This window comes from Arvicola amphibius, chromosome 2 (genome assembly GCF_903992535.2).
Source record: "Arvicola amphibius chromosome 2, mArvAmp1.2, whole genome shotgun sequence".
In the NCBI taxonomy this organism is placed as follows: domain Eukaryota; kingdom Metazoa; phylum Chordata; class Mammalia; order Rodentia; family Cricetidae; genus Arvicola; species Arvicola amphibius.
The window spans coordinates 81,489,754-81,633,932 of record NC_052048.2 but is presented as its reverse complement, the minus strand read 5'-3'; the positions used below and the strand labels follow the sequence as shown (position 1 = coordinate 81,633,932).

Below are 144,179 nucleotides of genomic sequence, written 5' to 3'. Positions count from 1 at the left end.
CGTACCTTCTAGTTACAGTTACCATGCCTGCCACCATACTGCCTGCAGTGATGATGATGGATTTTTATCCCTCTGAAATTGGAAGCCCCAAATAAACACTTCTTTTTTGCCTTGGTCATAGTGTTTTATCACAGTGGTAGAAGGCTAAGACAGAGGTTAGTACTAGAGAGCGAGCTATTGCTGTGACAGGCCTAGTCATACTGTTTTCTGTTGTAAGATAATCTTTTTTTTTTGAAGATGTGTCTCTGACAAAGCACCTTCTGATTGGTTTAATAAAGAGCTGAATACCCAATATCTAGGCAGGAGAAGATAGGCAGAAGTTCTGGGCAGAGTGAGGAACTCAGTGTTAGAATCTAGGTGTAGGAGATGCCAGCAAGATGCAGATGCACAAAACTGAGGAGAGGTAAAGAACCACGTGGCAGAACATAGATTTTAAAAATGGGATAATTTAAATTGTAAGATCTAATAGGACAAACCTAAGCTGGGGTCAAGTTTCCATAGTTAATAATGACTCCATGTCATTAGTTGGGGGCTGGCAGGCCAAAGAAAGTCCAACAAGACCAACAACACCAGGCAGTAGTGGTGTACACCTTTAATTCCAGAACTTAGGAGGCAGAGGCAGGCAGATCTTTGTAAGAACAAGCTGGGAAAAACAAATACAAAATGTACATTTTAAAGAAAAAAGAGTACTAGGAAATTTAACAATGGAGCAAAGGTTTGTGCTGAAAGACATAAGAAGTTAAAGAAAGGCCTGATTATAAATGGAATAAAAAGAGTGGTTCTCTCAAGATAAGACAGCCTCCTGGCCAACCTTCCAACCTGTAGAAGTCAAAGGACTAAGGAATTCTCTGCTCCGAAAAAGCAACAACTCAAAACTTCTGAAAATATAATTCAGGCCTTCAGGGTTCACACCAAGTAGGGCAGCCAGACTTAGCAACTTCATCCACATGATTCTGGTTTTAAAGCCATGACTGATAGAGGAATAGAGGATTACAGAATCTTCCTCCACAGTTGCAGGCCTGTGGCAAGGGAGGTCCTGTGAGATCACTGCATGGCATTGTGAGAGTGAAGCCAAAGTTACACTGGAAATCCCCAGACACTGGAGATGCCTAATCCAGGGAATTTCTGCTAAAGAGAGCTGCATACAGGAAGTGGGGCCAACTCAAGTGAGAGAGGTATGTTATAAGGCAACAAAGCTGGAAGGGCAGAATCATCTAAGCCCTTTGATGTTGGTCATGGATTCAGGAGTTGATGCATGGTCTGCTGGGTTCTGGTCTTGATTTGGTCCATTATTTCTTCACTATGCCCCCATTCCTCTTTTTAGAATGGTAATATACATTCATTCTATGTCATTATTCCATGTCATATATTAGAAGAATGGAATTTGCTTTTTGATATTATAAGGAGTTGCAGTGGAGAGATTGCTTTGAGTTTTAGAAGAGACTTTGAACGTTGAACATTTTTTTCCAACACAGGGTTTCTCTGTAACTTTGGAGCCTGTCCTGGAACTCCCTCTGTAAACCAGGCTGGCCTCAACCTCACAGAGATCTGCCTGCCTCTACCTCCCAAATGCTGGGATTAAAGGTGTGCATCACCACCCCTGGCTCCATTGGAAATTTTCAAAATTTTTATTCTATTTTAATATTAAAGAGTAATTTTTTTCTAAGTATAACTTAGAGCTTAAAACAACAGAAATTATGAAAGCAACTGTTCAAACCTCAAAGACAAAATTTACTGCTTTTAACCATTGCCAAAGAGTTTCCATCTGTTTTTCTGTGAAACATGTTTCTTTTATTTCTTTCTTTGCCTTCCTTTCTTTCTTTTCATTTTAAACCTAATTATTTATTCTTTGGAAATTTTACATCATACACCCCAATCCTACTTAGTCTTTCCCTATCTGCCCCTCACCCATGTAGTATACCCTCCCAAATTAATTAAAAAACAGCAGCAGCCCTGGCCCAGATGATACCCCAGTGCCACACCAACATAGACAGGATACAGCCTAGACCCCAGGCATCTTTGTGACTTTCGGTGGCATGACTGGCCATAGATATCACAGATCTCGACTATGGTAGTACTACAGACCCAGATAGGTCTCGTGCAGTAGCCCACGATAGGATGTCACTTTGGTCACAAGTGGCAATGCAGCCAGATCAACATGATCTTCTCAGCAGAGGGACCCTCAGACACCAACATGGCCCCAGGTAGCAGTCCAGACCCCTGGCATAAGCATGGTCATCAATGGTATCAGGATCCACGGTCATCAACTCACATCCAGCCTGGCTCAGGTAGGGCCATGGACCCAGAAATGACCCCTCACCATAGTCCAGGCTCATATGTCACTATGGCCCTGGATGGCAATACAGGTCATCCAGATTAACATGGCTCTAATGGAATCATGGCCCCCAGAGACCAGCATGAGCTCAGATGTTTGATCAGAACACAATCTCACAGCCTTCAGTGGGTACTGACGCCTTGGACATCAACACAGACCCTGACTATTGCAGGGGCATGGACCCAGACATGGCCTCTGGCAGCAACCCAGGCCCGATGTCATCATGTCCCCTGAGTGGCAGCACAGGCCACTGAGATCAACGTGACTCCAGTGTCAGCATGGCCCATTGACAACACAACTCTGGTGGCCCACACTCTGGACATCCTTGTGGCCTTGGTAGCAGCATGGGTCATGGGCATCAACATAGACCCCAGTTGTCACAGAACCAGATATGGCCATAGGCAGCAGCCCAGGCCCAGATGGAACTTTGGACTTTTGAATCTGTGAACAACTATAGAGTCTTTTGAAATTGAAGTAAACACATTTTCATTTTTATATGTCTTTGAGAGTATGGAATGGAATGTCAGAGTATAAATGTCCTTCATAGTCTCTGTTATTTGAACACTTTATCCCCAGTTGGTGGCACTATTTGGGGAGACATAGGATGTGTGGCCTTGCTAAAAGAAGTACGTCACTGGGGTTGGACTGTGAAATTTCAAAATCATGTACCACTCACAATGTGCTCTCTCTGCCTCCGGTCTATGAATCAAGTTGTAAGCTCTTAGCTTTTAGCTCCAGGAACTGTGTTTGCCTGAGGAAATGCTTCCCCAGTGTGAAGGTGATGGACTCTTATCTCTCTGGAACTATAAAGCCAAATAGACTCTTTCTTCTAGAAGATGCCTTGGTTCTAATGTTTTATCACAGCAATAGAAAAGTAACTATGACAGGACACTAGTTTTAAAAAGATTTAAAAATGGCCAGGAGTGGTAGTGCATGTTTTTAATGCCAGCACTTGGTAGTGGTACATACTTTTAATACCAGAACTTGGGATGCAGAGGCAGGTGAATTTCCATGAGTTTAAGACCAACTTGGTCCAGGTAGATAATTCCAGGACAGGGCAACATAGTGAGATCCTTCCTGGAAAAAAAAAACACAGAAAAAAAGAGATGGGAGAAGGAGGAAGGAAAAGAGGAGAGGGGAGGAGAGGGGAGGAGAGGAGAGGAGAGGAGAGGAGAGGGGAGGAGAGGGGAGGAGAGGAGAGGAAAGGAGAGGAGAGGAGAGGAGAGGAGAGGAGAGGAGAGGAGAGGAAAGGAAAGGAAAGGAAAGGAAAGGAAAGGAAAGGAAAGGAAAGGAAAGGAAAGGAAAGGAAAAAGGAAAGTGGGCTGGGTTGTATGGCTGTATTAGTCAGGGTTCTCTAGAGGAAAGGAGTAAAACTCATTCTCCCTCCCTCTTCTCACCACCCCTGTGTGGTGCGTGCGTGCGTGCGTGTGTGTGTGTGTGTGATTTATTAAAGTCACTTGTAGGCTTTTAGTCCAGCTAGCCCAACAATGACCATGTTCTGATGTTCTGATAGAAAGTTTAAGAATCCAGTAATAATTTCATCCAGAAGACTGGATGTCTCAGCTGGCTTTCAGTGCAGATTAGAATCCCTAAGAAGTAGGCTCTAATAGTAGGAAAGGAGTACCTTAGCAACAGGATATTTTAACTTACTAGCCAAAAAGGGCAAACAGGCAAAAAGCAAATGTTTCTTCATCCCATGTCATTTATGTAGGCTGCCACAAGAAGGACTGGCCCATATTTAAGGGTGGATTTCTACCCTCAAAAGATCTAGATTTAGGGTTGGTCTTCCAACTTCAAATGATTCAATTAAGAAAAATCCTTCACAGATGTGCATAACTGCTTGGTTTTTTTTTTTTTTTTCTAACTCCTGACATAGTCAAGTTGACAACCAAGAGTAGCCATCACAGTGGCTCACTGGGTCCACATGTGTGCTTCCAGGCCTGTCAATCTGATCTTGATGCTCAGGACCCACACAGTAAAAGGAGAGGACCAGATCCCTCAAGCTGTCTTCTAGCAGCTACACACGCATCATGGCAATGTACACCCCCCCCCAACACACACACACACAATAAGTAAGTGTGATTTCTGGAAAGTGTAGAAACTAGTAATAAGTTCTAGGGAACAGATGGTTGCGAAGCAGGAAGTATAAGGAAACATGAACTAGACAGGCTCTGAAATGCCTAGTAGGCATTTTGAGGAACCTGGGTCTCTAAGGGCCATGGAAGTCTTTGATGAGTTGGAAGCTTTCAGATAAGAAGAGACCTGTGGTTTAGCAAAGATTAAGTGTGGAAGTTCTTTTCCCCTTTAGGGTGTTTCTCAAATCCAATTCTTAGGATTCCTAAGGCCTCAGCTTTTATTTCCAAATATTTGAGATTTTTCCCTACCTGAGGAAGAACCATCCTGATCCCTGCCCCACCCCCCTTCTTGAGAAAGAGCGACCCCAGTGCAATCATGTGTGCCCTCTGTGTCAAGAGATCGTGGTACACAGAGAAGGCTCACAACTGGGAGGTTTCAGGTGCAGTAGGCCTGGGAGAGGAAAGGCTTCCATCTCTCCACTCTTGGCTTAAGGGACCTTCTCAGAAGAGATCATGGTATGACTCCACCATTGAATAATACTGAATTGTTAAAAACAATGGATTCATGATACTGATGCTGAAATGTCTTCAGGATATCATTCATTCATTCTTTCCTTGTTTTTGGAGATAGAGTCTTGTATAACTTGGACAGGCCTCAAGGTCACTAAGGCTATGCTAGAACTCCTGCCCCTTTCTGTCCTAGCTCCAAAGTAATAAAATTGCAAGTATGTGCTACTGATGCCAGCTTCCAGGGTGTATTTCTGATAACAAGTACAAAAAGTTGGGGGCTAGAGAGATGGCTCAGTGATTAAGAGCACTTATTCCTCTTGCAAAGGACCCAGGTTAAATTCTCAGCAACCATATAATGGCTCCCAACCATCTGTAAGTCCAGTTCCAGAGAATCCAATGCCATCTTCTGACTTCCTCTGAAGCAAGTACCTGATACACATACATACATGCAAGCAAAACACTCACACACAAAATAAAATGAACAAATCTAATTTAAAGCACTTAAGAAAAAATGCATAACACAAAAATTCTCCATAACTTTATTTTAACAAAACCATGTTATACTACCATGTATATATGTGTCTTAGTATAAAAGGTTATAAAATTACTATGCATGTGTATGTTTATGTACATGTCTCTTTTTGAGGGGGGTTGAGAGACGCAGTCTCTGTAGCCCAAACTGGTCTTCAATTCCCAGTGTAGGTGAGAATAGCCTTGAACTTTGATCTGCCTACCTTCTCCTCCCAACTGCTGGAGTTACAGCCAGGCATCAGCTCTACACATTGCAGTACAGTGATACATTATTTATCCATTTTTATTGCTTTCTTAAAGACCATGATCAAAACAACTATGGGAGGGAGGAAAGGGTTGATTTCATTTTATTCTTCGAGGTAACAGTCTATCCCTGAAGGCAGGCACTCCAACGGGGCAGGACCCTGAGGGGGAACACTGCTTAATTGCTTGTTTCCCATGTCTTGCTCAACCTGCTTTCTTATATATCCCAGGGCCATGTGCCAGGGGTGGCACTGTTCACCATGCATTGAGTGCTCCCACATCAATCATTCATTAATCAAGAAAATGTCCTACAGGTTTTCCTACAGGCAATCTGATGGAGGTGTTGGTTTTCTCAGATAAGATTCCCTCTTCCCACATAAGTCTAGGTTTGTGTGAAGTTGACAGAAATCAAGGAGCACAAATGACATGATTTGTTTATTTGTTTGTTTTTCGAGACAGGGTTTCTCTGTGTGACAGCTCTGGGCTGATGTGCTGATATGGAACTCTCTTTGTAGAACAGGCTGGCCTCGAACTCACAGAGATCTGCTCCTGAGTGCTGGGATAAAAGGTGTAGGCCACCACCACCCAGCAATGACCTGAATTTTCATCACAGCTGTGAGAGAAGTAAATCCATCTCCATTCTCTGAGCCTTCCATTTCCTTTCATTAAATGATCACACATTTGAGTGTACAAAGCTAAGGAACCCACAGGCTGGCCCCCTGGAACCTTGGCTCAGTCCTCCCCTCCCCTCTCTCCTCCATTCCCTTTCTCTCCTCTCTTTCCCACCCCCTTTTATTTGTGAAACAGGACCTATCTTGCTTTCTCCTCTCCCCTGTTTTCTCCACATCTTTGTTAGCAAAAAGACATTCTCAGTCTCCATCTCTACCGACTAGAAAATGATTGGCCTCTTAATTCACAGCCCCCAGTTTTCCAGGAGAGCAAGAGTACCATTGATATAAAACTCCAGCATAGAAATATTTTTCAGCCTCCCAAATTTCATGTTGTTAGCAAAGGGGTGACAACATAATAATAATAAAATGATAAATAATAATAATAATTATTATTATTTCAATCTCTCACACTTTATCAGTTTTCTGTTTAGGGAGCTGGAGAAATGACTCAGGAGTTAAGAACATGGGCTGCTTTTCCTAAAGACCTGGGTTTGATTCTCACCACTTACATGGCCTCTCACAACCATCTCTAACTCCAGCCCAACAGAACGCAATCCCTTCTTCTGACCTCTGCGCGCACTGCATGCATGTGGTGCATGCATGGTGCAAGCAAGGAACCCATACACATAAAATAAAAACAGCTTTCTGTCTTGTGTTGTTTATTATTTTTTACACAGGGTCTCATTTTGTAGCACAGGCTCTCCTGGAACTCACTATATAGCCAGGTTGCCCTCAAACTTGCCTCTGCTTCCTGACTGCTAGAATTACTGGCATGCATCAATCACCACAGTGCATCCTTTAACCATGTTAATGTCAGGCAACCTTGACAAGCCTCCCTACAAACTGAAGACTTCATTTAATCTGTCAGATCTCAGACATCACCCTGGACAAAGACCCATCCATTTTTTCCTCTCTCTTTGTTTCTCCCTCTCTTATGTAACTGGAAATGATCTTGAACTCTTGTTCTTTCTGTCTCCATCTCCTAAGTGCCAGAATTACAGGCATATGTCACTGGAAATGATCTTGAACTCCTGTTCCTTCTGTCTCCATCTCCCAAGTGCCAGAATTACAGGCATATGTCACTGCACATAACTTTTTTGGATGGTTTTTGAGTCAGGCTCTAGTCCAGGCTGGCCTCAAACTCATGGCAATTCTCCTGCCTCGGTGTTCCAAATGCTAAGAGCATAACTAAATCCTTTTTTTTTTTTTTTTTTTTTTTTGCCTTTCAAGACAGGGTTTCACTGTGTAACCGTCCTGGCTGACCTGGAACTCTCTCTGTAGATCAGGCTGACTTCGAACTCACAGAGATCTGCCCGCCTCTGCTTCCTGAGTGTTGAGATTAAAGATGTGAGCCACCACCTTGCCATATTTTTAAAGTTTATTTAGTCCTTTTCTGCTCTCCATTTCATACACTATTAGCCAATTCATAGGTCCATCCACATCTATGGATTCAGGAAGACTTATGACCAAAGGGTAAGAGAAGAGAGTCAACAAATTCACACGGAACCGCAAAGGCAGTGGAGGGAGATCCAGGCCCTAGATGCTCCCTTAACTGACTTGAAACATGTTGCCACTGGTTCACAGGATAAGCTTGTGAGCCAGGATGTCTTTCTTCTTTGCTTATTTAGGGCCATAAGGCACAGACTATCCTCCAATTTTCCAGTCTTAGCCTCAGCCTCCCCAGTGCTAGGATTATAGGATTATTGAATATTCATCACAAATTAAAATTTAGCGTCACTGACATTGTTAGGCTGCAGCTGAGGTGGTGAGGAATGAACCACAGTACTCAACAAACATAAGTGAAAGTTATTCAGGAAAGGGTGGGGATAAGAGGGGATTAGAGGGAGGAGGTTTTACTACTCAGGGGGCGGGGGAGTGAAAAGGGGGCGAACAGGTTGGCGGAGCTTATGTTGCGCATGCGCTTACATAGCCTTACAGAGCCACAGGTATGCCCCGTAGGTTTTCGGGCGTCGGCGGGGGTGCTGTATAATGCTGGGATCCTAACAAAGTTACCCGGTTAATATCTTTAACTTAATTTCTAGCTTGTTTCATACTTTATCGTTTATTTATTTCAGCTTTTTGACACAGATTCTCACTCTGTAGCTCAGGTTGTCTTGGAATTTACTATGTAGCCCAAGGTTGTCTTAACTCATGATTAATCCTTTTGTCTCATCCTTCTGAGGACAGAGATTGCGGTTGTGAGCCACCGTGTCCAGCATCTTATTTCATATTGGTCATGTTTATCATTAGGTTATTATTAATAGGACTCATCTTTTTTATTTTTTGATTTTATGAGACAGGATCTAATATAGCTCAGGCTGGCCTCCAACTCACTAGGTAGCCAAAACTGACCTTAATTCTTCTTTTTTTTTTCTTTCTATTTTCCTTCTTTTTTTTGTTTGTTTTGTTTTTGAAACAGGGTTTCTCTGTGTGGTTCTAGCTGTCCTAGAACTTGTTCTGTAGAACAGGCCGGCCTCAAGCTCAGATATCTACCTGCCTATGCCTCCAGGGTGCTGGGATTAAAGGCAGGCCACCACACCCAACTGACCTCGTAAATCTCCTGTCTCCTTTTAGCAAGTGCGGTTACAGACGAGTTGGCTAACAAGTCAAACGTTGATTGCTAGCTCATAGGATATCTGATGCAGAATTTCCAGGTAAGTGATTCCAGATTTCTGTATCTAAGAAGAATGTGAAACAATAAGTATCTGTTGTTGTGTCTTTAAACTGATAATCTTTAGGAATCACATGTTAAACAGTCACGGATAGCTAATACACAAGCTCTAGAGTACTGAAGTGTTGCCAGCAAAATTTCTGGAAGTCACGAAAGTAAACTGATAAGAAGTTAAAATAAATAATGTGGAGTGGAAGATTATTAAACTCCTAGAGCATTTGAGAGCCAGGTGGTGGTGCATACCTACAATCCCAGCACTCAGGAAACAGAGGCAGGAGGATTATCAAGCAGTTCAAAACTAGCCTGGACTACATTATACCTTGTATCAAAATATCAAAGACCAAACCAGCCTTGGCCATTGGTGTGTTCCTTTAATCCTAGCACTTGTAATGCAGAGGCAGGAGGATCTCTATGAGTTTGAATGCAGCTTAGTCTACCTAGCGAGTTCCACGCCAGCCAGAACCACAGAGTGAGACCCTGTCTCAAAACAAAGTGACACACTGTACATTTTTTTTTTGCCAGATTTCAGATGTTTGCTTCTTTCCTTCATCATTATTAACATGAGATGACTACTCTATTTAAATGGTTAAGGATTTCTCGTCTTCTTCTACTTAATTTTTTTTTCATGAAGAACTCACCTGAAATTGTTTTTCTAGTTTATAATTTAGAGCAATGTAGAATGCCTATTACCAACCATGTTTAGTAACCTTTGGCAACAGGTCCTAACAGGCTTGCTGTAAAAGTCTAATTCTAACAATAATAATCATCAATTTCAAAAAGTGTTTGAGAATGAGTTATATGCCAATACATATTGATTAATGACCAAAAATATTAGTTTTGTGGGAAACAGTTGACTGTCCTTCTATTGCATAATTTTCTTAATCACACTAAATTATTCATATTGAGTTTAGATTGTTTTAGTCAAAATACATCATTTTGTTGGTTTTGGTGTTTTGTCACTATATCTCACTATGTAGCCATGACTGTCCAAAAACTCAATATTCCCCTGCTTTATTTCTCAAATACTGGGATTATAGGCATATGCTACCATGCCTGGCCCTAGTAGATATCACTTAACCAAATATTTTCATTTATAGATAAGAAATTCAAACTAATAATAATGGCACAATATTTTACTAAGGGCTTGATTGATGTCTGTGGAGCATCAGTTAAAAGGCATGACTCCATTCCTGTTTTGTTGTTGTTGTTTTTGAGAAGTAGCTTTTGTAGACCAGGCTGGCCTTGAACTCACAAAGATCCACCTGCCTCTGCCTCCCAAGTGCTGGGATTAAAAGCATGTGCTGCCATAACCCAGCTTCCATTCCTGGTTTTTGAGACAGGCTTTCTCTGTGTATCTCTAACTTCCTAGAACTTGCTATGTAGATGAGGCCTCAAACTCAGGGATCTACCTGCTGTGTGAGTACCTTCACCAGGCTCTGTTTCTCTTTCTAATAGCAGGCATCATTTTTTATATTTATTTTATATTTTTTTATTTATTATGTATACAATATCCTGCCTGCAGGCCAGAAGGGGACACCAGACCTCATTACAGATGGTTGTGAGCCACCATGTGGTTGCTGGGAATTGAACTCAGGACCTTTGGAAGAGCAGGCAATGCTCTTAACCGGTGAGCCATCTCTCCAGCCCCCCAGGCATCACTTTTTAAAATGCTCATGTTACCATTCTGCTAGCCTTCCCTGTCATCTGGGTACCCTGTCCCTTTCAGAGACAATCTCCGCCTACTCCTCACCGCCCCCAGCAAGGTAAAGCTGATCTACATAGGAAAAACCTGTCTCAAAAACACAAATCATGGATAAATCATGGTTGCACTGCCACTTAATTTGGTGTCATGGAGCACATTCTCTTTGGAGGGCTGCCTTGTTCAGTCTAAATATGGGGACAAGGGCCTTAGCCTGACTCTAAGTGATGTTTCAGGCTTTGTTGTCTCCCCATGAGGGGTCTTGCCCTTTCTGGGGAATAGATAGGGGTGGGGTAGAGAGAAGTGTGGGGTGGGAAGGAGGGAGGGAGTGGGAGCAGGGATGGCTGTGTGGAATAGAAAAGGTTGTATTTAAAAAATCAGAAGGGAAAAATAATCAAGCATTTGTTCTGTCCTTGTGTAAACTGTAAGTCAGGACAACCAACTAGCCAATGAAGGGGAAAAATATCTTTACTTAAAAAACTCTACTAGTAAATGCAGAAGGAATCATGAAATTAAAACATTCTTAATTTATAAAAAAAAAAAAAAAGGAAAAAAACCCACAAATCAGAACTTGATGCTTCCTGGCTCTCTCACAGGAATACAGAAATGTCCTTCGAAAAGCCAGGTCTTTGATCTTAGAGTATTCCTGCTCATGATTAGCTGTGTGATTAGGAACTGGAATTCACACACAATGTAGAGCTGTTTATGACTCACCCAGCATAGGTTTTGGGTGGCTCTTTGCCTGTGGCAGTCCAGGCCTGTAACGGCAGATCATCCCAGGAATAATGATTTTCTCCCTCCCTGTTGAGATGCACTCAACTGGGTCAGAAGCTGGGCATGGTGGCACACAGCTGAAAGATGGCCTTTCGACCTTTTGGGAGGTAGAGGCAGGCGGATCACGAAGTTCCAGATCATCCTGATTACATAGTGAGTACAAGGCTAGTCTAGGCTACATGACACAAGTAGAAACCTAGTAAGATCCCCAAAGTAAAGCTTCAGGGAATGAAAATATTGTGTTGTCAGGTGGTGGTGGCGCACACCTTTAATCTAGCACTTGTGAGGCAGAGTCGAGTTTGAGGCCAGCCTGATGTACAGAGTGAGTTTCAGGACAGGCTTCAAAGTTACACAGAAAAACCCTGTATCAAAATCCCCCGCCCAAAAAGAAAATGTTTCATAGCTGTTGCATGGCTGATGGAGGAGCGTCTATGTGTTACTTCATTATTAATAAAGAAACTGCCTTGGCCCTTTAAGAGACAGAAAATTAGGTAGGCGGAGTAGACAGAACAGAATTGTGGGAAGGAGTGGGGAGACGCTTCAGGCAGTCGCCATGCCTCTCCTCTCCGAGATGGACACAGGTTAAGATCTCTCCTGGTAAGCGATCCACCTCGTGGTGCTATATAAATTACTAAATATGGGTTAAAGCAAGATATGAGAATCAACCAATAAGAAGCTACAGATAACGGGCCAGGGGCCAGGCAGTATTTAAAAGAATACAGTTTCCGAGTAATTATTTTGAGTAAAGCTAGCCGGGTGGCGGGACACAGCCCGCCGCTCCATCTACACATGGCTACATATGTTTTCGCATTTTCTAAACCGTACACAAAGAGCGATGAATTTTACTTTGTATAATTTATGTCTCCATCAATATGCATTATAAATATCTAAATAGGAATAAATGAGTAAACTTGAATGCATAAAAAACAAAATAAAATATTTACCCTAAGCTTCACTTTCCCTAGGTGATGTGGGATTCCCCTCTGTATGCTGTGAATATCATTGGTTAATAAAGGAACTGCTTTGGGCCTATAGCAGAGCTATAGGGGAACAGAGCTAAGTGAGGAAAATTAAACTGAATGCTAGGAGGAAGGAAGCAGAGTCAGAGAGAAGCCATGTAGCCCCCACTGCACACAGACACCAGAACTTTATCTGGTAAGCCACAGCCTCACAGTGATACATAGATTACTAGAAATATTTTAAATTAATATGTAAGAGTTAGCTAATAAGAAGTTAGAGCTAATGAGTCAAGTAGTGATTTAATGAATACAATTTTTATGTGATTATTTTGTGGCTAAGAGGCTGGGAACAAAGAAGCAGCCCCCCTTCAACACCTAGGACCGTAGGAATGATTGTTGTCTTTATTGTTAAGATAAGTCTCACTGTGTAGCCCTGATTGCCTTGAAGCTCACCATGTTAAACAGGCTGACCTCAAATTTGCAGCAATCCTCTTGTTCTGACTTCTAGTGGGGTTACATATGGGCCTTGCCTTGCTTTGTTTGTTATAGAAGCCTAGATTGACCTTGAACTCTCTATGTAGTTTAGGCTAATCCTAAACTCCTGACCCTCCTATTTCCTTCTTCTAAGTGTTGGAGTTACAGGAATTTACCAACATACTCAGTGTCTTAGTTATTGTTCATTGTTGTGAAGAGAAATCATGACTTAGGTAACTCTTATGAAAGGAAGCATTTAATTCAGGACTTGCTTACAGTTTCCAAGACTTAGTCCATTACCATCATGGCAGGAAACATGACAATAATGAGAAATAGCTGAGAGATATATTCTAACCTACAAACAGAGAAAGAGACTCTGAACTTGGCATGATCCTTTGAAATGTCTAAGTTCACCCCCATGACACACTTTCTCCATAAAGACCATACCTCTTAATCCTTCTAAATATTCCAAATAGTGCCACTCCCTGATGACTAAGCATTCAAATATATGAGCTTATGGGAGCCATTCTCATTTTAAAAAACCACACATAGTTTTTTTGGGAGGGGGTGTCTTTTTATTTTTTGGTTTTTTGAGACAGGGATTTTCTGTAGCTTTGGAGCCTGTTTTGGAACTAGCTCTTGTAGACCAGGCTGGCCTTGAACTCATAGACATTTGCCTGCCTGTGCCTCCCAAGCTCTGGGATTAAAGGCATGTACTACTATTGCCCATCCCACACATAGGTTTACTGACTTTTTTGTTTGTTTTTGCTTTATAAAACAGGGTTTCTGTATGTAGCTTTGGAACCTGTCCTGACACTTGCTTTGGAGACCATATTGGCCTCAAACTCACAGAGATTCTCCTGCTTCTGTCTCCTGAGTACTGGGATTAAAAGTGTGAGCCACTGGTATGAGAAGTCCTTCTGTATATTGGTTAATTATTGGTTAATGAATAAAGCTGCTTTGACCTATGGAAGGGCAGAATGTAGCTAGGTGGGAAAACTAAACTGAATTCTGGGAGAATGTAAGCTGAGTCAGAGAGATGCCATATAGCTGGCAAAGGAGGCAGACACCCTAGAACCTTACCAGTAAACCACAAGCTTTCCATGAGCCTTGTGGTAAAACACGAACTACTAGGAATGGGTTAATTTAAGATGTAATAGTTATTTAATAAGAAGCCTAAGCTAATAAGCTAAGCAGTGCTTTAATTAACACAATTTCTGTGTGATTATTTCAGTCCTGAGCAGTGGGAAATGAGTGAGCAGCCTCTGTCTACAAGTCACCACTGCCTGGCTCTGTCTATTTTTTTTTTTTTTTTTTTGGTTTTTCGAGACAGGGTTTCTCTGCAGCTTTAGAGCCTGACCTGGAGCTAGCTCTTGTAGACCAGGCTGGTCTCAAACTCACAAAGATCCGCCTGCCTCTGCCTCCCGAGTGCTGGGATTAAAGGCGTGCGCCACCACTGCCCGGCCTCTATTTTTGATAACAGATTTTGTTCATGCAATATATTCTGATTACAATTTACCCTCCCCCAACACCTCCCACATTCTCCCCACCCACCTGAATTCTTATTCTGTCTAGCTGTCTCTCTTTATGAAACAAACAGAAAAAAGGAAGAAAGAAAGAAAGAAAGAAAGAAAGAAGGAAGGAAGGAAAGAAAAAAAGAAAGAAAGAAGGAAGGAAGGAAGGAAGGAAGGAAGGAAGGAAGGAAAGAAAGAAAGAAAGAAAGAAAGAAAGAAAGAAAGGAGGAGGGGGAGGAAGGAAGGAAGGAAGAACAAAAGGAAGTGGAGAAGAGAGAAAGGACTAGGGTCCCTATATAACTTCAAGGGGACATCTCACTGACGTAACTTTTTTCAACAGGCCCTAATTGTGGGTTATATTTTGATATATATTTCCTATAAATCAAAATTATACTGATTACTGACAATTCATCTTACTCACCACCCACAGATATATACCTGTACCACAGATATGTACCTGGTAGTTGGAATACTTTCATGAGATAAACACACAAACAGTGGGAATACACCCAAAAGATTCTTAGGGAATAAATGAAGTGACTCAAGAGAAAAATTACAGAGATACGCAGTTATCTACAGCCAATGACCTTAGGGCCACACCAAGTGAAGCTCACCATCAGATAATGTCTTGGACAAGGGTTTAATGCAATAGAAAATCTTTACTTGTTGGTCAATGACTACACTAAATGTTTGGTATCCCTGAGCCTTCTCAGTGTGAGCTTTTAAGCACAAAAATCATGCTCTGCATTGACATACCTCAGATAACAATAACAGTTTTCCCAAAGCAGAATTACAGAAGCCATCAAGCAAGGTTAGTACATGGGAGACTTTCTCATTACTATGGACTTTGATGAATTGGGTCTTTGTTTTATTTTTTTTTATTTTGGCAGATGGTACTGTCTAAGTGATGAGTTTTACAGCTTGAATGGTACTTCCATAATGGAGTCAGTTGTGCTAAGGTCTCTGGGCCTACTAAGGTCTGGGGCAATGCTATAGCCTACATATTATGGCTTCCACCACCTCCAAACAGATCTATTGACCAAAACTTTCATAGGTGGGCATTCGGTGGATATTTTAGATCCAAACTAGAGCAGACACATAAAATAATTAATTCCCTAAGTTATTACAATTTGCCAAAATGGAAAAGTTACTGGTCCAGGCCAGTTGCTTTAAGAAAACTACATTGCTCCCAATACAGAACAAGCCATTTTTAAGTCACAAAAACAAGTCACCTTTTCTGGAAGTGATCAGTTTCCCAGGTTCAGAAGTATTTTCTTTCAGGAACAAGGAAATTCCAGTATGTTATGAAAAATTTCAGTGGAGTTCTGAGTACATAGAACCAATAAGGTATTTCACACACACAATGTTTAATGGCTATAGGTCAATGGTATTACTTTTTCTACAATTTAATTTTATTTTTTATTATGCACATGTGGGGAGGGTTGCATGCACATGTGAATGAGAGTGAAATCTATAAGACAGCTTCAGATCCTCTGGGGTTGAAGTTGTAGTGAGTTTTCCTACTAAGTGCTACAAACTGAACTCTGGCCCTCTACAAAAGAAGTATGTGTTCTTAACCACTGATCCATTGTTGATCTTTTTATATGTATATTTCTTAGAATTTTATTTCTGTGAAGAGATACCATGACCATGGCAACTATTGTAAAGGAAATACATTTGCTTGGGGTGCCTTACATTTTCAGAGGTTTCGTCCATTACCATCATGGTGTGGCATGATAGCATGCAGACAGACATGGTGTTGGAGAAGGAGCTGAGAGTCTTACATCTTGACCTATAGGCAACTGGAAGTGGTCTGAGTATCACACAGAGTAGAGCTTGAGCATAGAAGACCTCAAAGCTCACTTCCTACAGTGATACACACCCTCCAACAAAACCACATCCCTTAATAGTGCCACTCCCTATGAGTTCATGGGGGCCAATTTTATGCAAACTACCATAGTCTATTAAGGCAATCTATTGAAGTTCCCTAAAATATTTTTAACATTGTGATCATTTGGCAACATATTAAACAGACACCTCTAGACTTACAATAAAGCTTCTTCCCTCTATATAATGACTTAGGCTTGGATTTGTCTTAGGACATAAATTTAAATACTACTTCTTAGGCTTCCAGAGAAAGGTAGTATGTTGATGTGGGATTCCCCCCTGTATGCTGTGAATATGTTTTGATTACCATTGGTTAATAAAGAAGCTGCTTTGGCCAGGCAGGGGTGACACACACCTTTAATCCCAGCAATGGAGAGGGAGAGGCAGGCAGATCTCTGTGAGTTCAAGGCCAGCCTGATCTATGAGAGTTAGTTCCAGGTCAGGTTCCAAAGCTACATAGAAACCCTATCATATTTTTTATTGGGTGTTATGAATCTGTAGTCTAAGTTTTCTATAAAGCAGCTTTGTAGCACTAGATAGTCTCAAACTCCTGGTCATCCTTCTGCCTCAGCCTGATAGTGTTAGACTGTATGTGTGCCACTATCACTCCTGACTCCTGGCAAGTTTTTAAAGTCAGTTTTACAATTATTCATTTTTGTAACACTGGCAACTGAATCTAAAGCTTCATACATGAAAGGCACATGCTCTAACATTAAGCTGTGTACTCTTTTTCTCTCTTCTTTTCCTTCCTTCTTTCACCTCTTATCTTTGCTTTAAAACAGTTTCACTGTATCTCAGCAGCCCTGAAAGTCATTATATAGTCCATGCTATCCTCAAATTTGTTATTCTCCTGTCTCATCATCATGAATACTAGAATTATAGGAGTGTACCACTATGCCCAGTTACATGGTATTTTTTTTGCTTGAATTTTTAAATGATCAATTGAATAATTTTTCAACAGAATTTCACTAGTTCTGACTAGTTCAAACTTGTGGAAACCCTCTAAGTTCTTCCTCGTGAATTCTGGGAATACAGATATGTGCTGCTGTGCCCAGATTAAATCCAGCACTATCTTTTTTTTCAATTGTTTTAGTTTTGAGATTATAATAACATCACTTTCAACTTTACCTTCCTCCCTTCATTACTTCCCTTATGCCCCACTTATTTGCTTTCTTTCAAATTTACAGCCTCTGTTTCTTTAGTTGTTACATTTATATGTAAAAGTGTGTGTGTGTGTGTGTGTGTGTGTGTGTGTGTGTTCCTAAATACAACCTGCTCAGACTCACCATTGAGTACTGGATAGCCAATTGGTACATTCTTCTCTAGGGAAGTCTATTTCACCCAATCTCAGCTTTCCTTGATTGCCTGTGTTCTTAGTGTAGAGTTGAGGCCTCATGAGCTTCTACCTGAGTATGTCTATTAATGTCTTCCTTTTTTGGGTCACATTTAGGCAGCCATGTTGGTAAGATATCACAGGTGTAGTTTCTGACATTTCTAGGAGACAGTTTCACAGAAAATTCCCTCATACTTTGACTTTTACAATCTTTCTGCCTCCTCTTCCACAACAATCCCTGTGTCTTAGGTACTGGAGTTGTATTGTAGATGCATCAGTTGGTATTGGGCTCCACAAGTCTGTTTTGGTTTTCTCTAATGGTCTCTGGCTGTTGCTGCAAAGAGAACTTTTGTTGATTAGGGGCCTAATGGGTATAATTATAAATATTTAGGTAGCATTATCTGTACTTTTTATTAGCCTTTATGAGTATGTTCATGATGGGTATGGGGGGCATGAACATGCCACAGTGCATATGTGGACATCAGAGTACAATTTGTGAAGTTGGAGAGGTTCTTTTCTGATAGAGACTGTGGGACTACACAGCAGGTGAGAACTAGTATTCAACTGGTCCACCTACCAGACAAAGAACTCTCTGATGGGGAGCCCCAATTGGAAAAGACTGTGAAGTCACTGACCGTAAATGACTGGTTGTCTCTGTAATTTTTTCATATGCATACGTTCTTTCCCTAATTACAGCTATGGGTATTTTTTCCCACTGCTTGCATATTTAGCTGATGAAAATAATTCATCTACTGGCACACAAATAGCTGTGGATTGCCAGGAAAATGATTTCTGCTTAATCTGTATAATTCTGATGCATAGAAATAATACTGGGATTTTTTTCATTACTTAGACTGGCATAGAAAAGAAAGACAGCTAATTTTAGACTTCAGAACAAATTCAAAACAAACTATTTGCTCCTGGAGACAAACACACAAGGACAAATTCCCAGTTGTTTATTGCTGGTTCAATTTCAGGCATAAAGCAACTTTGGTAGATATAAATCCCTGCAGTGATGGACATGTATTCCTACAGCCCACTACTGTTTATTATTTAAGTCCTAAATTTCAATTTCACTTTCTTTGTGGGAACCCTGACCACTTAGAGCTATGTGCATGGCCAAGTGCTACTCACAGGCCAGTCAGTGTGACATTCCTATCCTGAGAGATACTTTGTGATCAGAATGCCTCTGTTTCTTAGAGTTTCCTCAGGAAGTGCTGTATGACCCTGCAAGGTTGATTCATATTTATCCAGATGCTTTGTTCTAGGAGGAGAAGCATGAGAGATGGAAAGAGAAGTGTTATGTAGCTATATGGTAGATGTATGGAGGAGGAGAGATTTTTCAGAAAGGGATAATTTCAAGATGAAGTAAAAGGGGTTACCATCAGGAAAGTCTGTGCTTGCTCCTTGTTTTTTTTTTAAGTCACCATCTGAAATTATCTCAGGTTGTGTTTTTTTTTTTTTAATACCTACTGAGCTATCTCTTTGTTCTCAATCTAGCATTATTTACAGCAGCAGTAGGGTGATTTTCCAGTATTAGCTCTGTCTTCTGTAACTGAAACATGGAATAACTGAATAACTGAAACATTTACTACTTCTAAGAGTCAGTTTCTTCATTCAGAATATATGGAAATACTATCTCCACGAGTCTTACCTGAATTAACTGAAATGATGCTTGTCATTTTTAATTTTAATATTCTTTAACATTAAAGGTTTTTTTTACTCTCTGAAAATATAATACTTATCCACTCAACTTCCCCTTCCTACTTCTCCTGAATCTCCTTCCCTAACAAGACTACTTCTCACCTTTACATGTTCAATCATCTTAAAAAAATAACCCACTGAGTCCATTTAGTATGTCCATTTAGTCCATATGGGTATGGGGCCATCTACCAGAGCCTGAGCAACCTTCCAGCAGCCACACTCCAAACAAAATGATTCCATCTCCCCACAGATATTATTTGCTAATAGATCCTCAGCTAGAGGTTGGGGTCTCATGAGCCCTTTCTCTAACCTTGTTAGAATGTTGACCTGCTTAAACTTAAGCAAGTCATACGAAGGTAACCACAACTGCAGTAGGTTCATGTCCAGAAGAGAGCATTTTATTGCAATTATCATCTTCTACTTTTGCATTGTCTCTACCCCCTCTTCCATGCTGTGTCAGAAGCCATGGGAGTATACAGCAGGTGACAACTAGTGTTCAACAGGCCAACCTACCAAGTGATAGATTCTCTGATGGGGAGTTCTACTTGGTATGGCCATAGGATCACTAACTGTAGATAACTGTTTGTCTCTGCCTGTAATTTCTCTCATGAGTCACTTCATTTCTTCCCTATGAATAGCTTTGGGTGTATCCCCACTGCTTATATGTTTATCTCATGAAAATATTCCATCTACTGGGCACACATATATCTGTGGATGGTCAGGAAGATGACTTGTCAGTAATAAGTATAATTTTGATATATAGGAAATATACTAGCACATGCTTTATAACTAGATCTATTGCTTCATGGCTGTAAGACACTTAAAGCCTGCCTTGTTTCTTTTGCTTAAGGAGAAGCAATTTCTCCTTAAGATTAAGTGCACACAATTTGCTCATTTTTTATACCTGTCCTGGAACTAGCTCTAGTAGACTAGGCTGGCCTCAAACTCACAGATATCCACCTGCCTCTAACTACCAAGTGCTGGGATTAAAGTAAAGGTCTTTGTAAATAGATCATAAGCTTAAAATTTTGCAGCTATGCACAAGGTCACGGGTATATAACCAAGGTTGCTACACAAAGCACCCTAAGAAAAGCAAACCAATTCTTTGCTTGCCAAATCTAGCTGACAAAAGACCTAAATTTGTTACTGGAAACTGTGCCTCAGGGCTCTAATCACAGTCTCACTCCTGAAACCTTGAAACCTTGTGTTGACATAATAAATGGTTTGACTCCTTATCACTTACCCTAGGAATGTGCTTTTGGCCAATGAGATGTAACTCTTGTAATTTATTTTATTGCTTCAAGCCTCCTGTTAAAAAATGGTTTGGGGGCTAGAGGAGTAGAAACTAGGAGGAATTAGAATTACGACAAGAGAATTAAAATAGAAGCAGAACAATAAAGAGGTATGATTGGAACAGCACATGCGTGAGTTCATTCTGTAAACCCTCAGGCTAGAAATCTTCTAAGTTTCCTTTACCATGTTATGGCAATCTGCCTGAACCCTGGGAGGAAGTCAGAGAGCTGGACTCCACTAGCTTCCACTAATGCTGTTCTCTGGGCCTTGGAGGGAGTGATATAGATGGACCATTTAGAGTTGAGCACACAATAGTCTCACTTTCTCTCAGCATTTTCACCTGTTCTGAGTTGCTATATTAACTGCCACCCACTACAAAAAGAAGATCCACTGTCTAAGTTTGAGAGTAGCACTAGTCCATTAATATACACATAAATGTTTAGGAGGCACTTTGATAATGTGTCCACTCAGCAAAATAATGATAGGCTCCCACTTAGGGTTTATTTAATTTTTTATTTATGTGCATTGGTGTTTTATCTGCATGTATATCTGTATGAGGGTCAGGTACCCTGGAGCTGGAGTTACAGGTAGTTGTAAGCTGGGTACTGGGAATCAAACCCAAGTCCTCTGGAAGAACAGTCAGTTCTCTTAATTGCTGAGCTATCTCTTCAGCCCTTCCACTTAAGAGTTTATGACCTTCCCAGTCACTTAGGGTTTATGTTCAGGTTTACAGTACCAGGCATGAATTCTTTTCTGTAGAGCAAGTCCCATATCAAACCAGAAAGCAGTCAATTGCCCTATAACCTTCATGCCACTTGTGTTGGTGGCCACATCTTGCCTAGCAGGTCAGTATTGTAGTATGCAGGATTCACTGCTGGGTAAGAGCTTAGATGACTTTCTCCCTGAGTGTCATTCCATCAGTGGACTATATAAGGTTAACATACAGTTATTCACTGTTTTTTTATTTATTTTCTTCTTCCTTTGGTTTGATTGAGACAGAGTATCACATTATAGCTCAGGTTGTATTCTTATTCTATTCATGATATCACTGACTAAGCACCAATAGGGTTGATTGCTTTAGATGTTTTCTTTCTCTGAAAGAGGAATGGGGGGGTAATTTTATAGGAAAGGAGAGGGTGGAGGTGGCAAAGCATTCCTTGACACTGTATTTACTTTCTGGATGCTTGAACCGAGGTGGTATTGGATTATGTCAGCCCCTTCTCATCCATCTTATGATAGGTAGCCATGAGTTAGTCTTTGGGTCACAGGCTAGTGTCTGTAGTTAGGCATCAGGAAGACTGTGGTAGTTTGAATGTAAATGGCCCCCATGAGCTCATGAGGAGTGGCATTATTAGGAGGGGTGGATTTGTTGGACTAGGTGTAGTCTTGTTGGAAGAAGTGTATCCTTGTGGGGACAGGCTTTGAGGTCTCATATGCTCAAGATACTGCTCAGTGTCTCAGACCACTTCCTGTTGCCTTCTGATCAAGATGTAGTCAGCACCATGTCTGCCTGCATGCCACCACATTGAACTCTGAACCTTTGAACCCTTGAAACTGCAAGTTACCATATCAATTATTCCTTAATAAGAATTGCCATGGTCATGGTGTTTCTTCACAGGACTAGAAACCCAAACTAAGACAAAGGCTTTTGTTTACTTTATTTTTCTTTGAGATAGGTGTATTACTATGTAGTCCAGGTTGGCCTCAAGTTTACTATAGTCCACAATAACCTTGAACTCTTAATTCTCCTGCCTCAGCTTCCTGAATACTGAGATTATAATTATTTATTGTCATGCATGCCCAATTTGAAAGGTATTTTTTTGACAGAATTTTTAGATCTTGGACTAGTTTCAAACACATTATGTGGCTTGGGATGACCTTCAGTATTTGAGGCTCCTGCCTAAGTCAAACATGCAGCCATAGTGATTTTATGAGGTTCTGGAGATCAAATATCTGACTCCCAATCAATTTTTATTAATAAATTTTTTAAAACTATCATATACACTGAACCTGATAGAATAGTTAGTGGGGAATAGTCTTGGATTCATTAGTACAGGAGAGGGCTTTCTGAACAAAATACTGCTAGTATAGGCACTAAGATCAAGAAGTAACAAATAGGACATCATGAAACTGAGAAGGTGAGGTTGTGTTTTTTTTTTTTTTAATACCTACTGAGCTATCTCTTTGTTCTCAATCTAGCATTATTTACAGCAGCAGTAGGGTGATTTTCCAGTATTAGCTCTGTCTTCTGTAACTGAAACATGGAATAACTGAATAACTGAAACATTTACTACTTCTAAGAGTCAGTTTCTTCATTCAGAATATATGGAAATAGTATCTCCACGAGTCTTACCTGAATTAACTGAAATGATGCTTGTCATTTTTAATTTTAATATTCTTTAACATTAAAGGTTTTTTACTCTCTGAAAATATAATACTTATCCACTCAACTTCCCCTTCCTACTTCTCCTGAATCTCCTTCCCTAACAAGACTACTTCTCACCTTTACATGTTCAATCATCTTAAAAAAATAACCCACTGAGTCCATTTAGTATGTCCATTTAGTCCATATGGGTATGGGGCCATCTACCAGAGCCTGAGCAACCTTCCAGCAGCCACACTCCAAACAAAATGATTCCATCTCCCCACAGATATTATTTGCTAATAGATCCTCAGCTAGAGGTTGGGGTCTCATGAGCCCTTTCTCTAACCTTGTTAGAATGTTGACCTGCTTAAACTTAAGCAAGTCATACGAAGGTAACCACAACTGCAGTAGGTTCATGTCCAGAAGAGAGCATTTTATTGCAATTATCATCTTCTACTTTTGCATTGTCTCTACCCCCCTCTTCCATGCTGTGTCAGAAGCCATGGGAGTATACAGCAGGTGACAACTAGTGTTCAACAGGCCAACCTACCAAGTGATAGATTCTCTGATGGGGAGTTCTACTTGGTATGGCCATAGGATCACTAACTGTAGATAACTGTTTGTCTCTGCCTGTAATTTCTCTCATGAGTCACTTCATTTCTTCCCTATGAATAGCTTTGGGTGTATCCCCACTGCTTATATGTTTATCTCATGAAAATATTCCATCTACTGGGCACACATATATCTGTGGATGGTCAGGAAGATGACTTGTCAGTAATAAGTATAATTTTGATATATAGGAAATATACTAGCACATGCTTTATAACTAGATCTATTGCTTCATGGCTGTAAGACACTTAAAGCCTGCCTTGTTTCTTTTGCTTAAGGAGAAGCAATTTCTCCTTAAGATTAAGTGCACACAATTTGCTCATTTTTTATACCTGTCCTGGAACTAGCTCTAGTAGACTAGGCTGGCCTCAAACTCACAGATATCCACCTGCCTCTAACTACCAAGTGCTGGGATTAAAGTAAAGGTCTTTGTAAATAGATCATAAGCTTAAAATTTTGCAGCTATGCACAAGGTCACGGGTATATAACCAAGGTTGCTACACAAAGCACCCTAAGAAAAGCAAACCAATTCTTTGCTTGCCAAATCTAGCTGACAAAAGACCTAAATTTGTTACTGGAAACTGTGCCTCAGGGCTCTAATCACAGTCTCACTCCTGAAACCTTGAAACCTTGTGTTGACATAATAAATGGTTTGACTCCTTATCACTTACCCTAGGAATGTGCTTTTGGCCAATGAGATGTAACTCTTGTAATTTATTTTATTGCTTCAAGCCTCCTGTTAAAAAATGGTTTGGGGGCTAGAGGAGTAGAAACTAGGAGGAATTAGAATTACGACAAGAGAATTAAAATAGAAGCAGAACAATAAAGAGGTATGATTGGAACAGCACATGCGTGAGTTCATTCTGTAAACCCTCAGGCTAGAAATCTTCTAAGTTTCCTTTACCATGTTATGGCAATCTGCCTGAACCCTGGGAGGAAGTCAGAGAGCTGGACTCCACTAGCTTCCACTAATGCTGTTCTCTGGGCCTTGGAGGGAGTGATATAGATGGACCATTTAGAGTTGAGCACACAATAGTCTCACTTTCTCTCAGCATTTTCACCTGTTCTGAGTTGCTATATTAACTGCCACCCACTACAAAAAGAAGATCCACTGTCTAAGTTTGAGAGTAGCACTAGTCCATTAATATACACATAAATGTTTAGGAGGCACTTTGATAATGTGTCCACTCAGCAAAATAATGATAGGCTCCCACTTAGGGTTTATTTAATTTTTTATTTATGTGCATTGGTGTTTTATCTGCATGTATATCTGTATGAGGGTCAGGTACCCTGGAGCTGGAGTTACAGGTAGTTGTAAGCTGGGTACTGGGAATCAAACCCAAGTCCTCTGGAAGAACAGTCAGTTCTCTTAATTGCTGAGCTATCTCTTCAGCCCTTCCACTTAAGAGTTTATGACCTTCCCAGTCACTTAGGGTTTATGTTCAGGTTTACAGTACCAGGCATGAATTCTTTTCTGTAGAGCAAGTCCCATATCAAACCAGAAAGCAGTCAATTGCCCTATAACCTTCATGCCACTTGTGTTGGTGGCCACATCTTGCCTAGCAGGTCAGTATTGTAGTATGCAGGATTCACTGCTGGGTAAGAGCTTAGATGACTTTCTCCCTGAGTGTCATTCCATCAGTGGACTATATAAGGTTAACATACAGTTATTCACTGTTTTTTTATTTATTTTCTTCTTCCTTTGGTTTGATTGAGACAGAGTATCACATTATAGCTCAGGTTGTATTCTTATTCTATTCATGATATCACTGACTAAGCACCAATAGGGTTGATTGCTTTAGATGTTTTCTTTCTCTGAAAGAGGAATGGGGGGGTAATTTTATAGGAAAGGAGAGGGTGGAGGTGGCAAAGCATTCCTTGACACTGTATTTACTTTCTGGATGCTTGAACCGAGGTGGTATTGGATTATGTCAGCCCCTTCTCATCCATCTTATGATAGGTAGCCATGAGTTAGTCTTTGGGTCACAGGCTAGTGTCTGTAGTTAGGCATCAGGAAGACTGTGGTAGTTTGAATGTAAATGGCCCCCATGAGCTCATGAGGAGTGGCATTATTAGGAGGGGTGGATTTGTTGGACTAGGTGTAGTCTTGTTGGAAGAAGTGTATCCTTGTGGGGACAGGCTTTGAGGTCTCATATGCTCAAGATACTGCTCAGTGTCTCAGACCACTTCCTGTTGCCTTCTGATCAAGATGTAGTCAGCACCATGTCTGCCTGCATGCCACCACATTGAACTCTGAACCTTTGAACCCTTGAAACTGCAAGTTACCATATCAATTATTCCTTAATAAGAATTGCCATGGTCATGGTGTTTCTTCACAGGACTAGAAACCCAAACTAAGACAAAGGCTTTTGTTTACTTTATTTTTCTTTGAGATAGGTGTATTACTATGTAGTCCAGGTTGGCCTCAAGTTTACTATAGTCCACAATAACCTTGAACTCTTAATTCTCCTGCCTCAGCTTCCTGAATACTGAGATTATAATTATTTATTGTCATGCATGCCCAATTTGAAAGGTATTTTTTTGACAGAATTTTTAGATCTTGGACTAGTTTCAAACACATTATGTGGCTTGGGATGACCTTCAGTATTTGAGGCTCCTGCCTAAGTCAAACATGCAGCCATAGTGATTTTATGAGGTTCTGGAGATCAAATATCTGACTCCCAATCAATTTTTATTAATAAATTTTTTAAAACTATCATATACACTGAACCTGATAGAATAGTTAGTGGGGAATAGTCTTGGATTCATTAGTACAGGAGAGGGCTTTCTGAACAAAATACTGCTAGTATAGGCACTAAGATCAAGAAGTAACAAATAGGACATCATGAAACTGAGAAGGTGAGGTTTTTTTTTCCAATATAGGGTTTCTCTGTGTAGTCCTGGCTGCCCTGGAACTCATTCTGTAAATAAGGCTGACCTTGCACTCAGAGATCTGCCTGCCTCTGCTTCCCTAGTGCTGGGATTAAAGTAGTGTGCCAGTCCATCCCCCAGCTAAAACTCAGAAGCTTTTGCATGGAAAAGGACACTGTCATTTAGACAAAGTGGAAGCCTTTTTTTTTTTTTTTTACCAATTCCACATTTTATGGATGTCTAATATGAAAAAAATAAAGAATTCAAAAAATAGATATCAAGCAAACAAATAATACAATTTAAAAATGGAATATACATCAAAACTGAGAGTTCTCAACAGATGAAACTCAAATTACTGAGAAACTCTTAAAGAAATGCTCAACATCCATCAGGGAAGTGCAAATCAAAACTACTTTGATATTTCATCTTACACCTGTCAGAACAGTTAAATCAAGCAAGTGACAGCTCATGTTGATGAGGATGTGGAGTAAGGGGAACATTAATCCATTGCTGGTGGGAGTTTGTACTTGTACATACACTATGGAAATCATGTGATATTTCTTCAGCAAATGTGAATAGATATACCTGAAGATCCAGCTATACCACTTGTGAGTATATATTCAAAGAATGCTTCATCCTACCACAAGGACACTTGCTCAGCCATATTCATTGCTACATTTTTTCATGATAGCCAGAAACTGCAGACAAAACAACCTAGATGTCATCATGACCATAACAACTTTTATAAAAGAAAGCATTTAATTACAGATTGCTTACAGCTACATAGGCTTAGTCCCTTATTACCTTGGAAGGGAGCAAGGTTGCATGCAGGCAGACATGGTGCTAGAGAAGTAGCTTAGAGTTCTACATCCATATCTTTAGGCAGCAGGAAGAGAATCACTGGGTCTGGCTTGGACTTTCGAAATGTCAAAGCCCTTTCCAGTGATATACTTGCTCCAACAAGGCCACACTACTCCAACAAGTCCATACCTCCTAATTCTTAAGTAGTCCCATTCACTGATAACCAAGAATTAAAATTTATGGGGCCTATGGAGGTCATTCTTTTTCTTTCTTTTTTTTGTGGTTTTTTGAAACAGGGTTTCTCTGTAGCTTTGGAGCCTGTCCTGGAACTAGCTTTTGTAGACCAGGCTGGCCTCGAACTCACAGAGATCTGCCTGCCTCTGCCTCCCTAGTGCTGGTCTTAAAGGCATGCACCACCACCGCCCAACACTATGAAGGCCATTCTTATTCTCACCACCACAATGCTCCTCAACAGAAGAATGGATAAAGAAAATGTACATTTACACAATGGACTATCACTCATCCGGTAAAAAAATGAAATCTTGAAATCCATAATAATAGGTTTTCTGTATAACCTGATAATAGGTTTCTTTACTCACCCAATGAACCTGAACAAGGTTAACTGAAAAGGTAAGAAAAGAGGTTTATTTGAGTAAAGCAACTCCCAGGTGAGTTCTCTAGTCCCAGAGATGAAGGCAGGATAAGTCATACACCTGAACAAAAACAGGGAGTTTATATAGCCTGGAGGCAAGGGTGATGACGTGTCTCTAACACCATCTGGGTTTGTGCTCAGGCTTGGTTAAAAGCTGAGCACTTGGGTGGAGAATTGGACTGCTGGCAACTTCAGCCAAGGAGGCGCTGTTGCCACCAAGAATGCAGAACTGGGCTTTTTTTTTTTTTTTCTTGCCTTCACTTTGCTGGAGATTCTTAGGGAGGGTGGAGTTTGGAGAGAGGGGTGGGGGAGGAAGGGGCTTTATGGATCAAGCTGGAGTGAGCTGGAGGTTCCAACTGAACACATGGGTAAAAATGGATGAAACCAGAAGAAACAAATTATCCTGAGGTATCCCTGTCCCAGAAAGACAAATACGGTATGTATTTGCTTCTATGTAGACAGTACATATTAAGTCAAAGATAACCAAGCTACAATATGTAGATCACAAAGATTTGTTAGAGAGTAAGGGACTAAGGTAGACAGATAGACCTCCCTAGGAAAGGGAAATAGATTATGGATGAATAAGGGAGGGATGGAAGGGAAAGATCTGCTGAAGACCTGCTTTGGCAGGGGGGATTCAAGTCCCAAAGAGGATGTGAGGATTTGGAGGGGGAGTGGAGCACAGATGTGATCCGAGGGTGAATCAGGTAGGCTGTCAACGTGTTAAACTGAGAAAAGATTACACCTTTTAAACTGTTTAGTTGCCTGTAGGATTAAATGGGAGACAAGGAGCAGGTGAGCTGGGCTGTGACTTGGAGGTCAGGGGTTGAGGCCTCTAGCATTAACCTTGACAAAAAGTACCAGTCTTATGCTAATGGAGGGACCACAAGTTCCTTTTACTAGAGATAAGAATGACTGCTTTCTCAAGCAGGAACTTTCTCCAAGCCCCAAGGGAATGGAGATCCTTATCCAAATGCCTGACCTTGGTCAAAGGACTTCTTTTGGGGAGCAGACACTGTACTACAATTTCCTAGTCTTACTATTTGGGCCTGTTCCTCTCTAATGCTCCTAAAAGAGAAGGTTTTACTCTTTTCCCTTTAAACTGTACCGTTCTGATTTCTCTCTGTTTATTAACTGAACTCTTGATCTTAATGGCCTCAGGCTCTAGATCTGAATTGTAGACATTTTATCCTTAGACTCAAGAATGTAGTAAATCTCTAACTCTTCTCTCCTTGGTGTAATTAAAAGGGCACAATGGAATTTCCTGTATCCCTGGTGGCAGGATTTTTCCCCAAGAATTATTTTGTTTAGAGAAGTTACCAAAGTACACATTTTTATCTTTTACCAAAGTCCACTCAAAATTTCCCAAAGGGAAAGGCATTAATATTGAGAATCATTACAAATGGAAGTAAAAATGTGCTGGAGAAGTGTGGTCTGCAATTTTGAAAAGCTGGAATTTTGTCAAGAGTCATCAGTCACCATGTGATTTGTGCCAAAGATCAAGTGGGTGGAGGGGAAGTACAGGGGGGCGAAGGGGATGAGAGCTAAAATTAAGAACCATTTGAGGGGCAGTATGGAAATCTAATACAGCAGAATCTTACACACACATACACACACACACACACACACACAATCCAAATGAAATCACCAAATAATGGAGGAGACAGAGCCCCAACTGGCCATTACTTGTCACCAAATAAAGCTTCCAGTATTTGGTTTGGGCCACACCTAACTGAGTTAGTTGTTGCTCCAAATGGCCCAAGAGGACCCCCTAAACAACCCAGTCCGTTGCTAAGCCTGCAGGTTGTTCTCTACAAACAGATAGTAAGGTCTGATTGCTGAAGACAACACCTACACAACTCATTGAACACCAAGTTGAGCTGGGGCCTACATAGAGCTTCACCCCCACGTTTTAGTATCTTTGGTACAGAAAGATATGCTGCATGAAATGTAAACATTAAACCAGCCACAGACCCTTTGATCTCCAATGGTTTCCTGCCAGATATGCTAGTGCTATGGTGGAACAAAGCCTGTGAGGGTTACCATCCAATATCTGATCTGACTTAAGGCCTCCTCCAGGAGATGGAACCCATGCCCAGCAATGCCTGTGTGACCAGATAGGGTAAAACACAGTACTAATATCCTTAAGAACTAAACAAACATACAGAAAAAAACCCCTTTGGCAATAACTTAATTCCTAATGGCATTCTGATAAACACATAGATCAATGCCTTGTTCCACCATCATTCTTCTTCCTACAGTACGTAGGAGCAAATATGACCCTCAGCCAGATACTATGCTGTCAAAGACCTTAGCACACTCAGCCCTAAAGGAGAAATCTTCATCATATCCCTCCATTAGGGTTCAGGCAAACCTTCTGAAGAGGAGGCATAAAGAATGCAAGACCCAAAGGGGATGGATGATACCAATAAAAGAAGACCCTTTAAGCTAACAGGACCAGAGCTCATTTGAACCAACAGAGACTGAGACAGAATGCACAGAGCTGGTACAGGTCTGTACGAGATGTGGCCCTAGAGCTGAACGGAGAGGTGGCCCCATCCCTAGCCCAGAAGATATCTCCAAATAGTATCTACTTGTAACTGAAAATTTAGTTTTTTCCAAGGGAGTCTCACTGAGAAAACAAACTACTTGTAAGGTTGGCTGCATGCCCAGCCGTGGATGCCAGTAGCAAACATAACTCAATGGCACCTTTGGAAATTTCTTGTCTCATAATGTTGTGCCAGGGCTGCTCTATTTATTTATGTATTATTATTTTATATCATCTTTAAGAATATTTATTTATTTATTGTTTGTATTTTTCATTTTTCTCTATTTCCAACCCTAAAGGTTCTTTGGGTATATATTATAGCTTTTGGTTTTGTGTTTTTATGGGATTTCTGAGTGTGAGAATGAGTGGGTCTCGGTCAATGTTCTTATATGGCTTCTCATGAGCTCTTTCCCTTTCTCCCCCATACTCACATGCATGTTTTATTTTTATTATATTTTATTATCCCTTAGAAGTCTGTTTCCTAATAGTAACAGAAAGGAGTTGGATCCAAATGGAAGGGGAGGTGGCTGGGGACTGGGAAGTGTAGAGGGAAGTGTTGCAGGATATTTTTTATCACATCGTGAACCCAGGGATTGTTTTATTTACTGAAAAAAAAACCCAACTGTTTTTAGTTGTGGTATGGCTCAGCCCTTGCACATAACTTTCATCCAAGAACTTACTGGTTAACTATTGTAAACAGCATTAAATAAAGTCAAGAATAGGTTGAGAGGCAGACCAAACAACCAGTTGACAGGAAGTGAACATAGGATTATTAAGATAAATCACAGAGAGTAAAAGAGAATCAGGAAGATGGATAGAGAGACACACAGGAAGTAGAAAAAAAGGGCATCCCATTTGAGAGTCTTGTTTGAGATAGTATAGAAAAAAAGGGGGGCTTTGAAGATGTCAGCTGAAGAGGAAGGTCAGCTGGGTGCTTTCTCTGCCTCTCTCAGCTAGCAGGCTTTCATTCCAGCATCTGGCTTCGTGGTCTTTATTGGTAAAATCGAATGGTTGAGATTTTGTTAAAAACAACAGTGGGTGTTCCTATGTGTGACATGACCACACAGAGAAACATACCAGTTGCAGGCAAACTGAGAAACCATCACATTTGGTAAGACACATGGGAAGTCCTCAAGGAGAGAGTTAAGTAACACTAAAAGGAAAATTCATTCCCCCATTAAGAATGGAAAATACATTAGGACCCTGAATAGTGCTACTTTAGATGGTTTGAAAATAGAAGTAGAAAGTGAGCCGGGTGGTAGTGGTGCATGCCTTTAATCCCAGTACTAGGGAGGCAACAGCTGGTGGATCTCTGTGAGTTTGAAGTCAGCCTGGTCTACAGAGTGAGTTTCAAGACAGACAGGGCTACACAGAGAAATCCTGTTTCAAAAATAGGAAAAAAACCCAAAAAACAATAAAACAAAGAAAAAGAAAGAAAATAGAAGCAGAAAATGAAAATAAATGACGTAACTATGACTTAACTGAGACTGACATAATACTAATTATAATTACTATCAGCCTGATAATTCATATTTTATCCTTAATAGCCATAGTGGTATTTTGTGCCAAATATAAGAAGTGGTTTGATAATTGTGTCAAGTATGAAAGATGGATTGATAAGATACAAGCTTTAGGTAGATCTGCAAATGAATATAAGAAAAGTACTCTGCAAATCAAAACAACTCTGAGATTCCATCTTACACCTGTAAGAATGGCCAAGATCAAAAACACTGATGACAACTTATGCTGGAGAGTTTGTGGGGAAAAGGAAACACTTCTGCATTGCTCGTGGGAATGCAAGCTGGTACAATCCCTTTGGATGTCAGTGTGGCGATTTCTCAGAAAATTAGGAAACAACCTTCCTCAAGACCCAGTAATACCACTTTTGGGTATATATCCAAAGGATGCTCAATCGTGCCATAAGGACATGTGCTCAACTATGTTCATAGCAGCATTGTTTGTCATAGCCAGAACCTAGAAACAACCTAAATGCCCCACGATTGAAGAATGGATAAGGAAAATGTGGTACATTTACACAATGGAGTACTACACAGCAGAAAAAAATAACGATAGCTTAAAAGGTGGTCCTTGTCCACCTATCTCTTTTTTTTTCTGTCTGTCTGTCTGTCTGTTCCTCTCCCTCTCCCTTTCCCCCCCCTCCCCGCCCAACTTCTCTGCCTGTCTCTCTGTCTCTTACCCCCTCTCCTTGCCTGTCTCTTCTCTTTTGCTGCTCCTGTTCCCAGAGGCCAGTCTTCCCTCTCTCCTCCCCCCTTTTCCAATTCCCTTTCCCCTAATAAAGAGAAACAGATGGGAAGTGGGCAAGGCCCACCTTTTAAAAGGGACATAGTGAATGTACACAGGAGGTGCTATTGCTGTAGTTGAGGATATATCCTGTCAGGACCCCAAGGGCAGGCCAGTGCAGATGCCTGAATACAAACACATGTGGTCCAAGATTTAGAGTTAAAAACAGAAGAAAGGAGTTATGGAATAAAGACGCTGAGGCCAGGCATTTGTCAGGGGTGTCCCTGAACAGAGGCCTAGTTTAAAGTTCATTGCATGAAGCTATGAAATTGAAGCTTGGATTGCCTTGGAGAACCCAAGATGTTATACATGCCAGAGTTGTGGGAAACCTGCCGAGGAGAGCTGCTAACAGGTAGTGGAACCAGCCCAAGAGAAAGAAGTCTGTTTTAATCAAACAAAGCTGAACAGAGTTGGAGATCTGAAGAGTGTTTTGACATCAGACACGAAGATGAAAAGTTTGGAGTTTGCCCAACTGGTTTTCAGTCATGCTTTGGTTCAGCATTTCCTCATTATGCTCATTACCCTGAGTTTTGTAACGGTAATGTATATCCTATGCCATTATATGTTGAAAGTATGTGATCTGCTTTCTTATTTGGATTTTACAGGGATTACAGTTAAGAGGTTGCATGAGTCTTAGAAGAGACTTTGGACTTTGAAGCAAGTTTGAGACTGTTATAGGCTACAGGGACTTTGGAAATTAGACTGTATTCATTTTTACATTATGTTATGGCTATAAGCCTTTGGGGTTCAGGGAGTGGAATGTGGTGGTTTGAAAGAGCTAAAACTCCCAAAGGGAGTTGCACTATTAGGAGGTGTGTCCTTGTTGGAAGAATTATGTCACTGGTCAGACTTTGAGATCTCTTTTGCTCAAGTTTCCCCTCAGTGTGACTGTCAGTCAACTTCCTGCTGCCTTCTGGTCAAGATACATAGCACTCTCAGCTCCAGCATCAGATATGCATGCATGCCTCCATGCTCCCCATCATGATGATAATGGATTGAACCTCTGAAACTGTAAACAAATCACTCCAATTAAATGTCCTTTCTTTTTTAAAAAAGATTTATTACACACACAGAGACACACACATTTCTGCCTGCATGTATGCCTGCAGACCAGAAGAGGGCACCAGATCTCATTACAGATGGTTGTGAGCTACCATGTGGTTACTGGGAATTGAACCTTGGTCCTCTGGAAAAATAGCTAATGCTCTTAACCATTAAGTCACCTCCCCAGCCCTTAAATGTTTTCTTTATAAGAGTTGACATGGTCATGGTGTCTCTTCACAGCGATACAAACCTAACTAAGACACATGTGTCTTACTTTTCTATTGCTGTGAAGAGACACCATGACCAAGGTAATTTAGAAAGCATTTAATTGGGGGTTTGCTTACAGTTTCATGGGTGAATTCATGACCTTCATGGTGGGGAACCAGGCAGGCAATGGTGCTACAGCAGCAACGTAGAGCCTTTTTCTGTTCCCACAACCATTAGACAGAGTGTGTGCACATGCAAACACAGGGTGGGGGAGGGGAATGCGGAGGGCTTTTGAAGTCTCAAAGCCCACCCCCAATGCCACACCATCTCTAACAATGCCATACCTCTTAATTCTTCTGCAAACATGTCCACCAACATAGATGTAAGTACTTAAATATATGAGCCTCTGGGGACCATTCTCATTTAAAACACCTACTATGCCACTCATTTTAGTTCTATACTTCGGTGTGGCTTGGCTAATATGTCTAGCCACCATTACAATCAGATTACTCTAGCAGAGTAGTGTAATAAGATCAGGGTCACAGGAAAAAGAAGAGAAGTAGTAACTATTAGCCCCCAACCCCCTATCATTCCAGAAAATTTTATGGAGAGACGCTCACAGAATTCTCCTATCTTGCTATGTGTCACAAACACAAGAGAAAATGCCAACAAAAACAAGAAAAATCGTGTCAGCAGTGGGGAAGCAGCTCAAGCAAAGTCTTTAAGTCCAAAAGTATCAGATAACTTGTCTCTTGCTCATGACTTAGCATTTGCAGGCCTCGGTACGTATGCATGTATGTGCATGTGTGTGGATGCGCTGTGTCACGGAGCACATGTGAAAGTCAGAGGACACCTTTCGCACCCGGTTCTCTCCTTTCACTAATGTGATCAAACTCAGGTTTATCAAACTTCCGCCTCGCTAGGCAGGCCTCCGCTTTTTTTTTTTTTTTAAACTACCTTGTAATGATTGAGGGTACACAATTAAAACACTGTCAGGTCCAAAATGACAAACACAATTATAGTGAAAAATTATATTTCACATCTGACATTGTCTAACACAGGATACAAACTACGTATTAATTATACATTACGACGCCATTTGTCGTCATTGTGTTGTTACTGTTCGATTAGCTCTGTAGCTAGCGTGAAGAAATGGAACCACCGAACAATCACACCCTTAGAACCTAGCAGAGGTAGATACAAGTTACCATGACAACGGCGCGCTCAGACATTTTCCAACCACGCTAAGCATGAAAGTAGAAGGCCCCGGCTGCGTGTTGCGTCATCACTGCGCGCCCGGTGGCTTGCTCGGCGCTGTCTGGGAAGGTCCCGGCCAGGCTACCATCGCCTCACGCCAGGAATTATTTTGTTCTTTTTCACCTTTGTTACAGCGCGGAGCTCACGAGGCCGTAAGTGTGGCGGGAAGGCCGCCGGGCGGGCTCCCTTCGGTGGCGCGCCGGCCCGGCCGCTTCCTCCTCGCTCGGGCCTCTCCGCGTCTACTTCCGGGAGAAGCGCCGCTCCCCGCTCGGCCCTTTGTGTCCCTGCGGCGGAGGCGCGGGCCTGGCGGGCTCTGTGGAGGCGGCGGGCGCTGGATCCGGGCGACGCGGCGAGAAAGCGAGCTCGCGCCTCTGCGGCCCGGGTGAGGACCGCCGGGGTCTGCTCGTGGGACTGTGTGGGCCGGGGCGACGCCGCGAGGGCGCGACGGGTATTGGGCCGGGACGCCTGTCCGCCCGCCTCCGTGTGGCCTAACAAAGCGCATCCGGAACCGGGCCTCGGCATGTGTGCTGACCCCTTTTCTCTCGGAGCCAAGTGTGGTGGCTTTGTGTTGTTTTCACGGCCTCATATCCCTCCTTTTTTTTTTTTTTTCCTTTTTTGTTCCCTCTCTGCAGCTACTTCATTGAAAGCTGTCAGCCCCTCAGGGAGCTGGTTTCTATCAATATGAATCTTTTCAACTTGGACCGTTTTCGTTTTGAGAAAAGGAATAAGATTGAGGAAGCTCCCGAAGCCCCTCAGTCCTCCCAGCCCGCTCCTTCATCACCAATTTCTCTTAGTGCTGAAGAGGAGAATGCTGAAGGGGAAGTTAGCAGGGCAAACACCCCAGACTCAGATATAACTGAAAAAACAGGTGAGTTACAATGTTACAAACTGATAGAGCATCCAGAGGTGACAGAAAAGAGGAACTGGTGGTGCTAGCCAGACTGATACACTGTCTCTGGTTTTGCCCTTTGAAACACAGCCAGCGTTGGTACTGCCATAGGCACCAAGTACCTGCCAACCGATCACATCTCCATTGTTATTTCACACGTAGGGAGCTCTTGGGATACCGCAGCACAATGATGGACGCCAAAAGCCTAGTTTACAGGAGTCTTAGATCAAAATGGCTACTCAGAGAGGGATGTAGGCAGTCCTGTTATGGGGTAGACCTTGGGGCTGTTAATTTGATTACAGGTTTTCGTTCATTCTAATATTCCTTTAGATTTTTTTTCCTACCTCTTTTTGCTTGAGACAGGATCCGATTGTGTAGCTTTGAGCTGCTGTGAAACTCACGTTGTAGACTGGGTGACTTTGAAATTGTGATCCTTCGGTCTCTGCCTCCCTAGGGCTGGGATTACAGCCGCGTGTCAGCACACCTGGCATCCTTTTCGTGGCTTTTTGAAACTGGGTGCTTGCTGTGTATTTCAGTGCAGCTTGCTGTTCACTGTGTAGCCCAATATGGCAGGGAACTCAAAGCAGTACCCCTGCCTTACTCTCTCCAGTGCTGGGATTTCAGCCATGGTTACAGGCTTGACCCGCCTCAGTCACCTCTGTGAGCTAGATGCATCAGATGCTTAAAGATAACGTCTCTGTCCAACTAAAGATTAAATATCGCTTCCAACAGACGTTATGGAAATCTCTAGAATTCACTTGAGTAGTTTTTGTTACTGTTGGTGAATAGTTTTAAATCAGTGTCACAGGTTATTAGGGACCATCAGCTGAGGAGAGTGAGTCCCAGATGAGGATTTTGGAACTAGGATGTAACCCACACAGCATGTTGTGGAGGTCAGAGAAGAGTTTGAGGCATCAGCTTTCTCTGCATCGTGGTTCTCTGGGTGGAACTCAGGGTGCCAGTTTTGTGGGGCAAGCACTTTGTTTGCCGACCCAGCTCACTGGCCTCAAAATATTATGAACACTAATTTTTTAGGTATAGTTAGTGGCGTTTCTCATTATATCATTTAATAATCCTGTAAGGTAAATAGATTTTTGGAAAGGAGACCCAGGGAGGTTAAGTTTTAAGAGACTTAGTAGACTTACAAATTTACACGTTTGGATTGCTGAGAGTGAGCCACAAATCATATTAGGTACCTACCTTCCTCCGTTCCTCCGCTCCTCCCTTCCTCCATCCCTCCCTCCCTCCCTTCCTTTTTTTTTTTTTATTTTGTTTTTGTTTGAGACAGGCTTTCTCTGTGTAGCTTTGGCTCTCATAGAACTTCCTCCTAGATCAGACTGTCTGGAACTCAGAGATCTGCCTGCCTCTGCCTCCCAAGGCACGTGCCTCCACCACCTGTTTCTTTTTCTTTTTCTTTTTTCTTTTTTTGCCGCCAAGACAGGATTTCTCTGTGTATCAGTCCTGGCTATCCTGGAATTCTCTTTTTAGACCAGGTTGGCCTTGAATTTACTAATATCCACCCGCCTCTGCCTCCGGGTGCTGGGATTAAAGGCGTGCACCTCCGCCGCCACCACCGAGCTAGACAGTTTCTTAGGAATGTGATGGTAATGTTGGAAGTTTTAGTTTTTGTTTCAGTAACGTATTTCTGATGGCAAACAGTATATCGAAAACTTGAAAGACTGTTAGCATGCGTTTATACCCATTGTACTGGATGGTTTTATGCCAACTGGACACAAGCTAAAGTCATGTGCGAGAAAGGAAGGAACCTCAGTTAAGAAAAATGCTGTAGATCAGGCTGTAGCTAAGCCTGTAGAGCATTTTTTAAAATTTAGTGATTGATGGGGGAGAGGCCCAGTTCATTGTGTATCATACCACCTCTGGGCAGGTGGTCTTTGAATCTATAAGAAAAGTGAGCAAGCCGTTTGGAGCACCCCTCCATGGTCTCTGCATTAACTCCCATCTCTAGTTCCCTGCCCTGTTGGAGTTCCTGTCCTGGCTTCCTTTAACGAACAGTAATGTGGAGTATTGGCCAAATAAACCATGTCCTTCCCAGCTTGCTTTTTGGTCTTGGGGTTTCATCGCAGCAAGAGAAATCCTAAGTAAGACACCCATGTATCTTTTTGTTTGCTACTCCTTCACTGGAATACAACATTAATGACTGATTACAATTATTCTTAAAATAACCATTTCTTTTCTTTTTTAAGACAGGGTCTTAGGCAGCGCCTGTAGCCTTAAATTTGATAGGTAGTGGAAACTGGCCTTTCCGTGCTTTAGCCTCCCTGGTCTTGGGACTACAGGTGTTTTGGGCAACCCTCCCATGAAGCTTAGGAGAACATTTTTGAAAGACTTGGATGTAATTGGAACTTGGTGGGTTAAGAGTCAGATTTCTAAAGGCTTTGATTTATTTAACTGGAAGGATTTTAAGCCCAGAATTGACATCTTTTCTTTTCTATTTTCTATCTGAATTGCATGAAAATGGCTGTATGTATGTATGTATGTATGTATGTATGTATGTATGTAGTTAATGTCTGATGTTCAGGTAATTTTCTAGTAGTTATGCCTTTTTTGTTTGTTTTTTTTTATGGACAGGTTTTCTCTGTGTAACCCTGGCTGTTCTGGAACTCAGATCTAACTGCCTCTGGCTCTCTAGTACTGGGATTAAAGGAGTGCACAACCACTCAGATATACTCAATTTTTTAAGAAATAGCCCAGGGCTGGAGAGATGGCTCAGTGGTTAAGAGCATTGCCTGCTCTTCCAAAGGTCCTGAGTTCAATTCTCAGCAACCACATGATGGCTCACAACCATCTGTAATGAGTTCTGGTGCCCTCTTCTGGCCTTCAGGCATACACACAGACAGTATATTGTATACATAATAAATAAATAAATATTTAAAAAAATAAAAAAAAATAATAAAAAAAAAGATAGCCCAGGCTGGCTTTGAACATATTTCCCTTACTATTTATTTATTCAAATACGTGTTTATTTTTTGAGACAGGGTTTCTCAGTATAGGCTTGGCTGGTCTGAAACTCATTGTGCAGAACAGGCTGGCCACACAGATCACAGATCTGCCTGCCTCTTTTGGGATTAAAGGTGTGTTCTAATTTCAAAACCCCATTTTCTGTTTATTATTTATTTTTGAGACAACATCCTTTGTGTAGATGAGGTTAAGCTTGTGTGTGTGGTGTTCCTGCTTCTGACATAAATGCTTCCTGGTTGCTTGGAGAACTGTGGGCCTGCACACCAGGGTTCAGGTTTCAGACTTCAGTGGGTCAAGAAAGAATTGGGTGTAGGTAGGACATTTTGTGTGCCTCTGCTTCATTTTAATTAAGTGGGCATTGGGTGAGAATTTTTAAGTCTCATCTCTGAAAGTAAAAGTGCTTTGTAAACAAGATTTCGTGCAGTGTTTTACTTACTTATCAATACTGTTACATGTATGTATTTTGTGCTTTGCTCCTTAAAACACTATTTATTTATTCCCGAGACAGGGTTTCTTTGTAGCTTTGGAGCCTATCTTTGTACTAGCCCTTGTAGACCAGGCTAACCTCGAACTCACAGAGATCCTCCTGCCTCAGCCTCCCAAGTGTTGGGATTAAAGGCGTGCACTACCACCGCCTGGCCTGGTGGTTTTGTTAAACTTTTAATTTATTGTTGGGGGACTGTTTGGAGGTGAGAGTACAGTTTGCTGGGGTCAGTGCTCTTCTTCCATGTGTGTCTTGAGGATTGAAATTTGCTCCTTCATTTGCTAAGCTGTCTCACCACCCTCTTTAAAAAGGATTTCTTTTTGTGTTTTGGCTGCATATATGTGTGTGCATCATGAGTGTCCCTAATGTCTACAGAAGCCAGAAGAGGGCACGGCTCAGCAGGAACTGCAGTTACATGTGTGTGTTACCATCTTCTGAGGGGGAACTGAAAGGACAGCATGACCTTCTAACATCTGAGCCATCGCCCCATCTCCCTCTTTTTAATTAATATATGAAAAATTTAATTGCGTCTTCCAGGGGTGAGGATGAAGCTTACTATTGACATACTTTATTTTTTGTGAATTGATATGAAGGTATCAGATCCTCTAGAACTGGAGTTACAGGCAGTTGTAAGCTGCCATGTAGGTGCTGGGAATTGAACCCAGGTCCTTTGGAAGAACAGTGTTTTTAACTGCTGAGCCATTTCTCTAGCCTCCAGACCTTTGTTTCTTGATCACCCTTGCCTACACCTCCCAAATGCTGGGATTACAGACCTTTTATCATTCCTTATCTTTTAAAAACATTTATATATTTATTTGTTTGTATGTATAAACATGCTCTCTTCCCCTTCTCTCCTTTTTCCTCTGTTCTTTCCTCCCCTTGGCCTTATGCTTGCTATGCAAGCACTTAGCACTGAGCTGCATAGCCTCATAAACTTTCTTTAGCATTCTTAGCTTTTGGGTTTGAAAGTGTTGAGTTAATTAGTGGGTCTTGATTTCATTTATTTAATTTACTATGCAGAATGAGCCCAGGACTTAAGAAATGCTAGGCAAATGCTTAACCATGACCTTAACCCTCAGGCTGATTTTACTGAGTGTCTAAGTTATCAATACTTATACTTTTTTTTTTAACCTTTGGCTTTATGAGCACAATGGGTTTGGAGGTACTAAAATAGTGATAGATAAATTAAAAGAACTTGCTGTGTTCTATTTATATGCTAGAGTAAAATGAGTGAATTGCAGTCCTTGGGGAGTAGCTGGGAGAAAGGGTGCTTAAATATATGCATTAAGCAAGTGCAATGTGATAATCATGATAGGGAAAAAACTAAGGAAAGTAAGCTGAAATCTGGACTATAGTTTCATAGCTATCAGTGTTGCAGTGAGTAGCTTATGTTGATAGAGGGAGGAATTGAAGAGAGAAATACAGTAAGCTCTTACATATTATTGAGAAAGTTTATGAAAAGTCTCAGAAGAAATAACCTTTGGAGTAGACTAAACAATCATCATGGAATCATTGTTGGATGAAAAAATGGATGAAAGTGTTGAAAATACATGTTGCCTTACAACAGTTGTGATGTTTTGTTACCTGTTAGAGAGGTTCAGGTAGCCTGAAGTAAGGAATGTAGTACAGAAGTAAGAAATGGTTGCACACATCCATAATTCTAACTCTTCAGAGGTGGAGATGGGAAGATCAGGAGTTCAGTCAGTCTCAGTTCTTTAACTAGTATGAAGCCAGTCTAGGATACTTGAGAAACCACAATAGCAATGTACATATACTAAAAAAGGCTAATAGTCTCTCGCCCAAACTATCAAAGACTAATTCTAAATAGCAGGAATTTAATCCTCATGTTGAAGATTGGAAATTAAATTTATGATACCAGCAGACTCCGTTTGAAGTGGGCCCACATCCTAGAGGTCTTTTGGCTGGACACTTACTTAATGGATGCAGCATGAGTCTGTCTGTTTTTTTTCTGTTTTCTTTTTAAAAAATCACTAATTTCATTTATGATGGCTTTGAACTCACAGTGCAATGGCTGAGTCTCCAGATGCCGCCACCTTAGGTGTTAATTTTTTGTACATTAGCCAGATGTGATATATACCTGTTATCCTAGCACTGGGGAAGCTGACACAGGGCTTCGTAAGTTGGAGGCAGTGTGGCCTGTGCAGTGGGACTGTTCCAAATACAACAGATTTCAGCATGTGAGTGCTGATGGGAGCACAAACATTTAGAACATAAGCCTACTTGTGTACTGCAGAAATTTTGTTTTGTTTTGTTTTTCGAGACAGGGTTTCTCTGTAGCTTTGGAGCCTGTCCTGGAACTAGCTCTTGTGACTAGGCTGGCCTTAAACTCCAGAGATCTGCCTGCTTCTGCCTCCCCAGTGCTGAGATTAAAGTGTGTGCCACTACTGCCTGGCTACTACAGAAAAGTTTTCCATGTTTATTGGTAATTTATTCACTTTTTATAATTTGCTTAGTTTTTGAGTGCTGAAGATTGAATATACATTGCCTTTTACATGATAGACAAGGATTCTACCTCTGAACTATCTCCCTAGCCCTGCTTATCTTTTAAGATTTTTGGATTCTGAGTGAGTGGCATACCACAGTTCCTGATCACTTTAATCATTTTGTCTGTTGCTTTTGAGACAGGGTATCACCATGTAGTTCTGGCTAGCCTGGAACTTTCTCCGTAGACCAGGCTGATCTGGAACACAGAGATTCACCTGCCTCTGCCATTCAGGTGCTAGGATTGAAGTCATGTGCCACCATATCTAAACATCTTTACTGTTTTTTAAAAGTATAGTTTAGTAGCCAGGTAGTGATGGTATGTGCTTTTGATTTCAGTACTCAGAAGACAGGGGTAGGTGGATCTCTGTGAGTCTGAGGCCAGCTTGGTTTACAGAGTTAGTGCCAGGACAGCCAAGGCTACAGTGAAACCCTGTCTCAGACAACTGCAACAACAAAAGGTATAGTTTAGTGTTTGATGCATTTGGTTTAGTGCATTTGCAACATTTTACAACAATCTGTAGAAGTCTTCTCATCTTGTAAAACTGCCCCTGAAAACTTTCCTGTGCTCTGTTTTCTGAATTTTATTACTGTGTACCTCATTAGAGTCATCCACTACTGGTCTTTTTAACTAGTTCTTTTCATTAGTATAATGTCTTCATTGTTCATCTAAGATACAGTATGTATCAGAATTTCATTAATTTTTTTGCATACTAATTCCAGTTCCCCCTCCCCTCTTCCCATTCATCCCACCTTCTCCCCCCCCCCCCCCATCTGCTCCTTAGAGAGGGTAAGGCCTCCCATGGGGAATCAGTGAATTGTCACACCACAAGGTGAGGCAGGACCAAGGTCCTTCCTCTTCTGTCTAGGCTGAGCAAGGTTTCTCTTTATAGGAAACAGGCTCCAAAAAGCCAGGTCATAGAATCTCACTAATTTTTAAATGTTTTATTTTTATTTTATGTGTATGGGTGTTTTGCCGGCATGTATATCTGCACCATGTGCATGCTGTTTCTGAGTAGGTCAGAAGAGAGTGTCATTCCCTAGACCTGGAGTTACAGACAGTTGTGAGGTATGGGGTGAGTGCTGGGACTCAAACTGATTCTTTGGAAGAGCAGCCAGTGCTCTTAACTGCTTAGCAATCTCTCCAGCCCCAGAATTTCTTAGTTTTGTGGCAAAATCATATTCCAGTGTATGCTATATTTTTCTTCCTTCCTTCCTTCCTTCCTTCTTTCCTTCCTTCCTTCCTTCCTTCCTTCCTTCCTTCCTTCCTTCCTTCCTTCCTTCCTTCCTTCCTTCCTTTTTTCTCTGTGTAACAGCCCTGACTGTCCTGGAACTAGCTCCTTTTTTATTTATTATGTATATAATATTCTTTCTGCATGTATGCCTACAGGCCAGAAGAGGGCACCAGACCTCATTACAGATGGTTGTGAGTCACCATGTGATTGCTGGGAATTGAACTCAGGACTTTTGGAAGAACAGGCAATACTCTTAACCGCTGAGCCATCTCTCCAGCCCCGGAACTAGCTCTTGTAAACCAGGCTGGCTTCAAATTCACAGAGATCCGCCTGCTTCTGCCTCCCCAATGCTGGGATTAAAGGTGTGTGTCACCACCACCTCCCTGTATGCATATCTATTTCTTTGCATATCATTGCTTTTTGAGGAACTGCTATATTATACCATAGTTGTTGTAAGGAGGTCCCTTGTTTGTTTCCTGGCCGCCCAGCAACTCAGACCCTAAATAACTACATAGAAACTGTACTAAATCACTGCTTGGCCCATTAGCTCTAGCTTCTTTTTGGCTAGCTCTTACGTATTAATTTAACCCGTTTCTGTAATCTGTGTATTGCCATGTGGCTGTGGCTTACCTGGTAAAATTCTGACGTCTGTCTCCCCCATGGGGCTACATGGCTTCTCTTTGACTTTGCCTCCTTTCTGCTAGCATTTAGTTTAGTCCACCGCCCCATCTCTCTACCCTTTCACAGGCCCAAAACAGCTTCTTTATTACACAGCATACAGAGGGGACTCCCACATCACATAGTGGCTGTTCCACTTAACATCTACCTGCAGTACATGGATTTCAGTTTTTCTCCTTTCAGGGGCTTTAAAAATTTTGCTCATTTTGTGTGTGCCACTAGGAATTGAACCCAGAGTTTATGTGGGTTTACTTCATACAATACTACTGAGCTGCAACACGAGTTATTTTCTATTCTGGTGCAGTTTGTTTGGGGGGAAGAACAATGGCTTTAAGTTTTGTTTTTGAGAGCTTCGTGGCTCAGGCTCGCCTTATTACAATCTTCTTGCCTCAGCCTTCTCAGTGCTGAACTCACAGGCATGAAACAATAACATCTTGTGGATTTGGGTAGTTTTTGATAATAGCCAGCCTACAGAGTATTAACTGGTATATGTTGATTTTAATTTTAAATCTCATCCAGAAGTAAAGGATGATGACTTTCTCCTCAGCTGAGGATTTACCAGTTAGCAGCCACTTATTAACGTATCATCCTCATGTCTAAGGTCATATTTGTTTGTGTCTGGGGTTAATAGTCTGTTTTTCTAATGTATCAGTTTCCTAGTTTTTATTTTAATCCTCCTTATGTTAACACATACATATATTCTAGAATTGAATGTGTTTCTTTCCCTCTCCCACTTGAAAATTGTTATAAAGTGATTTATATGTATTTTGTTTCCTAATTAAAATTTCCAAGTGTCTGAAATTGTGTTTGCATTTTAGAAATACTTGCTACAATTAAATGTGGTTGATAGAACTGTACAAGTGAGGTTTGCTATAACATTTTCTGAAGAATATGTCATGTATTAATTGTGTCAATCCACTAATCTTACTGAGATTTTCTTTGTAGCCTTAAAATAGAATTAATTTTTACCAAAACTATAGGAGCTTGAGAAGAAAATATTTAATTTTATGTCAACTAATATGTATTACCTCTTTTAACTCTGGAAAGCGAAAAGCTGAATATAATTTACAGAGGCTTAAAATAGTCACCAAACATTTTCCTTTCACAACATTGGCGTGTGGTTTATGGACAAAGGATGAAGGTTAGACTTAGGTTACTGCTGTGGAGTGAGGCTATCTAACACACAGACCTAGAATTCCTAACAGTGGAATTGTATGTACTGTACTAAATAAAACAAACTGAATGTACTCGAAACTATTTGTTCATCATTATTGTTGTTTTAACTCAGTGTGTGCAACAGCACAGCAAGATGGCATAAATGATTTCAAGTCACAGTTTCACCTTTTTGTGACCTTTTTTTTTTTTTTTTCTATTTTAGGTACGAGGGATAAAAAGTCCAAAGCCTGGGGTGATCACTCAGTGGTTAAGAGCATGATGCTCTCGCAGAGAACCTGGGTTCAGTTCCAAGCACCCAAATAAGGACCAGTTCAAGAGATATTGGACACCCTCTTCTGGCCTCTCAGCACCAGGCACACACATGCTGTACATATGTACATGCAGGCAAACACCCATACACATTAAAAGAAAAATCTAAAACATAAGAAAGTCCAGGACCCTTTGTATCCACTAATCATTTTCTTTTCCATCTACAACACACACAAAAAACATAAACTGGTTTTTTTATAATTAAAATTTATTGTACGTGTATGGGTGTTTTACGTGTATGTATGCCTGTGCACCACGTGTGTCTGGTGCTGTGGAGGCCAGAAGCAGGCATCGGATACCCTGCAGCTGGGGTTCTAGTAGTGAGGTGCTTTGTTGGTGCTGGGAACTGAACTTTGGTCCTCTGTTAAGAGTAGCCAGTGCTTTTAACTGCTGAGCCATCTCTCTAGCTCTTGTTTGTTTTGTTTTTGGCATTTGGCTCATGATTTTATGCTACCCAGGTTAGTTTCAAACACATATAAATAAGATTGTCTTTGAATTACTGATCCTTCTGTATCCTCTTCCCTAGTTCTGATATTAAAAGCATGTGTCACCAAATTGGTACATGCCTAACCTCTGTTTGTCTCCCCCTCAAATATGTAATTTCATTCATTCATTCAGTCCTTTCTATGGTGGAGAAAGGAATAATTGCACATGTGGTGCCATTGTGTACATGTGTCAGTCAGAAGACAATTTTGTGGACTTGTTTCTCATTGCCCTTTAATGTGGGTTCTACCTCATGCCACCAGTCTGCAGCAGCAAATACTGCCCCATCTCACCAGTCCTGTTTGTTCTTTTAGAAGGACGAATACGTGGTTTAATTGATATCCCAGGGAACTGTCTTGTAAATAAATTGTTATGTTAGAACAATATATGTAATTATACATTGAGAATTGGCCAGCTTTCATAAATCTACCTCATTGATGTAAAGGTTTGTTTCCTATGTATTCTATGTTGAGAGAAGCTTTACTTATGGATTACCAGGGTAATTTAAATTAGCTCTATGGATATTTAATCTTCCAGTAGTAATTTTTTGTTTTTCCCTGAGCCTTCATGTTGGGCCACTTAAAAAGACAAATCAAAGTCAGGCTTGGTGGTAGGCACATGTAATCCCAGCCTTCAGGAGGCTGATTCAGTCAGTCTGCTATACACATAAATCCCTCTCTTGCTGGGCAGTGATGGCACATACCTTTAATCCCAGCACTCGGGCGGCAGAGGCAGGCGGATCTCTGAGTTCGAGGCCAGCCTGGTCTATAAGAGCTAGTTCCAGGATAGGCCCCAAAGCTACAGAGAAACCCTGTCTCGAAAAACCAAAAAAAAAAAAAAAAAAAAAAAAGACCCTCTCTCAACCTCCCCACTCTTCAACAAAAGCAAAAGACCAAACGCAGGGTCTCCTGTTTTTCTGGCTGACTACAAACCCACTACACATAGCTGATGATGCCCTTGAACTTCCTGTCCTCTTGTTTCTACTTGATCCCCACCATTCTCTGTTTCACCTCAACTCTTTGAACTCTTACTTTGGTTTGTTATTCAGATACGAGAATGGGCATAAAAGAGTTTAAAATTTGCTTATACTCTGCTTGTGGGAGACTTTCATAAGCATATGTTATAGGCTCCTATTTTGGTAATGATAAAAAGTAGTCTTATTTAAAAAGCCATTTTGTTTCATTTTTAAATGGGAAAAAGCAGGCTGTTTTCCCTTACTAATTTAGCATTTTGTTGAGTCTTTTATTTCGTTTCATTGTAATTTGTGTATATGATGCTTTTTTATAAAATTGTTTTTATTGAGCTATATATTTTTCTCAGCTCCCTTTCCTTCTCCCCTCCCTTTCTGCCATCTCCAAAGATCTCCATGCTCCCAATTTACTCAGGAGATCTTGTCTTTTTCTACTATTTGTATATGATTCTTGTGCCTTTTTTTTTTTCAGGGCAAGTTGAACAATAACTTACCTTCTGTTCAGAACCTTTTGTATTCTCTATCTACTGCTATGGCGCCCTGAATACATTCAGGCATTCAACTGTGAGTCACTGCAAGGCTTCAGACGTGTAGGGTTTATGCCTTCCCAGGATTTTGTAAATGCACGGTTCACTTAAAATAGCTTTAAAGAAACAATAAAAATATGCATTAATTAAGTCTTGCCATAGTACAGTGACTATCTCTGAGAAAAACAGTGGGAAATTTGTTTCAGTTAACTTTTATAGGGCACAATATTTGGCTTTTTGAGGCATGGTCTCACTTTTTTGTTTTTTAAATTTTGCATGACCTTCAAAACATAACTGGCATAACTATAAGTTTATTAAGGTTACTATTACTCTGTATTTTTTTTTCCAAGATAGGATTTCTCAGTAGCTATGGAGCCAGTCCTAGAAATCACTCTGCAGACCAGGCTTGGCCTTGAACTCACAGAGATCTGCCTGCCTGTGCCTCCAGAGTGCCGGACAAAGATGTGTGCCACCACTGCCTGGCTAATTTGTATTTCTTCATTATACATTACATCTTTAAGTGAGTTGCATAAGCACAATACCCCATCAAGAGTAGAAATACATATACAGTATAACAAAATTAAATTTGCATTAATAAACCAAAATCCATACCAATATAAAATATTTAAGAATATTTTATACAGTAGAATCAATAATTTACCCTTTTATTATGTAATATCTGTATCTCCCCCCCTTTTATTGTTAGAATGAGATCCCTGACTCTAATCTTTTTTTTCAGCTTTTTTTCTGACCATTACTAATAGTAACTTGTAATCAACTGTGCTTAAATGGTAATAAATATCCATGACCCATTTTTTGGGAATGTGGGTGTAGTTTCCTAGATTGCTTCCTGTTGATTGGGGGTGCTGGTAATCAACCATGAGAAAATCAGGATAATTTTTAGGTCTTGGCTGTAGTATTCTGTGAGGCTGGATTGTCTTAGTCAGCAATCTGGGAGCTATTTTGGATGCTGGATCACCTGGGCCATCCATTTTCATTGGCTTCTGGTCCTCTTGCTCTGAAAGCACATGAACTTTTAAAGGTACCTTACATATGTTTATTAGTACAAGTATAGATTGCATGCAATTGTACACAAGTCAGTTAAAGATTTTTTTTTTTTTGTTTTATGTGTTTGAGCAGGTAAAATATCCATCATGTGTCTTGTAGTTCTTTTAGAATTCTTTTTTTTTTTCTGGTATTTTTTTTTTGAGACAAGATTTCTCTGTAGCTTTGGTGCCTGTCCTGAAACTAGCTCTTGTAGAGCAGGCTGGCCTCGAATTTACAGAGGTCCACCTGCCTCTGCCTCCTGAGTTCTGGGATTAAAGGCGGTGTATGCCACCACCTCCTGTCTTTAGGATTATTTCTTTATGTTTGTAGACAGGATTTTTAGATGGTCTTTCTCTACCAAACCTGATCATCTTTAATTTTGTATGAATCCACAATCTTTCATTTCCTGTGGAAATAAAAATAAAACCTCTTCCCCAAAGTATACATACCTTTTTACTTAAGATATTTAAATATATAGGCTGGTTGAATCTAGGAGTTTTCACAATCCAGTGTCTCTTAGCAACTAAAAAAATTCAAAGACAACACAGTAACATGCAGGATCCAAACTCTGTATATTTCTCATTTTTACATGGCTTATTTTCTCTTATATTACTTTACTCACTTTTTAAGGACTTTATTTTTTTTAAAAAAACTATATTTTTAGTCTATGACTGTATATGTTCTTTTCTCTCTCCCAAGGCTATGTATATTTATGAACATACTGTAAACAGTTTACAGGTTTTTTTTAAATCTGAATCTGTATTTACTGTATATTTCTATCTTTTTCTGATCACATGAGCCTTTAAACTAAGCAGCATAGCTAGGACCAAAGGCGTGTGTTGGGGGGGTGGGCTTTGGCAGCTGGCAATACCCTGCTAGGCTTCATGAGAACCTAGCTTTATGGTCACGGTACCAGCAAGTCATGCCTACTGGTAAACTGTTGGGTCCATGCTACCAAGTAGTATGCCTCCTGCTGCCCATAAACAACATGTAAGTGTTGGGCAGCAGGGCCTCTTAAACAAGCCACCCAGTTTTACTGCTAGCACCAAGCCAGGAACCCGTCTTTTAAAGGAGGTGCTCCTTTTCTTGCTGCCAGCAGACAAGTCCACCTGAGAAAAAAACTGTTACCAAGAAGTCATGCTTGACTCCATTCTAGTGTGTCTAGAATCCCTTTTTAAGCTTTTGTCAGGTTTTATGTGGAAATTCTGGTCCCACATTAGAACACCATATGTATTTGGATGTTTATCTCCAGCCTGCTAGTTCCTAAATAACCACTCAGAGGCTTAATATTACTTATAAATGCTCGGCCAATAGCTCAGGCTTGTTGCTAGCTAACTTTTACACTTAAATTAGCCCCATTTCTTATCTGTGCTTGACCACATGGCTCATGAGTTATTACCTAATTTTCTACCCATCCTACTTTTCTCGGTGGCTGGCTGGCATCTTCCTGTGACTCTGCCCTTTACTTCATTATCTTCAGTTGATTGTCCCACCTAACTTTGCCCTGCCCTGCTGTATAGGCCAATCAGCTTTATTAATCAATGAGAGTAATATTTACAGTGTTCAGAAGAAGGATTATTCCGCAGCACAAACAAGCTTTCTATAGAGCTTTATAGAAACTCCTATAACATGTCAACATTTGGATGATGTACATTAATCAGCAAGTATATTCTAAATGACCAAACCATATGTTACATAATAATATATAGATTAAATGAGTCATTGAAATGCAGAATGGGCCAGTGGTTTTAATGCTACATAATGCAGTGTTTTTGTTAGGTATTCAGGTTCCATACAGCATCTAGTCTTTTAGGTCAGACTATCTGTTAAGCCAACACGATTGCTCAGAAGATGAAGAAAATTGCTGCCAAGACTGCCCGGGGTTCACCAGGACCCACATGATAGGAGGATAAAAAGACTCCTAAATGTTTTTCACTGACCTCCACATATATGCTTTAATAAAATTGAGAAAGAAAGTTTGGATTTAATATCAAGAACTACTCACAGAAATCAAAGAAGGTTGGAAAAATATTTCTATTTCTGCCTGTACAACTGAAGCACGACTTTTTCCACAGAAAAATGAAGTATTTGGTTAACTTGTTTACATGCCTTTGTTTACATGGGGCTAAGACAGGGCTCTAAGGCACTGTGTTCAGTTCCTGACACTGCATGGGGAATAAAGGAATGATTATAATGGTGGTTACCGTGATTCTAGAGTTTTAGAGTATTCTAATTTAGACTTCCAGAATAAGGGGTAGAGTTGCTCCTTTAGCTTGTAGGAGGAGATGCGTTTTTATTCTTCACTTTAGTTTCATTTACAAAATAGTGATAAACTCTGTGTCCTACAGGGTTATTGTTTATTATGGTTGAGGGCTTGATAATGACTTAGGAAGTAGTTAATCCAATTACTAAATTTTTTAAAAACTGATTTTTTTCTATTTGACGATTTCATACATGTATATATTCTGATTACTCTCTCCTGCCTTCTCACCTGCCTCTCAGCCTTATCAACCCCTACCCACTCATCTCTACCAAACTTTTCCCAGACTCATGACTGTTGGCTGTGCTCTGTGACCCATTTAGTTTAGCCAGGATCATCTGTATGACCATTTGATTAGAACTCTCCACTGGAGGCGAGTGGGGTCATATGGTGGAGCATGTGGAGGCTCTGGGATCACACCTCTCTTCTCGAGTCTTACCAGTGGTGAGGGGTAGCGATTCTTAGTTTTCAATTTTTAACTTGAGATTTAAAAATTATTTTTAATTATGTGTATGTATGTTTCTCTGGGAGTATGTACACATGAGTATAGATGCCTGCAAAGGTCAGTGGTGCCTGATCCCATGGAACTGGAGTTAAGGTTTCAAGCCACATGATCTGGATGCCGGGAATCAAACTGGTTCTCTGCAAGAATAGTATTTGCTCGCTGGGCCATTTTTCCAATACTAAGATTTTTTTTTTGAACATTTAGATCTGCTTCACTAAAACCTCCAAAGCCAGTATCACCATGGTGTTCAACAATAGGAGAAATGATGAATATGAAATATAAAACTCTTTTGGGAGCCAGGTGGTGGTGCACATCTTTAATCTCAGCCTTCGGGAGGCAGAGGCAGGCAGATCTCTGTGAGTTCAAGCCCAGCCTGGTCTACAAGATCTAGTTCCAGGAAGGCTCCAAAGCCACAGAGAAACAACACAACAACAAAAAATTAAAACTGTTTTGGGAATTCTTTGGAGTTCTTGCTAACCTTTGAGGCACAGTCATTTCATATTAGCCCTAACTGACTAATTCTTTTTATTTTCTTGATAAATAGTGACAAGAGAGCCTTACTACTCAAGAGTATATTATGTAGTCAATGATTGATAGAGGAGAGGCAACAGTTTCTTCTATGGAGTAATGTCTAGTAAGGGACCTGTGCTAAGTGTAAACAAACCCTTCAGGCAAGTGCCTATAAATAATCCTATTGAAAATCAGAGTCTTCAAAAACACATGGTACTAGAAATGTGCCTGCTGGGGAGGAGGAAAGGGAGCAGTGGGAATGGAATGGTAAGGGAGGGATGATGCTGGTGGATATAGTTGAAAACATGTGTATGTGAAAACTTAATGATGAAGACATTATTATGCATGATTAACAATGGTAATAAAAAGACCACTTAAAAAGTTGTAAGAGAGCTGGGCCTTGTAGGAGAGGATTATTTCTTCTTATCCCAGCCAGCACTCAGGTAACAAAAGCATGTCGATCTAGGGAGATTGTGAGTTTTGAGTTTGAGAACACCTTTTCTCAATGAAAAATAGTGTCAGGGGGCTGGAGAGATGGCTCAGAGGTTAAGAGCATTGCCTGCTTTTCCAGAGGTCCTGAGTTCAATTCCCAGCAACCACGTGGTGGCTCATAACCATCTGTAATGAGGTCTGGTGCCCTCTTCTGGCCTGCAGGCATACACACAGACAATATTGAATACATGATAAATAAATATATAAAAAAAAGAAAAATAGTGTCAGCAGTGGTGGGTGCAGAGGCATAGCTCCAGGCTGTCACTGCTAGCATCCCAAGGAGTTCCTGTAATGTTTTGGTGTGTTGACTCAGGTAAAACTGCATTCTTGTATTCCTGCCGAGAATAATTCCAGGATGAACCTGGGAGAAGCAGATTGAGGTTTGTTAAGTATGAGGGCTAAAGGAAAGTGAGTTGCTTGGGTAGAAACTGAGTCATCCCCAGAAGATGATGGTGGGTTAGTAACAATGTAGGATTTTGGAAGCTTTGGAAATTAATTTCGTTCTGTGGATTTTTTAGGCATCCTTCCTTCTCTATTCCTCTTTTGACAATTGAGATTATCAGATGGCTATACCAATGGGAACAGTCAGATAAGATAAAACTAAGTCACTAAATTTTCACAAGGGAGTTAAACCTTTTACTGTAAATCTCTGGTGAAGTTTATAGAAAGCTTCAGGTTTACAGTTGGGAAGAGAGGAAAATTTAAGCAAGTATTGGTTGTATTATGATTCTTGTTTCTTAGCTAGGAAGAGGCTCTTTTCATGTTCATAGTTTTCCTGTTTCATTTCATTAGGGGAAAGCTTTTTGGTTTTAAAGCAGAAACAATGTACAGAATTGGTGATTTTTCATATTAGCACATGAATGTAATTAAATAAAAATTTACTTTGGGCTTGTTCAGAATGTCTTTTTTTCTTTTGCAGAAGATTCTAGTGTTCCAGAACCTCCAGACAATGAAAGTAAAGCAAGTTTATCATGTTTCCAAAGTCAAAGAGGAATACAGTATATTGATTTGTCTTCTGATAGTGAAGATGTTGCTCCAAATTGTTCCAGTACAGTTCAAGAGAAAAAATTCAACAAAGACACAGTGATTATAGTGTAAGACACTTAACAATTGTCAACTGTGTTTGCACCTGTTAGTTTTCAGAAATGATAAAAGTAGTTTGAAATATCTGAGTGATTATTTTTGACTTTATTCATCTGCATCTATTGTTTTTCCTAACTCTGTCTTCTGTTTTTTAGAATATGAAATTTTTTAAAAGATTTAGTAAGAAAATTTTGATATTATTAGCCATCTATAGATAAGGAAATGATTTCAACTAGTATTTTGCTCATCTATAATTTCTTCATGATTAGTTATTGAGACCAGAAGTTAATCATTCAGTATTATTAGGTGTATTATATAAGCTGAGTGCATCTTTCTTTTCTTTCTGTCTGTCTGTCTTTTTTTTCTTTTGCTGTTTTTCTTCTTAGGAAAAGAGCAATGAACAAGGCAGCTCCATATTCTTACCCTCAAGGAGTCTCTAGTTTAGCTAGTAAGATAAACAATAAAGCATACAATGTGTCAAAAAATATAGGCAAAAAGGAAGGATGAAAATAGGAGTTCTGAACCTTAATAAAGGCTTTCTCTCCCCTCTCCCCCAGCTTTTTGAGACAAGGTTTCACTCTGTAACAGTCCAAAATGATTTATTTTTCTTTCTTTTTATTTATTTATTTATTTTAAAAATTAATTTATTTAATTTTATTTTATGTACATTGGTGTGAAGGATCCCTTCGAACTGGAGTTACAGACAGTTGTCAGCTGCCGTGTGGGTGCTTGGAAGTGAACCAGGATCCTCTGGAAGAACAGCCAGTTCTCTTAACCACTGAGCCATCTCTCCAACCCCTATTTTTTATTTATTCTGTAAATTGTTGTGTGTTTAAGGGTCTCAGTTTTCCTGAAACTGGAGTTAGAGACAGTTGTGAGTTGCCACGTGCCTGTTGGGAAATAAACTTGGGTCTTCTGGAAAAGCAGCCAGTGCTCTTAATCACTGAACCATCTCTTTAGCCCCCTTTAGTGTGACTTTCTAAAGAAAAGGCAGACTTCATTGAGAAGGTGGTGCTGAGCAAAGACCCCAGGGGAATTACATGTTTTATGGCCCTGGGGTGGTAATTGCCTAGCTTTGTGAGGAAGGGGGGGGGCAGGTTAGGAGGTGAAGATCTCAATGTAAAGGATAGGGTAGAGGTGGCTTTTCATTATGTTAGGGTCATAGTCCTTTGACTTTTATTGCTTTTGTTTGGATTTTGTTTTGAGAAATAGGGGCTGGAGAGATGGCTCAGTGGTTAAGAGAACTGACTGCTCTTCTAGAGGATCCTGGTTCACTTCCAAGCACCCACACGGCAGCTGACAACTGTCTGTAACTCCAGTTCGAGATCCTTCACACCAATGTACATAAAATAAATTAAATTTTAAATAAATAAAAAGAAGGGTCTCATACTGTGTCTAAGTTGGTTTGTATAGTAGAGGCTAGTTTCTAACTTGTAGAGATCGTCCTGCTTCAGTCTCCTCCCGAGTTCTAGAATGATAGCCATTTACCACCAATCCTGGCTTGGTTTTCATTCTGGATGCAATGAGAAGTCCACAGAGAATATTGAGCAGAGGTAAAGTGATCTTAGATGTTTAAAAGATTTTGGTAATTCTGGGGGACAATAGTAGAACCATAGATGCTATTGTTACTCTTCAGATAAAAATACTGGAGATTCAAATGCACAGTAATTGTGCAAGTGAAAAGTGGTTAAATTCTAGATATTCTTTGAAAGTAGAACAGAAAGAATTTCTTCATTGATTTCTTATAAGGAGAAAAAGGAGTCACCCCATCACTTTTGACTGGGCAAGTGATAGGATGAAATTACCTTTTACTAAGAAAAAGACATTGTTTTGACTGGGAAATAACTTTAGAATGAAAGTCATCAATTCAACATTACATGTATAGTGTAAAAACTCTTGACATCTGTAGAGATGTCAGTGAGGTAGTTAACTTGTGATATTGAAGATTTGAGAAGTCTAGGTTGTATATCCAAATTCTAGAGTCTCGAGTACCACTCTGTCTACCTACTTACCTATCTATTGCATCTCTATCTCTCTTTATTTGGTGTTGGGGATCAAACTGAGGACCTTGCCCATGTTAGGCAAGTGTTCTGTCAAATTTTACACTATATATGTAACATGGCAAGCGTAGCAGAGTGGAATAAGATTAAAAGTGTTTGTTGTAGAGTAAACCTTCTTTTTGTAGTAAGTAAATCCTTTGCTGCGGCTCTGTTCTTGACAGTCAGTTGCACCCCTCTGATTTGATCACTACGATCCTGGTAACCTAGCTACTTAGAGAAATGTTTGGTACCTTTGTGTCAGTGTCGGTTTCATGCCTCAGGAGCAGATGATCAGTATCATTCAGGATGCCGAGCATTAGCAAAATTTAGGAAGGGGAAGGTAGGAAGTCGGTAAATGTGTATAGATATATCAGTGAGCGACAGGGAGTTTTCTTTTTTTCCTTTGTGGTCAGAATAATCCGAGAGCTCTTTCAGTGTGTTCTTGTATTTATAATATAGATTGTATACTTGACAACATTAATATGGCAAAAGTTCTTTTCCTTTGACAAATATTGATTACATTCCTATAAATGTTCTATTGTGTCATGTGTTTGCATACAGATAGCATGACAGAAAGCATTAGTGGGATGCATTAAAACTTTTTTCATGTGATAATATTTGTAGTTCAGAGCCATCTGAAGATGAAGAGTCCCATGACCTTCCTTCTGTGACACAAAGAAATGACATTGCAGAACTGGAAGACTTTTCAGAATTGGAAGATCTTAAAGATGCTAAGCTTCAGACACTGAAAGAACTTTTCCCACAAAGAAATGACAATGATCTCCTAAAGGTTGTACTTTAAAAAAAAAAAAATTAAAGACTTTTTAAAATTTATGTATATGCATATTTGCTTGCATGTGTGCACATGCACTGCTTGCATGCCTGGTACTGACGGAGACCAGAAGAAGGTGCCAGATCCCCTTACATTGAATCATTAACCATTGTAAGCTGTCACATGAGTGCTGGGAATTGAACCTGAGTACTCTGTAAAAGCAGATACTTACTGCTCTCAACCACCTCTCTCAACTGCTGTATATGGTGTGTGTGTCGTCTCTCTCTCTCTCTCTCTCTCTCTCTCTCTCTCTCTCTCTCTCTCTCTCTCACACACACACACACACACACACACACACACACCAGTGCATACCTGTGCAGGTCAGAGCCTAGGTTGTCTGAACCAGTTCTTCCCTTTTACCTTGGTTTATGGGGAGCCATCTTCAGTCATACAGTGTGTGTGGCAAACGCTGTGCCTGTGCCCCCTGATGTACATAGTTACTCAGGTTATATATTTATGGCAGTTATTTGCATCTGTAATAATAAAAAGAAATCTCTCCTGAGTTGGTTGCTGTAGTTATAACACACAGCCATTTATTTTGACACCTGCTGAGGCCTGCTGGGAATAGGACCTCTAAAAGCAAGTTTATCTGGAGGATAGTGCTGCAAGCCCTTTTTTTGCTGGCTATAAGTGAGGCCCTCACAACCAGAGAGAACAAAGAGCTCTTAAAAATTGAGGTGCTTATGCTGTAGATGAAACTGAATTCTACTTAGGCAAGAGTTGTGCTTTCGTGTGTAAAGCAAAAAACAACTTGACAGCTCCTGGGGATAAACCAAACAAAACCAGAATATTTTGGGGAAATGTAACTCAGGCCCATGGAAACAGTAGCAGGGTTCATGCTATATTCCTAAGTAACCTTCCTGCAAAAACTGTTGGATACAGCATCTGTGTAATGCTGTGCCCCTCATGGGTCACATGATAATGAAAAGTAAATAAGAGTGGATTGTGCTCTTTTAGTTTTATTTACTTATTTTAAAGATATCTTATGTTGGAATTTTCAGTAACAAGTGTAAGCTCTCAAAATGAAGTTTTACCATAGGGCTTAGACACTGATCACACCTGCCCCACCATAGGACACTGATGTTTCCTATGTTTGTTTATGATAGTGAGATCTTTGTGAAATAGTTCTTCAGGAGTTCATTTTTAAACGTCTGCCTTTTCTTCTTGTTAGTTGATTGAATCAACAAGCACTATGGATGGAGCCATTGCTGCTGCCTTGCTGATGTTTGGTGATGCAGGTATGCTTTCTTTTTTTTTTTGGTTTTTCGAGACAGGGTTTCTCTGCAGCTTTTTTGGAGCCTGTCCTGGAACTAGCTCTTGTAGACCAGGCTGGCCTCGAACTCACAGAGATCCGCCTGCCTCTGCCTCCCGAGTGCTGGGATTAAAGGCGTGCGCCACCACCGCCCGGCTCAGGTATGCTTTCTTTAGACTTATCATAGATACCATCTATTAATGTTTGCTTAACATTTACTACCAACTTTGTGAAGTGTCAGAAGCTTTAGTTTCAGGTAGCAGAAACCAGCTTAGAAAGGTTAGGTAAAGTAATGGATAGCATCCTGTTGTTTGGTGATTTTGCTTGGTTTCTGCAGATTAAATTCTATTGAAACTTTTGGAAGTCATATTTACTCAAATCTCCTTTCTGATTGTGTGGTGGTTTTGTTTATAGGTTTACAAACCTGAATTAATAAGAACATACTTGATGTCTTGTGGCAAATCCTAGCTAGTAATCAGCATTCTTTCATTGTGTAAATATTTTTGCTGTTTCAGACTTCTGAGAGAAAACCAAATGAATTTGAAGGAGCTTACAATAGAAATGATGTTCAGTTGTTTAGCAGTCATGAGTTTCCTTTAATTTATACATATCAAAATATATATATATATATCACCTGTAAACGTACAAAAAAGCATAAAAATAGATAAAATTTAGACTCTATTAACCACTTTTTAAAAAATGATTTTATTTTGTGTGCATTGGTGTTCAGTCTGCATGTATGTCTGTGTAAGAGTGTCAGATCCTTTGGTGCTGGAGTTACAGACAATTGTGAGCTGCCATGTGGGTGCTGGGAATTGAATCTGGGTTTTTGGAAGATCAGCCAGTGCTCCTAACCACTGAACCATCTCTCTAGCCACCTATTAACCACTTTAAAATGTTACGTTTGTGAGTGATTGTGTTTTGAGATAGGGCTTTACTTTGTAGCCTCCACGTTGGCTTTGAACTTTCAGTCTTCTGCCTCTGTTTCCAGAGTGCTAAAATTACAGATGTTTCTTCCCCACTTTACACAACACACGTTAGATAACAAAATATAAACTAATAGTTTACTTTATATATAGCATGATTTCCTTTATCACAAATAGCTACTCAATTCATCTGGGATTTCTTAATTTTAAAAAGGACTTTATGGTTCTTTATAGGATTGGTTCATTTATTTTTTTCTATTATATTTATTACTTAATATACCAATAAAATATATCCTATATAAATCTTAGGTTATTCCTCAAGGATTAATTTTAGATTATGCTGCTTAATCAAAAAGTATGCACTATTTTAAGTATGCACTTCTGTGTTACTTTTACTAAAAGTTGTACAAGTTTATGATTTTTCAACAATGCATGCCTGTTTTCCTGAATGGATTTTTCTATTAAGCTTATCTATTTATATATGTGTGTTTATGTGTGTATACACTTAAGTTTATATATAATATTTAAGTATATTTATATATAAATTTTATATAAGTATATATATAAATTGTATGTATGTATCCTTCCTATCTATCTATCTATCTATCTATCTATCTATCTATCTATTATCTATCTTTATTTTTTTTTCCGATATAGGGTTTCTCTGTGTTACAGCTCTGGCTGTTCTGGAACTCAATTAATAGACCAGGCTGGCCTTGAACTGTATCTGTTCAAGATACAGATCAAGAGATCATTGTGCTTCTGCCTCCCAAGTGCTGCAACTAACTGTAGGTGTATGCCACAATGCCTGGCTTTTTGTTTATTTGTTTGTTTGTTTTTTGAGAGAGTGTACCTCTGGCTGGCCTGGAACTCACTTTAGTAGACCAGGCTGGCCTTGAACTCACCTCTGTCTCCTGCTGGGATTAAAGGCGTGCACCACCACTGCCTGACAAATGAAAATTAAATTTTTTTTTAATCTTAAAGTACATACCAAGAAAAAAACAACCAACGTAGTTTTTCCCATCCCACAGACCTGTCATCACAGATTTAATATAGATTTTCTTTCTTTTTCTTTCTTTCTCTTTCTTTCTTTCTTTCTTTCTTTCTTTCTTTCTTTCTTTTCTTTTCTCTTCTTTCTTTCCTTTTTTGACATAGGGTTTCTCTATCCTCTCACTGGAATGACTGGAGAGGATTCTAAGTATGATATTCCCTCCCCTATAAATACTTGTATGCCTGTTTGGACAAGGGCACAGTATTATGTAGGTGCCATGTGCATAGAATTTTGAGGATATTTTTGTAACCATTTCTTAGGTGACCTGGAACAGTCCTGCCAACTCCTGGGTCTTGGACTCTTTGGCAGTGAAGAGTGTAAATAATAGTGTGGAACTCCTTTTGTCTTATGTAACATCACAATTGATGTATTAGTTTAACAGGCATTGTTGTTATCTACTAGTCAACTAATAGGTAGCACCTGCTATTTTAGGTACTAAGGATTTATAAAGAAACCAGATACCTACCCCTGCCTTGGTGAAGTTTCTAGTTACACTGAATCTTAACCAATCTGACTTTGTCCTTTTATCTTTGCCTGGTTCTTATTGTCACTTAATCATTAAGTGGCAAATTACAAATAAACAGGAAATTGAGACTTTCTTGTTCTTTAAATAACTTTTGTTTCTAAATCTTGGGCTGAACAAAGCAGTATATCAGACATTTTTTCTTTTCATAGAGTGTGCTTTGAGATGCTGTGTAGAATGACAGATTTGTGTAGGCTGAAGATAAACTTCAATATACCACCTGTCATTAAGACAACATTATTTTGGATATTTTGAGATTTCTTCTAACAAAAGGCTTTTCAAATGCCTGTGAGTAATCTTAGATAGGTATACCAATCATGACTTTTAATACTTGCGTTGGCACAAATTACAGTCTATAGATAGTATCACCCTTGGACAATAAGCAGAGGTGGTTTTTAAACTTAAAAAGTTTTAGTTATTCATACTGAGGTTTTTTTTTTTTTTTGATATGGATGTTTTGCCTTCATGTGTGTCTGCGTACCACTTGTGTACCTGGTGCCCATGGCCAGTAGAGGGTACTGGGTCCCCTGGAACTGGAACTAAAAGTGATATGAATCAGATTTGGGGTGCTGGGAGTTGAAGCAAGGTCCTCTGGAAGAGGGCATTGCGCCTAACCACTGAACGATCTATCTAGCCTCTACAACTAAGTTTAAAAGACTATACATAACCTCTACCTTTTTTTTTTTTTTTTTTAAGTTTTTAAAGATAGGGTTTCTCTAGCTTTGAAGCTTGTCCTGGAACTCCCTCTGTAAACCAGGCTGGCCTCAAACTCTGCCTTTCTCTGCTTCCTGAGTGGTGGATTAAAGTCGTGCACTCCCACCACCTGACTACATCTTTTTAATTTATGACATTTTAAAAAATAAGATTTTGTTGATGTTATCAGTGTTAACAGAGAGAAGACACCAATTTTGTCTCTTTTTAGGCAAAAATTAAGCATTTTATGTTACATAGCAGAAACTATATTGAAACTTTTTGTAGTGGCATTTAATTTGTATTTTAATAAACAAAACTTGCCTGGGGATCAGAAAAGTAAAACAGCCACACTGACCAGCCTTACAGACCAGGCAGCAATAATACACACCTTTAATCCCAGTAGCCACACTAATTTGTCATAGAAATCGGGATGTGCATGCCTTTAATCACAGTGGTGCATGCCCTTAATCCCAGCCCTAGAGAGGAATATAAAATGGGAGAGCTCACAGACACAGTCTCATTCTGAAGTTTCCTGGAGGCAGGAATACCATTTTCGGACTGAGGTTGAGGTAAGACCCAGTGGCAGGCTGCTTTGCTTTTCTGGTCTTCAGGTTGAACCTCATTATCTGTCTCTAAGTTTTTATTAATCGTGCTTCAGGTTTCTTTTTAATGAGTAAAATATTTCTATCGATACATCTACTATATGTATTTTGATGAGGTGGTTTTACTCTTTCCTTTTAAAAGTAGATGCTGAAAGTCACTTGTATGTGCGGAAGGGGTTTATTATGAAATGAAACAGAAGAGCACTTTGAGTATTGGTACTAGCATGATTGTTAGTTTATAGTAAACCAGGATTCATTTTTCTATTGGAACCATCATATTGGGAAGTTTTAAACTTGAAACTCTAAAGCTGCCATGTATAAACTCACCTTGAATGAATGTACTTAGATATAGGTTAAAAACATGGGCCTTTGTCCTGGGAGGTTCTGGGAGATGGCTCAGCGGTTAAGAGGCTGCTCTTCCAGAGGTACTGAGTTCAAGTCCCAGCAACCATATGGTGGCTCACAACCATCTGTTATGATATCTGGTGCTCTCTGGTGTAGGCAGACTTACAGGCAGAACACTGTTTACGTGAGAGAGAGATAGGGGGGTGGGAGAGATTATCCTCCCTCCAGTGCTTCCTCATTCCTTCTGATTTGTGAAATAGAAATGTAACCCTTTTGTAGATTTGCTCTGAAAGTAAATGAAAAATAGTTTATACAAGGCCTTGTGTAAAGCCTACTGTGCAGTAGGTGCTGGTATCAGTGATGCTGTTCTGATAGCTTATGCTTGATGAGTAACATTTTTCACTTCTCAGCAGTCTGTCATTTGTGAGAACCCGTAGTCTCAATATTATCTTGTTGTAGAATTGCTCGGTGATGTAATATTTTATGAATGAAGTGTAACAGTGACTTCTCTTTGAAAAGTTGAGTCTTTTACTTTTTCTTTAATTTACTCATGTAGCTGTAGAAGAATCATAGCCCCTTTGTCAAGTTAGCAATATTGATATAATTAATACTTTTGATTTAAATTGATTCTTGTTATTTTTTGTAAAAATTCTGAGTGTGTTTTTCTCTTTTAAAAGGTGGTGGACCCAGAAAAAGAAAATTATCTTCTTCTTCTGAGGCATATGAGGAGGATGAATTGAATGACGATCAGTCTCTAAAGAAGCCACGAGTGGAACGTGTAAGTGCATTTGAATTACTATATCAGAGTTAGAATATGTTGAGTGTAGGACTAGTTTGATGGCTCAGAAGTTAAGAGCACTGACTGCTTTTCCAGAGGTCTTAGATTAAATTTTTAGCATGTGGTTCACAATACTCTATAACCCCAGTCTCAAGGATCCAACGTCATCTTCTGGCCACTATAAGTACTGCAGCTGCAGGCATGTGGTGCATACATGCAGGTGGAAAACCCACCATTCACATCAAATAAATGAAATCTTTGGGCGGTGGTGGCTCATGCTTTTAATTACAGCACTTGGGAGGTAGAGGCAGATGAGTCTCTGAGTTCAAGGCCAGCCTGGTCTACAGAGCGAGTTCCAGGACAGGCTCCAAAGCTACAGAGAAACTCTGCCTTGAAAACCTAAAGAAAGAAAGAAAGAAGGAAGGAAGGAAGGAAGGAAGGAAGGAAGGAAGGAAGGAAGGAAGGAAGGAAGGAAGGAAGAAAGAATCTCAAAAGGAAGAAAAAAGACTGTGCTGAATGAAAAGACTGTGCTGAATGTGTGGATATTATACCTGAAAGTTCACCCAAGTAAATCAGTCTTCTGTTTTTGCAGCTCATAAGTGATTCTGCATGATAGTAGTTATGTTGTGCTGCTAGATGGTTCTAGTAATTAAGCCAGTGTTCTATAAACCATGTGTAAAGTTTTTTGTTTCCTTTATGTGGTCATAAACTTCCCATAAAATGCTGTAAATACTGGTTGAAGAACTGTTATGTGTTAAAGCCTGGGCCTGGACAACCCTAAGAAGCTAAACTCAGCCCTATCTTCAGTAGACCAACTGACTAAATAAAAACAGTAGAAACCTACAAACATGGCTTATAGAGCATTTGCATAATCATTAGACCCATCCAGTGGTAAACTCCTGCTATTAGTAGCCCCACTAAAGCGTGTTGCAGCTGGGTTGTAGAGTCCATACAGTGCTTGCCTACCAGCACAAAACATTTGAGTTTGATCCCCAGTACTACATAAAGCCAGGTGTAGAGATTTAGGCCTGTAATGCCAGTATTCCAAAAGTAGAGGCAGGATGACCAGAAGTTCAAGGACATCCTTAGCTACATGATTGGTTCAGTACTAGCTTGGACTGTGTAAGACTCTGTCTAAAAATAAAAGGCATTGCAAGAGAAAAAGGTGTCAATAAAGACAAGGCATAACAAATAGCGTTGAGACCATAGCTCAGTGGTAGAATGTTTGCTACTGTACCATGGCCATGAGTTTAAGCCCCAGTACCACCAAAATGTGTGGCTAGAGCACACACAGCAGCAGAAAGCAGACATTGGTTTTGTAAGTCATGAAGTATGGAGCCACTCTATAGTTTTTTTTTAAAAAAATACACTATATAGAAAGTGTCTCTAATCCCAGTACTTGGGAGGCTAAGACAGGTTTCAGTTAAAACCTCAAATTTGGAATGGCAACTGCAGTTGGACATCTGATTTCTTTATGTTGCTCTGAACAAATTCTCTGAAACCCATCCAGTTTTGCCGTGAGCCAAGGAGGTATATTACTTTGGGCTGGAATGATAATTTGTTTTCTGTAATTCCCTCAGGAAAGTGATTGTGATTACTGTTTGAGTGAGAACGGCAATTCTTGGCACTTTAATGTGGTATTTCCTACATAATCGTCCATACTTCATGATTGACAGCCTAATGTGTGCTTTCTGCCATTGGTAAGCATGTGCTCTAGCAATGGAATATATTCTGGTGCTGGAACCATAGGATTAAATCATAACTTCTAGACCCATCAGACAGATTTGGGTTCAGCTTCATATGGCTTCTGTGGACAAGTGTAACCACTGACCTCTGGAGGTACTTTTCAGCCGACATTGACTACAGCTGATAAAAGAATGGGATCCCAAAGGGATAGCAAATGATAGGCATGTCAGCCACTGAATGCTGAGTCCTTCATTTGTGATGTCGTGTGTTTCATTCCAAAAAACCATTTTCCAGAAACCTGTTTATGGAGGTGCTTTCATCGCTATTGTTTGGTCTTGGAGATGTGATCCAAAGCCTTGTACATGTTAAGCTTATATTCACCCCAGCTCCATATTTTATTGAAGAGAAATTCACAGAGCATAAAATTACCATTTTGGCATGGGCAGTTTAATACATTTAGGACAGCCCCAGTGTTGGGTATTGTGATCATGTGTATCTACTTCCTAATGTTTCATGATTCCATTATGGCAGGCTACACACAAAAGGAGGGTCTTGTTTCTTCATTTCCCCGGCCCATGGCAATCAGCAGTCTACCTTCTCCCTCTCTGGATTTGCATATTCTGGGATTTCTTTTGTAAATGTAATAATATACCCATTATATCCTCTGTGAAGGTTTATCCAAGATGTAGCACATATTTTTTGTTTGTTTATTTTTTGAAAATTACACTGTAGTTAGTCTAGGCTCACTTTGAATTCATGGTAGTCCTTGTTGCTCAGCCCTCTTAGTGCTGGAATTAAATATTCTATTTAGTGGCTCTCTCTCTCTCTCTCTCTCTCTCTCTCTCTCTCTCTCTCTCTTTCTCTCTCTCTCTCTCTCTCACACACACACCATGGTTTGTTTTTCCATTCTTTGTTGATACGCATCTGAAATATTTTTTTTTTTTTTTATTTTTTTTATATTTAAAAATTTCCATCTCCTTCCCTCCTCCTCCCCCCTCCCTCCCCTCCTTCTCCCCCTTCTCTCCCCTCCTTCTCCCCCTTCCCTCCCCTCCCCTCCACCCATACCTCCCCTCCCTCCCTCTCAAGGCCAAGGAGCCATCAGGGTTCCCCACTCTATGCTAAGACCAAGGTCCTCCCAACTCCCCCCAGGTCCAGGAAGGTGATCGACCAAGCTGAGAAGGCTCCCACAGAGCCCGTCCATGAAGAACAATCAGAGCCCAGAGCCATTGTCCTTTGCTTCTCAGTCAGCCCCCACTGTTGGCCACACTCAGAGAGACGGGTTTGGTCGCATGATCCATCAGTCCCATTCCAACTGGAGTTGGTGATCTCCCATTAGTTCTGTCCCACCGTTTCCATGAGTGAACGCACCCCTCTCGTTCCTGACTTTCTCCCTCATGTTCTCGCTCCTTCTGCTCCTCATCGGGACCTTGGGAGCTCAGTCCAGTGCTCCAATGTGGGGCTCAGTCATCTTCCCCATCTGTCGCCAGCTGGAGGTTCCCTCACGGTCCTGACTTTCTTTCTCATGTTCTCTCTCCTTCTGCTCCTCATCAGGACCTTGGGAGCTCAGTCCGGTGCTCCAAGGTGGGGCTCTGTCATTTTCTTCATCTATCGTCAGGTGGAGATTCTTCTTATTATCTTCTCAAGGATCCCAAACTTATAGGCTCGATGTCCTTTAATCATGGCTAGAAACCGAATATGAGTGAGTACATCCCATGTTCATCTTTATGGGTCTGGGTTACCTCACTCAGAATAGTGTTTTCTATTTCCATCCATTTGCCTGCAAAATTCAAGATGTCATTGTTTTTTACCGCTGAGTAGTATTCTAGCATGTATATATTCCACAGTTTCTTCATCCATTCTTCCACTGAAGGGCATCTAGGCTGTCTCCAGGATCTGGCTATTACAAATAATGCTGCTATGAACATAGATGAGCATATGCTTTTGTTGTATGATTGGGCATCTCTTGGGTAGATTCCCAATAGTGGAATTGCTGGGTCCTGGGGTAGGTTGATCCCGAATTTCCTGAGAAACCGCCACACTGCTTTCCAAAGTGGTTGCACAAGTTTGCATTCCCACCAGCAATGGATGAGTGTGCCCCTTACCCCACAACCTCTCCAGCAAAGGTTATTATTGGTGTTTTGGATTTTAGCCAATCTGACAGGTGTAAGATGATATCTCAAAGTTGTTTTGATTTGCATTTCCCTGATAGCTAGGGAGGTTGAGCATGACCTTAAGTGTCTTTTGGCCATTCGAACTTCTTCTGTTGAGAATTCTCTGTTCAGTTCAGCGCCCCATTTTTTAATTGGGTTAATTGGCATTTTACCGTCTAGTCTCTTGAGTTCCTTATATATTTTAGAGATCAGACCTTTGTCAGTTGCAGGGTTGGTGAAGATCTTTTCCCAGTCAGTAGGCTGCCTTTGTGTCTTAGTGACAATGTCCTTTGCTTTACAGAAGCTGCTCAACTTCAGGAGGTCCCATTTATTCAATGTTGCCCTTAAAGTCTGTGCAGCTGGGGTTATGCATAGGAAACGGTTCCCTGTGCCCATTTGTTGTAGAGTACTTCCCACTTTCTCCTCTATCAAGCTCAATGTGTTCAAATTAATATTGAGGTCTTTAATCCATTTGGACTTGAGTTTTGTGCATGGTGATAGATATGGATCTACTTTCATTCTTCTACAGGTTGACATCCAGTTATGCCAGCACCATTTGTTGAAGATGCCCTCTTTCTTCCATTGTGTACTTTTGGCTCCTTTATCAAAAATCAGGTGTTCATAGGTTTGTGGTTTAAGATCCGGGTCTTCTATACGATTCCATTGGTCAACTTCTCTGTTATTATGCCAATACCAAGCCGTTTTCAATACTGTAGCTTTGTAATAGAGTTTGAAGTCAGGGATGGTAATGCCTCCAGAAGTACCTTTATTGTATAAGATTTTTTTGGCTATCCTGGGTTTCTTGTTTTTCCATATAAAGTTGATTATTGTCCTCTCAATCTCTGTGAAGAATTTTAATGGGACCTTGATTGGGATTGCATTGAATCTATAGATTGCTTTTGGTAGAATTGCCATTTTTACTATGTTGATCCTCCCAATCCACGAGCAGGGGAGATCCTTCCATTTTCTGGTATCCTCTTCAATTTCTTTCTTCAAAGACTTAAAGTTCTTGTCAAATAAATCCTTCACTTCCTTGGTTAGCGATACTCCCAGATATCTTATGCTATTTGTGGCTATTGTGAAAGGTGATACTTCTCTGATTTCCCTCTCTGCTTCCTTATCCTTTGTGTATAGGAGGGCGACTGATTTTTTGGAGTTGATCTTGTATCCTGCCACGTTACTGAAGGAGTTTATCAGCTGTAGGAGTTCTTTGGTGGAGTTTTTGGGGTCGCTTATGTATACTATCATATCATCTGCAAATAATGAAAGTTTAACTTCTTCCTTTCCAAATTGAATCCCCTTGATTCCCTTATGTTGTCTTATTGCTATTGCTAGAACTTCAAGCACTATATTGAAGAGATAAGGAGAGAGTGGACAGCCTTGTCGTGTTCCTGAATTTAGTGGGATAGCCTTGAGTTTCTCTCCGTTTAATTTGATGTTAGCTGTCGGCTTGCTGTAAATAGCTTTTATTATATTTAGGAATGACCCTTGTATCCCTAATCTCTCCAAGACCTTTATCATAAAAGGGTGCTGAATTTTGTCAAATGCTTTTTCAGCATCTAATGAGATGACCATATGGTTTTTTTCCTTCAGTTTGTTTATATGATGGATTACATTAATAGATTTTCGTATGTTGAACCAGCCCTGCATCTCTGGGATGAAGCCTACTTGATCGTAATGGATAATTTTTCTAATGTGTTCTTGGATTCGGTTTGCCAGTATTTTATTGAGAATTTTTGCGTCAATGTTCATGAGTGGGATTGGCCTGTAATTCTCTTTCTTGGTTGAGTCTTTGTGTGGTTTAGGTATCAGGGTAACTGTAGCTTCATAGAAGGAATTTGGCAGTGACTCTTGTGTTTCTATATTATGAAATACCTTAAGGAGTATAGGTATTAGGTCTTCTTGGAAGTTCTGGTAGAATTCTGCATTGAAACCATCTGGTCCTGGGCTCTTTTTGGTAGGGAGGTTTCTGATAACAGTTTCTAATTCTTCGCGACTAACAGGACGATTTAGAGCATTTACCTGGTCCTGGTTTAACTTTGGTATATGGTATTTATCTAAAAAACTGTCCATTTCTTTTACATTTTCCAATTTTGTGGCATACAGGCTTTTGTAGTAAGATCTAATGATTTTCTGAATTTCCTCTGTGTCTGTGGTTATGTCCCCCTTTTCATTTCTGATCTTGTTAATTTGCGTGTTCTCCCTCTGCCGTTTGATTAGTTTGGCTAAGGGTTTGTCAATCTTGTTGATTTTCTCCAAGAACCAGCTTCTTGTTTCATTGATTCTTTGGATTGTTTTCTGTGTTTCTATTTTGTTGATTTCTGCCCTCAGTTTGATTATTTCCAGTCTTCTACTCCTCCTAGGTGAGTCTGCTTCTTTTTTTTCCAGAGCTTTCAGGTGTGCTGTTAAGTCACCAATGAGTGCTTTCTCCGTTTTCTTTAAGTGGGCACTTAGTGCTATGAACTTTCCTCTTAGCACTGCTTTCATTGTGTCCCATAGGTTTGAGTATGTTGTGTCTTTGTTTTCATTAAATTCAAGAAAGACTTTAATTTCTTTCTTTATTTCTTCCTTGACCCAGGTGTGGGTCAGTAGTTGACTGTTCAGTTTCCATGAGTTTGTGGGCCTTCTGGGGGTAGCATTGTTGTTGAATTCTAATTTTAATCCATGGTGATCCGATAAGACACAGGTGGTTACTAATATTTTTTTGTAACTGTGGAAGTTTGCTTTGTTACCAAGTATATGGTCAATTTTCGAAAAGGTTCCATGAGCCGCAGAGAAGAAGGTATATTCTTTCCTATTTGGGTGGAATGTTCTATAGATGTCTGTTAAGTCCATTTGGTTCATTACCTCCATTAAGTCTTTCAATTCTCTGTTAGGTTTCTGTCTGATTGACCTGTCCATTGGTGAGAGAGGAGTGTTGAAGTCTCCAACTATTAGTGTGTGTGGTTTGATGGCTGCCTTGAGTTCTAGAAGTGTTTCTTTTACATAAGTGGGAGCTTTTATATTAGGGGCATAGATATTCAGGATTGAGACTTCATTCTGAAGGATTTTTCCTGTTATGAGTATAAAGTGTCCCTTTCCATCTCTTCTGATTGATTTTAGTTTGAAGTCAACTTTGTTGGAAATTAGTATGGCCACACCCGCTTGTTTCTTAGGGCCATTTGCTTGATAAACCTTTTCCCAACCCTTTACTCTGAGTAGGTGCCTGTCTTTGTGGTTGAGGTGTGTTTCTTGTAAACAGCAAAATGTTGGATTCTGTTTTCGTATCCAGTCTCTTAGCCTGTGCCTTTTTATAGGTGAATTGAGTCCATTGATATTAAGTGATATTAATGACCAGTGGTTGTTAACTTCAGTCATTTTTAGTTCTAGTTGTGCTGGTGAAGGGTCGCTAGATGCTTGAGTTATTGTCGGCGTTGTTGGACTCCTTGGCTTGTGATTTTCCTTCTATTACTTTCTGCAAGGCTGGATTTGTGGCTACATATTGTTTAAATCTGTTTTTGTCCTGGAATATCTTGTTTTCTCCATCAATGGTGAATGCAAGCTTTGCTGGGTATAATAGTCTAGGCTTGCATCCATGTTCCCTAAGTGTCTGTAGCACATCTATCCAAGCTCTTCTGGCTTTCATGGTTTCCATTGAGAAATCAGGTGTGATTCTGATAGGTTTCCCTTTATATGTTACTTGACCTTTTTCCTTTGCAGCTCTTAATATCTGTTCTTTATTCTGTATGTTTTGTGTTTTGATTATTATATGGCGTGGGGATGCTTTCTTTTGATCCAGTCTATTTGGTGTTCTGTAGGCTTCTTGTACCTTCATAGGAACATCCTTCTTTAGGTTGGGGAAGTTTTCTTCTATAATTTTGTTGAATATGTTTTCTGGGCCTTTGAGTTGTAATTCTTCTCCTTCTTCTACCCCAATTATTCTTAGGTTTGGTCTTTTCATGGTGTCCCAGATTTCCTGAATGTTTTGTGTTAAGAATTTGTTAGATTTGTTTAGTTCTTTAATCTGTGAGTTTATTTCCTCTATAGTATCTTCAGAGTCCGAGATTCTTTCTTCCATCTCTTGTATTCGGTTGGAAATACTTGTCTCTGAAGTTTCTGTTCGTTTACTCAGAGTTTCCATTTCCAGTCGTCCCTCAGATTGTGTTTTCTTCAATACCTCCATTTCATTTATCAGGTCTTGTACTGTTTCCCTTACCTGTTTGATTGCTTTTTCTTGTTTTTCTTGGGTATCTTTGAGAGATTTATTTATTTCGTCTACCTTTTTGTTTGTCATCTCCATTTCTTTATGTTAGTTTTTTACCTCCTGTTTAAGGTCCTCTATTATTTTCATAAAGTACTGTTTAATGTCGGTTTCTTCTATATCTTCTGGGGTAGGGTGTTCAATTCTTGTTGTTTCGGGATGTCTGGCTTGTGGTGATGTCATGTTGCCTTTCATGTTGTTGGAGGAGCTCCTGCATTGGCGCCTGCCCATCTCTTCCCCAAAGAACGATGGATCCTCCTGCAGACTGTCAGGTCCCCTTGCAGGCCAAGCAGCTCTCAGACAAAGGCCTACCTTGCTCCGGGCAGTCAAATGAAGGAGGGGACCTCCCACCGGCCTGGGTGCACTCAATTCCAGGTCCCCAGAGCCCAAACAGGCTGAGCTGTGGGATTTTGTGGCACCAAAGACGGGAGGATGAGGCAGGGGGAGGGGGGGAGGATTCTGGGTGCAAGCTGGGAAGGGACAGGAAGAGAGAGGCAGTATCCGGGGAGAATAACCCCCCAAAGAACGATGGATCCTCCTGCAGACTGTCAGGTCCCCTTGCAGGCTAAGCAGCTCTCAGACAAAGGCCTACCTTGCTCCGGGCAGTCAAATGAAGGAGGGGACCTCCCACCGGCCTGGGTGCACTCAATTCCAGGTCCCCAGAGCCCAAACAGGCTGAGCTGTGGGATTATGTGGCCCCAAAGACGGGAGGATGAGGCAGGGGGAGGGGGGGAGGATTCTGGGTGCAAGCTGGGAAGGGACAGGAAGAGAGAGGCAGTATCCGGGGAGAATAACCCCTGCAGGAAGAGCAGGAAGTGTGCTGGTGGCAGGGGGAGTTGTGGAGAGTCGGTGGTCCCTCTCCGGGCAGCTGCCGCGGTTCGGGCACTCACTCCTCACTCACCCCAGAGAACGATGGATCCTCCTGCAGACTGTCAGGTCCCCTTGCAGGCCAAGCAGCTCTCAGACAAAGGCCTACCTTGCTCCGGGCAGTCAAATGAAGGAAGGGACCTCCCACCGGCCTGGGTGCACTCAATTCCAGGTCCCCAGAGCCCAAACAGGCTGAGCTGTGGGATTTTGTGGCCCCAAAGACGGGAGGATGAGGAAGGGGGAGGGGGGGAGGATTCTGGGTGCAAGCTGGGAAGGGACAGGGAGAGAGAGGCAGTATCCGGGGAGAATAACCCCTGCAGGAAGAGCAGGAAGTGTGCTGGTGGCAGGGGGAGTTGTGGAGAGTCGGTGGTCCCTCTCCGGGCAGCTGCCGCGGTTCGGGCACTCACTCCTCACTCACCCCAAAGAACGATGGATCCTCCTGCAGACTGTCAGGTCCCCTTGCAGGCTAAGCAGCTCTCAGACAAAGGCCTACCTTGCTCCGGGCAGTCAAATTAAGGAGGGGACCTCCCACCGGCCTGGGTGCACTCAATTCCAGGTCCCCAGAGCCCAAACAGGCTGAGCTGTGGGATTTTGTGGCCCCAAAGACGGGAGGATGAGGAAGGGGGAGGGGGGGAGGATTCTGGGTGCTAACTGGGAAGGGACCTGAAATATTTTTTTAGACAAAACTGAAATAAACGGAACTGTGGCTGCTAGAGCCTTTATTCTAGAGGTGGAGACAGAATAATCAGGAGTTCAAGGTCATCCTGGCTGTATAGCAAGTCCAAGGCTAACCTGAGCTACATAAGGCCCTTTCTCAAGAGTGGTTCAGTGCTATATAGCACATGCTGCTATGAACTTCTGTAATCTTTTAGAGAACCCAAGTTTGGTTCCCAGCAGTCATTTTGGGTGGCTCTCAACTGCCTATAATTCCAATTCCTAAGGACCTGACACCCTCTTCTGATTTCCACAAGCAATCACACACATACAGCAGACACACTGTACACAAATAAATAAAAGTAATACAATTTATTTGATTTTTGGTTTTCCAGGACAGGGTTTTTCTATGTAGCCATGGCTGTCCAGGAACTAGCTCTGTAGACTAGGCTGGTCTTGAACTCAGATCTAACTGTATCTCCCTTCCAAGTGCTGGGATTAAAGGCATGTGCCACCATGCCTGGCCTAATGCAGATTTTTTTTTAACAGATAAACCAGGATGTTCTGAGAAAATGGCTAGATTGGTACAGCACTAATGCTTTCTACAAAAGCATGAGAAACTGAATTTTGATTTCTAGCATCCACATAAACACTGTGCGGTAGTGAGCTTGCATAAACCAGTAGCAGGGATCGAAACAGGCTAATCTTTGGAGCTTGGTGTCCAGCCAGTTCACTAAGAGCATCTGTGTGAACAAAGGTATAGGGTGCCTGAGGAGAACACGGCTGTCCACCTGTGGCCTCCCTGTGCACATGACCACTGGCATCCACACACATGTACCTACATGAACACATACCCTCTGGTATGACGGAGGTTTAGGAATGTGTTGTGGGAAAACACCTGCTTATTTGCCCTGTCACTTATGTCTCACTGTAGTCTTCAGAGTGCTTGTCTTTGAGACTTCGGTGTCCTCATAAAATGCGACGTTTCAGTTCCTTAATGTCCCATCAACTTTGTTTTGTTTCTCAGATGGTATGACTATGTTCAGGGTCAGTAATGCTAAGTGAAGCTGTTAGTATGAGTTTAATTTCTGAGGATTTTGAAATATTTTCTCCAAATACTATTGTTCCTCTGCTCAAAATCCTATTCTTTTGATGCTTCAGAGTGGAGACTTGTAGTCTGTGACGCTCACTGTACTTCAGCCCACTGCATCACATTTGTTATGAAATTCTTCTTTCTATCCATATAGATAGATATGCTTATAGTTTGCTTTTTTACATTGTTGGTTACTGAACCCTGGCCTTGTGCAGCTCAGGTATGAACAGCCCCATATATAGGCTTTATGCCCCAAATAGGACTTGATTTGCACCTGTCTTTATAGAGTGTCAACTTGTCCCTCTGTGCCAGAGAGGAACAATCACAGCTAGTTATTTCTTTTTTGGCTATTAAAAGAGAACTGTAGCAGCTCATTTGCTAGATAATACAGATAAAGGCGAGTGGGGAAGACTTGATCTTGTCTGTTTTCCTCTCTCCTCCCTCCCCCCACCCCTTCACCCCTCAGGGAGAAGAATCAAATGAGTCTGCAGAAGCCAGCAGCAGCTGGGAGAAGCAGGAAAGTATTGTATTGAAATTGCAAAAGGAATTTCCAAATTTTGATAAACAGGTAAGAAGGGTAGAAGTGTTCAAAAATGTAATGTGTGCTACGTTTGTCTTACAAAGTAGCGTTTGAGTTAAACCATGTGCAAACTCTGTATTATATAAATATTTTAAATTGCTGATTAATTTCCTGTGTTTACTTATTGTGGTGTCAGCATTATAAATGAAGCCATGTAATAAATGTAGTAAAATTGTGAATCCTTAAGTGCAAAAGGCTGTCTTGTCTCTATCATGTTCGGTCTTGAACTCTTTCACGAAAGTTTTAAATTGCAGTGCTGATTTCAGTGTCTTTATGCTCTGTAAAGGTCATTCTCCTCCCTTGTTAATATGAAAATGGTTAGTGTCACAAATGTCTCGTGTCAAGCGTGTCACTGTTTTAAAGATGTCTCTGCACTATCTCATTACTGCATATTGAAGCACATACTTGGTTTAACATTTGGAAAGTGTTTACATTGTCATGTATGTGTTCCATTTTGTGCTCAGTCAATCCATCTCAACTGGTGAACTGAATGCATCGTCTTGTTAACTCTTGTTCTTTACATGTGTTGCATCTGCATGTTTTCTAGCTGAGGATATAGCATAGGTGGTAGAGTACACTTGCCATATTTACACAAAGACTAGGCTTCATTCCTAGAAACATGTTGTGTATACTGATGCATGGCTGTTATCCAAGCACTAAAGATGATGTGGGGCAGGAAAATCTGAAGTTCAAGGACATCTATGGCTGCAGAGCAAGTTGGAGGCCAGACTGGACTACATGAGACCTTTTCTTACATTAAAAAAAATGAATTACATGTTTTTCACCAGTGTGGCAGTGAATTAATTTATAATTTCAGTAGGCAGGAGGATCAGTTGTTCAAGGCCATCTCTGGCTGCATAATTTCTGTCTCAAACAACAGAAAACTCAGCAACAACAAAGGTTGAACCTTGTAGTTAATGAATGGTTAGCTGTACAATGAAATACCTGTTTTGGTTACTTTAGTAGATTTTGATTTTTAGTGTTTAAAGTACTTTAAAGAGAGCTAGAAATTAAAAAAAAAGTCACATGCCCATCCCTGTTGAAGACTGTATTTGTGAAGTTAAATTAGACAGAAAGGATTTATAAAGTAGCACTAAAACAATGACAGTACCAGGCGAGGTGGTGCATCCCTTTAGTCCTGGGACTTAGGAGGCAGAGCTGATGGATCTCCATGAGGTCAAAGACAGCCATGCTACATAGTGAGACCTTGTCATAAAAGACAGTGGTGGTGATATGAATTCTTTACTTTTTTGGTGATTGCATTTTAAAAGAGCACAAATATTTTTCCATATTGCTAATTTCACATTTTTAATGGAAAAAAATCAATAACTTCATTTCAGGAACTAAGAGAAGTGCTCAAGGAACATGAGTGGATGTACACAGAAGCCTTGGAGTCTCTCAAAGTGTTTGCAGAAGATCAAGGTAATCAGTAATGGGCATTGTGCATACCTCCCTGAGCCCTATGTCTTCTGTAGAGGAACAGAGGTGCTGACTTGCACGTGATGCTGGGAGTAATGATGTGAAACGTTCTACATAACAAATTCTTATATATTTGACCTGTTCTTCACCATAATAAAAGTCAGAACAGTACATAACTTTTACGCAATCTTTCCTGATCCTTAGGCAACCTTTAAGTTGTGTTATTTACATTTTGACATGTGTCAGGATGAATCTTGCAACTGATTTGCTTATTTATTAGCCTGTATTTTCATGAAGTTGGAAAGCACTGGCCTTAAGAACTCAAAGCTGTTATCACCCTGGAGGAGCAGATTCTCAATCCATATGGAGCTCTGAACTGCAGAAGGTGATGGAGGAGAGAGGTGCTCACACAAAGTTAGATTGTACATATTTAGTAATATTTCCACCCAAGAATCAAATAGACTCAGCATTACATAATTGTAAAGATGACTTCTAAAGTCTAGCACAGTGACTTTGATTTTCATTTTATTTAATTCATTTAATTAAGTTTTTATATGGACAAAAGCGTGAACATATAATAACACAACTCTGGAAACTCTTTGAATAAATAGAAAATAAAAATTTTAAGTAGAATATGCTCCCTTCTTATTATCTGTGGGTTCTTTTAAGGACCTGTACTGATACTAGCAATCAACTGGCACTCAGGCACTCAGTTCCCTTAGTGTGAATGGCGAGATACTTGCGTATGACCTACACATTTTTCCATATGCTTCCAATCATTTTAAGATTACTTACAGTACTGTGCAAGTTCCTTTTACCTTATGTAGGGTATAATTACGTATATTCAATGTAGGTCCAGTTCTTTTTCTAATATATTTTTATATGGCTTGTTGGATCCATAAATTTGGAACTCACAGATACAGAAGGTCAGGGCAAATTTACAGATTAATTAGTGCCTATTTTCTTATGAAAATAATGTGAGAAACTATACCTTCATTCACAGGAAGCTTAGAATTGAGTGAGATACAGAGTAGTGGCACATTGAAGTAATGTATTTAAATAATGCTTAAATGATGGTAAACTAATTAGGAGGCATAGTGACAGTGCTCTGCTGCTTCCATCAGGGTGCGACGAGGCCTGGGCTCCTGTATGCTTTGGGGGCAGTTTGGGCACATGCAGCTCTCATCTGTATCCTAGCATTGGATAGAAAGCAGATGGATGTCTAAAAGGAAGTTATCACCTACTTTTGAAATAAGTCTTTCTAGCTTATTGCTATCTTCACATTCTGTTTTATTGCTCCTAAATATATGTAAAGATTTGACAGTTGGTTGTGGTTGAATTCTTCAGTGTTCACAAGGAAAATGTAATGTTTACATACTATACTTACCTTATTTGAAGTCTTATGTTTTATATTTTTTAATTTGTATATTTCTAAGTTAGTTACGACGTTTGTATTTTTTTTTGTACACAGATACACAGTGTGCTTCACAAAGTGAGGTTACAAATGGAAAAGAAGTTGCAAAGAATCAAAATTATTCTAAAAACACAACTAAAACTAAAATGAAACAGAAAATTGCTATGAAATCACAAAATGGTTTTAACAAGAAACGTAAGAAAAATGTATTTAATCCTAAGAAAGCTGTAGAAGATACCGAGTACGATTCAGGTTCTGATGCCGGGAGTTCACTGGACGAGGACTATAGCAGTGGTGAAGAAGTGATGGAGGATGGCTATAAAGGCAAAATTCTCCACTTCCTTCAAGATGCTTCAATTGCTGAACTGACTCTAATTCCTCAGTGTTCTCAGAAAAAGGCTCAGAGAGTAATAGAACTCCGGCCCTTTAATAGTTGGGAAGCTCTGGTAAGGCGTGTGTGTGTGTGTGTGTGTGTGTGTGTGTGTGTGTGTGTGTTTGATTTACAGTACCGTTTATAGTCAGATTGTCTTCAGCCCAGGGAAGCATAGATGGGTGGCCTTATCCTGTGTAGAGTCAAACATTACTTTCATTGTAAGCCAATAGTATTTCAAATAGTGTTTGTCATATGACCTAATTTTGAATGAATTAAGGGGTGATTTTCCTGAAAAACCTAAGCTGATTGGCTGGGTGTGCTGTCACTCATCCTTTTGTATAGAAACTTGGTTCATTTCACTGCAGAAGAAGAAATTAGAGCCTACTTTCAGGAAGGAGTTGTTTGCTAGCTAGTTCTGATCTGTCACTGCTGAGACAGCATACAGAACGGAGGGATGTGGCGGGCATTTGACTACGAGGCTGGAAGAGCAGTAACAGCGGCCAGAGGCACTCCATGGCCCACATGCCGGCCTACGTTCTTTATGCTGCCCCCCAAAGAAGCCGTTGTTCATTTTCTTTTTCTTCTAAATGTGACAGCTCAGTTTCTAATATGTTTTTCCTGGTTAAAGAACGTGGCCATTTGATGGAGTATAGCAGGCTGCAGCATTTTTAATTGGAAAAGTAGCAAAGTTGTGGAAGCATAGAATTCAAGTGTAGGCGAAAGAAGGGATGAGCTCTGGTGAGTACACTTTGCACGGTCATGTTGTGGTGTTTGACTTCCTGTGAACGAGTGTTATCCAAAATATTGTTTTTTTTTTATTTTTATGAATCAGTTCTCAAATCTTATTACTATTGATACTCTTCTGTTTTAGATTTTACTTCAACTTTTGTGAAAACGTGGGGCTTTATTCATGAGTTATGTATAGGCCCTCCAAGCAAAGCAATGTGGATTGTTGTTTATGGCTGTGAGAGATGAGGCGGCTCTTGCTGCTTTATGGAGGCTTCAGAGTTTTTAATCCTTGTGCTGTGGAGTGGAGATGCATGTGTTTGTGACTAATTTTGTACCTATAACAAATCTAAATAAACTTGAGTGACTTCGGTAAAATGTCTTGAAGTATTGATTAGGGAGGCTTTTGCACAACAGTTTTTAAAAGCTTTTTTGTAAACTAAGGTATTTCGGCATATAGAAAAATTAGTTCATTGCAACTTTAAACGTGCGCGCGCGCACACACACACACACAAAACCAGACAAAACCTTTCGTTTTGCCTCAAGCATATGCTTTTCCAGAGAACATCTGTCAAAGCAGATCCCTTTCAAAACTTGTTTGACTTTGCCTGAGTGATTATTTGTTCAGGTATTTGCTAAAGGGCTTTCTCGTTCTTTTCTCCCTTTTTATTTTTCTTTTAATCTTTAATGGTCTCCTGTGTTGTTATGGGGTTAGATTGCTCAGGCTTGTTAGGATTCTAATTTATTTAATAAGGGATGTAGTTATCTGTCCCAGTTTGTGTAGTCACTGTAAGCACTTGCCCAGATAGCTTATAATAAAAGCAGATTATACAGTTTTACCGAGGCATATGTGCCAGATGTTTAAAAAAATATTCAGGAACTTAACTTGGAGAAGACATATCTTCTTAATTAATTGGCAGAGTTTCTATCAGTCTTGACATGAATTTGGAGATTATGCACTACTTACTTAAGTCTCTTAACTTTTTTCCTTTCAAGAAATGGAACATAAGGACTATAGTGTTTGTCCTAGCCAACCCATCTTAATGCTGAACATTTTATAAGATAGTGAAAAGGTACCTGAAAAGTAGACAGTTTAATTCATTTACTGAGTACAGTGTTTTGCTATCCTGAACAAAGTCTATAAATAAGCTTTTGCAAATCAGTAATTAGACAAGTAAATCTGTAAGCCTAAAATTTATTTTTTCTTCAAGCTTTTAGCTTCTACTTTCCAGGATCAGCATTTTGAATATGACTATAAAGTAATTTATTACACTAGTGAAATTATCAGTGGAAAAATTAATATTATACACATTCCTATAAAAACTATCTAATTTACTCTATAAAAACTATCTAATTAATGTGATAATATATCCAGCGTTATTAATAACAAAATTACTTATCCTCCCAAACTTTTATTTTGATACCTGCTGCACTAAGAAATTACTATGGCAGTTGAAGTTTTAATTGTGTTACACAAAGCTTTTTGAACTTACAAGATATTACAGATTCAGGGCAGTCTTTTTAAATCCTTTAATCCCTAAAATGATTATTGAAATTTTGTCTTAAAGATTATAAGACTGCTTACCAATGTTTGAATAAACTGTAAATTCATAAATATTTCATAGAAAATACAGCTTTTGCACTTAGAAACTTTAAACCAAACTTTGAAAAGTTCTAGAGGATGGGTTTTCTTTAAAGCATTAGATATATAATGTACTATAAATCTGATTCACATACTATATAACATTTGCTTAATATTAGCCATTTAATAGTATATCATAATAATTCCAAGTCCTGTGTTGCTCTAATTTTCTTTCCAGAGGATTTCTCTCCCTCCTTTCCCTCCTTAAGTTAAAATGTTTTCAGTTCTAATCACCTTCATTTTATTTGAGGGGAAAAAAGGTTACTTAAAAGATGTGAATTGAGAGTAGTATTTCTATCTGTAGTTTTATTTATTCCTTTCTTTTTCCTTGTATTGTGATTTAAGTAATGTTAGATTTCCTTTATGGTTTTTCTCTTTTACCCACAGTCTTTTTTGTTGTTGTTGTTGTTTTAGAATAACAATACTTTATATGCTAATATAAGGAAACAAGCATTAAGTGTAGCGGTCTTTGAAATGTAGTGAGCCAAAAATGACAGTCAGTATTGTTAAAGTGGTAAAAATGGAGTTTTTATTGGCAAAGTTCACTTTTGATGCCATCAGTTCACCAATTACTTCCTGAACTTTGGTCTTTCTAGCCTAGTATAAAATAGATTAAGGGTACTATTATTATGTCTGTAATGTAATTTTAATTGCACTATTATCTGCAAATTAGAATGTGCATTTATGGGGCTGGAGATATAACTCAATTGCCATAGGAACTGTGCAGTACAGGTTCAGTCCATGGCACCAAATAAATCAGGCATGTTTGCATATATCTATAATCATAGCACTTGGGATCTAGAAATAGGGTAATCAGAAGTTCAAGATTCTTCTTGGCCATGGAACAAATTTTAGGCCATATTAGGCTATAGGAGACCCTGTCTGAAATAAAATAAAATATACTTTGTTCAAAGAGCATGTGTATTTATACTACTTAATACAGTATTTATGAATAGCTTACTTCACGAATGTTTACCTACCATCTTCAGCTCTGTATCTCCTTTATGAATGCTGTATTCAGTGTAGATGGGATTTAACATTGCCCGAGCAGGTTCAGCTCCTGTCCAAGGCTTTGTTCTGCCACTGTTGCTTTGTCTTTGTGAGTCACAGACTGGTGCCTGCCTGGCTTTCCCTTGTTTGACTCTGTAAAATGGCCGTCTGCCTGCCACTTAAAACACTGAAACAGTTATTTCTTCTTTGTGATAGAGTGGCTTCATTGATTTTATGATTGCTCTACTGGGGCTTTATTTTAATTTGTACAAGTTAGATAAACTTCTACTTAAATTACAAAAATTACTGCCAGATATATGGAATAATGAGTAATACTGCTCATGCTGCATCTTAAGTAGGAATTAAGTCATTTTAACAATGTGCTTTTAAACAGTTTTTCTCCTCTTACAAAAATTCAAAAGTGTTTGTTTTGCAAGAGTGACATGCTGTGGCCAGAGAGAGGTACTTCAGTTCCACTAGGCAGGTCTTCCATTCTCTTCTGTTCTCAGTACTAAACCTCAAACTCAGGGTTTGCTTGCTTGCTCATGCAGGTCCCTGCTCAGTCTGCCTTTCAGAGAAGAAAGTTCTTGGGATGCTGCTTGAGTTTTAATGAGAGGTGCTAATCAGTGGCATGTGGAGAATATTTTTTACGTGGAACTGTCCATTAAGTAGGAATTGTGGGTTTTTCTTTATTGTCCCGGAATAAATATTGATTTTGAAGATGATTTTATTGTGTAAAGTTGAAGCACTATAGGAATGAAAAATGTACTTTTAAAAAATATTCTACCAAAGGTACCCACTACTTGGTAGTTTCAGTGTCAATTTTTTTATTGATACATTTCATGCCATATAAACAAGATTCTATTTTCTTGACTTATCTGTGACCTAGGCTTACTAAAAATTCTTTTTATAGGGTGATTTTGTACTGCTTAAGTTTAGATTTAAAATCTCCAATAGTTGTTTAAACTGTTGGCTTTTGCTCTTTTGTTCAACTTTTCTGCATTGTAAGTACCATGTTCTTTTGTTTTTTATATTTTCATACTTGGGACTAGAATTGAGAACTTCACACTAAGAATTTCAGCCGTCACCCTTTTAGTACACAGAATTATTTGAATTAAACTCTTTTTTTGCTTAATTCTTTTATGTGTATGGGTGTTTTGCCTGCATGTATGTTTGTGCACCTAATGTGCACATGGAGGCCAGAGAGAAAGTGTTGGGTTCCCTGGAGGTGGAATTCCAATTGTGACTGTTAAATGTCCTCTACAGGTTCTGGGAATTAAACCTAGGTCCTTTGGAAGAATAGCAAGGGAATGCTCGTAACTGCTGAGCCATCTCATGAGCCCCTTTTATTTTAATTTTTATTGTTTTAGACAAGGCTGTATGACCTCACTTGACATCAAGTTCTTGATCTTTTTGCTTTGGCCTCCTGATTGCAGGGATTGAAAATATGCATAGGGTCATATGTAGCCAGTGCTGACCTTGGCATATAGTCATAGTTGGAACTGGCTTCGAAGTCTTGATCTTTCTGTTTTCATCTCCCAAGGGCTGGATTTACAAGCATGTGCCACAAGACCTCACATTAAGTAATTTTTGGATTGTTTGGTTTTTGTTTCTTCAAGACAGGGTTTCCCTGTAGTTTCTAGAGCGTGTCCTGGAGCTAGCTCTTGTAGACCAGGCTGGTCTCGAACTCAGAGATCCGCCTGCCTCTGCCTCCCGAGTGCTGGGATTAAAGGCATGCACCACCACTGCCTGGCTTTAAGTAATTTTTGGAAACACAGAAACTTACCAGGCTTAAAGTTTCTTGTGGTCCAGTTTTCACAGTGTTTTAAAATACGAAATAAGAAATCTTAATCTTTATGACTTAAAACTTTTCAGTTGCTTTACAGTGTTCATCAGAATGGTCCTTTGTCCTATTCTACTCTCTTGTTGAAAATAATCTATGCTCTTCTAGGCTCTGACATGTTGATCTTGTAGTTAAAATAGTTTTTTTTTTTTTTTTTTTTTTTTTTTACATCTGGCTTACTGCAATGAAAGGGCTTTCTAGATTTTAGTAGCCTGCTTGTGATACAGGCCTACGAAATTCATCCTTTCTTCTTAGCACTTAGATTGTCTTTTCTAATAGCAGTAAACCCTGTGAGGAAGGAACTATTTCTTTATAGCAGATACTTTTAGAGTTAGAGTCATGTTTACTAAAGAACAAAACAAACAAAACCTGCTAAAATTTATGTAGTCGTAGTTGGCTACAAAAAAGAATATCAGATCACATTAATGAAAAGAATATTTTTTGAGCTTAAATTTTTTTTTACCTTTTTTTCTATGTGCATGCATTTATGTCTTTTCATATGTACATGTGTATGGGTGCCTGCAGAGGTGAGAAGATGATGTTGGGCACTCTGGAGCGGGAGTTATAGGTGGGTTGAGTTAACCTGATGTGGGTGCTGGAAACCAAACAAAGCAGCAGTACTCTTAACTCTGAGCCATCTCTCCAGCCCTGGCTCCAGGTCTTAAAGTTATTTGACGGCAGATTGTTTCCATTGAAAAAAAGCACAGACTTTGGATTTTTATGCAACTTTATGATATTATAAATTTTATGGATCTGGAATTGTTGGATTTAATGAGTTGTTGAGTAAAATGCATTATGTATTTTCTTGCACACAGTGTCTGTTCTATCTTGATCTCTCTCATACGTAAACTTTCAACAACCTGCACAGTAGACATGATGAGGTTTTTTTGCTCCATTTTTTTCATGATTTACTCTTATTATTGTTATTATGATGTCTTTTTACATCCTGGCTGCAGTTTCCCCTCCCTCCTGTCCTTCCAACCCACTCTCTCTTTGTTTTCAGAAAAGGCCAGGACCCCATGGATAGAACTAAATTTGGCATATCAAGTTGCAGTAAGACCAGGCGCCCCCCTTGTATTAAGGCTGGGCAAGACAACCCAGTATAAGAAATAGGTTCCCAAAAGCCAGCCAAAGCATTATGGACAGCCTCTGCTCCCAGTGTAAGGAGCTCACAAGAAGACCAAGCCACACAACTATAACATGTAGGCCTAGGTCAGTCCCATGCAAATTTTTTCTCTATAACTTTTTATTCTTTTGAAAAATTGGTGTTTTAATGAAGAATTCCAGTAGAAACTTTTTACCTAATGATTGTGGACAATTTCCCCCTGAATGAACCAAGAGGGCAAGGGCTCACTGAGAGTATTTGCTAGACTGTTGTTCCCATAGAAATGTGATGTGCAAACATCAGTATTTTGAGTCATGGGACAGACATCTGAATGTTCAAGAACACTTGTGGCCCTTTTAAAAGATGTAGTTTTGATTCCCAGCATTAATATGGAATGTCACAGCTGTTTGTAATTCCAGTCCCAGGTTATATGATGCCATCTTCTGCTCTCTGTGGGCACTGTGCAAATGCAGGGCACATACATGAAGGACAAACACTCATACACATAAAGTAAAATCAAATACATATTTTAAAAATTAAAGGACAAATGTGTCAGTGTTTCACAGTTCCGTTTTGTGACATACTGGGCATGGTGGCACATGCCTTTAATCCCTCCACTCGACTGGGTAGGCTGATGTTTGTTAAAGGGTACAAGGTCTATATAGTGAGTTCTAGGCCATCCAGTTATACATTGTGAGACTTGTCAACAACAAAATTCCTGTAGAATAGATTAGAGAGTTTGTCTCCTACCAACTTACTCTAGTATAGAAATGAAAATGTATTTTGTTACAAATTGCATTTTTTGCAAAAATAGGAGCATAGTTCAGAAATGTTAAATTTCTATTTGTGTGGGTTTCTTATTGAATTTAGAAACACTGTATCCACAAGGATGACTTATGGTAATTTGGAAGTATATGGTAAATATTGCATGGTGATATGAATCAAACATAATGATCTGTTTTTAATCTAGCAGATGGCTGTGTGTTAGCTTTCCCTCTTCAGCTCTGGGCTGTGAGCTTTTCTGCTTTTCTTCTCAGCAGGCTGTCAAGTTGTTTTTGAGCTTTTTCATCCTTTGCACAAGATAATTCAACTTTGTTCTTCAGGGTGTGGGCTGTCAGCTACCTGTATGAAAAATTCAGTTCATTCTTTCCTTGGGAAGACATTCTTTAAAATTTCACACAAAATCATTTACATAGGTGCTGTATTATAGTTGGTTTTAATGAATTTTTGTAATTATTAAATTGGTCATAATTAGCTTGTGTGTGTGCTGCTATAATCAAGCCCAGGGTCTTTCAAATGCTGGCAAATGCTGTACCACTTAGATCCATAAAGTTATCTTTTGATTTGTGATACTTTTCTAATTAATACTCTCAGTTTAAAAGTAAGATAATAGGCGAGTGTGATAGGGAGGAAGGTGGAAGGAATGGGAGGTGGGGAGGGAGTGGGAACTGGGATTGGTATGCAAAATGAAAAAAGATAGTTTGTTTTCTTTTTAAAAAATAACATTTTTTTTTTAAAAAGTAAGATAATAGCCTGTGTCGTGATGCATGCCTTTAATGCCATCACTAAGGAGGCAGAGTCAGGCAGATCTGTGTGAGTTCCAAGCCTAGGCAATATAATGAGAGCCTGCCTCAAAAACAAGCAAACAAACAAACAGTTTGGTATGTTGAATGATAAATAACTGTTTTTGATGCTTGTAGGGTTGTAGTTTGATAGCTATATCTTAATATTCAATATTCTTAATATTCAGTAGTCACAGAAAATAGTAAAAATGGAAGAGAGTGTAGACCCACAGTACATTTTGCAATTATCTTTACTAATTAGTGGATAGGAAATATGAAAACAATATTTCTAATATAAGGAAACAGTTGCTACTGCTATCAAATTGAAAATTGGAGATTATGTATTTTGTGTGGAAAGATACATATTGTGTTAGAAGTGGCAGGATATCAGAGTGAAGCACATAGGAATTGAGATGTGGATAGGAAAAACCAGTTCACTCAGTACTTCAGTAATAAGACTTTATAGACTTTTCTCCCTGCAAAGAAAGAAGCTGGCTGTCCAGCATGATTGTGCACTCCTGCACAGTGTTTGGGAGGCACAAGTGAGAACGTTACAGTTTTGAAACTAGTCTGAGTCATGGATGAAACCTTAAATAAACTAATTAGGTAAGTAGAAAAAAAAAATGGCATTCTGCTACTAGATTTGAACTGTTAAACTATTTTTCTTTTTATGTTGTAGTTTATAAAGATGTCCAAAATCAATGGCCTATCTGAAGATTTGATATGGAATTGTAAAACACTAATTCAAGAAAGGGATGTAGTTATAAGACTTATGAACAAATGTGAAGACATTTCAAATAAATTGACCAAACAAGTAACCATGCTCACCGGAAATGGAGGCGGATGGAACATAGAACAGCCCTCCATTCTAAACCAAAGGTATCATTAATTAAAACACATTTAATTTGATCTTGTATAAAGTATCTGAACATTTATTTGCATTGTGGCTAGGGAAATTAAATGTTATTCAGAAACTAGGGTGAGAAGAAAGCTCCCTAAGTTTTCTCAGTGGCATACAAGTCTATTTTCATTGATTGTCCCTTCCCCAGCAGGGTATTTTATTCTGTTGTGTCATAATGTAGTCTTATGTAACCTTTGTCTTCCTTACCTGGTAATAGCTAGTTTTATGTGTATTCTCGGAACCTATAAGGATGGTTTTGGCCATGCTTGTGTAAACCAAGTGTTTTGCTCTTTGTGTTTCTTAACTAGTTTGAAAAGCCTAGATATTTCAGTCTCCTTGGGGATAGAAACACCTTACAGAGGACATGGCAGATAGTAACTCTACACAGTGTTCCAGATGCTACTCAATAAAATACCGTGCCAGAGCCCTGACAAAAGCTAAACCCACAGAACCATCCAACCATCAGTAAATACTCAAGTGGCATTTCATAATTGTGAACTGCTTATGTGGTATTGGAGGATTGTGGTAGGAAAAAGTACATTTTTAATTTCTTCTAATAGTTTACTTAATTTTAAGTAGTTTGGAAATGTAGAGTTGTTCAGAATACTTCCTTTTCGGGAAATATATGCAATTGCTTATTTGAATGCTTCATTGGGCTTTATTTATTTGTTTATTTATTTATTTATTTATTTATTTTGGTTATTGAGACAGCCTTAGCTGGCTTAGTGCTCACTCTGAAGCCTAAGCTGGTCTCAAATTCATGGCAATCCTCCTGACTCACCTACTTAGTGCTAAGTTTATAGTTTTATTCCACCATACAATGACCCTTGGCTTGTGATACTTTTTGTGGTGGCAGAACCATGAAAATAGCCCAGCTTCCTCAAACTAGGAAATAGTTGAAATAGATTATGGTAAGTCAATACTATGCAGTGTTACACAACATTAAAAACAAGCTTAAAAAAAAAAGCCAAGCATGATGCCTCCCTTATCCCTGGAATCCCAGCAGGGAGGCCAAGAAGAGAGGATCATCATGAGTTTTAGGGCAGCATTGGCTAAATTGTGAGTTCTAGGCTAGCTTGGACCATGGGGCAGGGGGAACCTAACAATCAGAGACAGAGAGGGAGGGGGAGAGAGAGAGGGAGAGGGAGAGGGAGAGAGAGAGAGAGAGAGAGAGAGAGAGAGAGAGAGAGAGAGAGAGAGAGAGAGAGAGAGTGAGATTGTACTTTTATGGTTATGGAAAATATTTCTTACTTGTTTTTGTTTTTAGCACTAGGGTTTTGGCAAAATGTTTACCTTAGTTGTTGATTTTAGTTACATCTGATACTTTTCTAATTTAATGATCAAAGCATGCTTGCTGATGATCATTTGTTAATAGTTCAAAATCATAGTATGAAGCAAGCAGTAAAAGATGTGGTTATTGGCCTTTAATAGTAAGCTCGAATCTTTTCTGTGCCCTTCTAGGGTGCTTTGTGGTGGTGTAGGGAAACGAGATGCAGCTCCCACAAAAGAAGCCCTTTGTGTGTTGCGTAGACAGGACTATGTCAGCAAAGTCATCTCCTAAGTATAGTTGGAGCTGCTGCTGCTGCTTGTTCTTCATCGTGGACGTGGGGAGTTCTTCACTCTGCCAGACTTTCCCAGTTGAGTCCACTTTATCATAACTTTGAGTTTCAAATTGAGTACTTGACTGCATCACTCAAAAACTTTCAACCCACGTTCACAATTCCTCTTCTAAATAGTGTGGTCAGGTATTACTCTCCTTCCTTTGACTAAGGGTTTAAAGCCATAATCTAATATAAATAGTAATGGGTTTCATTATGATATTTTTATTTTTAATGAAATGCTTGATAGATGAGAAATTAATTTTTAAGTTCTCCTTGGATCAAAGCTTTAGTTGAACCCTCTCTTCCCCCCATTTTTGCTCAGACTGGCCAACCTTTGTGGCTGCCAGTGTAGAAACATTTGGAGTTAATCCTTGCAGTTAATCGTGTCTAGACAGCAACTACCACACTTGCATCTTTATTTAGCTTTGATAGTTAGTGCCAGGGATAGAACCCAGTTGTCCCCCATTGAGTACAGTGCTGTGTTACAGCCCAGCCCTAGGATCTTTCTCTTAACAGAGCATGGCCTTTGTGTCATAGTATACACAGAAGCAATCCTAAAGCTAAGTGTTTAGTTTTCAGTGCAGATTGTTGTGAACTTTAATAGGAGAAAATTTGCCTTTGGAGATACAGACATTTCAGAACTTCGTGTGATAAATGACATCAAGTATAGAGATGGCTCATCTGTTAAGAGTGCTTACTGCTGCTCCTCAGGACGTGAGTTCAGTTCCCAGCACCCACATCCGGCAGCTGACAAATGCCTGGAAATCATTTTGCTCCTGTGGTTTGATGCCTTTTTCTGGCCTCTGTGGGCATTCACATACCCCTCTCTTTGAATGCACATACATAATAACAACAAAACATTTAAAAAATAAAATCGTTGTAGAGAAAATAAAAATTATCATGTGTATTTAAAAACTATTACATGTTCAAACTCATTATTTTACAGTGTCAAACTTGTTTAAAGGTAAAATGTAATGATGCAAGGTGCAGCGGCATCAAATTTTACCTTAATTAGCTTAAATTTTAGAGTAAGCATGTTGGATTGTTCCATGGCTTTGAGCTGTAGCCATCTCAAAGGCTTCACTAGTTGATATGGAATTGACCAGTTTTGAATTCTCACTGAAAAGATTTCTAACTTGTTCAGCATATAGTATGTTGTCTGTCTTTTCCAAGCTAAATGTATAAAAGTCTTTAGCTTGTTTGACAGGAGAAGCTTTCTGTCCTATTTTTAAGCAGGAGTTGGGACCTTTGACAATAATATTAAAAAGAAAAATGTCATGTAATGGTGTCAATGCATGTTCTTTTCATTGACTAATATAGTAATATTTTTAGGAGCCATGACATGCTTAAATGATCATGAACTTTGGTTGGATGGCAGATCATGTCTTTGTGTGGAACACTGTTCAAACAAGCTTCTCCAGCTCCACATTTTGAATTTCTCACTAATTATATGCAGTTCTGGCATCTCAGCTTCTGTCCTTTCCCTCCCTTGGAAATCATGTTGAAACAAGCTTTTCTTACAGCAGATGTAGACCTTACTTCATTTCACACTGAAGAATCATAATGATCGGGAGCATTCTTTCCCCCCAATAGCAGAAAAGCCACTTCCAAATTATTCATTTCTTCATGAGCTCTTAAAGTAACATTTTCCTCCATGGCAGGCAAGAGACCCTCCAGCCTAGAGATGTTTATCAGATTGTACATTTAGAGTTCTGAATACTTTCTACATTCTTATTAGTAAATGCGTGGTTGGTATTGACATAGTCATTCAGATTCTTAGGAATATGTCAAAATAAGTGGGAGGAAATTTGATATATAACATCTAAATAATAGGACATGCTAGAGAAAGAATATACCTATTTCAATAATTTGTCATATTAAATAGAGTTTCTTCTTTCTTTTTAAAAAGTGGTATGGGGGATTTGACCCAGGGCTCCATCCATGCTAGGTAAGCACTCTTAACAATTGAGCTATATCCACATCTAGTAAATATAGTTTAAATTTTTTTCTTAAACCTACCAAGGTCTTTGTTGATCTTTGTATATGGGTCCATTTGTGTTCTGGAGAAAGGATCTGTACCAGACATCAATTTTGTCATACTAAGTAACACAGCCAAGTAGCACATGCATAAATATATATCCACACACACCTATATGCACACTTATATATGAGTATGTATTTGTGAAACAAATACTTCAATTTAATAAAACTATTTAGTCAAATAGCTAATCCAGGTACCTTAGCTAGGCTTCCTTGTGGTTGAAAATAAATCAGTATTCCTTGAATGTGTATTTCCAAATAGTTGGTGCTATTCATTTACCACATTTAAACATTTGTGTGTAGGCATTTTTGACAGATCTTTTAAACCTATATTAGTGATGAAAACTTTTGTAATTTTGGTTGAAGAATATTCCTTGTTTTTTTTATGTGATTGTGTGTTGGAGGGTTATGACAGCCCTCAAATGCATTTATAAATGTTATAATCTCCTTTCTTACCAAAATCTTGTTTTCATAAAATGCCAACGTTATATAATGACTAAAGAAATTATTGGTAAGGACTCAGTAATATTTAATAGAGAATTAGGTATTGACTTGACCATGGCATAGGTCACCAAAAGCTTTTGGGTTTTGTTATTTTGTGGTTAGAGGGTAGGCTTTGAGATAGAAAAGTGGCTCAGAACTTAGAAGCACTTGCTGCTTTTGCAGAAGATCTGACTTCAGTTTCCAGCTTTTGAGCAACTCACAAACCACTTATAACTTGAGTTCTGGTCTCTAGGTATCAGGAGTTCATGTGGTGCAATGATGGGCAAACACTTGTACACATTTTTTTTTTTTTTTAAAAGATAGGTTTTAGAGTATGTCTTGTTGAATCAAGTCTTTCCCCATTTCTCAAGGCAATGGTGCTGCATGGATAGGCTCATAGCCTTTGTAGGAGCACAGAAATAACATTGGAAACAGCATTTTTTTTTTTGAAAGAAGGGCAAATCACTATGATGACTTTAGAAATGTTGACAATATTTTTCTTCTCTGTATTGTTGTTACTTTTTAGTGAGAAATGTTTTTATGTATGGCAATCACCAAGGCTGAAACAAAGATTCATGCTTAAGGTGGAGGACTTTCAACCCCACCTCACTGGAATGAAGATGTTTTGGTTTCAGAGTTGAACCCAATAGTTACTTACATTCATCAGCTTATGTCCAGATCTCTTTTCTGTATGTATGTAACTGAATGTATGTAGGAGAAACTAAGGGGGCAGATTAAAAGTTGGGGAATGTTACAGGCTTTCACATTTGCGTGTGGTGAGTGGTATCCTCCTAAATGTGAGAATAGGCTTTGGATTGAGTGTGACTTCCCTAATTAAAATCTGAGACTTTACATTTTGGAGTTGTACAGCCCAGATTACTGAATCTCATTTTTTCATCTGTAAATCCATGACAATAGCTACGTTATAGTATTCTTTAAAAGTTAATAAATATCTGAAAAATGACATGTGTTCTTATTAGGTTTTCAGTAAAACGGTTGTTAATAATTTTAGTTTTAAACATTTAGGAAAATGTTTTCATCCATTATAACTCTCTAAGTTGTTCTTAGAGATTAATTTGTTCATGCCTTTCCAAGTTAAAAAGTTAAAAACACTTGCATATTACTTTGTCTAAATTTATATATGTAAATATATGCATATATGTGTATATATGTAATTCTAGAACCATACAAAGCCATTATTAAGCAACCTGGCAAAAGAACAAAATTTTTTTGTGGGTTCTTAAACTTTTAAGTTATTTAGTGTGCTAAAAGTCTAGTCAATATAATCTAATCTACTTTCCTAGAATACATATGAATTTAATAATATTTATCATAATTAATCTTGGATCATTTATGGAATTTAGCAACTTGGTGATCTGATGCAACCAAATATAAAAATGTTTTATGTAAGTTGTGCTGGCAAAGGAAATGTCAGAACTTTGAGTACATTTTTATGAGATTTTAAAATTATTATGGATTATGTTTTAGATTTTCTTTCTTAAAATGTGTCAGGCTAAAAGGTAAGGATCATCTAGATAGTTCTAGGTATTTTTGTGTGTGTGTTCATTATAACCCAAGTGTCAGAAAGTTATATAGTCCAGAAAATTTCTGTATTAGTTTGGAAAATTAATAAAAGTATAAATCTGTGATATTTGTTGTTTCTTTATTAGTTTATCACTCAAGCCCTATCAGAAGGTTGGTTTGAATTGGCTGGCACTGGTGCATAAACATGGACTTAATGGCATTTTGGCAGATGAAATGGTAAGTGTATACCATTAATAGAATTTGTGATTCAGCATGTCATTTAAAGGTATGTTTTCATTTAAAGCATGGTATTTTCTCTTGCTGTTGTGGGTTTTGTTGTTCTTTGGTTGGATGGTTGTGTATTAGATTTGTTCAAAAATGAATAAATGTAATGCTGTTTCTGCATATTCACACTGTCACTTTATACTTACTAAACATGCTATTTATTCAATATAAAAGTAAGTAATGTTTGAGGCATTTCAAAATGCTCACAAACATCAGTTGTAAAGGGCATGACAGTTGTATAAATGAACTTTGGAATCAGACCTGAACTTTGGATGTCAGCTTTACCTTTCATGGGCTATCAAGTTCTTACCAAATCACATAATCTTTCAGAACTAATATTAATAAAAATATAATTTTTATACTCAGATTATATTTGGTATTAGAAAGAATATATGGTGTGACCGGGTGGTGGTGGAGCAAGCTTTTAATCTCAGCACTTATTTGCGAGGCAGATCTCTGTGAGTTCAGGGCCAACTTGGTTTACAGAGTAAGTTCCAGAGAAGACTCCAATGCTATACAGAGAAACCCAGTCTCGAAAAACAAACAAACAGAAACAAACAGGCAAGCAAAAAGAATATGGGATGTGAAGTTTATCCATAAAGTTCAAATTTGTAAGTTGTCTTAAATTTAAGTTTGCCAGAATAAAAATACAATGATCATACCCTACAAGTTTGTTTTCCATGGTTCTGGAGGCTAGACGACCAAGATGGACATGCTAGCAAGCTTGACTTCTTTTAAGACCTCTCTCTTCTTAATCTTGCAAGCACTGATATTGTTTCTGTGTCCTCAGATGTCATTGCCTCATTGTGCCAATCATTGGTCTCTCTCTTCTTGAACATCAGTTTGAGTAGATTAGAACATCACCTTTAAGACTGCATTGACTTTAAGTCTCTTCCTTGTGGCCAGTCCTTTAACTAGTGTATCCTTGAGTGTTAGGACTTCAGCATATTTATTTTGAGGGAAGGACACATTCAGTTCCTAATGGTGCCACTTAGCTCTCTTAAAGTGCTAGTTCTGTGACCCTTTGTGTTGTGCCTTGTTTTTGTTTTGAAGTAGGGTTTCCTATTATTTTGGCTAAGACCAGCTTTGACAAACCTCATATGTTCCAGGGTGAGGGTTAGAATTATAAAGCAGAAGGAAAAGAGATATAAGAGAAATAAGAGACGGAAACACAGAACAGCATCAGGAGGGACATTCATCGAATACTGAATTCACCTCATTTATTTTCCATATGCTTATATACTTTGCTCCAGAAAGGGAGAGGGGATGCAACAGACTTCATTAACATGATATAAGGAATTAACATGATATAAACTAATTAACCACAACCTAGGCCAGAATCTCTTGTTTGTAGCCATACCTGTTGTCAAAAACTTTGAGAGAGCAAAAACAAGCTCAAACTCTCTGACCTCCAGTCAAGGTGGAACAGGCTCACAACTTTGGGTTCCCACACTATTTCCCAAGCCATCCTGGGACTTTCTGTACTGTAACCCAAGCTGTTTGTAGTTAAACTGGCATAGATCATCCTGCCTCAGCCATTCAGTTGTCTGGGATTACAAATGTTGTGATCCCCAAGCCTAGCTCTGTACCTCATTTCTGACATCTATCACCAGAGGCTGACCTCAGGCTTCACTGTACAATTTATTCCATCTGGCTCATCCAGTACAACATGATGCTACTGGGGTTCATCTACTATCATTGTATTGGAGTTTATAGTTCTCAGTCCATCTAGGCTACAGTAAGTCCTGGGCCTATAATAACCAGAATTAGTCTCCTTCTAATACAATGCAAAAGTCTTTCCAATTAAATGTGTGTCATATATAAACCAACTGTTAAGATTCATCACCCATGCCACTCATTAAAATAAGTTATAGGGTCATTTGTAGATTCTACTCAAGTCATTTGAGGGCTAAGAATGTTGTAGACATTCTCAAAAGTGGAGTATGGAAAATGTAAAAATTAGTCCTGTCCAGGATTGCTCCTTTTTCTTTTCTGCTTCCGTCTGTCTACGTGTCTGTCTGTCTATCTGTCTGTCTGTCTATCTGTTTGCATTCATTTTAAATTTTCATATATTGTCTTTTAAACTTTTATTTTTAGGGTCTAGGAAAAACCATCCAAGCCATTGCATTCCTGGCGTACCTCTTTCAGGAGGGTAATAAAGGGCCTCATTTGATTGTTGTTCCAGCATCAACCATAGGTTTGTAATACTGGGGACAACTCTTTCTGTGTTTGTGATGTTTTACATTGGTTTCTTATGTGGTGATAAATATTAATTTTTTGGCCTATTGTCTCTTTTGTGTAAGCGTGTATGTGCCGGGGGAAAGTTCATTGACAATATTTTCAAAGACATTGACATGGTCATTTCTTTTTGGCTTCATAATACTTAGAAATTACTTTTTAGAGTCAGAGGAGCTGAGTGTGGTGGCACACACCTGTAATCTTAAGTACTTGTAGGAGGAAGTTAGGAGGATTGGAGTTCAAAGTCATCTTCATATGTGTAATGAGTTTGAGGTCAGCCTGGGCTATCCAAGGTCTCTGTGGGGGAAAAATATAGCTGAATGCAAAAGATAAACAAAAGAATATGATGGGGTATTGAGAAAAGGTTTTACTATGTTGTCTATCCATGCTTCCATGGACTTTTAGACTTGGGTGATCCTCCTGCCTCAGCTCCTGAGTTGCTAGCTGGCATTACTACCCTGCCTATCTTAAAAAAAAACTTTGAATCTAAAAGTATGTAATTTATTCCCTGCTTAAATCATTAATCCATCCTTTCAGAATTAATTGAATGGACAAGTTGAGATGAGAGTTTTATGCATAAAAAATAAAAACTGTCTCTCCTTGGGTTAGAATTACCACTTAAATAAAGTTGTCTTCTACCCCTTTCCTCCGACGTTGATGCCATTTCAGATCCTCTCATTTTAATCATGAGGGATAATATTCATAATGCTGTTTTCAAAGCAAAATTGACTTAATAAACACAAATCCTGCAATAACAGATTTAAATAATCTCTGTGTTTTGTAGATAACTGGCTAAGAGAAGTTAACTTATGGTGTCCTACTTTAAATGTGCTCTGTTACTATGGTAAGTCATTTCATTTTCATCTTCAGGTTCTTCAAATTTGAAATATATAATTAAATACAATAAATACAATCGACGTGTGCTTCCTTTTTAAATTCTAGGTTCTCAAGAAGAGCGTAAACAAATTAGATTCAACATCCATAATAAATATGAAGATTACAATGTAATTGTTACAACGTGAGTATTAAGAAAATTTGGGAGGAGGTAGAGTGAATTTGTATGGTGTTTTTTTTTTTTTTTTTTCTTTAAAGGCAGGGTTGTCTTATACAGTCTGGCTGATGGAACTCTATGTAGACCACGTTGAATTCGAACTTGCCTGCCCCTGCTTCCCAAGTACTGGGATTAAAGGCATGGGCCACCATGCTCTGCTCAAAAACTGTCTTATAGTAGTAATGTGCAGGGTAGTTTATGCTGGGACTGTGGAACAGAAGTGATGGTGTGATTTATGCTGACAGTGAAGGTGTTTCTTTTTAAATTTTTTAGTATTAGGCTTTTTGTTTGAGTTTGTTTTATCAGCTCACTAAAAATGGGGGTGAAATTTTATTTCAATTGATAGCATAACAAAACTCACTCAGTTAAGCTTAAGATAAAATTTGAGGTTCCACACCAATAATTTATATTTCTAATTTGCAAGTAAATATTAATAATAAATATAATGAAATCTCAAAAAAATAGGATTAGGGCAGAGTAAGGATGACAAAGAAAATAATTCTTTTGGTTTCTTTCACTGTTTTGAGTTGGGGTCTCATTTAAGTGGGCTGGTCTCCAATTCACTTAGCTGAGTACTTCCTTGAACTCTTAATCCTTTTGTCTACTCCAAGGTGCTGAGATGTTAGGCTAGCACCACACCCAGTTTCAGTATAGCTTGAATAAACTATTGAGTGTAAATATGTGGTGGAGAGCTTAATATTTTTATAGTGCATTTAAATTTATATTACTGCCATCTTCTATAGGAGTCCATGCTTGAAAGTATCCAAAACTTCCTTTTTCCTTTTAAGGATTTAAGATATTTCATGTAATGAGCATTTGTTCCTTAGTGTGTATATATGTATCACTTGCCTACAGTTGCCAGCAGAGACCAGAGAGGATTTCAGATCCCCTGGATATGCGTGTAGTTACATACAGCTATGAGCTTCCAGTATGGTAGTATGCCAGCTGGAAAGGAACCTAGGTCCTCTGGTCAAGATCAAGAAGTGCTCTTAACTGCTGAGCCATCGCTCTACCCCACCCCCTTTAAACAGATTTATCATTTTTTTCTTAAGTAAACACATCCAGTATTGAACTCTGTGGTGTTACCTGGTAGTTCTTTCACCTACTGCTGTTTCACTCTTCCTTTCTTAGAGAAGTGTATGGGGCAAAGTGTATAGCAAATTGACAGCTTCACAAGTATGTCAGGGTTGTCAACATTGTAATGTTTACATTTCCTTTTGGTTAATACTGCATAATTTGGTTACATGTATGTAAATAGTCAATAAAAATACATCAGTAATTGAGAGTTGACTGTTTGTGCTCTCTCATTAGAGCTATTGGAAATGTAGAAAGAGAAATAATTGAGAGGCCGGTGAGATGGCTTAGTAGGTAAAGCAGTTGTCCCTGTTCTGACAGCCTGAACAGGAAAGAGCATGACCTTTGCTGTCACACATGTACTTACACAAGAAATAAACGTAATTAAATATGTTTTTAAGAAAAACAATTTGGAAATCCACATTGTGTTCTAATAAGCTCTAAGCCCCTAAATAGCACAATCTGAAATAATTCATTTTCTTTTGCAACAGGTATAATTGTGCAATCAGCAGCTCTGATGATCGCAGTCTCTTTCGACGGCTGAAACTGAATTATGCAATTTTTGATGAAGGCCATATGCTGAAGAATATGGGCTCTATCCGCTACCAGCACTTAATGACAATTAATGTAAGAATGTGTTTATAAGTGGTTATGAAAAAATTTACACACACACTTTTATATCAAGGGGACAGTCTTTGTCTTTAAGGGTCTTTTTCCTTGGTGGACCCTGTTGCCACGGTCATGTACTTCTTGTTTTGTTTTTTGTTTCTTTTTCATCACTAATTTTTTAAAAATGTAAAAAAAAAATAATACTCTTAGTACTGTGTTGCACATGACCTTCAATTTATATGGCACGCTGTTTATATCAAGTATAGTTTATCTTTTGCCACCTCGTAGAAGTTAATTGAGGATACTACTTTCAAAATGTGACCAGCAGTTTCACTTTCTGCCTGAAGTATAATAGATTACAGTAACTGACATCAAGTATTTCAGCTTCTCTCCTGTCACAAAATGATACAATGTTCTTGTATCCTTTACTGGAAACGGTAGACAAGAAGACAGGGAGAGATGCTTAAAGAAAACTAATCCAAGTTTTGTCTTCACTCTCAGGCAAATAACCGTTTACTGCTCACGGGTACACCTGTGCAGAATAATCTGCTAGAACTCATGTCGTTGTTGAATTTTGTTATGCCACACATGTTTAGTAGTAGCACCAGTGAAATCCGAAGGATGTTTTCTTCTAAAACGGTAAGCATGCATGTTTGTTTTCCCCAGATGGGAAGCTGTGAAGATGCTTCGCTCTTTCTACTTTTACTGTTGTTTTCATGGTACATGCTCTATCAAGTGAGCTTAAATACTTGGTATACTATATGTAAAGATATCAGCCACAGTATGGAGGAAAATAGCGAACAGTTCTAGTACTAGTAGTCAGGAGTTTTGAGTTTTCGGTATCCTTACGAGCTGAATAATAGTTTAAAAGTGTTTGAGAGCTCAGAAATCTTGTATTATATGTATATTTTTAAAAATGCATTCCTTTTTCCCCTTGCATATCCTTTATTTAGCCTCCACTAATTTTAATACCTTATGCAATTATCATTATCAAAATACCATTAGCAAGAGAAAACTTGTATAACACTGTCAACTCAAAGACAGGGACTGAAAATTAGTACTTAAGACTCAGCTATGAAGGTCCTCCATCCTGGAGATGGTGACTGGCCTTTCCAAAGCTAGAACTAGAGTCTTAGAGTTTAGGATTTCCAGATACCCAGTGGGTATCTCTTGTCTACATAGTCACTGTCTTGGGAAGCTAGAGGCTTCTGGGGGTAGAGCTTAGAGGTCTTACCCAGAGCATGATATTAACCCAGTGACTTTGTGACATCTGCTTACATTAACGAATCTACCATGTATAGTCTGATGAGAGAGAAAATGGTGTGTTCTCAGACTTTGATGCATTTCATAAGAATCTGTCGTCCATGACTACAGAAACTATGGTTATTAAATTGTTAGATTTATTAAATATTATGAGCATGTGAAGATGCCCAGTACTTTATGTAGCAAACTCCATTTTAGTACTTTATTCCATGGCTCTTCTTGTTCTCCACCTGCTGCAGAGGAAAGACAGTTGACTAGACTCAGGGGTTTCTAGTTCTCTGCTTTGAGCTGAGTGACCTTATCTAAGCAGCTTAATTCTAGAGTGTCTTGCTTGAAACTTGGGAGAAGACCCACCCCTGAGATCTTAAGATGGCCTTCACCTTTGTCTTTTCTATTTGTGTATGTACTCAAGGTGCATGTGCATGTTCAGGCCACAGGTTGACATGAGGTATCTTAAGTTGTTCTCTACCTTATTGTTTTACTATTATTAATTTATTCTCTGGTAATTTCATACATGTTTATAATGCATTCTGGTCATATTCAGCCCTCTCTTAACCCCTTGCTATCTTCACCTACTTTCTTCTCACCAAGTGTCAGTCTCACTTTCATATCTGCTGGCAACCCACTGGGCTTAACCAAAGCTACCATCCACTGGAGCCTATATAGGTAACTCACCAGTGATATTCATGATACCATGAATACAGTGACTTTGACTTCCCTAGTAGCTGTCACTACTATTAGCTCCTCTGGACCAGGTCTAATGACTCTTGCTCCTATCTGTGACTAAATGTTTAGGTGCTCTGTCTCATGCATACCTGTAGGCAGCCTCCATTGCTGTGAGTTCCTGAGTGCCACGACACATTCTACCCATTGGACAGGATTTTGTGGTCCTCTTTCCCATCATCTGACTCTTAAACTCTTTCTGTTCCCTGTTCCAAGATGGCCTGTCAGCCTTTCAGGGGGTGATGTGAGTGTCTTGTTTAAAGCTGAGCTTCACACTAATCTGCTGTCCACTGGGATGTACACTAAACACTGCTAGGTGTCTGGGGCTCTATGAGTTTGTCTGTTCTGTAAACCTGGTTCATCTCTGGATTACTGGTCCAAGTGTTCACTAGCACCTGGTACCTCTCCACTGACTATCATTTCTGCTAGACTTGAAATCTCTATTTTTTTTTAAAAGATCGTTTTTCTGAATTGTTTTATTGCACAAATCTCTATTTTTTTAAAGATCGTTTTTCTGAATTGTTTTATTGCACATCATCTGTCTTTTTGATGTTTGCTGATTAATTGCTCCCACTTGATGTGCAACTATAGAAATAGACTGGTAGAATTTATGAACTACTTTTCCAGCCCTAGTTTATGGGTCCAGAGGACCCGTTATGTAAAACTTTACTGTGCAATTCTTCAAACGCATCAGCTTTGACTTGGTACTGTCCCCTGTTTGCATCAAATTACATTGACTTTGGGGAAGACTTTTTTTTTTTTTAACAAAGACATGGGTTTGTTGTTCTTTCTACCCCCTTACTCTCTCTCTTTAATCATGTGCACACATTTTTAATCCATGTGATTTATTCAGTCAATAACTAAATTGGTTGGGTCTAAATACCAACTAGTCTGGTTCAGAATTATTACTTCAGTAAAATACATGATAATATATATACCATGAAACCTCAAAATATATATGAAACTTCAAGTAGATTACAGCTCAGAATTTAAAAGTGACATTCTGGGCCCAAGCAGTAATTTAGTCTAAAGCATCTACCTATCATATCTAAGGTCATGAGTTTGACCCATTCCACTATGTATTGGAAAAGCCCAAACAGTCCAATGTATTTCCATCTGTGAATTGAGGGTCTACAGATAGTGCAGTTTTGTAACATGGGATTGTTGTGATGATTTAAAAACATGACATCTAAAGGATTGTGTTTTTATTTTGCTTAGAAACCAGCAGATGAGCAGAGCATATATGAAAAGGAGAGAATAGCACATGCAAAGCAAATAATAAAGCCTTTTATTCTCAGAAGAGTCAAAGAGGAGGTAATTCTTAATTTAGGTGTTTTTGGTTGTGGATTTTTTCTTAAAAATTCTGTTTTCTTGGAATATTCTTAGAAAAATCATGAAGTGATTTTCCTTTCTAAGGTTCTCAAGCAGCTGCCTCCTAAGAAGGATCAGATTGAGCTGTGTGCAATGTCAGAGAAGCAGGAGCAACTCTACTTGGGCCTTTTCAACAGACTTAAAAAGTCCATCAACAATCTGGGTAACATCAGATTTGCACAGCTTATGGAAAAATGAACTTAGACTAGAGCATATGATAATTAGGGGTTATTCTATTTGAAGAGTTAGCTGGGATTTGAAGAATTTTTGTTTTGTTTTGTTTTTCAAGACAGGATTTCTTTGGGTAGCCCTGGCTGTCCTGGAACTAGCTCTGTAGACCAGGGTGGCCTTGTCCTCACAGACAACATAGGCCTGCCTTTGCCTCCTGAGTGCTGGGATTAAACGTGTCCACCATCACCATCTGACTTCAAGACATATTTTTAAGTGTTAAAAATTGAGGTAGACTTTAATAAATAGCTCTGTTTCACCTTGATTTTTTTTAAATGTATACTCTTTGGATCACAGAAAAAAACACAGAAATGTGCAATGTCATGATGCAGTTGAGAAAAATGGCCAACCACCCTTTATTACATCGCCAGTATTACACACCCGAGAAGCTGAGGGAGATGTCTCAGCTAATGCTGAAGGTAAGGGCTTATTATGTACTCTCTGAGCTTTGCTAATAACACTGGGAAATGTTTCAGGTGGTCTAGGCTGAAAGTCAGGCAGCTGAAACATCGGGCACATTCATCTTTGAAGCACTGCGGGCCTCACGCATGCTGTCCAAACTCTCCATTATCCATACTGCAGCCCTGTCCTGAAATACACTTCATAGGCAAAGATCATTTGAGGAACAAACAAGAAGGGAAAGATAATTAGGCCCAGCATCTGCAAACTGGGCCAGTAACTCTTTTTTGTTAGAAAACAATCGTGTCCATTCATCTATGTTGTTCTTTTAGGGTTTCTCACTGTGGGTGGAGCTAAGTACAGTATACTCTACTTTAACTATCGAGCTGAAAGAACTGTTAATCAGTTGGTCTCTGGCTCTTTATGAGAAGAGTTTGCTAATTTCTCAACTAGATTTTCATTATACAAATTTTTAAGTTAACAAAACAAAAACAAAAACTAAGCCAAACTAAAAGATCCCTTAGATTTGTGTCCTTGCTAATGGGACAGTTTTCTCGTTTATTTTTTTCAGTTTGTTTTTTGTTGTTGTAATTTTCTCTTTGTCAGTTTAGTCTTTATTTTTGACTCATTCTTTCTTATTCTTTTTGTAGATAAATCTGTGTTGAATGCAATGAGTTGTCTTTTAATTATTTTGGAATGTTTTAAATACATAAAAATACAAAGAATTTCTATAACAGACCATCTGTGCATGTTACTTGGACCCATTTTTACTTCAAAATGATACTGCTCTTGTTTCCTGTAAACCCCTAAATAGTTTTGCCAGGATTATTTTGAATTTTTTATTTAAATTTTTATTCAATTTTAAATTCCAAATTGTGGAGTAATTATTTATGTAGTAGGAGCAAAGGATATTTTATATGTTAGTAATGGCAATCATAAAAAAGAAATATTCAGACAAATAAGAGGAAAAGTTTTTCCTGTGTATGAACGTGCTATTGAGAAGAGTTAAAAATCCCCTTTTTCTTATGATACCCCAAATTAATACTCATTTCTTATCCTAAATTTATTATACTAAAATGTCTGGTTTGAGTATTTTGCAAATGTGTAATGGTTTTATTAAATTATTCTCATCCTATTATAAATTGTGTATTATGTTTTATTGTGTTTCATTTTAAAAAGGAACCTACACATTGTGAGGCTAACCCTGACCTGATCTTTGAAGACATGGAAGTTATGACAGACTTTGAACTACATATACTTTGTAAACAGTATCGACACATTAATAATTACCAGTTAGACATGGATTTGATTTTAGATTCTGGGAAATTCCGAACCTTAGGATGCATCTTGTCTGAATTGAAACAGAAGGTATTTAAAAGGATGACTGTCTTTGTATCTGCCTGGTTGAGTTTCTGAAACAGAAGATATTAGAAAGAATGACTCTGGTTTTTTTGTTGTCCCAGTCTAATTTCCTAAAGATTAGTTTATGTTCTGCGTTTTTCTAGAACCTAGTGTTTTGAATATTTGCTTCACATATTTTTCTTTATGTAGAATTTCAAAGAGAATATAAAAGTCAGATAAGATCGCATATGTTAGTTTCTAAGTATTATCATTTTGAAGGAGACTGATTTCTTCAAATGATACTGTGATTTGTATGAAATAATGTAAATTTTCAGCATTAATGTCCAAATAGTGATTATGAAGCTGTTCCCATTGAATGATGCTCTTTTATTATGAAAAGGAAATAATAGCAAACTGTCTTTAACTTAATAACTGAGTTAAACTTCTGCTACTAAAGTCTAGAAGTTAAGGTAATTTATCCATATATAAGGAAAAATAAATTTATCCTCAGTACTGTTACTTGATTTTTACTTTAAAAACATTTATGGACACTGTATAATTTTATCATGGGGAATTTTCTGCAAAGTTGCCAAAGGCTCTTTAAAGTGCTCCTTATTTTGTAGGCCTCATGGCTTTGGGTCGTGTAATGGTTTTACTTTCCTGTTTCTAATTCATGAATTTATTTCCACAGGGTGATAGAGTTGTATTATTCAGCCAGTTTACCATGATGCTGGATATATTAGAGGTTCTCTTAAAGCATCATCAACATAGGTACCTCCGATTAGATGGAAAGACTCAGATTTCAGAAAGGTTGGTATTAGCTTCCAGACAGCACTCATTTGTGCATCTGCTAGCATTTTAAATGTAAGGAACATTTCATAGAAATTTCTTGTTTTAAGACTTAGCCTGTGTTATTTCAGATTATTTCTTGGGGGAGAAGAGGATAATTTTTTTTACTTTTTTTTTCAGAGTTGTATACAAATATATTGTGGAAAAACCCGAGAATTGTATGCTTTTCATAATTTTACCTTTTATTTCATGTTATTTCTATTTTTTCGGCATTAAGGATTAAACCCAGGGCCTTTCACATGCTAGGCAAGGACTCTATAACCATGCTACAGCCCCAGCCCTGATACTTTTTCTTTTAAAAAACTATTCAGTGTTTAAAGCATTTTAAGATTTTCGTCAACATTGTTTTTAGGTCAGATGTTCATAATTTGAAGGTTAATTAAACTTTTAGAAAAAAAAGTTCTTGTTTGGCAGGAAGATCTAACATTTGAGGCCAACCTAGGCTATTCAGTGAGACATTCCCTGTGCCAACCACCTCTTTCCCAAATAGAAACAACCCTAAAACCAGTCTTTACAGGTTTTTGAAAAATTACTTATTTTCTAAGTAGTTGTTCTTGTCTGTTTGTATCTTGGTTTATTTTTATCAGCTAGGGTGATCCCCCCCCCCACACACACTGTATTAGTGTTCAGGGTCAAAGTCATGACAAACAAATCCGTGGGATGTGATTAGATCATGCAGTTCTTCGTTCATCTGGTGTGCTGCTGTCTACTGGTATAGCTGTTAAACTGGATAAGTATTATTTAGCTATATCCAAAGTACTCCAAAAATAAAATACTACTTCAAAGATTAATCAAATGGAATGATTGAAGAATTGAGGGCTTCCTTCAGACATAGGAGAGAAAAAAGTAGGTATAGCGGGAAGATCATATATGTGTAGTCCCTAGGTTTGCTTTCTATGTGAAGTGGTTGTTTTCAGTTCTACGTGTTTATCATTTAGTGAAATTGAACCTAATCCATTTGTCTTATAGGATTCATCTAATTGATGAGTTTAATACAGATATGGATATCTTTGTATTTCTCTTGTCAACCAAAGCTGGTGGATTAGGAATAAATCTGACTTCAGCAAATGTTGTTATACTTCATGACATTGATTGCAATCCATACAATGACAAACAAGCAGAAGACAGGTGCCATAGAGTTGGTCAGACTAAGTAAGTATTGTCATTTGAAATTTAGTTTTCATCAAGTTCTGGCTTGATTAGTACAGAACAGTAAAGAAGGTGTGCTGGATACTCTGTCTTTAGCTTTTACTTTTCAGCAATGTGTAGCTGCTATTTTTTTTGTCAGTGTACATTGATATTGTGTAACGTCCTTTGTACTCACTTATTTTCTAGTAATTAAATTAAACTTCAACTTCCATACCAAGTAGTTCTGTAGTTAATGAGACATATATTACCAGTAATGGTACTTTCATGCCTCTAATTGCATCACTTGAGAGGCTCAGTCAGAATACAACAAGGCTCAGGCCAGCCATCCTGACCCAACAGAGCAAGTTCTAGGTCAGCCTGGGCTCCATAGAGACCTGGGCTACAAAGAAACAGGAAAATATTGTATTAAGGCAATCATGCTTGTCTAGAAAATACTTCATCACCATACTCTATCTCTAGTTCCACTGTAATGAGGTTTTATCAGTAATTTTCAAAGCACACATATTTTTCTGTTCTCTTGGATCACTAGGAAAGGATCGATATCTGAATGTTTTAATACTTCTAAATGCCAGTCTCAAGTAGTTTGAATAAAAGAAGTTAATTATGGGTCTGTCTTAGTCATTGGTCTATTGCTGTGAAGAGACACCATGACCAAGGCATCTCTTGTAAAAGAAAGCATTTAATTGGGGTCTTGCTTACAGTTTCAGAAACTTAGTCTGTTGTCATGATGGTGGGAGCATGGTGGCAGACATTGTAGACATGGTGCTAGAGCAGTAGTTGAAAGGTCTTTATTCTGATCCATAGAGAGACACTGGGCCTTGTATGGGCTTTTGAAACCCCAAAGCCATCCCTGTGACACACTACTCTAAGAAGACCATACTCCTTAGGCTTTCTAATCCTTTCAAATAGTACCACTCCCTCGTGGTGACTTAGCATTCAAATATATAAGCATATGGGTGCCATTCTTATTCTAACCACCTGAGTCATTTACTTACTTTGCCTATTATTCTTATTGAAGTGTTAGACATATGTACCTAAATGACTTTAGTGACCTGTGGACTTGTTGTGTGTTTATTTTTAGAGAAGTATTAGTTATTAAATTAATAAGCCAAGGAACCATTGAAGAGTCCATGCTAAAAATTAACCAACAGAAGTTGAAACTAGAACAAGATATGACCACAATAGATGAAGGTAAGCTGTTTGTAAACAGAAATTCTGAAATTTATTAAAGTATAGATTACCAGAGTTCTTAACTAGTGTGTTTAGTATGGAGGACAAACTAGTTTGAAAAGCTATGCATACTTAATGTCAAATACAACAGTAACTAATATTTTTTTTTTCAGAATTGATAAAAACATCTTGATATTGAAAATATCTCTCTTCTATTTATTATAGTGGACTCTAGAATATCCCCAAAATAAAATCAAGTTTGAATCAATACCATCTTTACAATTTCATGATTTGTTCTCTAAATGAATAATACTATCAACTCAAAAAATTGAAAACATATTTTATGGTGTAAATAATTTTTTTTCCTGGTTGCCCTGCCTATATCTCCTGCCTTGCTACTGGCCAGTCAGTGTTTTAGTAAACCAATATGAGCATTTTATTAAACCAATATGAGTGACAAATCTTTAAAGTGTAGGAGAGTATTTCCGATAATAGTGTTGTATGTGTAGTATTATGCATATGTGTGATTGGAGGTTAATTGAAATCAGGTCTCTTTCAGGGTTTTTTGTTTGTTTGTTTGTTTGTTTCCTCCATGTGCTTATTATCTGGTTTTTTTTTGAGTTTTATTTTTCTCTGCTTCCCTCCCTATCTCTCCCCTCTCCTTCAATCCTTCCCCAAAGTCCCCATGCTCTCAGTTTACTCAGGAGATCTCGTCTTTTTTTAACTTTCTACTTCCCATGTAGATTGGATCTATGTAAGTCTCTCTTAGTGTCCTCATTGTTGTCTGAGTTCTCTGGGATTGTGGTTTGTAGGCTGGTTTTCTTTGCTTTTATATTTAAAAACCACTTATGAGTGAGTACATGTAATAATTGTCTTTCTGTGTCTGGGTTGCCTCACTCAAAATAATGTTTTCTAGCTCCATCCATTTGCCTGCAAAATTCAAGATGTTGTTATTTTTTCTGCTGTGAAGTACTCCATTGTATAAATGTACCACATTTTCTTTATCCATTCTTTGGGTCAAGGGACATTTAAGTTGTTTCCAGGTTCTGGCTATGACAAACAAAGTTGCTATGAACATAGTTGAGTACATGTCCTTGTGGCACGATTGAGCATCTTTTGGATATTTACCCAAAAGTAGTATTACTGGGTCTTGAGGAAGGTTGTTTCCTAATTTTCTGAGAAATCACCACACTGACATCCAAAGGAGTTGTACCAGCTTGCATTCCCACCAGCAATGCAGTAGTGTAAATAACTTTAAGAGCCCTAATACTTACATAATTTTATTTTTAATAGTAAATATCAAAATACAGTAAAATACACTTAAATTTTTTAATGTCAGTTTTCAGATTGAATTACTTGGGCCTTAGAAACCTCAAGTAAATAGTTCCTTTCTACCTCTGTTGGAGAAGATAGTTAAATTTTATAAGTTTAAATGTTTTATTTATGCATGTAATTTTTAGCAAGTAGTATATTCACATAATTTAAAACAGGGGCCTGGAAAGGTGACTCAGTTGTTAAGAGTGCTTCTTAAGCTCAGGAGTCCCTCCAAGCACAGCCCTCCTCTTCATCCTCCCTTGGTTCTGTTTGTTGTTACTTGCCCAATAAAGTTCACTGTTCTTCACTGAAGCAAATCAGGAAAAGAACTCAAATAGGACAGGAACCTGGAGGCAGGAACTGATGCAGAGACCTTGGAGGGATACTGCTTACTGGGTTGTTCAACCTGCTTTCTTTTAGAATCTAGGATGTTATGGCCTTAAGCTAGGCCTTTCTACTTCAATGACTAATTATGAAAATTCCTTAGAGGCTTGCCTACAGCCTGATTTTATGGAGGCATTTCCTTTCTTCTTCCCTTCTTTCCTTTTCCCAAGGTCTCAGCACTAAAAGCATAAATAACTTTAAAGTCCCAGTCTTTACAACTTGAGTTCAATACAAATTCTTGAAGTAAGAAAATATTTAACTTAATTTTGATTTGTATAGGAGCCCACAGTTGAGAGATTTTTGACTACAAAGAAGGATTCTTTCTTAAAGTAACTGGTTAATTACTCTTTTGAACTTTTACTACAGAAATTTTGATATAAAAATGTTGAAAACATGGTATGAAGGAAAGCTTTGGGTACAGTGTGTGTTTACCTTTGCTCTCCCAGCACCCGTGTGAAGTCAGTTACAAGAATGACAGTTCACACTCAAGGATTTTAGATAAATATTTTCTGAGTTGCTGCAAACAAGTAACTTTCAGATATGATCACGTTTCCTACTCAGATTTCCCCCTGTTGTCCTTTTAATATTTTTTTAAAATGAGATTCATTTATTTTGTTACCTGTGTTGGTATTTTGCCTGCATGTGTTATGCAAAGTCTTGTGCACTTGACACCGAGGCCAGAAGAGGGCATCAGATCCTCTGGAACTGGAGATGGTTGTAAAGCATAATGTGGGTGCTTGGAATTGAACCCAGGTCCTTTGGAAGAGCAGCCAGTGCTCGCAAATGCTGAGCCATCTCTAGCACCCTTTTGAAACTAGGGTCCTATTAAAGTTCACACTTTATATTTTATTTTGTTGTCTGTAGTATCTTTACACTGAGAAGACTCTATTCTTTGTTCTCCTTGCATTTTTTAAATGTGTTACTAGTTAGTTTAGTTTAGGGCATGTGTTAATTTGGTACCATGGACTGTCTTCAGGTCTGTTGAATAAGCTTGGAGGGAGAGGTATCTGGGTACCTCTTAAGGGTTAGCCAGAGTTCTATGTCCTGTCCATGTGACTTTTACCAGAGAATACAGCAGGTGAGAGTGTTCTTATAGTTTTGATTATGTCTGAGGATTTGTGAGAGAAATAATTTGTTGTGCTTCATTTTGGCTGTATACCTCAGAAAGCTGTTTGTAGTTGATGGCTGCACACATCAGAAATGCTTGTAACTTTACAGCTATGCCATTCCACTGCCTGGGAAATTAATAACTCAGTTGCCTATGTTAAGGCAGTTTTTTGATGCCATTGAAACAAACTGGGAATGAGTTATAGGTAGGAATTCACCAAAAAAAAGAAAATGTTGAGAGAAAATACCTCAGAAGCCCAGATATTTCTGCCTAACATTTCACATTATTTTCTGACCTGCAGCTGATGAAGGAAGTATGCCAGCAGATATAGCCACATTACTAAAAACATCGATGGGCCTGTGAAAGGAGAAATCCAAATTCCTGACTAATGAGGAAATTCAACTTGGTGCCCTGAAGGACATTCACATCACAGTGACCATGGGGTTTAATGAGCATTTGTAACTTTTTATAATTTCATGTTGCATTTCTCATAGTATGGACAACTTTTTGCCACTAACTGGATTCTCCATATGTTCACATCCTGAAGATGTTGAATAATCATTTACAAAGCAGTTTTCTGAATGGGGATTAGTTGGTGATTGTTTGTAACAAATATGCTAATGCTTTAGAAATGTCAGTATTTTTGTAATTATTTCTACCTCCAAATATATATATCTATATATATATATTGTCTTTCACTGGATAATGTGTGTAGATTTACATGTGCCTTATTTGACAATGCTTGTCTTCTTATTTTTACCTGTCTCATTTGAAGTTTTTGTTATGTTAAAGAATGAAGCAGTATAGGTTTTTAGCCTTCATTTCATTGCTATTTGAAGCAGATGTTCACCAATGTCAGTAAGAACTCAGCCTGAATTGAAAGGTGGCTTTCCATCTACTAACATCCCCAGGTCCTCTTCCTACTTCTGTTAAAGCACATTTGTTTGGCTAGGCACTAAGTTGTTTTCCAGTGAATAGTAACTTAAGTCTTTCTCCTGCTTTGTGGCTTAATTCCTTTTTTCATTTTCTTACTGAACTTCTGTGCTCATTGACTCTGTCTGTTCTTGTGTGTTACCATCAGTCTCCTCTCCTGCTTTCGCTTCTCTGAACTGTTGCCCAGTCACTTCTGCTCCAGTTCTCTCGTATATTTCCTACAACCATATCACAGATAGCAGAGGCTGGCGACGTGTCTCTAGGCCAGCAGAACAGACTAACTTAAAGCTACTTCACTTCAAAGGAGATTGGATGTGACTCCATACGAAGGCAGCATTAGGTACTGCATGGAAATAGGTCACTAACTTTAAATTCTTACCAAAATATAATTATCAGTTCCCAGGATTTCCAATACAAGACCACCTGAAGAGAAGCCATTGTTCAATTCCAGTTCAGTGTTGGTGACAAAGTAAAATTTAGAAGTAAAATTGTCTTTGAAATTTCCGTCTTTATTAACTGTTCCTTTAAATTTTGCCTGTCAGTCTATATTGCTGTTTTTTATTATACACCAGATTCTTTGTACAACTTGTGAGTTTTTGTGTTTTGTTTTTATTATGTAAATATCATTATAAATAAACTTATTTATAAATGAGAGGTTTGTTAATTATTGGAGCTCATACTTTTTGAGACATCCTGACTGCTAAGGTACTAGGTAAGTTATTAGAAGGTTGATATGCTCTTACAACTCCAGACTCAGTAGTATAATTTTGCTGCTAAATGAATATATTAGATAGATAGCGACATTACAGAGCTACCAGGAATCTGCAGGTGACAGACAATGCTACCTCCTCCTGATCACAGTACCCAGGTCGCTTAGCAAGTTGTTGGGAAGCATACCTCTTAAAGCCACAGTAAATTTCTCTTAACTTTTCTGTATGAATGTATCTCCCACATAAGGCATTTTTGTTGTGTTGTTAATATTTCTTCTAATGAAATGTAGTTGAATCTCCCTGTAATAGTCTATTGTTATGTGTAGGGTTTAATAAAAATATTTGCGATCGTCAAGTTGTATTTCACACCCTTTGTAATAGATTCTAACTCTCTTTCAATCCTTTCCCATAGAAATAGATAGTATTAAGCAGAAATGGGATTGTCTCATGCTCAAGAAATTATTTGGCAATTAATTAGCAATTAATTGGGATTTGTTACTTAGAATGAATCCTCACTTGTGCCTTCATTGGGTTGGTGCCATTAAAAATTACAAGCCATTAGCAGAAAGCATACAAAAGCTACAAGTTGATGCAGGTGTTTTGTTTCTTTATTTTTGGTCTTTTTTAGACAGGGTTTCTTTATGTAGCCCTGGTGGTTCTGGAACTTACTCTATTGACCAGGCTGGCTTTGACCTTGGGGGCCTGCCTCTGCCTCTGGAGTGCTGGGTTTAAAGGTGTGTGCCACCAATGCCCAGCATAAGGTAGGTCTTATTTTATTTTCTTGGTACAAGTCACACAGTGTGCCTTATGTGTGTAGGACAGGCAGCTCTGGCCAGTAGAAATTCCAGAGGAAAGGTGTGGATAGGTCAGAAGATGCTTTCCATTGGTACAGCTCTTACGCAGCCATAAAGGAGAGATCTACCTTCACTGCTCTTCTTGACATTTAAAATATGTTAAATATTGCCCTATAGAACATGCAAGTGGTTACATTTTACACTTGAATCATAGAAATATGTAAGACTTACCTTGCTAAGAGTTGTATCCATTGCTTTTCCTAAATTTTATTTCCATTAAAGACTAGCTTTATGGAGTGGAATATGGAGGGAAATACCTAGACAGAAGCACTACCACCTTCATTAAAAGCATTGCTTGAAGATTTTTTTTTTTACTGTAGATTTGTTTCAATCACATGATAGCTACCCGTGTAATGAGATTCTTTTTTATTTCATTAGCAGCCACCAATAAAAAAATTTGCCCGAAATATCAAGTTCCTTTGTTTTTGTGTATAACATATATAATAACATACTAGCTCCCCCCCACCCCCCCCGCCATACACACACAAATCAGAGAACACTGTTCTAAGGAAAGAACACACCCAGCTAAATAAGCACACCTAGCTAGACATATATTTCTTTTTTCACTATACTTTCCCTCCCCGCCCCTCTATCTTGCCTGTTAGCAATTAAGTTCACCCTCCTCTGAACCTCATACAGAGCATAAAACCATCTGCTTCATTAGTATTTCCATGTGTGCTGCGAAATACCACACATGGTATTTCATGTCATGCCAGGGTATAAAACAAAAGTCTGCTTTCCAGCAATTTAGTTTAAAATAGGAACTGAGGCATGACAGCAGATAAAAAAGGAGGCTTTGCATTGAGTTTCAAGGCAGTTTGGGTCAGATAGTGCATTCTAGCCAGTCTTGAGATACCGAATGAGATGCTGTCTCAAAGTAATACAAAATAAACAGTCCTCAAGGATAATTTAAATACTCCTAATTAGAAGATTCTTTTAAAGAAAGTTATTGACTTTCGTTTATTAAGATGTATTGTGTGTGAGTGTACATGCCACAGTGCCTGAGGGTAGGTCAGCAGGCAATAGGTAGAAGTCAGTCTTTTACTTCCCTTACATAGGTGCCAGGGATTGATCTCAGGTTTTCAGGTTTGGCTGCAAGTGTCTGTGGAGTTATCTCACTGGCCCACAGAGGATTGTGTAAAGAATTGCTTTCCACATTTTGTCTCTTGCTTCTCAGCCCACCATGATATTTTACTTCTCCACAGAACTAAATCAAAGGAGTCAGCCAATCATTGGGCTGAAGTCTGTGAAATGGAGCCACATAAATCTTCCTTTCCTATAAGCTGTGTGTATCTATTACAGTTTGTCAGTGATAAAAAGCTAACTAATACAGATTTTGCTTTGTTTTGTTTTGCTTTTTTCCAAAGAAGTTTCATGTTCACGGCAGCACTAAGGAACAGACTGGTACCAGTTATCAACGTCTGGTCTGTAAGTCACAGTTTGCTTTGCAGCTGACTTTTGGTGTTCTGTGTTCTTAGTTTATAAATATAAGAGCGTTCACCTGCCACAACAGAGCATCCCACAGAACTGTCCATCTGCCACCAGTTTTGTCCCTGTCACCGGTGCCCTGGGCAGTTTCTCAACCTCAGCTGTCCTCATCATCTTGCTTTTTCCAGCATTATATGTAGTTGGATCCTTTCTGTGTAGGCTCTTTCCCTTTAGCTGTGTAAGTTCATGGCTCTCCCATGTTCTGTTCATGGCCTATTAGCCCTCAGTAGCCATCCCTGATCTGTGTGCACCAAAGTTTCTCTCTCCCCTCTCCCTCTCCCTCTCCCTCTCCCTCTCCCTCTCCCTCTCCCTCTCCCTCTCTCTCTCTCTCTCATTTTGGGGGGAGTTTCCAAGACAAGGTTTCTATGTATAACAGTCCTGGTTTTCCTGGAATTTGCTCTGTAGACCAGGCTGGCCTTGAACTCATCTGCCTGCCTCTGTCTCCTGAGTACTGGGATTAAAGATGTGCACTGCAACCTCCCGGCCAAGGCTTGCTTATTCCTCAAATTTCTTGCTGAACAGTTTTTAAGCTTTGACAGCTCTATGGAACACCCAGCACGTGTGTTCAAGCTTAGTGTGGGTATGCTTTGGGGTCATTTGGGTGAACACCACAGAGTGAGACATTTTGTTTTGTGGAAAACTAGGCCACACAGTGCTACCTCTGCACTCTGCCAGCACTTAGTCCTACTGCCCAGTACTTCAGTGCCTCTCCAGTGTTTCTTTGATGTCTGTGCTCCTATTCGAATTCCATGAGGCTGTTGTATCGGCACCTCTTCACATGCTCATGGCCACCTGTATATCTTCTTTAAGTGCCACCTTCTTGGCTGACATTGTAACCAGGATATTTATTTCCTTACTATTAACTTTTCGCAGGTCTTTGTTTTCAGAAACAATCCTTTATTAGTAGAATGTCCTGTACACACTTCCTCCCAGTCTGTGAGTTGCCTTCTCATTCTACTGATGTCTCATTTTTGTAACCCACTGTCCCTTGTCTCGGCCACCAAAATTTCTATGTCACATCCTGTGTATTTTTCAGTGAGCTGATGAAGCCCCTTTGTCTACAGCCTCCTGAATTGTGGCAGTGCTGAACTCACAGCATTCATTTTCTGCAACTCTGCATCTGTTGCATTTGAATTAAACTCTAACATCTGTACTTAACTCTTTAGGAGTTCTCTCTTTTTAGTACCCAGTTTGTGACATGTCAGACAGATGTATATTTTGGGGAAGCAACCTATACATTTTGGTGTATGCCTGAATAACACAGTGGTGGCCAGTGACATGGTTGGCCACCGAGCATTATAGGCATTGGTTTTTAGTGTAGCGATTTGTTGATTGAAGACCTACCTTCAAAATCTTTATTTCACTTCATTTATTGTAGTTAAAATGCTGTGCTAATTGACACACTAGCCAGAAAAGTAGTACTTTTACTAAAGCATCCATGCATGTTGATAATCAATGCAAAGGAATATGTATTATGAACTATTTCTCTCCAATTATAAAAAGTACAGAGTTCTGAAAAGAGTAAAATACTGTAAACTAAATGCCTACAGAAGCAAAAACAAAACAATCATAGGAAGCAGACTACAACAAAGAGTCCAGTTGGTAGTAAGAAGTGTGGATCATATGGCAGGCTGTTGTAGCTCTCATCTGGTGCTGGGGCCTATGTCAGAACTTGGTCTGGGGCCTCTTTTGTACCCAGGCAGCAATGGCAGGAATAGCTTGGACTTTCTTCCTCAATAATGCGAGCCTGGGGTGGATGTCCAACAAGTCAGGCTTTAAGACCAATAGCGTGGTGCTGCAGATATCCCAGTAGAAGTCTGCCCAAGTTACCTGTTTCAAAGAAAACCAAGACTTGCTATTGATTATAAAAAAGCTATGAACATTCTAAAAGTAAGCTTAAATTCTTACTCTAAAGAAATGTTTCAATTTAAAAACAACTCTCTGTTAGTACAGAAGCTGAGTGTGTGATAAAATTAGGAAGGGACAAGCAGCACAGTACCCGAGGGACATAGGGATACTGTCTGTGACTTGGTAGAGGTGCCCAAGATAGGTGGTTTACAGTATACAGTCCAGTGCTGTACTGTCTTGAAGCCAGGTCCAATTTGACAATACATTTTCAAACGATGTAAGACACAGATTTCCATCTGTTCCAAAAGCCCTTTGTACGATAAAGCAAAGCAGGCTCTTTACAGGTGTGTACATGCCAGAGTACATACTTTAACTCTTGAAATTGAGAATAATGTGCTCCTTTGTATGCCACAGTGATTCCACACCTGTCTTGCAGATATCCTGCTCAGGGGTCTGAGATTATTCTATTATGTTGTCTACCTTGTTTCTTTGTGGTGTAAGGTATAAAGCAATAAACAGTGTATGAGTTATCCCTTCAGGGTCTATAATTCTAAGGAAAAGATTTTGGGTAAAATCCATTATCTTTGCAACATATAAAAACAAGTAACTATATAGGTATTTGGCCCTTAATGGAATACTGAAGTGGCCAAGGTGAAGGGTACAGCCAGCCTTAAACCTTAGTCAACTGAGTGTTCTCTATTGTTAGTTGAACTTCATCTGTGGAGTATTACATTGGTTCTATGATCACATTAGCAGAGTGAATTTTTGCTCTTGGAACTCCCTCTGGAGATGGGGTTGCCTGAGGTGGTAGAATGTTTCCACAAGGCTGGCTACAAAGTGGAATTTAAGTCTGGACTAAACTTGCTTGTGTGTGCGTACTTTATGCATGTGTGCACAGTTTGTGTGTGGCTGCTGTCATCTAAGAGAGATTGCTGCTCAGAGAATTTACACTTCAGCTAAGAAATCTTCATCAAGTACCTATTGTGTGTTGTGCCCACATCTAGGTGTTAGGGACAGTAGAGAGCAAGCTGGGATGCAATGCCCTCCTCTGATGCACACTTGTTTGTTTGTTTGTAGTTCTGTGTATCAAAATCAGGGCCTTCAAATGCCACTGGAGCTCATCCCCAGTCTGGGATTTTGTTTTAGCAAGAGTAAACAGTGAGATGGCTGATGAAGAAAAAAAGGAATGACTAACGTGTGCAGGGGAACTCTCTAAGAGCTGATGTGTATTGACCAAGGGTCCAGACATCCAGTCTTAGCAGGTTTTAGCTGGGAGTGTGACATGTCTAGTTTGGAACATTGAAGAACAGACAGAGAGAGAGAGAGAGAGAGAGAGAGAGAGAGAGAGAGAGAGAGAGAGAGAGAGAGAGAGAGAGAGAGAGAGAGAGACAGAGACGGGAGGGAGGGAGGGTGCTCAGGAATGGGAATGGAGTGGTTTACAAAGGGAATATGTAATAAGAATTTTTTTTAAAAATCAGTTATTAGAAATACTCAGGAAATAGGGAAGGGAAAGGACAATTTAGAAAAGGAAAGTGGGAGAAAGTGAGGGGCTGTGTAGTGTGCTGGAAAGCTGAGGAGGTGTAGGAACAAGGTAGGCTGATCAGAGCCACCCAAGCCACAGACAGCACCCTTTCTCTTTATCTTCCACACACAGTAGCCCCACAGGCTGAGAAGCCCCACCTCCACCAGCACTGAGGTAAGTGAGATTTGATTTGGGTGGGTATGTTCCTGCTCCAAAAGCATGCCTGTACGCATCTGCCCATTGTCCCTCTGTGATATGAGTGTTTTCTGGCAGCTGCTAGCTGGGCCCATTGCTTCTTTGGGGTTGGAAAGTGATAACATTGATTCTAATCCTGTATTTATGACTAGGGTACTTTTCTGACAAGAAATGTGTACTGCCTGCAGGAAAAGGCAGAAGACCAGGCCTCTCATATTAGTGTCTGTTCTTGAGAGGTTTCTGTCTTTACAGCAAACATGGAGCTGGGTTTGGGGCTGTGTTGTGTGTTTGGATATAGCAGAAGTTATCATAAGCTCCTCTATTTTGTTTTGAGTTGTTTGAATTTGCTGTTGTTAATATTCTCATCGAAGCCTGTATTGCTCCATCTCTAGTCATTCCTGGGCTGACTTCTGAATCCTTTGATACCCAAAATAACAACAACAAAAAATGGAAATTTATATACGTCCAGTAGGAAAAAGTATATTTCTTTTCTCAACTTGGGAATAAGTCATGAAGGGGAAGCCTAGCCAAAAACCTTGTATTGTAAGGCGTGTCCCCCTTAGGCTAATATTGACTTATTTGCGCTCCTCGCTGGAACCTTGGATTTGTAAGTTCCCTTTTCTTTCCTTTATTAAAACTGAAATATATATATATATATATATATATATATATATATATATATATATATATATATTAAAGCTAGTCTGGTGAATCATAACTGCCGATCAACCACGCACCTTCAAAGTCATTTGTCCACTGGTGTGGGATGCCCTTCTGTATGCTGTGTTTTATTAACATTGGCTGATTTGGCCAATAGCCAGGCAGAATAGATCCAGGTCAGAAATCCAAATAGAGATAGAGAGAGAATGTGGAGTTGGAGGGATGCCAGCAGATGCCAGGGAAGCAAGATGTGAGGTAGCAAGCTGGGAGCCTCATGGTAAAATACAGAATAATAGAAATGGGGTAATTTAATTTTTAAGAGCTAGCTAATAATAAACCTGAGCTGTTAGGCCAAACAGTTTGTAATTAATATTAAGCTTCAGAGTGGTTCTTTGGGAACTGGTGGGTGGGAGAGAAACATCCAACTAGTCTACAAATCCCCAGTTCCTTATTTAGGAGACTAGAATCTGGATATAAGGAATACTCATGATAACTGGATTATCTTTGTCTCCTCTTCTTCCACTCCAAAGAGCCTGCTTCTTAGTAACCTCAAGTGTGATTTCTGATTACTGCACTCCCCTGTGTACAAATCATAACGTCATTAAAACAATACCAACAGTGCCCCAAACTGCTAATAGTTCTACTGACAGTGGCATGTGGGTTTGTTTTTCTGAGGATCCTATCATGGGTCTGACTGTAGTGAATTGGCATGAAAGGTGTTTCCTGGGGCTGAGGAGATGGTTTGGTTGAAAACGTGTTTGCCGTGCCAGCATTGTGAGGAGCCAAGTTTGAGCCCTAGAACCCATGTACAAAAGCTGGATGTCATGGCTCAGTCTTGTGATCTCTGCACTCACTGGGAAGCCAGAGGCAGGAACAGCCTTGGGGCTCAGGCCAGCCAGCCTTGCCTGACTGACTGGTGAGCTCCAGGTCAGCAAGGGATCCTGTTGCACTAAACAAGATGGACAATGTCTGAGGAATAATGTCTGAAGTCAACCTGTGGCCTCCACATCATCCTCCCACAGATTCCACACACATGTGCACATGTACACATACATGCTCTAAGTAGTTCTTAGGTTAACTTTTTAAAATTATTGTATATAATTATAAAAAGTGTTCCATGAATCCATATCAGATCTGTGTAGAGAGTAAGTTTAGGGAAGTTTGGTGTTTTTTTTCCTCTCTCTCTCTCTCTCTCTCTCTCGTAGTTTCTGAGTAATATCTATCTGCACCCCATTCTTTCTTCTTTCCTTTTTGAGACAGGGCTCAGGTCACCCAGCCTGCCCTCAAATTGCTGTGCAGCCTCTCATGTGCTGGGATGACAGACAGATAGACATGACCATGCCTGGCTAGAACAACATTTTGTTCTGTAAGGTTTTAGTTTATCATCTTATCTAAATACAAGTGCTGGTATTTTTAAACATGGCATGTACTCACATAATCACCAATAAACCACTCTTTGTCCCCTAAGTATGTGTCCAAATCTTTCAGAAGAAGAGGCGCATGACATGTGAGCAACTCCTTGAAGGTCCGTTCCTAGGAGAGAGCAGATATCCTCGTGAATGATGGGAAGAATCAGTGTAGTCTCAACAGCAGCTCAGAAGGGATGAGAGTAGATAGGCATTTGTTCTTCCCCGTTATGACCGCAGAGAGACACAGTCATCTATTACTTAAGTTTTTAAAATACATTTATTTTGTGCATAGGGTGTGTGTGTGTGTGTGTGTGTGTGTGTGTGTGTAAGTGTGTGTGTGTGTGTGTGTGTGTGTGTGCACTGTGCTGCAGGCAGTGCCTATGTAGAAACCAGAAGGCAACTTTCAGGAGTCAGTCTCCCCACCCAGGTCCTCAGGCATAGCAGCAAGCTGAGCCATCTCACCCACGCTATTACTCATTTTAAAATATTTTTGTTACCAGTTTCATTATGTAGTTTGATCACCTGTGGTATTTCAAACATTTTATATACATATATTTATACACATACATATGTCATATTCCTGCATTCATTTTCCAGTATTTTAGACTGGTAGTTTCTTTCATTTGTCTACTGTGAACAGTGCCACCATAAACAATGGTGCACAATTGTCTTTGTGGTGTGCTGATATGGCTGCCTTTGGTAAATACTCAAGAGGTACGTAGGCAAGTCCTGGTAAATCAATTCTGCTTTTATGAGAAACCCCCATGATTTTTCATCTTAGTTTATTGTAATAAAAGGTTATTAAATTTTGATCTCTAAAATTTCATGGTAACACAGGGCCCTTAAAGTTACATAACTTTAAGGAAGTAGATGTGCTGGGTTCTCCGAGGCTGGACACTCCACTTCTGTTTCTCCCCTCATTATTGCACTTGATGGATATAAAAGGCTCTAATGAATCATGACACCCGTGGGGCCTTAGCATAAGCGCTGTCTGCCTTGCATATCATACATAGGACACATCAAACTTGACCTTTTGGTAAGTTCACTGCTATAAGCAAATATTATCCCGAGAAAGGAAGAGAAGGTCAAGACAGATGCCTTCTTTATTACACATGTATGTTTTATTAAATTGGAAGGCCAAAGTAATTTATTCAGCGCCTCCTTCTTAGTAAGAAGTGGTTGTACCTGCTGGACACGGTGGTACAGCCTGCGAACTCATCTCCCTGGGAGGCTGAGGGCTGTAAGTTCTGGGCACCATAGCAAAACTCACAAGATAAAACAAACGCTAGCAACAACAAAGAACTGTTCTGAAAAGAACACTTTTGGGGTTAGTTTGCATCAGATATGAACATTAATTAGTCGAGGCTAGCCTGGATCTCTTGGACAACTGTACACAGTGGGGACCTGATGTGGCTTTGTGAAGGCCATGTGTGCTTTCTAATGGTCACATCCACATTGTTAGGTTCAAATAAGAATTTGTAATATGCAAAGTAGTGATCACTCCTTTAGCTTAGATTTTCTTTATAACTTGTTGAATTATTTCCAACTAATAAAATCTAAATTACTACAGATAGCATAATCATTTCTTAAGGTTCATTTTTAAATAACATGAAGTTTAATAGTTATATCCTTTGTTTTAAGTGTTTGTGTGTGCATGTGTGGGGGGGTCTTGTGCATGCTAGATAAACACACCATTACTGACCTACAGATCCTCTGCCCAATATGTGTTTTCTGTTTGTTCTAGATGGCTATTCTTTGACTTGAAGGACTAAGAAAGCATCCAAAAAGATGTAAAAGGTTGTCTGTTTCTCACTATATCTAAATTCTCACTACCAGTGCTACTCTGTGTTGAAACTGAAATATAAGAATTACCTCTGTCCTGTATGTCTTCTATCTCCACTCTGATCATCAGGCAAGGAAACAAATATAGACACATTGGGTAGCCAAATAATAAATACCCGCAATAATTTCAAAAGCAGCGCTAGTGACACGTTTCACTTAATCCTTTAAGATTGGAAATGGGCCTTGAGCGAGAAATGCAGAAATATCACCTGCATTTCTTTCGAGCAGATATAATGACTGTTTTCAGTGAGACTCGTGTGGTGGCCCACACCGGCAGTCCCAGCACTCTGGTGCAGGGACAGGAGGGCAGCAAAGTTAGCCTGGGCTGCAGAGCAAGACCCGGCCTCACCCCACAGGGTGTTTGTACTCCCATCTTACTGCAGTTACTTTGAGTTTGAAATTTCCACTTGACCACAAGGTGGCAGCAACTGACCCTGCTGCCTAAATAGCTCAAAACAAACTTTTCGTTGATGGCATACGCCGTAGCTATTGTCAATGCCTCTGCTACATTTTCTTTTGCATAATTTGGACCTGAATCTGGGTTTCTGTGTCTTCTGAACGTGGTTTGAGATATGGAAAAGCCTCGACTACTGTGTTACTCACAACGCTAGAGTATTAGTTCTATCACCAATGGCCAGAGATACTCTCCTCTGGTAGTGTATACATGTCCTCTGTCATGGGTCCTTGGTCACAGAAAGACAGAAAACAGAGAAAGGCAAGCTGAGAAGGTGGCAGACTACCTAGCAGAGAGGTCTTTGGCATACTGGACTAAAACCTTTATACACTTTCTTTTTATTTTGGGGAGCATGACATATTTGTCTGTGTGTTAATGATGATATGTAAAATAGGTGTCACACCTGAGAAATAAAAGGGCAAATTAACACAATGTTGAAACATATTAATAATAGCTGATGCTTAGTAAACACTTTCCACCTTGTTATATGTATATACACTGCCACTGAATGCTCTAAATGTGCTTTAAAGGAGAGTCCATACCTATACTTCACAAACAAATAATTTGAACTGTAAAAAGGGAAATAAATATCAGTGGGAAGAAGGCAATGTGATTCGCCCAGTGTAAGACCCCAGAGCCCAAATACAATTATGTCAAAAAGTCGTTTTACATTTATGTCATCAAAGCTGAGCTTTTCAAGTTTTTGTGTGGGTGCTCTCTCTCTCTCTCTCTCTCCTCTCTGCTCATATTCCTAACATACCTTATTTATATAAATAGTATATTTATGTTCAAATATCTCCAATCAGAAGCTCCTAACCATGGAGATAGTGTTTATAATGCAGGGGTTTAAATAAAATTATGAAAGTACCATTGGTTGTTAAGGGCTGTGACGTTGGACTTGGGCTGTCTCTTTCATTTATAATTCTTATTTGTACCAAGAATTTAGGGCAGCTGCTGGTACATCACACCCATCCAGGAGTTATGACCGCGCAGTCTGAGAGTGACCACGTTTGTTTTCCTTTCACAGTACTTCCCATCTAAACACCTGAACCCAACGTATTTACACCTGTGAGGCCTCCATGCCTCGCCTGGGAAATAAGCCCTGTGGCAGTTCCCACAGACTTAACTACTGTTGAAGCAGTCAAGCTCCGTGTGATCAGACCATGGGTTCTAGAGGTTTTCCAGGTGAACTCAAGTCTCTTTCTTACCCTTGTTTGACTCTGCACACCTTCCAAACTACTCTGGTTGCCTCTTTGTCTCCAAAGATAGCTTAACAATGATAGCTTTGTACTGGAGATCGCATGTCAAGGGGATGAGAGCAGCCCCTGGTGGTAGGATCTGGTAATGCAGAATTCTGGCAAAGGAGTCAATGAACAGTGTTGGCCATTAGAGGGCACTAAGACAATTGGTTAAATAATAAAACCTATTACTTATCATGGTGATACTTTCTGTTGAAGAAGTCATGTGCCAACTACATTTTTTTCTTTTTTTTACTTTTTTTTATTTAAAAAATTTCCATCTCCTCCCCTCTTCCTCCCCCTTCCCTCCCCTCCCGCCAACTACATTTTTAAGATGAGATTGTGGCATGTATCCCAAAGGAAGCCAGTAGAGGACTGGAATAAAGAAATTGTATAAAGGTGATGTGTTTGACACTTGTATATGTTTATTTCCATCCTAATTCAATACTAGTGCACATGCTTTATAAGATGAAATCTGTATGGAGGTGGAAAAGGGAGTGAGGACCAGAGCAAGAGGTAGAAACTAACCCTGTGTATAGTCAGGATACAGCCTGGAACTGAGGGGGCGGGAAGCTGAGGCTGGAGGGAACGGCCAGAGAAGCAGCTTCCAGAGGCTTCTCCTTCATTTCAGGCTAATGGACATGATCTCATCATTCTCTCCAGGAGGCTAGAGGGGCTAAAATAGCTTCCATGACAGAGGGTATCATGGAAAATGTACTAATAATAGAAGTATGGGGGCTGGAAAGATGGCAAGAGGTTAAGAGCACTGGCTCCTCTTTCAGAGGATCCAGATTCAAGTTCCAGCATCCATATGGCAGCTCACAACTGTCTGTAATTCCAGTCCCAGGAGCTCTGACACCTTCACACCAACGCACGTGAAATAAAGTTAAATAAATTATTTAAAAAAAAGAATAGAAGAATGGTGTGCATATGTTCTCACTGAGCAGTAAATTCTGAAGTCACCATTTGTCTCTTCTCACTGTCTAGATGACAGTGTTCTCTGGGCTCTTCCCATCACAACAACAGACACTGGGAGCCAGAGACATTGGAAGAACCCCAATAAGGAAACTGACATTCAAAGTCAATAAGCTATTCACACATGTACAGCTTCCCATGATCCACAATCCCGCAGCCCACCGTGGATTCTAGAGGGTGGCCAAACCCTGACAGGGACTATAGCAAACTGGAAGGAAGGGAACTTGGCACAGACAAGCAATGGGAGGGCAGATGACAGTATATTCATAAAATAATCATAAAATATCATCACAAGCAAAACAAAGCACTACATAAAAAGAATCTAGAGATGTGTCAAGCAGGGCCCAGTGAGGTGGGAGGCAGGATATATAATCAAAATACATAACATACATGTATGAAATTGTCAAGAAATAAAAAGATTTTATATTTTAAAACCTGATAAGTTTTTAAAATTTTATTGGTTTTTATTGAGTTCTACATTTTTCTTTGCTCCCCTCCCCGCCTATCCCCTCTCCTTCAACCCTCTCCCAAGAGGTGGAAATTTAGAACTCTGGTTGGGGATTTCTTTCAGAAAGTACAAAAGTGAAAAAATGGAAGGTATAAAAGATCTCAGCCTCTCAATAACAGGCATTCTGTGTGAGAAAAATTAGAAGATTAATTAATTAATTAATGGAGAGAGGCTAGTGACGGAATTTTAAAAGAATTTAAGGATATTTCTTTCACTTTTTTAAACATCTCAGGCTGAATGGACCCAAATGAGATGATGCTAGGCTGGGAGGAAGGCTCAGTTGATAAGGGGTTTGCTGCTGAAGCCTGGAGACTTGAACTTGGATCCTGTCTTCATAGGGTTTCTACTGCTGTGAAGAGACACCATGACCATGACATCTCTTATAATGGAATCATTTAGCGGAGTCTGGCTTACAGTTCCAGAGGTTGTTGTTGTTGTTGTTGTTATTATTATTAATTATTTTATTTTATTGTCATGGCAAGAAGCATGGCAATATACAGGTAACTGGTGCTGGAGAATGAGAATTCTCCATATTGATCCACAGGCAGCAGAAGGAGACTATGTGCCACACTGGGCATAGCTTGACCATATGAGACCTCAAAGCCTGCTTCCAGTGTCACACTTCCTCCAGGAAGGCCACACTTCCTAATAGTGCCACTCCCAATGGACCAAGTACTCAAACACGTTAGCCTGTGGGAGCCATTCCTACTCAACCACCACAGGTCCCGGATGCCCAAGGAGAAACCAGGCTCTCTAACACACAGCTGTAGCCCCAGCACTGCAGAGCAGAAATGGAAGGGTGTGTGGGTTTGTAGGCCTGTCAATCTAGCTGAATTGGTGAGTTCCAGATTCAGGGAGTAACTGTCCCAATAAGTAAGCTGAGGAAGCATGGATAAGTAACTGGACTTGGACCTCTGATCCACACAGGCATGTGAACACATATGTACACTCAGACAGACTCAAGAAAGAAAAAAGATGGTGCCTGAACTCGCCATTCTATTCCTTTCTTTCCTATTTCTATGTTTTGCTTGTTTATTTGGTGAGACAGGCTCTCAGTATGTAGCCTTGGCAGGCCCAGGGCTTCCTATGTGGACCAGGCTGACCTCAAACTCATAGAGATCCGCCTGCTTCTGCCTCCAGAGTTTTGGGGTTAAAAATGTGTGCCACTGTATACAACAAAACTCATCATCTTAAACATATAGAACTGTAAAGAAAATAGATTGGCTTAAACTTATTAACAGCTGAGTGCCTTTGGCATCTTCAGGTGCTAATGAAACATTGCTTGCAGCCCAGGATTTCTTACCCAGCTCTCTTAGGCTTTCCAGTGCTGTCATAAACATTGTGATCGAAAATAACTCGTAGGACAGGGCTCATGTCATCTGACAATTCTCAGGTTACAGACACTCTGTCACTGAGGGAACGCAGAGCAGGAACTCAAGGCAGGATCTGGTAGCAGGCACCATAGCGGACACTCAGCGAGGGGAGGAATGCTGCTTCCTAGCTCACTCCTATGGTTTTCTCAGTGTGTCTTCCCATAGCATCCAGGGCCACCTGCTCAGGAATAGCCCCAGCCACAACCAGCTGGGCCCACCCCATCATCACTAATTTAAATGTTTCACTGCATTGCCTCCATTCCAGTCTCAGTTCTCAGTTGTGGTTCCTTCTTCTCAGACGACTCTAACTTGTATCAGGTTGACGAAACTAACCAAAAACTAACCCAAAAACTAACCAAAGCATCAACCAAACTATAAAACTGGGTAAAAATTCAATTGAAGAAAATTGCAAACTAATAGAGCATCAAAGTTTTGATTTTCTTTGATTAGTAAAGCTATTGGTAGACTGTTTCACAAACACATGAGCACAGAACAGGAGGCGGAACCAGGAAAAGGCCGAAAGAAGCACTCAGGATGTTAATGAAAACCTCAGGATGGTAAGCGTGCACCGTGTGCGCAGGGAAACCAAAGCAGGTACACAAGATGGAGAAGCCTGTGTATCTTGTTACCATCACACCTTCTCTTAGTGATGTGATCTTTGAAGTCCTAGAGGAGCTGCTTGAAAAAAACAATGACATACACAAGAAAGAAGGCATCACCCTGGAAACAAGACTCAGTCCCAGAAGCAAGGCCTGACAGGGATGGTGTCACAGGAAGGCCCAAGACAAAGGTTCTCTAGAAACCCATGGGGCTAGAAGGCCTCGAATACAGAGAGCTCAGCAAAGTGTCAGAGAGGCAGCTGCACCCAGAACCCCTGAAAAGAGAAGGCAGGCTGATATCATTGACTTTGAGGAAAATGTCTACCAGACAGTGTAGAAAGTTTGTAGAAAAAAAAAAAAGGTAAAATGAATTAAGGAAAGGTAAAAACCTGACTTTGAGGAGAAAAAGTAAGAAATGAAGTATTACTGAAACACTACCATGCCCAGTCTGTATTTGCATATACAAAGCTATATAATCCTAGAAGATTATTTTAGCTCAAAGATTTTTATTATCACCATGTAGAGAACTTAGGGAAAAAGGAGCAGAGAAGATGACAAAGGAAGAGATTAATTCCCAGCTAGATGTGGTGTTGTACTCCTGTAATTCCATCACTTGAGAGGACCAGGAGTTAAAGTCATCCTCAGCTAGATAGTGAGTTAGGGGCTAGCCTCAGCAATAAAAACTGTCTAATAAAAAGAGAAGGAAAGAGATAAAATCTTACAGATTCCTTAAGACGTCTATAAGAACTTTCTACAGTTGGTAAATCAAATTATATTTGTATATGCTACAGAAATATAATGGCACACATTCTATAGTCTACATAATGAACTATTTCAAAGAAAGAGAGAGAGAGAAAGGGAGAGAGAGCCTTAAATGGTAACATGATTCAGTAGGTAAAAACACTTGCCACCAGATGCGATGATCTGAGTTCATCCTGGACACCTACATGGTAAAAGGAGAGAGCTAGCTCCCGAAGGTTATTCTCTGACCTCACATCTATAATGTGACTTGCATGGGTATGTACGTAATACACATGTGCGCACGTGCGCGCGCGCACACACACACACACACACACACACACACACTTTTAAAAAGAGAAGAAAAGGAAGAATGGAGAAAGGAAGGTGTGTAAATAGCAGAGAATAGCAGAAAGTATTAAAAGCTGGATCTGTGGGCTGGAGGGATGGCTCCTGGGTAAACCACTTACTGCTCTGCATAGGAACTAAGCTTGCTTCCAAGCACCCACAGGACAGCACTCAGCCATCTGGAACTCTGGTTTCCAGGGACTCTCTCTTGTAGCTTGGGCAGGATCCTGCATGCACATGGCATACATGCATTCCCAGGGGTTCACATGCATAGACATTTTTAAAGAGTGTTTGAGGCAGGGTTAGCACAAAGAACGGCAGGAAATCATTGACTTTGCCTTCATTTTTAAAGGTATATATTCCATATATATATATATATATATATATATATATAGTACATCATATTACATGAATTAAAAATAATTTTGTAAAGCCCTGTAAGCAATTTCTAGTGGTGATACATGGTTAGCCCCAGTTACGACAGTAAGCTTATCACATTACTTTTACAGCCTGATTTTTCTCTGCCCACGGAAAAAGGGACATGAAATCGTCCAGTGTGTCCACCAGAGCATCAGCTTGGCATTGGTCCAATTCTGTCTTCCCAGCCAGATCTATGGAATAGAAAGAGGCCATTTTGCATCTACGAACATGCTCACTTTAATTTACTATTAACATGTCAAATAGGCAGCCTAGCCATACTTGAGAAAGCAAAACAGTGTAAAACAGTTGTAAGGCAGAAGACAGGGGCTGGAGGTGGAGCTGGGAAAAGATTCTCGAAGTCTATGCCCTATTATTCTTTGCACAGTGTAAAAAAGCCTGGGGAAAAATGACCCCAGATTTCACCGTAAAATTTCAACTTTAAGCCAGGCAGTGGTGGTGCATGCCTTTAAACCCAGCGCTCAGGAGGCAGAGGCAGGAGGATCTTTGTGAGTTCGAGGCCAGCCTGGTCTACAAGAGCTAGTTCCAGAACAGGTTCCAAAGCTACAGAGAGACCTTGTCTAGAAAAACAAAACAAAACAAAACAAAACAAAAAAAAACAAAACAAAAAAAGAGAAAAAAAGAAAAGAAATCAACTTTAAAAATGATAGAATATCTTAATCCTGGGATAACAAAATGCTTGAGCCAAACAGAGCTCAGTCATGCGACTGTAAGCATTTCAACATGAAGGTGATAACCATGAAAACTGCAGCTGCATCCTGGGAGCTGGGGCTACCGATGGTCAGATACCCACTGATGTTAAACTGTCTGAGGCTGCCATACATTGTTTCTGGTTTTTGAATGGCATGTTCTGTCCAGTCATTCCCTTCAAACTAAAACATTTCCTTCAGGAAGAAAGACGAGGTCCAAGAGCCCATACCTTAACAGAAATTGGGAAGAAAAAGAAAAAGAAAAGTCACAAAAGCGTGCAGAATTCTTAAGACTTTTTCTTTTTAATTTTAATTTTTATGTGCATGAGTGTTTTGCCTGCTTGTGTATAAGTGCGCCACATGCCAGCATTCAGAAGAGGGCATGGAATCCCTGGAACTAGAGTTTCAAACAGTTTTGAACAGACTTGTGAGTGTTGGGAACCCAGTCTGGGTTCTCTGGAAGAGCAGCCAGTGTTCTTAAATGCTGAACCATCTCTCCAGCCCCAATGTACAAGATCTTCAAGGCCTTCAATAGAAAAAGAGTAAACAGTGCCTGGCAACTGTTTTTCACTCACTTGTTTAGTTTTTTTCTAATAATTTCTAAATAATTTTTCCTAAGTCGTTGAAAGTCTTGTAAACTGACTGCTTTTGCATAACTGTATTAAATTGCTAAGCATGAGGCATTCCCTGCTGATGATGCACGGCTTGTATAAACAAAGCCCTTGCTTCACATACTTGTAACTTCACGTGTGATTTCCAAGGACTGGTTTTCCTCACCAGCCTGAAAAAGCGTGTCACAGGTCCCTCATTTCCCTTCAGCCCTGGTTTGACTTCTGTGGTGCAGGCTTTAGCTGTTACTTCCGGGGAGCTAATGCCTCTGTGGACAATCCTCGTTCTAAATCCAAGAATCTCTCAGGCACCTTGGCAAATATTTGGAGCTGTTTTCCCTCCCGAACTTCCGGAATTAAATTACCAGGCACCACACTTCAAACCAACTGTTCCTTTTTTCATTCCAGGAGGGCAAGGCTCCTCCTACTTTGAGCTGGTCCTACAGTAGCTCCAGTGTGTATTGAACGAGAGAGACTCCTTGCATGCCTGGCTCCTCTGTTTGGCAAACCTGATAGGGCAAGGGGTATTGGCAACTGAGGGAAGTAGTTACAAAAAACAGAGAGGGCGAAGACGGGGTGGTAGTGGGTGTCCCCAATGTTCTGGGAATAACAAAGCCTGCCAGCTGTGCCTCATGCCCTTACCTGATGGAGGGCTTTCATTGGTTAATTAATAAAGAAACTGCTTGGCCCAATAGGACAGAACATAGGTGGGTGGAGTAGACAGAACAGGATGCTGGGAATGAGGCAGACACTTCAGGCAGTCTTCATAGTCAGTCGCCATGCTTCTCCTTTCCAAGACAGATGCAGGTTAAGATCTCTCCTGGTAAGCGACCACCTCGTGGTGCTACACAGATTACTAAATATGGGTTAAAACAAGATGTGAGAATTAGCCAATAAGAGGCTAAAACTAATGGGCCAGACAGTGTTTAAATGAATACAGTTTCCGTGTAATTATTTTGGGTAAAGCTAGCCGGGTGGCGGGACACAGCCCGCTGTTCCATCTACACTTACCTGTGGCCCAGCCCTTCAAAGGTTCTGTATACTTTCTCATAGTGTCCACACTCCTCTTTCTGATACCATTTGGACTACTTCAAAAACCTCTAATGTGTGACTGACAGTCTGTTCCATCAAGAACAAACTATCACCAGAACAACTGTCCTGTAATCATGCTTCTAGGTGTGCCACCTTTCTGGGTAACAACCTATACTATGTTAGGGACGTCCATGCCCTGGACTTTCTAACTGTGTCCATTGTATTTTGCTAAACAACCCTCTTTCTCTACCTTGCAAATATGAAGGTTCTTGTTTGTTTCTCTTGTGCCTTTTCCTCTCTACTTGTAATGCTGTAGTCTGGTGAGTCTGAGTGAGGTCCATTTGCCTTCTCAACACTATCTGGGAAATTCTTTTTTTTTTTTTTTTTTTTTTTTTTTTTTTTTTTTTTTGAGACAGGGTTTCTCTGTAGCTTTGGAGCCTGTCCTGGAACTAGCTCTTGTAGACCAGGCTGGTCTCGAACTCACAGAGATCCACCTGCCTCTGCCTCCGAGTGCTGAGATTAAAGGCGTGCGCCACCACCGCCCAGCTGGGAAATTCTTAATAATGCAAACTTTTTAGGGTCCTCCTCCAGCCTCCTGAATCAAATCTGGAAGCAAGGAAGAAGTGTTTGGAAGCCCTGAGGAGACTTTGATGCACACAAGAGTGGAGGACTTGGAACCTTAGGTATCCTCTGCCACTTGACTCCATTACCCTTCTCTCTTCTAAGCCCAACTTCCAGGACATATTCCATCTCCTTTGACTTTTCAGTACACAGTTTTTTTGTGTGCTTAATTTTTTAAAAAAAATTTATCTGATGTGTATTAGTGTTTTGCCCTTATGTATGGAAGGGTGCTTATCATGTGTTAAGCCCAGTACCCACAGAGGTCAAAAGTCATTTATCAGATCCCCTGGAACTGGAGTTACAGATAGTTGTGAACCACCTTGTGAATGCTGAGAACTGAAACCAGGTCATCTGCAAGAGCAATGAGTAATTGTTGTGGGAGGCCACTTATTCGTTTCCTGGCCACCCAGCAGCACAGACCCAAAATAATCACACAGAAACTATATTATTTAAAAACACTGCTTGGCCCATTAGCTTTAGCATCTTATTGGCTAATTCTTACATCTTAATTTAATCCATTTCTATTAATCTGTGTATCACCATGTAGCTGTGGCTTACCAGGTAATATTCCAGCATCTGTCTCCAGCGGGGCTACATGGCTTCTCTCTGACTCTGCCCTCTTTCTCCCAGCATTCAGTTTAGTTTTTCCCACCTACCTCTGTTCTGCCCTGCTCTGCTATAGGCTCAAAGCATTTCTTTATTAATCAATGGTATTCTCAGCTTACAGAGGGGAATCCCACATCAAGTATTCTTTTTTTTTTTTTGGTTTTTCGAGACAGGGTTTCTCTGCAGCTTTAGAGCCCGTCCTGGAGCTAGCTCTTGTAGACCAGGCTGGTCTTCGAACTCACAGAGATCCGCCTGCCTCTGCCTCCCGCGTACTGGGATTAAAGGCGTGCGCCACCACCGCCCGGCTTCACATCAAGTATTCTTAATACTGAGCCAAGCTCCGGCCCCTTTTATGTCTTTAAAATAAACATCTTTGTTCCTAAAATGGGAATCTAATCCCTATGGGTCACTTGAGTACTCAGCATTCTTAGATCATAAGGTGGTAGTAGTGCAGTGAAATGGAAAGGCTGAAAGTGGAAAATGGTGATTCTAGGATGCTAATTAAAAAGAAAAAGGCTTTAAAAGATCCAAAGTTCTTGCTTTTTTACTGAAAAAAAAAAACTTAAAGTGGGAAGAGCAGGAGAGGGGAAGAAGGAAGTGGAGCATGATGATAGGAAGGCAGGGGCTGTTTCTGTTACTTCTGCACATTAAATGGTGCATGAGCTAAGGAGACCGATGGTAGCCAATAGAGGCAAGGATGCCACCTGTCTAGTCTTCTGAGCATGCTCAGAATGAAAGACACTGAATTATGATTGCAATAGTCTAACAAATTCCAGCCTTCATGTGCTATAAGTATTTCTATATAATCATAACACTCAACATTAGCATGACGAATCAACCCAATCTTCCAGCTAGATTTTTGGAAGGACATGATGGCGATATCAAGTGATACAGGAGGGGGAGGGTCTGATGTGGCAGCACATGCCTGTATTCCAAGCATGGAGTAGGCTGCTATAGAAGATCAAGGGTTTAAGGCCACTGTGGGTTATATAGCAAATAGCAGGTAAGCTAAGACAACACAGTAAAACCCTATATATATGAAAATCTAAAATAACAAAATAAAATAGCTGTCTACAGCATTCATAGAAAGTTCACTGATTATATATATATATATATATATATATATATATATAAAATGTTCTAATCTTTAGAGCTGTTCCTAATTGCACCATAGTTAAATAATACAGTTATTAAATAAATAAGCATCACATTTTTTCAGTTAATCAAAATCTTAACTACAATAAGTATATTACCTGTGTTTTTGGTCAAGTATCTTGCTATTGCGAGACTCTGGTGAAGCATCAGTCCTCCCACCTCCAAAACAGGGATTTTGCCAAATGGAAGAGCTAAAACAGAACAAGCCAAGGGTCAGCTTCCGAGCAGAACCGGGAGGTTTGAGAGAAGCCAAAACAATAGAGACAAGGTGTCATATACATCACGAAAGTCTTAAATATGGAATATACACATATATTTACAAGCTTCAAAGTATTTTAAGAAGCACTATACTGTTGCCCTGTGTCATGGAGATCGTCTCTTCATGCACATATGCATGAAAACTTAGCTAAGGAAGTTTTTAGGCAGCAGCATTTTGTACAAATATAAGACCATCATAGCAGGTAACATTCATACTAATCAGTAACTTCCACCTTTTTCTTACTTGAACTTCTTACTTTTGTGAAAAAGCAATATACTTTTATTATAGAAAAATTCATAAAACTTAAAAATATTTCTACAAGGTAGTTATAGTGATTGTAGTATTCTAATTAACTTTCCATATTGTGTTAGTTAATCTTGTCAATTTGATTAGGTTGAGGGATGCACTCACACCATGATTGGGCTGAGGGATGCCTGCATCAGCACTCACACCCGTCTCTGAAGGTCGTTCCACAGACATCAGATCATGCGTCTCTGATCCGGTGAACAGTTTATTCTATTGACCAGTTCTAGTTTTAGATGTATGCTGTGAGGTGGCCCTGTGGGAGGTAGGGCCTTGCTAGAGGAAGTGGGCTGCTGGGGACTTGCCTTTGGTTTCAGTTGTACTCTCTCCATTGCTACTACTCTCCTAGCTCTCACAGGATAAGTAACTATTACATCACGCACTTCCCACCATGGTGTTTCTCCTCAGGCCCTAAGGAGTGAGCAGAACACACTGAACCCTCTGAATACATTCTTCCTTCTCTATGTTCTTCCTCCATTTCTGTCACAACCATGAAAAATTAAATATTAAAAAAACACAATGCATAGGATATTGTTATACAAAGTCCCTTTTTCACTTGATGCTATCTTTGAAACCTTTCTGAATCAATGGACCACCATCATTTCAATGATCATGAGGGGCTTCAGCATGTGTACTGACTACAACTCAGTATCTTAGGTTTGGGCACGTAACTATTTTCTTAAGAAGAAAAAGAATGAAGTGTAGATTCTAAGTCATGTACTTCACACAAGGACTGGGACCAAACCGCCATACATACACCAAGTAAGCACAAAGTCAACTCCTTTCACTTTGCGGGGAAAGCAGAAAGGGAGCTTGAAAGGGAATGCAGGACGAAACTGTCACATGCACATCAGTCCCCAAACTCTCAGCCCCGAGAGATGGTGTTAATTGTGGTCTCCTCAAAAAGGAAATGATGTTGGGAAGTTTATGTAAATTAGCAGGGTCTGCTCTTGGTAGAGGCAATATTCAAGCTGACGTCAGCTGCCCATCTCTTTCTATAGTTCTGAGTTATCTATTGAGAAGGAAGATGATAAAATCCTGAGCACTCCTAGAGAGCAGTATGCATCTGCTTGGTTTACCTGAACTGATGTTTCTCAGTGTGAAGCTCTGTAGGATAAGGCTTGCATTTCCTGCAGGAAGGATGAAAACCCCTGAAATACATTCTTTCTGCATTAATCTGAATGATTTATGGTACTTACTTGGTTTGATTTTGGGCCAATCAGCTTGTTCTATTCTGTGATCTTCATATTTTATGTCCAAATAAGCAAATATATAACGAATAATTTCTGCTCTCCCCCTTATATTAAAATAAATCAGTTTGTAGTTTGACATGATGTAATTCTGGAAAGACAAAAAAGAGAGGTAGCATTTTTTTCATTTTTTAATTTTTTGATAGTTTCATGCTTGCATGTATATATAATGACTTTTAGTCATTCCTGCCAGGGACTCTCTTCCATTCCCCCCTTCCCCTCCCACTGAAACTGCTCTTCCCAACAAAGCTTAAAATCATTGATTGCTTTTTGTGGGAGAGGGGCAGCCCCAACAGTGAGTGGGTTCCTGAGAGGACAGAAGGATCAGATGAGGGGAAGGTTGAGTCAGATATTTAGACTGGAAGACTTTGCAAATCTGACTGACTAGCAGTCAGAAAATTTCTTTATTTATACAGAGTTCAAAGACATACATGATTTTTCAAGAGATACAGATCACGTTATTTTGTCTTAAGCACACTTCTCTAGTATACCCGGGGTTATAGGTTTAGTCCAGATGGAATAGATTTTATTATCAACCCCATATTCCTATTCCTAGAATAGAAATATTCTATAGATCATTTCAGCTTAAGCAAGCATAACATAGCCTGTTCTCAGGCTGGTAGCAGTTCGTGATTTCAAGATGTTTTAGATAACACCTGAGACAGTGCAGATAAATCACTGTGTGTTCAGCATTTTATTATTAACTTTTGATGGTTAGTCATATTACTTGCAAATTAGACTAAGTCTGAAATCTTTCTCAGGCTTAGGAACTGCTGGAGCTATTGTTCAATTTTTAGTAATATATGTATTTATAATCTTATAAGAATTTGTTAAATAAAAGAATTCTTTTGTTTCTAAATTAGGTAACATCACAGCAACCTGATGTCAATCAATTCTTTTAGAAATGACAAACCTTAATACCTTACTCTTCTTTATTCCTCTGTGCCATTCTTACATCACCTATATATGCTGTTTTGTAAGTCTTGTCATTCTAGCTCTTATTGCTAGATTCAGTTTAGAGGCTTAATGTGTATGTGGTCTTCTATCGTGTAGGTTATATTCCTAAGAAATTCTAAGTACACTGTAAAGGAGTTCTGTGCTCTGATCTGCTGCTAATTCTCCTAGCCTACTGAACCTAGTTAGCCTCTTCTGAATTCACAGGGTTCTAATGATTTTGTTCTTGAGTTTGTGTAGGGGCAGATAACAATCTCCAAGGCAGAGAGAAGACCCCCAAGTAGGGTCAACTAAAGTCACTTCCCTGAAAGCAGGGGTAGTCCATTGAAGACTTCTTCAGGGGTATACAGGAAGGATTTCCTCAGAAAGGACATGGATAAATCATTATACCAATAGCCCTCCCAGGGCGTAACACACAGAGATTCATAGCTTGTGACTCAGTTTTGCTGGAATTTGTCAAGCAGCTATGCTGGCTCCATGACCTTCACCATTCACCTAGGAGATGGCTGGGTCAGCTTGTAAACACGCAGACTGACACACACTGCAGAAAACTCACGTTATTTTAATGACTGACATTCAACAGATATAGCTGTGGAATGTACGCGGTGATATAGTGACTGGGCAACTTACAGGCGTTTTCACTTGCAATTGAATCATACTGCTACTCGGTGTCTTCAGGCTAGTTTACAGAGGTCCCCTGAATTTCAAAGTCTACTTAAAAATGTAGATATTAATATAGACTTGGACAGTAAGAATTGTATTAGTAAAATTCTTAGAATGATACTAAATTGTTAGTAGCATTAATAACTACTTACTCACATTGTAGACAAGAATAATCATCAGCTACCACATACTGATGCAATAATTGCAGCCGGTACACGGAAATTGTTCATTTAAAGTGATGAATTACACTGAGGGTCCAGTGTGATGGTGTGCCGGAGGCCTTGAACCAGACCAGTGAGAATTTTGTGGGTGGGGCTGATTGGAGAAAGGGTGTACTGAGTGATGCCCTGCAGCTCTGGATGCCGCGAGGATTAGTGAAGAGATTTTGGAAGGATGGAGAAGTGAGGTGTTCTCTGTTTTTTTGCTTTGAATCAATCTTTTTTTTTTTATTTTTGGCGGGGGTGGGGAGGCTGCAGTGGTGAGGGTTGGTTATGGCAGAATTAGAAAGTGAGTGGGTTTGGAGTGCTTGGTGTGAAATTTCCAAAGCATCAATAAAGAATTATGTTATTAAAAATAGAGGTGAATTAAAAAGTTTATTTTCTGGGTTGGTGAAATGCAGTGGGTAAAGGCACATTCTGTGTAGACCGGATGACCTGAGTTCAACACAGGGAACCAGTGTAAAAGAGTCAGATGTGGCAGCTTATGTCTGTAATTCTAGCACCAGCGCTGCTGTGATGTGGTGGGCACAGAGACAAAAGAACGAGCCGAAAGCTCAGTGAAAGCAGCACACGGGTAGAAATAACAAGAGAAATCCTGCCTCAAAAACAAGATGGAGAGAGAGATAATCCCCCAAAAGTCAGTAAACTTGCTTGCCAGCTAAGCCTGGCCACCTGCGGTCTATCTCTGGGAAAGTCATACATGTAAAATGAGAGAACTGATTCCATAATGTTCTAACTTCCACATGTGCACCATGGCACACATGCTTCATACACACACACACGCATGCACACACGCACACAGTGCACACCCATATGTGCGCAAGCAGTCAATAATTAATTATACATGTAAGGTAATAAAGATCCTTTAGAAATATATATTATGAAATTATAATTTTTACTAAAAAGTTAAAATATTTATTAGAATTCCTTATTGTGTTTATTTTAAATATCAAAAGTACACACTAGCCCGCAGAGTGTGAAACTACTATTCCTAGTTGTCATCTGCACTGAAGAGCTTTTCATAAAATTTGATTATCATATATAAGCTTCTACAGCACAAAAATAATTTATCTATCCTAACATACCTTGGCTATATATGCAGATACATATGTCTACTGCATTAAGAAATAAATATATGACTTTTTTCAGTCAAATATCCGCAAATATTCGTGACCACTGTGTTAATTCTGGATAAAGGGGTTGTTCTATTATCAGTATGAGGTTATGCTACTTTATATTGTAGCTTACTCAAAGGAGACTTTTAAATTTTTTGTCTATCTTTATTTCTCTGCAAACACATTATTCAGTATGAGATTTGGAGAAACAAGCACATCTGACAAAGCTTATCTTTTCCTCTAGAACGTTTTTTCAATGGTTGCGACATTAAAGAAACTGTTCTTACACGTTTCTCAGGTCCTGGGTAATTTCATTCCACTGCAAGGCAAAACTTCTCATTCTACAGGTGCAAAATTCCTAACTGGAAGGTTCGTACTTGTCAGGTTTGATATGTATATTTTGGCAACATTAAAAAGCAGGTCAAGATAAACTGGAAATAATTACTGACTCTAAAATATTTAACGTATTTAATAAGGCTTTGCACAAAAATAAGGAATTCGAAGTAAATGTGTCTATGATCAACAAAATACAGAAAGAAATTTCACAATAAACCCTAGAAGAAGTTTTAGTGCCCTATCTAAACGTTTTTTTCCTCCCTTCACTAAGCAGTTCATTTCTGTGGCCGTAATTTCACTCTATTAAAGCATGCCTGCTTCAAAGGTCAAAAGTAGGACCTGTCTGACCAGATACACTGAGGTGCAAGGCCAGTAGTGAGAGAGCAGGAGACAGTGGGTGGAGGTCACCCCTACCACCTACTATCTCAGTGACCTCGGGCATGTCTCTCTTCTGGCTTTAGATTAGATTCTTTACCTGTACAACTATATTGGAAACATTATCTAAAACGCCCCCATCCATCTGAACTCAAGGAGCCTAGCCCCTCCTTGAGCTGATGGTTGCTGTCAGGGCAGTCACTGTCTTCAGTGGTGTGACCACATGTTTGAGTGGATAGCTCCACTTCCATGTCCGTGCCACACCCAGGTTGACTTCAGTGAGGCACAGAATGAGGACAAAGTGAAGCAAAGACGCAGGAGATTGGAAGCTTGTTTCAGGAAGGGGCTTGGTGGGGCAGATGAAAGAGGCGGAGTGGGTGTGACTTGGCGTTATTATATCCATGTGTGAAATTGTCAAAGGATGCCTTGGTTTAAACCAAAGTCCCCAGACGTGTGTAACATACTGTGTGAGCTCAGAAGACATGAATGAATGGGAAGGAGGGGGACTCCATCCTCAGATCATGTTATTTGAGAAATCATCCTGCTGCTAGCATAAAGAAATTAAAAGTTGAAATAGAAAAAGAAAATAAAAATATATGGTTAAGCTAAAAAAATGACAACTACAGCAAAAAATATTGCTAACCAAAAGATCATACTGGTAGTAAAATAGTTCAAAACATCAAGTTAAACTACAGTCCAACACTTAAAGGGAAAACCTTAGAACTGTGTAATGGAACCAACCAAAACAAGAAAGTGGAAATGAATACTGACTTGGCAATACGTTACTGCCGTGGTTTTCCAGGTAAATTTCCTTAGTCACAAAGGTAAAAGTAATCCTTACCTTCCAGTAGCTTCAGAGAAGAAAACATTGGGGAAAAGCCAGAAATTTAAAAAATAATTCTAGATAATTTTATTAGCATGCATTTAAACATCATAAATACTAGCTACTCAGAATTATCCATATATGAATAAACAGAAATGCAGGGACAAAAGGAATGATGTCACTGTGTTCTAGTAGATGTCCTTCTATGTGACAGACTGCTCTGACAAACAAAAACAAGCTATGTTGTAGCCTCAACTAAGGTTAAGTAATGTTTCTCAAAGGCATTTATGGGCTGGAGGGATCCCTGGGCTCAACATGTGACTCCTGCAGAGGACCCGGGTTCAGCTCCCTCATCTACATTGTGTGACTCACAGCAGCAGCTACAGGGGAGCTGATGCCTTCTGTCCTGAGGACACCTGCACTCTTGTGCACACACATACACATAATTACAAATAATAAAAATAAATAATCTAAAAGACATTAAACATTACCATTAAGTTGTGATCAAAACTCTGAAGAAAAAAAATAAAAATCAGTTAAGTAACTAGGAATTGGGAATTCATGAAAAGACTGAACAGTTAGAATAATTTTCTTTCTTTCTTCCTTTCTCCTTCCTTCTCTCCCTTCCTTTTGCCCTCCATCCTTCTTTCCTTCCTTGAAACACAATTAATAAAAACTCAGGGTCAGAAACTGGGTTCAACCTGAAGATCCAAAAAGCAAAACAGTCAGCCACTGGCTCTTACCTCGACCTCAGTCTAAAATAGCAATCCTGCCTCCTGGAATCTCAAAAGGAGACTGTGTTCTGAGAGCTGTTTCCTCCTGTTTTATATTCCTCTCTAGGGCTGGGATTAAAGGCATGCACCACCATCACTAAAGGTATACACGGCCCAGTTTCTATGGCTACTAGTGTGGCTACCGGGTTAAAGGTGCATGTCATCGTGGTTACTGGGATTAAAGGTGCATGTCATTGTGGTTACTGGGATTAAAGGTGCGTGTTTCCATACTCTGGCCTGTAACACCGACCAGTGGAACTGTTTTAGCCTCAGATCTTCAGGCAGTCTTTATTTATTAAAATACATTTGAAATGTCACTACATGGTTCTTCCTTTCCTTCCTTTGCTGTTTTACTCTAGATTTTTTCCAACGTAATATTTTTGTTGATTACTGGGGAATTTCACATAATGCACCCAGATCACATTCACTTCTCAGTCCTCCCAGGTCTGCCCCCTAACCTTGTGACCTCTCCCACAAAAAAGAATCAAAAAACAAAACAAACAAACACAAACAAAAACCCAAACTAACTCAGTTTATTTAATGTGTCAAGAATAACCATACTTACTACATCCCAAATCCTGAGCAGACCAGTTAATTTAGTAAAATAAGATGGCAATAAATAACATGAGAAATATCAAGGAGAAGATGACTGTTATCTACATTCAAAAGTTAAGACAGATCTGATGTCGACTTGGCTGTGAATTTCAAATGGTAGGTCAAGGACCAAAATAGCTAAAAGAGAAGAACTGAGGGGAGAAGCTCACACTGCAGGCAGTGAGGCTTGTGGAAAACACCTTGTAAATAAGGAAATATAGTATTTGTTCAAGTCTAGAGATAGCCTGAAAATAACACTGCTCATATATGGACATTGCATTTCCGTGGGAACATAAAGGGGCAAGACTAAGGAAATATATATAATTAGACTCTAATTTGCCTCACATAAGCAATGCTACCTCGCTGGGCATGGTGGCACATATTTTTAATCCCAATACTCAGTAAGCAGAAGCAGGTAGAACTCTGTGAGTTCTAGGCCAGCATGAGCTACTTAAGTTCTAGAATAACCAGGACTCCGTAGAGAGACTTTGCCCCAACTAACCTAACAAAAATGCCACTCAGGTTATTTGGCTAAACCTGATTTGGATAGAACCTGAGACCTCTGGCATCAACCCAAGCTCATTTTTTTTTGGTGGTTTCATTTCTGAACTTTCTGCTCCGATGTTGTATTTCACAGAGGGAAAATGGCATTTACTCCCTGAAGAGAACAGAAAGTTAAAAAACAGCAAAACAAAACAACAACAACAAAAAAACCTTACCAACTTTCTTAACACTCCAAGGAAAGCCTGATTGAGGAGGTAGATATTTGGAAAATAGCATGTAGATTTCTTTAACACGACTGAGAAATAAAAGCCCTGGGTAAAGCTCCCAGTTGTGATCCTACATGGATTTCTATCCAATGTTAGATTAAATTCTTAGTATTTGGCAAACTTGCTAGGAAACACTGTTTTGCATAGTTAGTAGAGCTTTGTAGAAGTTCTCTGCCTTGTGTACTTTCATTCTGTTAGCTTCACAGCTATTTCCCCTTACACAATACTGACATTTTCAGGTGATTGTAAGAAAAACATGGAAGAAGAACATAGTGACAGTTTTAATGTGATTATAGATAGAATGGGAATTATGGCAAAATCACTTAAACTTGAATAGGCAGGATCTTACTTTGACTAAGAGAATACAGTTAAAATATAGTCTAGTATATTTAGTCTATATGCCAGAAAGACGATAGAAATCAATGTCCACTATCAGGCAAAAAGAGATCAATACTAAACTGCTACATTAAACATATTTTTCTTTTTCTCTTACTCGTTTTTCAAGACAGAGTTTCTTTGTGTAACAGCCCTAGCTGTCCCGGAACTAGCTGTTGTAGACCAGGCTGGGCTCGAACTCACAGTGATCTGCCTGCCTCTGTCTCCCGAGTGCTGGGATTAAAGGCGTCAGCAACCACCACCCAGCTACATTAAACATTGTAATAAAGGTTCTATAAGATAAAAAGGAGAGGGCATTTTTGGAATAGTTTTAGAGGGTAGAAACCTTACAAATAAGAAACATTAAATAATTGCCTATTTTTTTTCCAATTCCTATCTTTTTCCTTTCAGTCTTCCGGTTTGCTGAAGCAGGCAGTGAGACAGCACTTGCCACAGTGATGGCTGCCAAAGACGCTGGCCATGGAGACTCCAGCCCCGCATTCTCTTGCCGTTTTTATTTACATTCCGGTATTTCATGACAATCAACTTAATTTTCTTTGTCTTAAACGCTTGCTCTTCTTGGGAGTGGCGTGAGACTTCCTGCATGTCTTAACACCATCAGGAGTCTCACCGCAAGACAAAGGGTGGGCGGTTTCTGAGTGTTGTAGTTTTGCAACATCCCACCATCTTCATCAGGTCACAAGAACCTTTGCTGATTGGGAGATGGCCTTCCTTACCCTGGATCTTGGCCTTTTTGCCTTCAGTTTGTCTACGGTTTGGGCCTGAGCATGCTAGCCTTCTCCAGAAGGGTACTACATTCTGCATCTCAGTCACGATTCGACCAATTACAAGGACAATTTTATAATTACTTAACAACCATGTCTTAGCTGAGCTCTCACATTTCAATAAAAGACATTTGTAACTCAAGGACACTTGGGGCTTCCAGCCAGGTCCTTTTCACTTGTCCAGCAATTCTGCACTTGGTTGAGTGTGAAGCACGCAGCTGAAAGCATCCGTGGTCTTGCCAGTAGTCCCTTTGCAGTGTGCCTTAGCCCCACCCACAGCAGATCCAGTGCAGTGGACATGGTACAATGCTTGCCCCTCGCTGCATAGACTCTGGCATTTTAAAATGTAGAAGCTGGTTGCAGAGGGCCACTGTGGGGCTATCCTCCACAGGAAACCAACTTCTGATATGCTTCGGCATCCAGTAATAGCAGCCATTGTTCCCTAACAGCTAAGGGAATGGAGAGTACACTGAATCCCTTCATTTCATAGTGCCCCTGGGGGGACATTTTTAGTTCAGATCTGGAATATGTACCAGTTTGGAGTGAAAAGCGTAGATCAAGAGAGGAATAGAAGCTTTAACTAAGCTGCTGATTTCAAACACTGAAGTTTTAATTAAGAGCCAGTAAGTAGAGATCTCTCTTTTTTAAAAAATAAAAAAGCAACTAAATACCATTTTAGAGGCTTGTCTTCCATTAACATCTGCGCACAGGAATAACTAAACTGCTCTTTAGGAGCTTCTAGCTCGAGCTTTTGAACTGAGGCAAAACTCTTGAGCTATCTTTAAAGCTAAATGGTGGCAAAAGACAGTTCCTGGACAAGCATGCACAAATTTCAACAAAATATGCCTTAAAATGATAAAACGAGATGTAAATCGAACCTTTGGACTTAAAAGAGAAAAATTGACCATAAATTAAATTTTATATTGTTTTATGCACTAAGGAAAATCACCCGGGAGAGTTCCAAAGAAGTTGGAAAGTCTGATCCAGACAGGATATTTTTTCCTCCAATAGTGATCGTATTTTAGGAATTCTTAAAACCTTTTGATCTATGTCTCTCTTACAGATGTTCATTTCGTTTCCACATAATCATGAACATAAGCAAGCTCGGCATGAGCTGTTGCTATAAGGTGGAGCATACAGATCCCACCACAGTCCCAAGCTGGGGAAGACTAAAACCGAAAGAACGAAGAAATCTCACCACTTACCTATGAAGACAACAGTGTCACTGTCTTGTGCCCTGTCTCTGTCTTCGTGTCTGCGCTGTGGTTTCTAGGATGAATAACTGAGAGTCACAAGACAGCAAGAGGCTACTTCCTCCACCTAAAGCCTTCCTTCATTTCTCACATGAAATGCACGTTGTCCAACAGCTCGGCTGTAAAGGCTTCAGTGTGGCTTTACCGTCATTTTATAAGCTCCGTGTGAATAATCCAGCATATTTGCATAAAGAGTAAAGTCACAGTCGCAGGTGCTTGTGTTTACAGATTGCTACACGTTACTTTATTCTTAGTCTTACACCACAGGCTTCTGGGGAATGAGAGAACAAGTTCAGTCACATTCTTTCATATGTCTTCCTTCTTCATTTCACAGTCTCCCTGGACGTAGAATCCTTTGCTCTGGGCCTTCTCAGCAGCGCCCACCTCCACCACACTCACCCTTTGCTCACCATATCTTCTTCATCATGTTTTCTGACAGAGTGGTACCTTTTATCTGTTTGCCCACCCCTGCCATAAAGGTAGTGTCTGCGACATTTAGTGCCTGGCTGTTTCCTCTTTTGCCAGCTTCCATTTGTACAGGATTGCTGGGCATGGTATAGACACTAACCTTGCTCTGATGACTGAATGCTCTTTCTTCAGGTCACACTTTCACAAGGACTCCGTTTGCATGGCCGCCTAAGTGCTGTTTACACTTGTTTCTGAGAAGAGCTCCATTGTTTGAAGGAATTGTAGCGTGCAAGATTCGAACACTGTGGGAGAATGCCTGCGTCTACTAGTAACACAAACCTGTCGGCTTTAAAATGTAATACAAAGTTAACTTCAGTGATAATGTTAGCACAGTTCAGTGAAAATGTCCAATAAAAGATCTGTCTCTGCTCTATGGAGTCTACAAATTACCAGATTATCCATGAAACATTGTAATGACAACCTGGTGTTTGCTTTGCAGAAAAATCATGCCCACAGGCAGCTTATCAACCAGGCAGTGAACTCTATTTTAAAAGAGTGTCTTTTACTTTGGGGAAAAACAAAAACAATAACAAAACTCTAGTGACAAATAAATGAGACTAATATAAATATTAATTTGTAAAAAGGAGAAGAAGACACAAGCGCAGCCTCCTTCCTCCCATTACAAACAGCTAAATCCACACTGGGGTGAGGCTAGCGGACACTGTGATACAGGCTCCCACTGAAAGTTCCATAAAACCAGCTGCAAAATGAATGACACCGGAATTGTGGCTGGACAAGCCCAGCATGCAGACTAGATTGTTTTCACCAATGTTTTGTGGGGGTTGTCTTTTACTGAGTCTTATTTAAAATTTTCCCACACATTAGTTCCCCTTTATTTTGATAAAGAGGAAGTACTTAAACCCACCTGTTCCTCCATTTGTGGCTACTGAGTTGCTGGGAAAGGAAGTTCAGGAAGCTTCCTTGACCAGCTTTGGTATCTTGTATTCAGATTCTTACCATAATCAGATACATAGGAAACTAAAAATCTGCCTAATGAAGTATTTAAATGTGGGTTGGAACAGCAACTGTGTTTTTCATATTTCTAAACTATCTGAGTGGCCTAATGCATGGAAAAAGATCCTGTGTCTATTTTTCCAGATTTCAATAGTGATAACACTATTTTCTTGCCTGCTTCTTCAGATACTGCAAAGAATGATTTAAGTTCTTTTTTTCTTTTTTCTTTTTTGTGTAATTTTTATTATTTTTTTTTTTTTGATTTTTCGAGACAGGGTTTCCCTGTAGTTTCTAGAGCCTGTCCTGGACCTAGCTCTTGTAGACCAGGCTGGTCTCGAACTCACAGAGATCCGCCTGCCTCTGCCTCCCGAGTGCTGGGATTAAAGGCGTGCAACACCACCGCCCGGCTCGAGTCTGTTTACTTCTATGTCCCTTTAGCAGAGTAATAGAAATAGGTTTCTCACTAGGGCAGATGACCCTACATCTAGCTACAGATTCCTTGATAATGGTGCTAGTTACAGGTTCCATATTGTGCAGCAGGCCTTAAGTCCAGTTAGAAGATGGTTGCTTAATCGCATAACTCTCAAGCTGTTCTTGTACTAGTGGGTAGATGCTCTCAGTTATCGTATCTCACAAGGTCTATAGCACACTATCTCTTCTGATAGTGTGCATAGTACGTTCTAGTACCATGAAGCCAGCCAGTAAAGATGAAGCTTTGAGGGTAGTTTTAGCTTGATTCTCCATGTCCTATGATTCAAGTGTGCAACACCTTCAGCAATAGAGTCTTACCTTCGGGTTCTGGAGGCAACCAGGAAAAAAGGCAACAGTCTGTAATGTGTGGGGTGTCTGTGGAACCTCAGTGGCCATCATATAAAAGAGAAACAACCCATTCCTGGCACTGGGCTTTCTATTTGTTAGCTGATGATGTCTAGTAGAGGCATTGCTGTCCAGCTACAGAGTAACTCTAGTGAAATGTGTTTTCTATATGTTTATGTAAGAGGATATCTGCAATAGCAGTGTTTCATGTGACTTTTATCAGAAGGGCTTTACTGTTTGTTATCTGCCCTTCCCCACACTCCTATCTATATTTTTCCATCTCCCCACCCCATCTAATCCTTTCT

The 144,179-nt window shown here is 39.6% G+C and overlaps 2 protein-coding genes across 3 annotated transcripts; one reads left to right on the top strand and one right to left on the bottom strand.

The window, feature by feature from the left end:
• The first annotated feature begins 35,364 nt into the window (after positions 1 to 35,364).
• Smarcad1 (SWI/SNF-related, matrix-associated actin-dependent regulator of chromatin, subfamily a, containing DEAD/H box 1) lies at positions 35,365 to 109,532 on the top strand. 2 transcript variants are annotated; one of them, XM_038318914.2, is made up of 24 exons: positions 35,365 to 35,480; positions 35,961 to 36,196; positions 53,294 to 53,468; positions 56,121 to 56,286; positions 57,500 to 57,566; positions 62,398 to 62,498; positions 73,655 to 73,756; positions 75,109 to 75,190; positions 76,659 to 77,047; positions 85,522 to 85,721; positions 91,538 to 91,628; positions 93,774 to 93,873; positions 94,699 to 94,758; positions 94,857 to 94,932; positions 96,531 to 96,666; positions 97,150 to 97,287; positions 99,853 to 99,948; positions 100,051 to 100,168; positions 100,531 to 100,652; positions 101,812 to 102,000; positions 102,665 to 102,783; positions 103,792 to 103,974; positions 105,053 to 105,162; positions 108,249 to 109,532. In XM_038318914.2, the coding sequence occupies exons 2-24, from the start codon at positions 36,010 to 36,012 to the stop codon at positions 108,308 to 108,310; spliced, it is 3,069 nt and encodes a 1,022-aa protein (XP_038174842.1). In that variant the 5' UTR covers positions 35,365 to 35,480; positions 35,961 to 36,009; the 3' UTR covers positions 108,311 to 109,532. The 2 variants fall into 2 exon arrangements, with proteins under 2 accessions (XP_038174842.1, XP_038174841.1); XM_038318913.2 differs by lacking the exon at positions 35,365 to 35,480 and adding an exon at positions 35,559 to 35,710.
• Positions 109,533 to 113,286: 3,754 nt separating this feature from the next.
• On the bottom strand, positions 113,287 to 141,742 carry Hpgds (hematopoietic prostaglandin D synthase). Its single transcript, XM_038319190.1, has 6 exons — positions 141,589 to 141,742; positions 132,552 to 132,693; positions 130,889 to 130,981; positions 126,143 to 126,252; positions 117,592 to 117,690; positions 113,287 to 113,762 (listed from the first exon to the last, which is right to left on the bottom strand). Exons 2-6 carry the CDS (start codon positions 132,682 to 132,684, stop codon positions 113,598 to 113,600), a joined length of 600 nt encoding a protein of 199 aa, XP_038175118.1. The 5' UTR covers positions 132,685 to 132,693; positions 141,589 to 141,742; the 3' UTR covers positions 113,287 to 113,597.
• Positions 141,743 to 144,179: the final 2,437 nt, after the last annotated feature.

Excerpts from the sequence above, each read along its gene's own strand:
- Smarcad1 (XM_038318914.2), top strand. The coding sequence starts at position 36,010 with ATGAATCTTTTCAACTTGGACCGTTTTCGTTTTGAGAAAAGGAATAAG. Across the intron at positions 75,191-76,658 it reads AGTGTTTGCAGAAGATCAAG|ATACACAGTGTGCTTCACAA; the intron begins GTAATCAGTAAT and ends TTTTGTACACAG. Across the intron at positions 85,722-91,537 it reads CCCTCCATTCTAAACCAAAG|TTTATCACTCAAGCCCTATC; the intron begins GTATCATTAATT and ends TTTCTTTATTAG.
- Hpgds (XM_038319190.1), bottom strand. The coding sequence starts at position 132,684 with ATGTCAAACTACAAACTGATTTATTTTAATATAAGGGGGAGAGCAGAA. Across the intron at positions 130,982-132,551 it reads TTGGCCCAAAATCAAACCAA|CTCTTCCATTTGGCAAAATC; the intron begins GTAAGTACCATA and ends GTTCTGTTTTAG. Across the intron at positions 117,691-126,142 it reads AGAAAAATCAGGCTGTAAAA|GAACGGACCTTCAAGGAGTT; the intron begins GTAATGTGATAA and ends GCTCTCTCCTAG.